The 144,179-nt window shown below is 36.0% G+C and overlaps 1 protein-coding gene across 9 annotated transcripts; it reads left to right on the top strand.

Moving 5' to 3' along the window:
* The first annotated feature begins 59,180 nt into the window (after positions 1–59,180).
* Positions 59,181–128,717, top strand: LOC138715446 (uncharacterized). 9 transcript variants are annotated; one of them, XR_011336347.1, is made up of 6 exons: positions 59,181–60,183; positions 65,181–65,303; positions 81,485–81,724; positions 85,272–85,328; positions 95,026–95,172; positions 97,751–98,360. XR_011336347.1 is itself a non-coding variant. In XM_069848357.1 (6 exons), the coding sequence occupies exons 3-6, from the start codon at positions 81,699–81,701 to the stop codon at positions 128,555–128,557; spliced, it is 381 nt and encodes a 126-aa protein (XP_069704458.1). In that variant the 5' UTR covers positions 59,181–60,183; positions 65,181–65,303; positions 81,485–81,698; the 3' UTR covers positions 128,558–128,717. The 9 variants fall into 9 exon arrangements, 3 of the variants coding, with proteins under 3 accessions (XP_069704458.1, XP_069704460.1, XP_069704459.1); XM_069848357.1 differs by lacking the exon at positions 97,751–98,360 and adding an exon at positions 128,407–128,717; XM_069848359.1 differs by lacking the exons at positions 59,181–60,183; positions 65,181–65,303; positions 97,751–98,360 and adding exons at positions 78,771–79,656; positions 128,407–128,717.
* The last annotated feature ends 15,462 nt before the right edge of the window (positions 128,718–144,179 follow it).

The raw sequence follows: 144,179 nt of genomic DNA, 5'->3' as shown, positions 1-144,179 counted from the left end.
TGGAAATATAAAAATTGGAAATTTATCCTTCGAAGAGGTAGAAAATTTCATATATCTTGGAGCATCAGTAACAAATATAAATTACACTCGGGAGGAAATGAAATTGGAAATTTATCCTTCGAAGAAGTAGAAAAATTCATATATCTTGGAGCAATAGCAACAAATATAAATGCCACTCGGGAGGAAATAAAACGCAGAATAAATATGGGAAATGTTTGTTATTCGGTTGAGTAGATTTTGTCATCTAGTTTGCTACCAAAAAATCTGAAAGTTAGAATTTATAAAACAGTTATATTATCTGTTGTGTATGGTTGTGAAACTTGGACTCCCACCTTGAGAGTGGAACAGGATTAACTCTCCGCTAGGCATGTGAGGTCTTTTGAGACCCCATGACCCATTTGACAAAACACGTAACATTTTGAACGTGTCCAGCGAGGGTTAACAGTGTATGAGAATAAGGTAATTAGGAAAATATTTGGGACTAAGAGGGATGAAGTTACAGGAGAATGGAGAAAGTTACATGACACAGAACTGCACGCATTGTATTCTTCACCTGACACAATTACGAACATTAAATCCAGACGTTTGAGATGGGCAGGACTTGTAGTACGTATGGGCGAATGCAGAAATGCATGTAGAGTGTTAGTTGGGAGGCCGGAGAAAAAAAACCTTTGGGAAGGCCGTAGATGGGAGGATAATATTAAAATGAATTTGAGGGAGGTGGGATATGATGATAGAAACTGGATAGGGACCGATGGCGGGCTTATGTGAGGGCGGCAATGAACCTTCGGGTTCCTTAAAAGCCAAAAGTAAGTAATGACAAAATATTTGTAATTGAAAACATCAAGATGGGCAAAAGGGGACGTTGGAAGCCAACCCAAACTGATGTAATATTGGTAATAAAAACAGTTCTTGATTTTCAAGAAAATTCTCTTAATAAAGCGAACTTCAAATATCTTATGCCAGATAGATGTATGCAGGATGCGTTAGAAAAATTATTTTCTACTGTCCGTTCCATAAATCCAATCCCGGATGCAAAATAATTCAAAACTGCTTTACGATTTCTCAGTTTTCTCAAAAACGAAGCATGGAAATTCCGCAGTTTCCAATTCTGAACTATTAGTTGAGTTTCTAGGTACAGATGTAAGTAAATCCGAAACAGAAGGGTCTAGTGAAGATGAATGTTAGTAAAAGGGAAATTGATATAGGCTAAATTGTAATTTAACTGAAAATATAAATAGTGACTTGAGTGAACAACAAGCTCTTTACTATTTGTTCAAAATAAAACAAAATAAGTTATATAGTATTTGTGAAAACTCTTTTTCATGTCTAATAACTGATAACAGGGATGAATCTATAAATTTTATTAGCACATTAGTGACTCTCAAGTCGTATCAGGTAATGTCACTTGTAAATTCGTATTTGATAGAATTCTATAAGCAGAAAAATGTGAAACGTTGGTAGAAAATGAGTTGAAATTAAAGGATTTCAAGTCTTTATTCATTAACACTTCAACTCTTACGTTCCCAACATGTTATAATATTTTTCAAAACGTCTTATCACTGTATTTTAGGACTAGAATATATTTATTGTTAAAAAAATTGTCTGTTATAGCACATGCACTACAACAATCTGTTAAATGTGGCAGTCGAAGTGTTGGCGTGAGAACTGCTGATGTTATCCCTATTGAAATGGGCAGAACATAAATAACAAAGTGTTACCTCTGAGTCATTTTACTATGACAATAATGTTTATTAATCCTTGTCTCCTGTATTCAATAAACCACAACAACATGTATGATATCGCCTTTAATGACTATGCTTCTGTGCCGAGCAAGGAGTAAATATGGCCGCCGCCGCCGAGAATGCGGTACTTTCTACAAAAACCACTGCTCTGGGCCTACATAGCATACAAACCTCAAAAATTATTCATCTTTTGAGCTATACATGTATATATTAATGGGTAAACTTCAATAGATACGGTAGGCTAGTTAATGTACTAGAAGCAGAATTAATTATTATACTGCAAAATGTGCTAATCTGCAAATATCAATTCAATCTCTCCTGTCAACTTGAAATATTTCCCTCCATTCTTACAAAGATACTGAAAGTTATTTATATCCAAAGAAATTATTATATTTACCTATATGGAAAATTTCTGCAGACAACGAAAGGCCGTCTCTAATATAAAAAGCTTATTCGCAACACACGTGGGCCAGTTGAGTAAATTAATCACAAAATAGATGTAATATTAGTATTCCTACTCATCTGTATAGTCTGTATGTGTTCCCATATCATCATCATCATCATCATCATCATCATCGTCATCACAAACTGATGGTGTGGTCAAGTCATTGTCATTTAATATTAAATGTAGGCGTCATTTAGACTGATGGCTGAGCGGCTGTATCTTCGTAGTCAGTGCACTGTTTACTTGTATGTGTTTATTAGAACACGCGATGGCACTGAAGACATAATTACACAGAATAATTACATTTAATAATAATAATAATAATAATAATAATAATAATAATAATAATAATAATAATAATAATAATAATAATAATTTAAAGTAACTAATTACTTAAAGTAAAAGTAATTTGCCATTACAACTTACATAGACATACATACATACATACATACATACATACATACATACATACATACATACATACATACATACATACATACATACATACATACATACATACATACATACATACATACATTATAATTTACATTCATTCAATTATTTATTAATTCATAATTTTTTGCAAATCCTGCTGTCTCTAATCTTTCCTACACCCTGCCTTCCTCTGAGTCCCCGCACATGATGCATATTATCTTGATGTCGTCTATCACCTGATAGGTTCTTCTTCTCCGAACTCTTCTCCCGTTCACATTTCCTTCCATTGCATCCTTCACAAGGCAGTTTCTTCTCAGCCAGTGACCCAAACCGTTCCTTTTATGTCTCTTCCTGACAAGTTTCAGCATTATTCTCTCTTCACTTACTCTTTCCAACACAGCTTCACTTCTTCTGTCTGTCCATTTCGCACGCTCCATTCTTCTCTTTGGCACTGATACTCTTTCACCTCACTCACTGCACTGGCACTATGGCACACTTCACTGACGCTATACGAGTAGAACACATTTCACTGACACTATAAACTTTTCACTGATCAAAAAATTTCACTATCACTATATATTGTGATCATTGCAATCACTCTAATGATTACAGACCAACTAACCAGATAAAAAGGTTATCCAGACGATTTTACGGCTGTATTTTAATATCTCTCAGATGGAAGTTTCAGTCACAACTGAATGCGGAAATTTCATACGAATTTCAATACCAGAATATGAACACTGTTGACTACAAAATTGCAGAAAAGGATTTTTTTTTAAGTAGGCTACTGCAACAGACAGATTGCGGCTCGATTTACGAGATACGTCGTTCTATATAATAATAGTAGGCCTATGGTAAGTTCTAAGACGCTGTTTTTCTGAATGTTACGTGTTACGGTAATCAAGTGATACGTCAACACTTTTCTCATACGGTTCGTACTTTCTTCCATCGAAAAGGAAGAATTATACATCCCGTGATGATAGAGTATCTCGAAATACTTTTTTTAATTACTATGTCTATTGTACTCGTTGAAAGACATTCATCTCAAAACAGATTTCCCACAGGAATGTACCCAGTCAATAAGTAAAAAACTTACCTTACAGTCGACGTCGAAAGAGCTGGCTCATGAAGGGGACGTTTACCTGCAAAAAACATAACAAAACATCTCACATTAATCTTATACGACAATATACTACTACTGCCATCACCATTATTATTACGTTTCTAATGCTTTGTTATTCGAGCTATAACGCATTTTTTGGTGTAATGACGCAATTACTATTATCAACTACCCATGTCGCCGAAATTACGCCAACTTGCACACACGTAGACAGCGTTCTCAAAATCTCGAATCGCTCATTGTATATATTTTAATACTAGCCTTACCCGTGCGCTCCGCTGCACCCGTTAGAAATAAATATAAAGTAATTACATAATTAAAATAGGACATTTGATCCAGGGAACATTCGTGTTTGATAGAAGGATAAATCGTTTAATATGTTACTTAATTTAAATTGCATCCAAATAATTAAAATGCGATCATTTTGGTCCAGAGACCACTCATTGGTGCAATGACAATTCCTTTAACATGTTTCTAATTTTTATTACATGCAACCATAGTTTAATGAACATTGACATCATTTAGATTTAATGTGTATACTTTATTTTACTTGTTATAGGTTTCCATTGTATTATGATAATAACTTAATTTTAACCCTTGTTTTCTACTTATTCAGTAAATGGCACTTGGCCCACTATGGTTCTGAACCCTTCAAATAACTTAAATTATATTATATAATATAATATAATATAATATTATATTATATTATATTATATTATATTATATTATATTATATTATATTATATTATATTATATTATATTATATTATATTATATCAGAAGTTACTGTAATAACATTATAGCATTATGTCCATCTAGAGAAACTACACTTTCCAATGGTGAAATAATAATTAATTACACAAATCGGTTAATTTAGCTTCCGATATTACTTCATACAAACACAGAAACATTCTCTGTAGACTATCTTTTGAGCCGTGCCCGTGAGTGACTAGTTGGCCGGGATCCGACGGAATAAGCGGTCTTAAATCACGAACTGATTTACGCATATCATAGTGGATAAGAACTGAGCTATCCATTCGGACGTATTAATTATGCAGTGTATATTGTACTGTTACAGCACATTAGCATACAATATAGAGATTTCTTTTACATGTCAGAATTCTTCTGCACAGACGTCCCAGCCTTACTTCCCTCTCAGAGGAAACCATGCTACAGGCTTCATCTACATCGGTGGGATCTGCATATTTTTCATTTCATTTCATTTCATTTATTGTATTCCATAGATCTTACATTGGCATTGAAGCTTTCAGATGTGGAACAAGTCAAGATTTTACAACATTACAATTTCTTTTTTTGGCGAGATGAAGTGAGCTGAAGATTCGCCGAAGATTACCTGGTATTTGCATTATGATTGGGTAAAACCTCGGAAAAAACCCAATCAGGTAATCAGCTCAAACGAGAATCTAACCCAGGCCCTAGCGTAGATCCCAATCAGCAGGCTAGCGAGTCTGCCGACTGAGCTACATTGATGGCTCTACAGAAAAATATGCATTACATAGCAAGCAGATGACTCAGTTTACAAACCTCAACAATTATTCATCAGTTGAGCTGTAAAGTATATACCAAAGTGTAAACTTGAAGATATTCAGTAGGCTATTTAATGTACTAGAGGCAGAATTAATTAAACTGTAAAATATGTTAATCTGCAAATATCAATTCATTCTTTACTGTCAATTTGAAATATTTCTCTCCATTCCTAAAGATAACAAAAGTTATTTATATTCAAAGAAATTATTATATTTGTCCTATATGGAAGATTTCTGCAGGCAACGAAATACGTCTCTCATATAAGAAAAATCTTATTCGCATCCCACGTGCTTCAGTTGAGTAAATTACTCACAAAATAGACGCAATGTTAGAATTCCTACAATTCTGTATTGTCTGTACCTATTCCCAAATCATCATCATCATCATCAACACAAAGTCACGGTGTGTCCAAGTCACTGTCCTTTAATATTAAATGTAGACGGCATTTGGAATGAGGGGTGAACGGCTGTATCTTCTTAGTCAGTAGACTGTTTATTGTACATGTTTATTCAAAGTGCAAACGGGCGAATACCTGGTGGCACTAATAACATAATTACACACAATAATTGCAATTAATATTATTATTATTATTATTATTATTATTATTATTATTATTATTATTATTATTATACTAAAGGAGGGGATACGGAATAGTAGGCGGTTTTGGAATCATCACTATTTGGTTCTTCCATCTCCTGGATACTATCGTAACTTCTTGCTTATGTTTGAGTTAGCGTTATAACGTGGCAGGTTTGCTTTGGAGAAATTGGTCTTACAACAATAAAAGAAAATTTATTTTATGACTGGAAATTTTTTTTACAAAATCATACTGTATAAATTATATACCAAATACTGTTGTGAATTGTTTGACTGTTCATAGGTTGTCTTGAAGGGCTTGAAATGCGCTTCCAAATAATGCAGTTAAACATTTTTTTTGTGAATGAGGTAGCCTATAAACTGATTTTTGTGAGCGAGGTTAAGGGGGAGGGGGGTTTATCCTAAGTAGTTACTGGTCCAGGCTGGTGTTATGAATGCATCATGAAGCAGAAAGCTACGGAGCCCTCGACAACAAATTCAAACCACAGTGAAGTAAAATTGAAAGAATAGTGTGATGAAGATTTGGGAAGTCTGCGTTCCAAGCCACAAGACAGCAATGCAGACTGCATATTTTGTGGGATTCAATGTTTTGAAGATACCATGAAGAGTGCGCAGAATGTGTGTCATTCTTTTAATATTATTTTTTTCTTTGTTCTTGGATAAAATCTTATAACACTTGCATAATCTCTGATTAAATTTATAACTTCTTTACTATGTTAATATTATAAAAAATACCTGTCTGATTAGTTTCAACACGGTTTCCATCACTGTCCGAAGCCTAGTGACGGACACCCACGTCGAAACCAGTCAGTCAAGTAATTTTCACAATATTAACATTAAAGAAGTTATAACTTTAATCAATGATACTATTTTCAATGGTTTTCTCATGGCTATTCCAAATATTCCTCCATATTCAATAAAAACACCATTTTTTCTATATTAGTCTTTTTAAAATTTTGTTTATTAGATACGTGTTTGCTATGTTTATTATGTATTCAAGCCTAATTTATGTACTATGTATTACCACAAAGGAACTGTATTTTCATACGAATATTTTAGAGAACAGGATTAGAAATAAAATGGTATTACATATAGCTTCATTTCCTTCAATATCATTATTATTATTATTAATATTATTATTATTATTATTATTATTATTATTATTAATCACCATCATAATCATCATCATCATTATTAATTGAATAAAACATTGACTGCTAACCTAATAATGTAGTTCCGAGTCGGTCTGTTTCGAAAAACTGTTTCCAGTCACTACACCCTGCAAGCGAAAGATGAACATCGATTCTGCTTACTGTGCTTAAGAGTATCTTGAAACAGGGACAATATGAGATTTACAAGGAGGATGAAACGTGAGAATTCATTAATTTCAGTATATTATTCTTCGAGATTTTTCAAGGAAAAAAGTTTAATACAATTTTGTTCTTTTCGCTTCCTTTCAGAGACAAAAATTGTTTTACATGATACATTTCAATGGGAAAGCCATTGATTTATATACAGTAATTCCCAATATACTCAGTTAATTTAAGAGAACAATGTATTATAATAATAAATGAATGAAATAACTTTTGCTTCGTCCTTTAAATCTACAGAAATTTGATCCGAACAAATGTAGCATTGAAAAATTCCTTCGCTTTTAATAATACAAGGAAACGAGGACGCCATCGATGTATTTTAAATTCTGTAAGTTATGGATATGTTTTAATATTCATTCGGCAATAGTTATTTACGTAACTAGGACAGAAAGTGACACTTTTGTGTACGAGTGAGACGTTTACTTCACTTGCGTTGGCGGCATTTTTGCTTACAGATAGAAGTAATAGCCCCTTTGATAGCTACTATTGTTGGCAGGATTGCTCTATCTTAATCCCTTTCCGCATACTCGGACAGGTATGGCACATACCGGTTTTATATTCATGTAGGGTAAGGTTGCAATCAATGGGCCAGTTCCTTCGATGGGCCGTCTCGATATCTCCATATGTATTGACAATAGGCACACTCTGGTTGCTGTTTAGTGTACAACGGGTTGCCAAAGTGTCGCCATATTAGTTGCGAGTTGCTCGACGCAGACGCAAAGCAGCAGTGAAAGAAGGTAAGATTTTCAGGTTATTCCTCTAATTTACTAATTTAATGAAGGAAGCATTTCTGTCAAATATTAATACTTTATAAATTTCTACAGACAGTGTCTGAAAGTACGGTGAATTCTCGTTATTTAGTCATATTTACATTATAAATTTAGTTACTATGAACGGAGGCAGGATCATGTTAAACGATGCAGTGCTAGTTGCCTTCAATGAGCCACTCCGAGTTGCTATGAATGGGCTAGTGGCCAAATGGTGGAAACCGTACCCGCACGCACTTTCGTAATTACTGTTTCAAATTAGTTAACAAAGAGCCATGCTAGCTGATTTAATACGTGTATAATGTAAACGAATTATTAGTTATACATTCATATATTATAAATATATATATATATATTTTTTTTTCTTTCCTAGATGCTGTCAAAAATGAAATATGGTCAGTGGCAGGAAGATGATATGAGTCGTGCTTTAGCTGCAGTACGAAATGGTGACATGGGTGTTAATGAGGCTGCCAGAACATATATTGTGCGCAGGGTAACATTACAAAGACATTTAGCGGGCAAGAATTATTTTGCTGTTGAACATAAAAAATTATAGATAGCATAGCTGACCTTTCCGCAGAAGTGGAAAATGAACTTGTTGCTCATGTTCTCTGAGGAATTTATGTTGGAATTACACCCAGAGAACTGCGCTTGCTAGCATTTGATATAGCAGAAAGGAGCGAAATCCTTCATACATTCAGTAAACAAAAGAGAATGGCCGGAAAGAAATGGTATTATGCATTTAAGAGGAGACATCCTCAACTTAACTTGCGTCAACCAGAGTCGACCTCTTTTGCTCGAGCTAAGCGGTTTGATAAAGAAAACATAAGACGCTTTTTTGACACCTTGCGAGCATTCAACGTCGTTGAGATTGGTTTATCAACTGTGAAAAAGAAACCCAGAAAGGTGCTCGCCTTCAAAGGTAAAAGAGCAATGGAGAAAAAGTTCCACCACTACTCCAATTTGCTGCACAATTGCTGCGTGTCAGTATGTTCCACCACAGATCACCTACAAACGTTCGCGTTCTGGGGAAAGGTTAGAAAATGGAGCTCCACCTGGAAAAATTTTTGCTTATAATCCTGAAAGTGGATACATTAACAAAGAAGTATTTGTGAGGTGTCTAAGGCATTTCATCGACACTGTTCGTCCTTCAAAGGAAAGAGAAGTCTTGTTTCTTCCCGATGGACATCCAGCTCACACCAGAAATCTCGATGCTCTAGTTATTGCTCGAGAGAATGGAGTCATCATGCTGGCACTTCCAGGACACACTACTCATAGGTTGCAGTCACCGGACGTGTCGTGTTTTAAGCATTTGAATAAGGAAACCTGAAGTTGTTACCCATTTTGATATTCCACGACTGTCTGGTAAAGCGTATGGACTGGCGTCAACAATAGGGACTGCAGTGAATGGATTTGCAAAAATAGGGGTTTGACGAGTCACTAGGGATGTGTTCCAAAATTGGCATTTTGTGGCAGCGATGCAGGTTGAAACAAATGATGTTCCCGTTATGGAAGCTTGTACAATTGAGCTTGTCAATGAAGAAATTCCAGAACCAAATAAGCCTAATACCAAGATTCCAGAAAAAGGGAGCAATAGCATCTGGAAATTAAGATAGTTTACAATCTCTTCCAGCTGATGCAGCAACATTGGTAACAAAATTGCAGGTTTCCTTGGGTGAAATCTCTCCTATATCAAACAAAATTTCTCTCGAAAGGACTGCAAATAAAGCTCACAAAAAAGATAATGATCACGGGTAGTCCGTACAAGCAGAAACTGGAAGAGGTAAAAAGCAAACAACTAAAAGGAGACGTCTTGAAAATTCTGCACTGGAGAAGTCAGCTCAAACCAAACTCTCGTTTTCTTCAAATGGTTCAACGAGATGTAATTCTAACAAGGAGTCATGGTATTGTGGCATCTGTTGCAATGACATAAAAGAAGATATGATTCACTGTCTGTCATGTAACGAGTGGGTTCATGAGAATTGTGCTGGTGTTACAAAAGGAGCCAAAGTGTTCTATTGCGAAAGCTGTGACTAAAGTGTGAAAATATTTTATAAAAGTTTTGTTTTGTCTCATCTTAGCTGCTATAAACAAAACTGAATTAATGGTTTTCGTTGCACGTTCTTTTTCAACTTTTTCAGTTTATTTGGTCAGCCAACGAGAGAAGAAGGACAGAGTTTAGAGTTAATAATGTTATTCAATTGTTTTTATATGTTTTGTTTTCAGTGTATATAAATTGTTGTTTTGTTTGATTAGCCTTTAAACTATGGTTATTTTGAAATGTTTTAGTTTTGTTTAATCACACTATAGAACAAATAGGACCTAAAGTGTTTTCCTTTTATTTCTGTAAGATCGTAAATCATTTGAGATAGAAATGCTGGTCTTAGCCTGATTACAAACTAACAATGAGTATTTCGTTTTCTTGTGTTAATGAAATATCTGAACATTTTTAAAGTGCCCTAGTGGTCTTGCTTGGGATCGAATACATGTTCTGTGGTTCCATATGCCAATACACTACTCCTATTAACCCGAATCTGCCTGGTTTTCTGACATGTGAGGATTTTTGTAATTTCTTCAACATTTGTTCAAACTTACGTCCTTATTATGGAAGTAAACTCGGTTTTGTTTAAAATCATCTACTTTCAAAGATAAGGGGTGGTACCATACGGTACCGCTAGGCAGATACGGGTGCAAGATTTCTTTTCTTCGGATTTCATCATTTTAACTCGTTATTTATTGGAATGACAGGAAAACTTCACTATATCATTCACTATCTTTTATTATTTTATTTCTTGTATGATAATAACAGGGCAATGGAGCTAGCTTTTACAAATAGCAAGGGTTCGCACCTCAATGGTCCTTGGTTTAGTTGCACTTCCTAAGATTTTACATATAATTTTTCAAAACATTTTACACAGAGTCCCACTTCACTCGTAATGCATTGTGTGAGTATACGAGGACAGCCAGCCAGCCATTCGTCCAGCCAGTCCTCACAGGTTATCAAAGTACGTACAGTCGGAAGGGTAGGCTCTTCATATCATGTGTTAAGTTGTCGAGCATTTCAACGAGAGGTGCTGCACATTTACCATAATCAAATTCAAAGTGATCATTTGCACTTACCCTTTCCCTTGGCATATTTCAAAAGATATCAGATATGCCCATAAGCAATGTTTAGGCACCATAATTGAAGCCGAACCTTTCCCCTGATGAAATGTTTGCATGATGACGTCTATAGGGAATCACACATTCATGAAAATTCATACATTATGCCAGAATGTAATTTTTCATAAAGTTCTCCTTCGTCAGATTTATCAGAGGTCGGAGCTTTCACATTTTGTCTTGCCGATCTAAAATTTCGTATTATCGGCACAATGGGCAAATCGCACGATTTTTTCAAATCGATCACACCACATGCAATTGTAAACTAATTCATTGCGTGTCCAGTGCATTTTCCTAGTAGCATCTTCTGCTAGGTACAAAACTGTAGCCATTGAAGAGAAGAATTCCGATTAAGGACTTCATTTCTTCAGCTATTATTTGTAAACCTTGTACATCTAGAAATAAAGCATAACGCTGGGTTTCTGTTACAAAATAAAATCAATAACATTACAGTCAAAGAATACTTCAAATAATTCTGTAGGCTATTTTCCTCTATAAAATGTGAGTCGACTACAGGAAAAATGCTACTGTTAGAAGGGGAATGTTCATCATGTACCTGTGAAGTTGGTTTTCGTGTGAGTTTGATTGTTTCCTTCTTGGTTACGCTTTCCTTCTGTATTTTGTGAGCACGAAATTGAACTACTTGTCCTCATCTCATCTTCATTCTTAGACTCAAACCTCTTTCGATTCTTCAAGTAAAAGTTTTCTTTGTGTTTTCTTATTTCTTCTAACTTTCTTTATTTGTCACATCACTATCTTCATCACAGTTAGATAATTCATATGCCTTTCAGCGTAATAAAATTGATTTCCTAAGAGATTATCAAGTAAACCGCCTGTATCTTCCTCTCTATAATCTTCATCAGAATTCACTGTGACGTCTGGTGGTTCAATATAGATAGTACTTAGATTATTATACTGTCAACCTCTATGATTCTTACGGCTTCAGTAAGTGTTATGTCCCAGGAACCATAATAAATGATCAATATGAATGCTATAAAGAGGAAAAACCGATTCCTTACAAAATTCTACGGCATCTGCCTAGTGATACCGTACGGTACCAGACTAACTCTACGTCATATATATTTGGCAGTTCATATATTTATAGTGAAACCATGAATTGAATGCTTTACTATAAGCCTTTTCCAATATGTGAAATGAGAATTTATACAAAATTATAATCCTAATTGAATGTATTCAAATATTTACTTCAAACAGATACCAAAATTGTGTGATTCAAGAAAATGTGTATAATTACCGAACGCCACTACGCATACCAAGTCAAATAACTTCAAAATATTCTTTTCCTAACAAGGACTGGAATGTCAGTGAGTAAATTAAACAATGAGAAATTGTGAAAATAACCATTGTTGCCAATACAGCGACTGGAAACTACTATATGTACCTGTGGTACCATACGGTACCGCTAAGTAGATTCGGGTTAATGCCGAAGATATTGTGTATTTGCATTTATTTAGATGTGGGTTGTTATTTAACAATATTATTCTGCAGCCCATTCATGGAAACTACCTGGCCCAAAGAAGGAAACGAGTCTCCTCCATTGGGCCGATGATACTTATCATTATTTTCCAAATATTTCATTAACATCGAATACTTGTAACTTCTATTTGTAGCGTAGTGAAATACAGAAGGCGATATTTAAGTTTACTTGAAAAAGGAAATAAATATTACTTTATCCGATGATATTATATAAGATTTATTTTAAGTGGCCCATTGATAGCAACCTTCCCCTAACTTATGAGAAGTATAAAATATTTCAAACGGCATACTGGGACATATATGGCACACTGTCAAGAATAACTGGATTTGACCATATGTGACATCAGTTGAGAAAGAGAAAACTATTTAAGTTATTTGAATATTAAACCAGTGTGTGCAAAACTGTCCTATGCAGTGAGGGGTTAACAGTTCATTGACACAGGTTATGTTGACTTGTTTCAATCACTGCCTGCTGGATCGCATCCTATAGCTGCGTAAACTTCCTGTTCAATAAAAGTTGTTTTGCCGCTAGGTGGCAGGCAGTACCCACCGCTATTAGCATTAATTAATTAATTCATTCATTCTTTCATTCTTTCATTCATTCATTCATTCATTCATTCATTCATTCATTCATTCATTCATTTATTTATTTATTTATTTATTTATTTATTTATTTATTTATTTATTTATTTATTTGGTGGTGTCAATAAAGACACATGTCATCAAAAGTTCCAGGTCACATGGACCCTTGCCTTAACAAGAATATTGCTTAGTACTGTATAACATGAGTACGTAAATGAAGTGTGACCATCTTCTCCATCAGAAACGGAGACTGGTAAGCTGGACATGTAGGTAAATGATTTTTGCAGGAAATTTAACATTTCTTGATTGTTCACTGAATGCTACGTGTAATTATGGTTTAATAAGTGGATTAGAATGTGTTTGTAGTTTCTGAAGATAATTTTTACGTAACTGCTGCACGTAGTCACCGAATAAAATGATTTCCAGGTCACTGTAGAGTTGTGCGTTAGTAATGTAAAAATCAGCACCTGTGATGGTTCTGCACACAGCTCTTTGGATGGCATCGAGTTTCTTGATTGGGCGGGGATGGGTTTGAGCCCAAATTTCTGACTCACATGACATGTATGATCGTATAAGTGATGTGTACGGCAACAGTTTGGTTTTGAGCGGAATGAAGCTTTTAAGTAGTGGATATAATGCTAAGAATCTTTGAAAAGCTCTGTCTCGTACTAACTGTATATGTTGTCAAACGACTGTCCAGTACTAGACCAAGATATCTGACCGTTGTTTTGAAGGGGATGTGTTGATTCTGAACAGAGAGCGGTTGTAATAATCGTGGAAATCTCCTTGTAAAAACTACTGCTGTACTTTTTTCGCCGTTAATTTTCAGTCGCCATCTTGTAGACCATTATCAGTATATGAAAAGCCGCTACCTGCCACCTATACTTGTTTTTTTGAAGGATGGGACATGACAGTTAAGCGGCCGAACTTGGAACTACAGTGCTATGTTGCTAATATGGACTACCACGCTGCCAGCTGATAGAAGGTACCAATTGACGTTAAGATGGCTTACGTTAAAACATTAATTGACAATTGGCGCAAAGGTAAGAAAACAATACAAAAATTGACAAAGAATCGAAGACCAATGCTAACACTGTGTGCACAATAAATGTCGCCAAGAGAGCTATTAAGCACTCGCCATGTGGGAACGGTAAGTTTGGCAACTCAACCGTTGTTACCATAGCAACAGGCCTACCACGCTATATAACATTCAGTTGTTTTTGCGATCGCAACGCTCCTGTCGTGTCCCATCTTTCAAAAAAACAAGTATAGTGGCTACTCGCGCATAACACTTGATTGTGCAGGCAGTGTAAACAGCCATAGGCTGCAATCCAGCAGGCAGTGGTTTCAATAGAAATATTGTGCATTACAGTATTACATATCCAGTGAAAGTGAGGAATTTTAAGTGGAAGTTTTGGCATGGTCGATTTCTGACACAGAAGTAACACAGTTTATAAAATTTCACAAAAATTTTTACTTTTCTTGTTCTCTAAATACTTATTTTGTGAGCTGTATAGATGGTGACTTCACGTCTAGCGTCAGATTGTTATTCTGTTGTCATTGCTCCAGATAAATTTCCTCACTTCCACTGGTTACATACTAGAATGTAATTTTTTTTTAAGTCTGTAATATATGCCGAGGTATATGCAAAAAGAGCTTCAGTCCTCGACTGAGGCCATTTCTGCACATCTCACTTAAAACTAGCAACTCGTATTTTTGTATAGGCATAAACAACTGACGACCTTCCATCGTAGGTCGATGTAACCATGGGAAACATATCAATTTTCAACAATAGCTCATATTCGATAAAAATATGGACTGAAGACCTTTTTGCATAGAACGATTCATTTACTGTAAAAGTTTGCACCGTAAATTCTACATAGAAATCAATGTCATACAGAGAAAATAAACGTACTTTGAAATACCACCTCCATATATCAAACATCTGTTGTACTGTGTAATATTTGTGTGGTATCTGCCAACTGAAGATTTGACAATATTTTGAGATAGGAGCCATATATGTTTTATAATAATAAACATGAAACTAACCTCTCAATTCGCGAAGAGATTCTTTGGCAGGCTTGTATTTTCCAATTTTTCACCACACACACACAAACAAATATAATTATGTAAAATATATTTCTTGATATAAGTTAACACTTCACCATTCACTGAAATATCACTCATCCACTGAGAGTCCGCGCTTTTAATCACACGAGGAAAATAGGGCGCGCTCAACATATTTCTGTGCAGTAATACCAAAATATCATAATGTCAAGTAAAATAATTCCATTTACTTAAGACATGTATACTGTATGTGAATGAAGTAAAAATATTTTATATACACAGCACAGTAGCCTACTTTTCATTTACTTATAGGCTAATTCTACTTTTATTTTATCCAAAATGTCAACAGAAGACAGAATCACCCGAGTTTACTTTTTCGACCTTGTTAAGTTGGCTATCCGTTGCCACCTCCCTCAACGCATCATGCAGTCAAGAATATTGATATTCATTATTGCGATATCTTTTTAATTCAAAACATACTGATCGCAGCCAATATTTTATGTGAAAATTTAGTATGCTACGAACTATAAATATCAAACTTTCATATAAATATCTACGATTATTAATTGGACATTAGTTATTTATTAAATAATCCTAAGGCTGAATGCTACATAATTGTACAGAGATAGTACTATGTCCGCCATGAATGCTGCAGCCGAACTGTTACGAACGGCTATTACGGCATGTCAGAGATGTGACGTAGAATCGGCCATAACGGTTTATAATGCCTATTTAACTTGTTGGGAATAATATGAAATGCAACGTCTAATGCAGACAGACCAATGAAAGTGAAATGTATAGCACATAGCAGTAAATAAGTTACATTTTGTAAGTTATTCTATTTTATTTTACAGCAACAAATATAAAACATTTGGAAATTTGTTAATAACACTGAACAACAAATTTTCTACTTTTTCTATTGCTCCGAAGTAAAAGTAGGTGAATATTACTAATATGTGCGCCCTAAATCTGAATTTAAAATCCAAATTGCTCCTTCAGTACTATTTTCGAAGGGAAAATGAATCGAATTTTTTTATGAAACAATAACAATATTTCATGCATATATTCAGAACAATCTCGGAATTTGAACTTACAATTAAATGAAGTTTCTGGATAACTTCTGTATACAACTAGACTCTGGACTGTCTTTTACAAGAAACCAACAATAATCTGCAAGCATGATGGATGATGATCTTCCTTTATATCGCCTTTCCATTTTAGATATTTCTTGTCGAAATCTTTCCTCATGCTCGTTGCTTACCGCTCCAAGATTAGGAGGAAAGAAATCCAAATAAGAATGTAAAAAGTGTATTTTGAGAGAAATATTATACCCAATTTTCTGATATGCACTTGACATTGTTTCCACAACAAGTTCTATGTAGTTGTCTATCCTAGAATTTCCAAGGAAATTTTTGCAGACATCTTTGAAATCGCGCCATGCCATTTTTTTTGTAACGTGAAGTTTCTCCTCAAACAAAGAGTCAGCCATGACTTTGTAAACTTTTAGACCAATGAAAATGCCCTCTTTTATTTTGCCTTCACTCAAAATGGTAAACTTTTATTTTAAATACTGAAAACCACACCCTTGTTTGCTCATTGCGTAGGTCTCACTTTGAACTGTTATGAAATTTACTGAATAGAAGGGACCAATATCTGTTTACTTATTAGAAGTACAAAAGAACAAGTCAACAACCATAATAAATGGTATTAAGTCATAAACTCATAAAATGCATTAGTTTTTGTTGTGATTTACAACCCCCAACCCGCGCCAGATGCTTTCTGGGAGAGCACTTATCGAAAAGTGAAATCACAGTTTATCTTAAAAACCTTACGTGATACGAAGAAAATAGATGTATTTTCGAATTCAGCACACACAAACCATAAGGGACAAATTGTTTTAAGTTTGAGCAAAATTCTTGTTGTTCAGTGCAATTAGTCTATATAGGTAATATAACTTACTGCCTCTTTTTGTAAAGGGCAATCAATTATCAGGGATACCCATGCACATGAGCGCCAGCAGAATTATTTCCAAGAGGGTGCAGACAGCACACAAGAAGTACACTATATCCATCATCAGTCATTTATTTAAGGTTAGAGCATTTGAATTTGCACATTAAATATTAGTCCATTACAGCAAGGCCACCTTGATCCTTAACACCCTTTTTCTTTATATTTTTTTCAACGCATTCATACGGAAATCTGAATTTTTTGGTTGACACCAGTGTTGCGTGTCGCCACCGTCACTTATAGAGGATTTCACTTTAAGAAAAAAGCACTGAACATACGGAGGGCTATTCCATCAGCTATTTATAAGTCTTTTCTTGATAATTGGGAAATAATTAGTTTCCTTGCATTCACTGAATACAATTTAATAGAGATCTAGATCGATTTCATGTGCTAAAATATAGTTACACGTCTACAATTGCCATAATGGCGATACACAAAGGCGGGAGTGCCGCAGGGCTCCGTATTAGGACCACTACTTTTCTCTATCTACATTAATGACGTATCAAAGAACTTACAGTATTGCCGATATCACCTCTATGCCGACGACCTACAACTTTACATACATTCCAGACCCAATACGATCAATGAATCGATTGACAAGTTAAATTGTGACCTAGCCACTGTCTCCACTTGGGCGGCCAATTTCGGACTCGCACTTAACCCAAGTAAGACTCAAGCCATAATTATTGGACATAAGCGTGTAGTTAACTCCCTTAATAACAGTAATCTTTCAGTTGTTACCCTTAACAACACGCTAATCCCTTATTCATCTGTCGTAAAAAATCTTGGCTTCTTTTTTGATAATAATCTAAGTTGGAATTTTCAAGTTAAAGAAACGATAAAGAAAATCTGTTCCTCCTTTCACTCTTTGAGTCGCTTTTGAAACTTCTTGCCCCAGCAACTAAAACTTACCCTAGTACAAACCCTAGTAATGCCGCACTTCGATTATTGTGACGTTTTGTTAAGTGATCTAAGTTCTGAACTGTCAGTCAAGTTACAGCGAGCTCAGAATATGTGCATCAGATACGTGTGCAACATCCGACGATATGATCACATATCATCGTCCTTCGCAAGTCTCTCGTGGCTCCGACTTAAAGAACGCAGAACTTTACACTCTTTGTCTTTACTCTTTCGAATTCTGCACACCTCAACACCAAATTACCTTTCGTCTCGTTTCTCTTATCTATACTCTAACCACGACGTAAATACCAGATCACTTATCTGTGGCACGCTAAATATACCTCTTCATAGAACATCTTGTTATTCCTCATCTTTTACAATATCCACCTCGCGTCAATGGAATTCCTTGTCACAAAGTATTAGGGGCTGCAAGACAACAAACACCTTTAAGAACAGCTTAAAAGATAACCTTATTAGCATTTCACTCCAATCATACTGATTTAAAATATTACTGACTACACTGTTGCTTTTTTTCTTTAGACATCATCCTGATTGTGCTGCATTTTCAAAATTGTCTCATAATAATCTCTTTCTATTATCTAATATAATTTGAAATATATTAACATTCTATGTATTTTAGTTTAAATCTGCTACCCAGTTTATTTCAGTGTTTAATTAATAGTTCATAGTATTTTGCTGTTTAATTCGTAAATAACTCTTGTATACATGTAACTCTCATCTAAATCAATTTGTTGAATTCTTTGTAAGTTCATGCATATGTATATACACTTTTTGCTGGTTGTGTGGAAGAGAAGGCCTTACGGCCTTAACTCTGCCAGCTAAAATAAATCATTATTATTATTATTATTATTATTATTATTATTATTATTATTATTATTATTATTATTATATGAGGCTATCAAATGCAAAACTCGCCTTATCCAGGTAAAGTGGTTTGTCGGAAAACAGGAAAAACTGTTATGGATATGGACAATTTTGCATTTGATAGTAGTTTTTGGAGCTCTATGGAAAAGGAATTAGACAGGTTTTGCACAAACCGACTATATCAGCAGATAGAGAGAGCTTCAAAGAAGCACAACATCCCATATGTAACTATTTTTTTTATTTTTTATTTTTGATAAGGCGAGTTTTGCACTTGATAGCCTCTTATATTTCATTTACGAATAACGCGATAACAGATAAACTGATGGAATAGCCAATCGCTTTCTTGCCAAACAGCCCTGCTGTGGAACTTCACAGACAAGTAGGGGTGGTACAGTTCAGGCCAAGATTTCACACTGTTAAAACATGTAGAACATTTTCTGCGTTTATTATATAAAGTGCACAAAATTTAGCTATCAACAAAACAATGAAAGCATTAGGTATGTAACTTAAGTTCTTGTTTGATTATAGTGTGAAGCTAATAACGGAAAACGTGTGCTGCATATAATACTAAATCTATATTATAAGCTCTTCTTTTTCTTAGTAGGTTATTTTACGACGCTGTATCAACATCTCAGATTATTTAGCGTCTGAATGAGATGAAGGTGATGATGCAGGTGAATTGAGTCCGGGGTCCAGCACCGATAGTTACCCAGCATTTGCTCATATTAGGTTAAGGGAAAACCCCGGTAAAAATCTCAACCAGGTAACTTGCTCCTAACAGGATTCGAACCCGGGCCAACTGGTTTCGCGGCCAGGCGCACTAACAGTTACTCCACAGGTGTGGACTAAGCGCTTCTTAACAGTTAAGAACGGAAAAGGGTCCACACCTGTGGAGTAACTGTTAGCGCGTCTGGCCGCGAAACTAGGTGGCCCGTGTTCGATTCCCGGTCGGGGCAAGTTACCGGGTTGAGTTTTTCCCTGAACCCAATATGAGCAAATGCTGGGCAACTTTCGGTGCTGGACCCCGGATTCATTTCACCTGCATTATCACCTTCATGTCATTCAGGCGCTAAACCTAAGATGTTGATAAAGTGTCGAAAATAACCTAATAAAAAAACGGAAAACGTGTGCTGCACGTAACAGTGGCAGGCAGAGAGACTAACCACTCCGTCACGGGCGAGGCAGGCCTATTCTTAGTGCAGAAATTGAAGATAAAGTTTAGACTCAAAGATATTGTAATAGTTTGGTTGAAGGAATGAAGAAATTGCTGGAAAGCAACTGGTTTTATTGAGCACATGAGCTACCAGTAGGAATACAAAAGAGCAGTGTCGCGCGGAAATATTATTTTGCGCTGAAAGTGGTTCTAACAAAAGGCAAAGTCACAAAATATAAAATTTAGACCTAGATAACTTTTATTGTCGGCACAGCATATCTTGAGGTACTAAGATGCAACTTCAACATTTTCCCCCCATTACGTGATCACCAGCTGAAATCTAGTGTTTTTGCAGCGCCCAGGTTCACTTCACTACTGGCAACACTTACTTCAACACTCACATGTTCTAGATATCATGATAGTTAGTCATTTTGTAGTTCTTATGTTGGTACACTTGGCATTATTATTCAGGCCTACCCGCTACTCCATTTAAAATTCACTAGATTTATTCAAACGTAATATTGTGCGTGTATTTTATATCGCGATTATAATATATATATATATATATATATATATATATATATATATATATATATAATATATTCCGGGAATTGCGAGTTGTACGTGAAGTTACTATTTCCATCACATCACATATATAACTATGTGGTGGAATTATTGCTATTATCAGAACTACCGGTATTGTATGTTTCTAGGTAAGTAGAAATTTTGGAGCATTATATTGCAATATTACAATAAATTAACATATTAGAATGTTGTGTTATATTAAGATTCACTGTTATTTAGTATGTATTAAGATATTATATTACATAGGCATACTTATATTCTAGAATAGTGAAATTTACAATTAGGCCTACAGATGATTCTGCTGAGGTAAGAGCATTATTTTAACTTTAAAACATTATCCATATAAAAATAAATTATATGATATAACAATTACATTTTTATCATAATATAAGGTATTATCCAGAGAAGCTACATCAAAGAAGACATGTTTCACTGGCTTATGAGAGATGTATATAGCGATAAACACGTGGTTTATTAGTTTGCTGTTATAAAAACTTCCAACTATCCATTAGAATGTACATGTACGCCATGCAAAGTGAATTATAAATGTGTTAATATGAAAATAATTAGTTTTTAGTTTTTAATTGTAATATTGGAATCTATGTATCAGCAGCCATAGAGAGCAATGAAGCCAATGAGTTCATTAATAATAAGTTAATTATTCATAATTTAAGACATGATAAGAATTAATTTCCTAACTACAATCATTTTTCTACTGTCTCTGTCACTGTATATCGTAATACTTAAGTCAATATTTACTAATTATATGCATCGTTATAGTTACTGTAGTTTCAGTGAAAACATTTAGGTGCCTATAATCGTAAATCTAGCTGTTTGAAATTGTATTTTTATCTCCCTAAAACTGTATTTTAATGCCTTTTTTATTAATTTAGAGCCTCGTTGAGGTGCCTAAAAGTTGGTTATGGCCTAAATGTCCTAAGTCTAGTTACAATATATATAAGATACAATGATTATGTTTTTGCAGGAATAATTATGGCATTAATGGGATCTTTTATCATTTGAGCGGATTCGACGTACCTACTGAACTTGTGCGATAAACTTGCGAGAACACTGTACGTTTAGGAAGAGAATGAGATATACTATACCTCACTCTTTATTCAAACGGAGGCATCTTGCGGCAACAGTGTGCTAGCCAAAACCCGTAAGACCAATGCTTTTTTCTAAAGTTGGAATCCTCTCTAGTACTCAGACATGTTGCTACGTGCAGTGTGCATGGTTATCTACTAATAGAAGACTGATCTCTCTGTTTAATGTAAACAATAGTTCAGTTCGCTTTTGTATTGGAGATACATGAGCAATATGTGAATATTTATGCGCGTACAGTATGGCGTTTTAGTGTTAAGGAGGAGTACACTTAATGAAATTGAATGGACTAAGATGAGCGACGTATTTTTTTGTGTAAAAAACAAAAGAGTGATAACAAGTCTACAATACGCATTGCAATTCCCACTCCAAGTATCAACCAGTAGGGTTGGGGATAATCAACAAGAAACCTCAACTAACTGTTTCAACTCGACTACAATTAAATAACCTGCTTTCCATCCGGATTCGAGTGTTAATCGGTCCTATCGACAATCGGACGAATTGGACATTGGGTTATATTTGAATTCGAATTCTCCTGCTAATGATGAAATTCGTCTAAGATTATAAAAGAAGCCTTCGGCTCCAAGTCAAACATGTAGTTTTTAAAACGACGTCAACGGGACGAAACGGGTATTTCGATCTGAATGACTGAGAGCATATCAGCTATTGCTAAAGGGCATCTTTGTCGAGCATGTGTATTGTTTCGACATCCGTCTCAACGAGAGCTTCGAGGACAATTACACTGAATAACAAAATAACACTTTCGGTGGATATCTTGGTATCCAACAAGCGTTCTGAGACAACTGGAACATGCTGATTCCGAATATGCAAACCATTTGTCTCTATTACCCACCGTTCTTGAGATATATGACATCAACCATTATGTTTAAGAACTCACAGACAGGAATTTCAGTAGAGCATTTATTGCTACATGGAGTAATAATGAACATGGCTTTAGCTAAGGAAATGATGCAAATGTGCCACATGGCACATAATTATAATAATAACATAGTTGAAGGTATAATACACATGTAAAATACATATGTGCATATATAGAATATACTTTATTTTTGCTGAGCATTTGTCATGTTGCACTCAAGCGTCCAGCAGTAGTCAGCCAACATCGCTGCACTTCCATCGACCCTGATAGAGTGACTCCATCACCGAGATGTCTTAATGAAAACGTTCATAATGTTCGTCGCTGACTAAACCTAGGTTCTCGGGGAAGAAATCAAGATGTGAGTCGAGGAGATGCATTTTGAGGGACGTGTTGCAATCTAGCTGTCTGTACGCACTGATGCACTTTTGCAGAAAATTCACATAGTCAGTTGATTTATTATTTGCAAGGAAATTGTCTACGACTGACTTCAATGCCACCCTTGCATCTCTTTGAGTATCACACAATAAGTCTTGGAAGTGGCTGTCAGCAATGATCTTCCTTATTTGTGGACCTATGAACACACCTTCTTTCATTTTCTCGTAACTCAACTTCGAAAATTTGTTACACAGGTACCCAAAAGCATCTGAGTCATTGTCTAGTGCCTTCATGAAATTCTTCGTGAGCTCCAGCTTTATATGAAGCTGTGGCATAATAACTTTGTCATGCTCAACCAACAGCACACGAAGGACGATTTTATTTCCTGTCTGCATTCTATCTCTGACTGGCCAATTTTTCTTTATATAGCGGTTCTTTCTGTCTCTGCTGTCCCACTCGCAGATGAATTAGCAGTACTTGGTGTACCCTGTCTGCATTCCCATGAGAATTGTGATAACTTTTAAATCACCACAGATACGCCAATTGTACTTGCGATAGCGTATATTTTTTTTAAGAAGTAGAGATATGGTATCGTACGTCCCTTTCAGGTGCGTAGAATATGCAACCGGTACTGAAGCATTTCTGTTTCCGTTGTGTAATAATACTGCCTTTAAACTTGTCCTATATGAGTCTATGAATAGTCGCCATGCTTCAATGCTGTGTTCCACTCCGAGACTTGACATAAAACCTTGAACGTCCATGGAGTAGCAAATAGTGTCACTCATTGCAAAGAACTTCACAAGTTCTTTGTGTCGGTGCCGAAACTGTGAATTCGTTGTGCAAGGAAATTAAATTCTTTAAGACCTACTGAGCAGTTCAGCTTGAACTTTCGTTAGTGCCAGGTCCCGTATGAGATCGCATGATTCCATACGAGTGTAACATTATTCATCAAATAAATATCTTCTCCAGGTTGGTAGTAATCAGAGTCTGAGTCGTTGGCAGGAGATGAAAGAGGACACTCTTCTTGCGTTTCTTCAGTAACTGTGTATTCTGCAGATGCTGTTGGTATTGGACAAGTGACGGGATCATATGGAATTGGTTTAGAAACTGAAGAAACGTCAGGTTACTTTACAGATGCACGAGTTTTGGAGGAGAAGTGACGTTTGCCGAACAGAAATAACAGTCTGTGATGTGGCTGCTTCATTCACGCCATATCATAGGAACTCCAAATACCAGATGGTTGATCTTCTTTTCCTTACTTAACCAACCGCGCAAGTTACATGCACAGGTCGAACAGATGAACTGTGGTGCCTATGACTTACTACTATCCACCTTCGAATCAGAGTATAGTTCATATGCTTTCTTCGCAAATGGCGTAAAAGTCTTCCGATGGGATTTGTCTATTACATAGCCGCACACGTAGCAAAACACTTCTGGTGAATTTCTACAAAAACTCTGGATGCCGTAATATCCACCGTCCACTGTCATTGTCAATGAAAATAAGTAAAAAAGATACAAATGAAAGTATATTAATGCAACAGAACACAAACGACGAAATTTTCAGCATTGCATTAAGAATAACGAAAAAGACAAAGAAATTCGACTGCGTTCCATGTAAAAATCAAATTTCGTCGGTAATTTCAAAATCTGACGTGATAGAGCAAAACGGTTTTCAGATTTGAAATCAGCATGAAAAACTACATTTGAAACAGTAAACATCACTTCAGATCTCTACCACTTGTTTATCAGTGTTATTTGTTATCTTCCCTTGCACACGCTCATGCGGCAAGCCAGTGGCTTCGTGATGCGACTGCGAATTCAAGAAGTTTTCAGAATGTTATATATGGACAGGAAACAAGTCAGTGTTCAGGAAGATTTGCAGTCTGCATATCACAAGGAAGTTGAAGAGAACAGGGTGAAACTTCGTTCTATCATATCAACAATTTTGTTTTGCTGGAAACATGATCTTCCACTTCGTGGGAAAAGGGATGAGGGCTTTGTTTTTACTGATCTGTTGCATTTTAGAATGGAATTCGGAGACAAAATTTTAAAGGAAGATTTGGAATCGGGAGCAAAAACTGTTTGCACATATCACATCAGATCCAAAATGAATTAATTGAAACTTGTGCTGATGCACTAAAAATAATTGAAGAGGTAAAACATTAATCTTTTTTCTCCGTATTCGTTTATGAGACCGCTGATATCAGCTGTACAGAGCAATTGTGTATCGGTATTCGCTACTTGCGCTGTGAATGTGATCAAGAAAAGAAGAAACTGATAATTTGTGAGGAATTCTTAGCCTGTGTGCCGTTCAAAAATCGAGATTCAAAATCGATCTCAGAAATCATTATCCGGATTTTGGAAAATTTTAATTTGGATTTAAACAAGCTAGTCGGACAAGGTACCATTCTCATCCTTGACAACGTTTACTCTTGCCTGATATCCGTTCTTAAATTCCTTTATACCCTTATATAAATCTCGAATGTTTTTATTCTTGCTGTTTGTTTCTACCCAGAGGACTATGTGGGATGAAGTTACAGGAGAATGGAGAAAGTTACACAACGCAGGACTCCACGCATTGTATTCTTCACCCGTCATAATTAGGAACATTAATTCCCAAGAATCTAGTTCGATGAATTAAAATGTGTCTCAGTGAAACTTACAGCAGAGTTCGTATAGGACAGCTTCTGTCGGATACTTTTCCAATTCACTGTGGGCTAAAGCAGGGAGATGCACTATCACTTTTACTTTTTAACTTCGCTTTAGAATATGCCATTAGGAAAGTTCAGGATAACAGACAGGGTTTGGAATTGAACGGATTACATCAGCTGCTTGTCTATGCGGATGACGTGAATATGTTAGGAGGAAATCCACAAACGATGAGGGAAAATACGGAAATGTTACTTGAAGCAAGTAAAGCAATAGGTTTGGATGTAAATCCCGAAAAGACAAAGTATATGATTATGTCTCGTGACCAGAATATTGTATGAAATGGAAACATATTAATTGGAGATTTATTCTTTGAAGAGATGGAAAAATTCGAATATCTTGGAGCAACATTAAAAATTATAAATGACACTAAGGAGGAAATTAAACGCAGAATAAATATGGGAAATGCCTGTTATTATTCGGTTGAGAAGATTTTGTCATCTAGTCTGCTGTCGAAAAATCTGAAAGTTAAAATTTACGAAACAGTTGTATTACCGGTTGTTCTGTATGGTTATGAAACTAGGACTCTCTTTGAGAGACGAACATAGATTAAGGGTGTTTGAGAATATGGTTCTTAGGAATATATTTGGGGCTAAGAGGGATGAAGTTATATGGGAATGGAGAAAGTTACACAACACAGAACTGCACGCATTGTATTTTTCTCCTGACATAATTAGGAACATTAAATTCAGATATCTAAGATGGGCTGGGCATGTAGCACATATAGACGAATCCAGAAATGCATATAGAGTGTTACTGGAGAGGCCTGAGGGAAAAATACCTTTTGGGAGGCCGAGACGTAGAAATGTTATGTTTTATTTAACGACGCTCGCAACTGCAGAGGTTGTATCAGCGTCGCCGGATGTGCCGGAATTTTGTCCCGCAGGAGTTCTTTTACATGCCAGTAAATCTACTGACATGAGCCTGTCGCATTTAAGCACACTTAAATGCAATCGACCTGGCCCGGGATCGAACCCGCAACCTTGGGCATAGAAGGCCAGCGCTATACCAACTTGCCAACCAGGTCGACTTCGAGACGTAGATGGGAGGATAATATTAAAATGGAGTTGAGGGAGGAGGATATGATGATAGAGATTGAATTAATCTTGCACAGGATAGGGACCGATAACGGACTTATGTGAGGGCAACAATGAACCTGCGGGTTCCTTAAAGCCATTTGTAAGTAAGTTACAATAATGTCGAAGATAGAAACACTGACAAATTCATTCCTAAGAAAATTTATTTGTAACTTATTATTATACATCTGATAACAGTGGGTAAAAACTTTCTGTAAGAGTGGCTGTCGTGCCTTTCCTGTTTCACAGAGATGCTATTCTACAATATCAGTGTAATGACCAGACAAAGATATCTACCTATCTGTATCAAAGATTTTAAGGATCACCTGTGTTCAATAACAAGACGCAGTGGCTGTAGGGCTACGTAATTTATCCTAATAAATATAAAGCATTATTCCATGTTTACTTTGTCTCTTAAATTTTAGAAAATATTTCTCTCAAACAAAAATTTTATTTGAAAACATGATATTAAATCACTTATAACTCACTTGAGACGTGTAGGTAGGCATATATTTTCTTTAATGTGTACATAATATTTGACGTGTATTATACAAGGAGAGAGACGGCTGTGTCTATAACAGTATACCTTTAAATAATAGGCCTACACTTCATGTTTCAATCCTAATTTGGATCAACAGTATGTATACGTAACAAAAAAGCTTTTTTTTTTAATTTCCTGGCGGGGGACATAACGTAACGGCTAATGACAATTTTCAGATAGATTATTGCCAATAAGAATTAAGGAGAAATCAGCACAGGTACTTCTGGTGATTTTTGAAGTGAAAGACGAGGATTTTGTAAAGGATTTTTTTGTGGAAATATAGTTGGATATATATGCCTTTTATAGCGATACTTGTTAGGAGAAAAACAGAATTGTTCGAGAGTGTAGTAAATTACGTTTCAAATGAGAAGTGCGTCATAATGAAGGTGAGTATGTGTATTTAGTATTTATTTATTTAACCTGGTAGAGGTACGGCAATCAGGCTCCAAATGAAACAGCAATATAAAATCAGATACCTCATCATTAAGAAGACTGATTTTATTGCAACATTCCAGTGTTTCGTTAAGAATACCTAAACACCTGGGCATATAGATAGTTTTTTGCTTCTCTTTTAAAATTTTGATTTTCGGAGTTACGAGTCATTCAACATGTAAGTCATAGCAAAAGTCTAAACCAGTGGTCGTCAGCACTCGCTGAAATGTGTAAAGGGTAAGCGGAGTCGTCCCGTGTGCACCGTCGTGCAGCAGGAAGAGGTAGAGAGCATATCCGCTAGCAGCTACGAGTGCACCATGGTGCAGTGTGTTCTCCGCGGGTAAGAGACGCTAGCTCCAGGGTGCTCTGTGCTGACGACCGCTGGTCTAAACTAACCTGGCCTGTCACAGATTCGTAAATTCAAAGCATATGAAAAGCTGACCTAACCTAACCTGTATCAAATTCCCGCACCTCTCCGCCAGCCACCACTTTCACAGCAAATTTAGACCCTCATTTTCGGTGTGAAATTGGAGTCGGAAGATTTTCTCTCTTTTTTTTATAATATGTATGACTCGACTAGAAACCAAGAATGTAAATTACCTTGTACCTTAACGTGGTAACGCAATAATACAGAAATATCTAAACTAACCAAACCTAATGTAATCTATTCAAAGCTAGTAATCTAACAAAACATAACTTTAAAAAATCCAGTGTACACTAGCGTGGAACTTTCGTAATGTCACGCTTAGTTATGTTGGTAAGCCTGAAGAAGCAGCTGTAAAACAATAGAGTTGTATTAGCGGAGTACGAATGGAACTACCTCTGCGCTATTTTGGCCAAAATTAATTGACCCTGAAATCTTACTTGTCCTCAAATTAGTATCAATGGCATTAAAATGGCAATGTGAATAACTGTAAACAAAAAAATTACATTGTTAACCCTCCTATAGTTTATACACCTCTGATTGAGTTCTATCTTATATGTACAGTAGGCCTACAGCCTATCTATTATCAGGCAGTACATTTCACTTGATATGTGTCAGAGTAAGAACAATATATAAACCCTTGCCCTTTAAAAGAATTCCTGCGTACGCTATTATCTTTTCTATATACAGTATTTTTACATAAAGAATCTCGTATAAACTCTATGCCAGGTCTTTCCCCGAGGACAACATAGTACGGTACTAAAAAGAATACGAAAATGACATCCAGTTCATTTAAAGTTTGCTGGGAGTCAAATTCGACGTCGCTAGGTTTCGTAGACACTATTTCATTAGAAACCATGTTATTTTTCTTCGTAGGTCTACCGGTAGACCTATTTAATATTTTTGTGATTTCATTTACTCCAAGGCTGACAACTTGGTAACTTCCATTGACATTATATAGAAAACATTAACAGTTTGGAGTTCCGCAAATAATTTTGAAGATTACAATAAACTGATATTGTATAACGTAACATTTATAGCAAAAGAGACAAGGAAAAAACTCTGTTAGAAGAATTCGCGTCACGCTTTTAAAGCATTGAGTAGTGCCTCCTGTTTAGTATACACATAGAGTTCACTGGGCGGAACTGATCAACTGACAATCTCGTAATAATTTGTATCATACGGAATCTGAGTATAATAATAATAATAATAATAATAATAATAATAATAATAATAATAATAATAATAATATAGTATGAGTAAATGCTAATATGATACATAGTGTGTAGCCAATATAGCCTTTGCCTATGATATAAACCGTAATCAAGAATTCCTGCTAATAAATTTGCAGTTACCAAGGAGAGATGCACGGACAATCTCTGATCAGCTAATAATGTCTCGTAATTTACAGAAGTGTTAGGCCTACATAAATCAGAATGTTACAGTGTAGTAAACAGTACAGAAAAATAGTGGGGTGTGTGGTTTACCCGAACTAAGAGTTTCAGATAATTTTTTCACTTCGTTATTTAACGACGCTGTATCAACAACGAGATTATTTAGCGTCGATGGGATTGGCGATAGCGAAATAATATTTGGCGAGATGAGGCCGAGGGTTCGCCATAGGTTATACAACATTTGCCTAAGGGTTGGGGAAAACCTCGGAAAAAACGCAACCAGGTAATCAGACCAAGCGGGAATCGAACCCGCGCCCGAGCGCAACTCCGCATCGGCAGGCAATCGCCTTAAGCGACCGACTTACGCCGATGGCTTTCAGATATTAGCCTAGTATCAGTAGGCCTAATAATGACGCGGAATCAGGCCTACTTCAGTTTATCCTGATGACGTAAATATAGCGAAAGTTGATAGTGATGCTACAAGGTAGATAATAAAATTAATCCCTTCACGATCACATCGCCAAATAAAATTAAGCAATTCAAAATAAGGAGACTGATTTTAAAATTTCACGCAGGTAATATTTATTTTCCCAAATAGAATTAAGTAATTACGAATGCCAGCTATAACGGCCGGGGGATCATCGTATTAACTACACGATAACTCTATTCTGGTTGGATGATCGTCCACCTCTGCTTCGGCATGTGGACGTGAGGCCAGCAGCCGGCTGGTCGGTCGTGGTTCTCAATGGGCTGTGGTGCCTCGGATCATTATTATAATGAAGTAAAAGTTTGTTCTGTGAAACTTCCGTTAACTGAGGGAGTAAGAACTTGCCGTCTTGCGAAATTTTATAAATACACGAACGCTATAAATCGCGTTAGAAATACTCACACAGCTAAATTAAATTTAAAACTACGCTCAAAATAATTCTACCTCCATCAACACAAAATAACTACGAAAAGAATAGCCATTACAGAACATCAATACTTGCTGTAAAACAGTAACGGTGATTCGATTCTTCCGAACAAAACAGCTGGCTACCACGTGCTAACGTGAAAAAGTAGCGACATGCAAGCATGGACTCTGGGTGGCTGGTTTCAGCGGTTGCCAGGGAGACACCTTGAAGCCGTTTAACTGTCAATACTTTCTAGTTCTGTATAGAATAGACTGTATGTACGAAAACCTGGTTTCTATTCTGAAAAACTTCAGGTTTACAGCGTCGAAAAACATGACTGTACCGTCAAAGGTTTTATGAACGCCGGACACTGAGGCTCGAAAGCAACCCTACTTTTCTACGGACATATGGTGGCCTTAATAAAGCTTTATTAACGGTAACTATCTCGTAACAAACACTTGAGCACTAAATCTAAGTAAATATTTTTCATAAGGAGTATAAGTTCAGACTCTAAATAACTTTGATGTTGATACAGCGTCGTAAAATAACCCAATAAAATAAAAGATAAACAGTCCAATAGCTAAATGACAGCTGTGAGTAGTGTGGGATGAAGATAAATGCAAATACGACGAAGACCATGGTAGTAGGAAGAAAAATAAAGAACTTGCAAATTCTAAATGAGACAGTCAGTAGAGCAAATGGACAGCTTCAAATACTTGGGGTGTACTAGGACTTTAATCTGTGTTGGAAAGAGTGGGTGAAGAAAGAATGATGCTGAAACCCATCAGAAAGAGGAAAAGGAATTGGTTGGTCACTGGCTGAGAAGAAACTGCCTACTGAAGGATGCACTGGAAGAAATGGTGAACAGCGGAAGAGTTCGAGGCAGAAGGAGATATCAAATAATATACGACATTAAGATATATGGATCATATGAGGACAGAAAGAGGAAGACAGAAAATAGGAAAGATTGGAGAAAGCTGGGTTTGCAGTAAAAGACCTGCCCTTGGGCAGAACACTAAATGAATGAAACAATTCGAAATGAAATAAACCTTGCATTTCGAGAAATGACGCTTAGTACGGTTGAACGAAATACAGCGGTATCAAAAACATTTTCCTTACATTTTTATTGTAGGCCTACCTTGTTCGTTGGAATAGTCACGAAGCTCAATACGTAGTAAATATGCATCCATAGATAGTTGCTAACCACTAGGGTCGCTAATATCGTCTCATTACAGACAATGCGAAATAGTACCGGCACAGTCTATTGTTCCTAGCACCCTAACAACTCAAGTTTCGTGACTGTATACACTAGACTATGATTATACCATGCAGGCTTTGCTTAAACATGTTTTAGTTGCCATGGTAATATTTTACAGTGCATATAGGTACAATTAGGACATATTATGTAGTTACAAATGAAAGGAAAATATTTTTGACGTCACTTTACTTCATTAAGACTTTTTTTATTTTAGTTGGTTATTTAACGACGCTGTATCAACTACTAGGTTATTTAGCGTCGTTGAGATTCGTGATAGCGAGATGATAATTTGGCGAGACGAGGCCGAAGATTCGCCATAGATTACCTTGCATTCACATTACGGTTGGAGAAAACCTCGGAAAAAACCAAACCAGGTAATCAGCCCAAGCGGGGATCGAACCCGCGCCCGAACGCAACTTCAGACCGGCAGGCAAGCGCCTTAACCGACTGAGCTACATCGGTGGCTCACTAAGATGTTAAGGTGAAACGAGCGCATCTCGTATAACAATTGCATTATATTTTACAAATAGAATGTTAACTACATAATATATACACGAGTAGTAGGCCAAAACCACAAAAATTATAATAAACTCGTTTGAATTAATGTGTATCTTTTAAAAATATATCAAGATGAAAACTGGTACAAAATACAGGCCTAATTTTATTATGGCCCCCCTATTTTCGTGATCAAAGGATATTCCATCACAAGCTACCTGAGGAAGCCACATTGGAACAATAAACTGACCAATTAACTCGTATTTCATAATACTATTATCATTTCTTACACAAACGCAAAACTGGCTAACGAAATTTTTTAAACGCTACATTGTGCAGCAAAGTAATGCAATACATGATACTGAACTAACTTCACCATTCTACCGTATCACAGTTTTCGTGAGATTTTAAGAAACACTCATCTTCAGAAAATATCAAATATAGAGTACAATAAAATGTGTAACTAACCTTTCAACTCACGAAGACATTCTCAGGCCGTACATTTATTCATATCCTCCATTATCCAACACAAAAATTAAACCACACGCACAACATTTCACTGTCACAATCACGAACTGCACATCCACGATTCTCCCTCCTTCGGTATGACATCATTCAGAAGTACCAATAACGTCATGCTTCTAATAAAATAATAAAATGGCACTGCGCTGCACTAAGAAAATTCATATGAAGCAAATTAGTATAATTAGCACAGTTAATTCCATTTATGTATGTTCCTATTCCTTTAAGAAACATCCAAGAAAACTTGATAATTTACTAATGGTCTGAGTTGTTTTCAAATATATTAAGTTGGCCATATCGTTGTACTACTTCTTCTGCATTCCATCATCCAATGAGGTGCAACTTTATACTCGTTCTGCGTTCTGCTTTTTTGTAAGTAAAAACATACGCAATAGCCTACAGTTAATATTTTAGGAATTGAAACGTAAGCAAATCATTAATAGATTAACCCAGTAAATACAAACTTTAAATTAAAATGTAATAGCTGGGTATTCATTTGTTACGTTAGTTTTATAAGTTTAAAAAGAAAATTGTTTCGTAGATACAATGCGGAAGCAATTAATGAAACATATGTGGCTACCACAGCCACGATTGTTACGAGCGTCAAATCATAGCATGGGAGAGAGGAGAATCAGCTGTAGCGTGCACCATTTAACCTGTTCGCAACTTCTAAATATCAAATTATAGACCAATCATATAATAAATAGTATCTTTATTAGCTATTTAATTTACCTTTCAAGGCTATAACTATGAACGTTTCATTCTATTTATTCGTTCAAATCGATGCTTAAATAATGCAAACCTTTCATTTCGCATATTATCACTAAGTGTCTGCCGTTGTGACTATAGGTATAGCTCATGTGCTTCCCAACACAGGACTGGGTGTTTATCCGTTGTCTTGTGATTGTTCTGCGATATCTCTGCAGTGGTGGCCCTGCGTCACGCCGATACCGTTTTCAGGAAGGTCCGAATTTGTGAACCTACCGGCAGTGGTCTGTAAGTCGGATAAAAGGGTAGGTTTAGCAGAATAAAAAATAAGTTTATCTAAGGGAAGGTATTCCGCGAATTGCGATAGGCGATTTCTTTACATCAAATCACGACAGCAGGCACTGCAGGTAGATTGAAAGGTGAAAAACCGCCTGTCCGCCAGTCTTGTTTCAGTGCAAAATGCAATTATGGGACAATATAATGCATGGTACGTGAAGAAAATTCTTGTAGTTTAAATATTATGATATATCAGTATTGTTCACGTACAGTGTATAAAGTAACTAATATAAAGTAAGTAACTAGAAGATAAAATGACCTGGGCCGACTTTAAGCAATTTGGACCAATTTATCTGAATTGGGCTCCACGCCTATGGAGCCCTCGTACCTAAGCACAATGATTTTTATTTTCAGGACCAACCTATGAAAAATTAAATTATGGTTTATTTAACGACGCTCACAACTGCAGAGGTTATATCAGTGTCGCCGATGTGCCGGGATTTTGTCCTGCAGGAGTTTTTACATGCCAGTAAATCTACTAACATGAGCCTGTCGCACTTAAACACATTTAAATGCCATCGACCTGGGCCGGGATCGAACTCGCAACTTCGAGCACAGAAGGCCAGCGCTATACCAGCTATGCTACCCAGGCCAACCCAATCTATGGATACTATAGGAAAATGCGTAGCAGATCTGGAAATGGCAATGACAGATGTGAGGATAGAACAGAAACAAGAATAAGTGAAGTCGCCCTCGGTAGTATAGTTGATATAGCGCTGGCCTTCTATGCTCGAGGTTGCGGGTTCTATCCCGACCGAGGTCGATGGCATTTAAGTGTTTAAATGCGACAGGCTCACGTCATTAGATTTACTGGCATGTAAAAGAACTCCTGCGATTCAAAATCCAGCACACCAGCGACGCTGATATAACCTCTGCAGTTGCGAGCGTCGTTAAATAAACCATAATTTATTTAAAAGAATAAGTGAATATCATAAAGTTGTTAATTTAAATTATTACAGCTTGTGGAATGAGGTACTGAAGACAATTCTTCCAGCAGAAATTAAAGTCCATATGAAAATACTTGAGTATCTCGCTTGCAATAGGTTTGTTACTACATTTCAAATTTTCTTTTTTCATTGTCCTTAGGATCCTCCTGACAATTCTAGTGACTCTTGAGTGAGAAGAAAAGTTTTTCCATGTTTATATGGATCAAAATTTATTTCACATCAAAGAAAAGAACCACAATCCAACACAGATATCATTTTGATATATCGTATTATTGAGCAAAATTATAAAGAAAATTACAAACAGACAATATTAAATAATAATAATAATAATAATAATAATAATAATAATAATAATAATAATAATAATGATACTTATTTACTGGCTTTTAAGCAACCCGGAGGATCATTGCCGCCCTCACATAAGCCCGCCACTGGTCCCTATCCTGAGCAAGATTAATCCAGTCTCTACCATCATATCCCACCCCCTCAAATCCATTTTAATATTATCCTCCCATCTACGTCTCGGCCTCCCCGAAGGTCTTTTTCACTCCGACCTCCCAACTAACACTCTATATGCACTTCTGTATTCACCCATACGTGCTACATGCCCTGCCCATCTCAAACGTCTGGATTTAATGTTCCTTATTATGTCAGGTGAAGAATACAATGCATCCAGTTCTGTGTTGTGTAACTTTCTCCATTCTATATATTATTTTAATGTACCGAAGTACATATGATATTTCCATGCAGATATTCTGCGTCATCATACGATGAAAGAGTAATGGAACGGAGAAAAATTCTCTCCGGCGCCGGGATTTGAACCCGAGTTTTCAGCTCTACGTGCTGATGCTTTATCCACTAAGCCACACCGGATACCACCCCGGCGTCGGACAGAATCGTCTCAGATTAAGTTCCAACTCTTGGGTTCCCTCTAGTGGCCGCCCTCTGCACTACGTCATAGATGTCTATGAACGTAGGACTGAAGTCCACACATGTGCTGAGGTGCACTCGTTATGAGTGACTAGTTGGCCGGAATCCGACGGAATAAGCGCCGTCTTAAATTACGAAGTGATTTACGCATGTCATATATATATATATATATATATATATATATATATTATTTTAATGTACCGAAGTACATATGATATTTCCATGCAGATATTCTGCGTCATCATACGATGAAAGAGTAATGGAACGGAGAAAAATTCTCCTCTTTCCATACTTAGCGCTTGCTGCCCGCGCAAGACGTCAAGGTCAGAAAAATGCGCTTGCTTCGACATCACTGGCCTATGTATTTCCACATAACAACGAGATAGGCTTGATCGTCGAGTAATTGAGGACTGAATATGGTAAACGATGAAAGTGTCACAATGTCAATTTCTGTTTCTTTGCATCAAACGATAGTAGGCTTACCTATGTGCCGTGCTTTGTAACCTGATAAACGTGGAATGTGCCAGATCCATCCGGTTTAGTCATAATTTTTGTCGTAAGATTTCCCTAATGATGAAAAGGCCTATCTCAGTCGAGTGACACTGGGGAACGCTGGAAGTGCCTCTGCTAGGCGTGATGCCGTTTGAAGTGGAAAGGGCGGCCGGCTTGTTCTTATTTTATTGTGTGATTGATGTTTAAGAAATCCAGCTTTTCTTACATCCTTATCCAAATTGTAGTGTTTGGTTTTGAGGGATATCTGTTATTTTTTTAATGTAGCCTAATAGCCTACAGAATTTTTAAGTCTAATACAAAATACAAATTTGTAGGCCTAATAAGGTAAAATAAAGATTTCGAAAAGTAAAATAACAAAATTTTGTAGAATAAATCTTAGTATGTAGGCCCTAATTCATTTATCCCTAATGCTCATTATTTTTTCATAACAATTAGCCTATTCATTAGCCTAATTCTACCAATATACAGTAGGCCTATAAGTTATAGGCTATTATTTCAGTGCAATAAAATATGTTTCTTAATAAAATATGTAGAAATGGTGAACGGTGAAAGTGCCTTAATAAAATATGTGGAAATGGTGAACGATGAAAGTGCCAGAATTATGGAAAAATACTGTTTGGCAAGATTCCCACACATTTTGTTTGAGACACTTTAATCGTTTACCGTATTGAGTCCCCAATTATTGTGTACAGCCTATGTAATTAGATCTAATATCAAGCATAAATGATTGTGATTTGAACTTACACTTCTACCTGCTAGGAGAGACATGAAAATTTCTATTCCGCCGAATGTGCCGACGTCAGTATTCTGTACGGACATGACTTTCTCAGTAGCGTTTAACTTATTTAGGTTATTTATTTATTTAGGCCTATTTATATATTAAGCGGAGCCGTCCCGTGTGCCCCGTCGTGCAGCAGAAAGAGATAGAGAGCATACCCGCTAGCGACTACGAACGCACCATAGTCCAGTGTATTCTCCGCGGGTAACAGACGCTAGTCCCAGGGTGCTCTGTGCTGATGACCGCTGCCCTAGAGCGAAGTTAAAAAGTAAAGGTGATAGTGCGTCTCCTTGCTTTAGTCCACAGTGAATTAGAAACACATCTGACAGAAATTGACCTATAAGGACTCTGCTGTACGTTTCACTGAGACACATTTTAATTAATCGAACTAGTTTCATGGGAATACCAAATTCAATAAGAATATTATATAAAACTTCTCTCTTAATCGATTCTTATGGAATTTTCAAATTATAAATAGGCCTAACTGATGTACTGTAATTTTATAGGCTAACTTACTCCCATTTTTTCTACAATATCTGTCGAATACAAATATTTGGTCAATAGTTGATCTATTACGCCTAAAACCAAACTGATGATCCCCGATAAATTTCATCTACATATGGAATTAACCTCCACAAAAGGATATTCGACAAAATTGTGTAGGCCTATGACGACAACAAAAGTGATATTGTCCCCCTTCTTAAAGATAGGTACCTACAATTATGGACCCCTTCCATTGTTCTGGTACAATTTCCTTTTCCCAAATAGCAAGTAAAGTATCACTATTGATGTTAATAAATTTTCAAGGAAACCGAAGTAAAATAACAGTAACTACCAGGGATGAACAGCCGATATGTCTTTTACTTCAATACAATTTCCGTAAGCTATGCAAATAAATACATTAGGCTACGTTATTGTGATATACCTCTTTATAATCATATTTGTTAATTTGACTAAATCTGCATTAACGAACAAATTACTTCTGTGTACGATGACAGAGAGAACTTTATTTATGAAAATAGAAATATAATGCAACTTAACAAGTTATCGTCTTGAGATGAAGACTAAATGTCTGGCAGTTATCGCTATCCCAGTAGTTTAGAAGTTGCACCAGCGAATAGGGATTATAAAGAATGGACACTGAGCGAATTTTCCTGTGTTTTGTTTCTCTGTGCTCCAGCGGCTAGTTCCACTTTCAAGCGCTAGAGGTAGTGTAATCGAGCATACGCTAAGATAACAATTGAGAATAGAATTAATGCACAGGATCCAAACATCGCCTACCTTATTGCATAATCCAGTAACGCTTTGATTCAAATAAATTCAAGTTAACAGCTTTTCCTTATTTCTCAGTGACAAACTAGTTGTAATAATAATATTTTATATTTCAGATATCACAAATTATATTATAAAATAATACAATGCATTATAAAATTAAGTATCGAATTCGTTTAATATTTGTATATAATATAATATAGGTATATGGTTTTACTTCCCGTAAGACTTTGTTTTTCCATTTTCAGCGCTATCAAATCATTACATATTTTAATTGTTCTTGGGGGTCAACGTCTGAACTGTCATTATAAAGGAACTCTAGAGTCTAGACATTACAGTTAATGAAGGATTTATTATTTTATGGCTCCAATTTATTTTGAGTACATAATGTACCTAGATGTATTAATTATATGTATCATATTTCCGCTGTGTCGACTGCTAGCTGGTGTGATGTCAGCGCCAACTCTAGGGAGAAAGCAGAATCTGACGCTCTAGCTGGCTTGAAGGTCATTGAAATCGGTCCGGCTACATCAAAGGTACCGACTCGAAGAGTCCATTCTTTATAATCCCTATTCGCTGGTTGCACCACAGACAGCGAAATAAGACGAATCCAAGTTGTGACGCTGCAAGGTCAACTTTTCCCATAAAAACTAAAAGGCAGGAAGGGAGTTTCGTATGTCAGCAATTATATCGGCATTCTCCTCACATCTGCAGCGTGTTCGGTGTGGTGCGCGGAGTGTTTCATTATTCTTAGAATAAATGTGTTTGTAAACATTTGAATTCTGTTAATTTTGTAAGTAAAATTATCCAGTAGCAATCTGTGATGCGTGTGTCGCCATAAGGGATATCGATTTATTATGTGCTAGATAACACAGACTGTTCTATGTGTATTAATATTTGAAAATGGAAGGAACGAAGATTCCGGATCTTAAAAAGTAATAATGCAATGTCTTGATCATTATGCTTATAGATAAAAATTATATTGAGTGTTAAAATACAGCATAAAAATGTTGTGTCATTAGGATATAGTGATGTGTAGTTTTATTCATGAATATCATAAATAATTACGTTGCAATTTCAGTATTGCGTTTATAGACAGATACTGCGTCCGAATTTTAGAACCAAGCATTCTAATTCTTCCACATGTAATACATTGCTAGTGGTTTCAGAAAAGCGACGAGTATTTTTTTAATAATATAATTCTTTGTATCATTTATTAACTTTCGTTTAAATTTTTATTTCTGTATTTATACGAAAATAAGATGAGTATTCCAATGTATTGCAATTTTCCATTATTAACGATAGATATGTAGAAGTTTAATGTGTCTTATTAGGTGATATATTCTACAAATGTTTTCGTAGTTTGTTAGCAATTCGTAACATCTTACGTTGTAGGTTGCACTATTCTCTTCACTGTTTAAGTGGAAATATGAGATAATATTGGGTAGCGCGGTGTGATGAAATCTAACCATAATAATGTTAGCTTTCATACGGTAAACACAGAGTGTGTCATTATTTTAACTGATGATTATTCATGTTATAAGGAAGAAAAGATGTCCTTACAATTTTTTTTTTCTAATTTCAATATTTAACTAATAATTATTAAAGTTTGCAATAATAGACGTTTTACAACGTTGTTGAATGGGGAGGAGGGAGTTTAGAAGTACACAGTACAGCTCTAGCGGGTGGAAGGTGGTTTAGAAGTACACAGTACAGCTGAAGCGGGGTGGAGGGGGTCCAACTGATGCTCTGTTCTAATGCAGGAGCGACCGTGACAATACTGTTGTTTACATAAAACGAGCAGCAAATACAAACTTTCAATGTCATTAATAGAACATTATGGTAAATTTACATTTTGTGTAACAATATTGCTCCTTTTTTTTATTGTACGTCTAAAAATAAACAATAATGATTTTCTGGACAAAATCACAAAACATTTTTTCTAATGCAACATTTTAATCTCTCCCGCTTCCGTAAATCAGTATCATTTTTAAACAAATTCCTGGTTGTGTGACTTTGGAAATGGGGTAAGCAACTCCTAGTTTCGAAAAATCGTTGAGAAACTGCGACAAAAGTTCGCCGATTAGGTAACCTTCTTTGAGGAAAACGTTGACGGTACATCTTCTTGCCTTACTTGAATTACGATGACTTTCTCCATAAATTAATAACATATGATATTCCTGAACTGTGAATGACATTGTAAATTGTTTATGGAATATCCTGTACCGAACTGCCATCCGCTCGGCAGTAGAGCTTGAACTCAGCTGACTCGTACTTACGTCTGTGCAGAGTACTGCCTGCTGAACTCGTTGCCACGCCTCTCACGCCAGAATATTAACAAATTTAAGCATGCATTTTTATTTAATTTCACGAAAACTTAATGGAACAGACAAATATTTATTTAAACTAATATTAACTCTTTGCTAGATATAGGCCTACCTACTGATGTAGCCTATTTGTCTTCGTAATTTTACTAAAGATGTAAGCAGTATAATGCAAATAAAATAAAAAAGAAATATTTTTTTCTGGGAAAAATATCAAGTTTTGACCCTATGTTGTATGGACATTTTTTGATCCTGTAAACCAGCGGTCCTCAGCGCAGAGCACCCTGGAACTAGAATGTCTTACCCGCGGAAAACACAGTGCACCATGGTGCACTCGTAGCTGCTAGCGGGTATGCTCTCTACCGCTTCCTGCTGCACGACGGTGCACACGGGACGGCACCGCTTACCCTTTGCACATTTCAGCGAGTGCTGACGACCACTGCTGTAAACTGTCCACAACGACTGTGAAAAGGACAGAACTTATACCCCTTACACTCTGTATAGATATTGCGTCCGAGGTTTAGAACCAAACATTCTAATTCTTCTCTTCACTGTTTACGTGGAAATAGCCTATGAGATAATACTGGGTAGCGCGATATTATGAAACAACCATATTAATGTTCGCGTGCAGTGTATATATACATGACACATTACACACAGGCTCGATTGACATAGACTAACAAAATCGCAAAGCAAGGAGTAGAACTCTGGCTAAAGTGAAGACTTGACGAATGTAATGCAGATACGCGGAAAGTTTTAAAATCATAATTGTTGTTTTTGTATAACATTGCTCGACGTAGCCTACATTTTGACAGCGAAAGGTTAATATCGAACAGCAGCAAAACTTGCTTTCATGATTATCTTTTTAAAATACTTCCTCATAATATTGTCGTGAGATTTCTTATGACTAGGAGTTTATATCCCGTACTAAATTTTAAGTTTTACTACTAAAAAGGACTATAATGCAGTTTATTGTAATGATGTCATTTTGCTTGAAGTGTGATACTTTCCCAGTAATTTTGTACGAAGTCCGAAAATAAAATACTGGTACCTTTAGATCAAAGTAGGCTTAAGTGCACAATACCGGAGCGGTAATTGCGTAGAAGACGCCAGTGTTCACATGTGCCACTTTTCAACTACTCTCAAATGTCGTAGGCATTAGTTTTTTTTTATTACTGGGTTATTTTACGACGCTGTATCAACATCTCAGGTTATTTAGCGTCTGAATGAAATGAAGGTGATAATGCCGGTGAAATGAGTCCGGGGTCCAGCATCGAAAGTTACCCAGCATTTCCTCGTATTGGGTTGAGGGAAAACCTCGGAAAAATCTCAACCAGGTAACTTGCCCCGACCGGGATTCGAACCCGGGCCACCTGGTTTCGCGGCCAGACGCGCTGACCGTTACTCCACAGGTGTGGACGGCATTATTGTTAACTCTGACAATTTTATCTATGTCTGTTATGCATTATGTTGGTTTTTGACGGTCTGTATAGAAGGGTTATGGCGAAGGTATCTTGGGGGCAGCGGAGGCTACAAGCCCCCGGCTGTATCGTAAATGCAATGAATATCGTCTTTGCAGGTATGTGGAAGCATTGACACACAAATATATAGGCCTATAGATAATATGTAATTTTAGTGCCAGATAATATGTAGTTTTAGTGCTAGGTAATATGTAATTTTAGTGCTCACCTTGAATCTAATTCACGTCTTCATTCGTACTTTTGAATTGTCGATGTGATGTTTTGTAGTAATAAACCACTATTAACATTAACCTATACGGATATCGTTCGTAACATTGAAGTAGGTACACTGCACTGACGGTTCACTGCTCTCTGTTTACTGTTGATTTCACTCAACGCTGGTTAACTGTGTCGTGTTGAGGGAACGTCTGCTTAAACTCTGTTTCAATGCTCGGAATTAACATCGTTGTTGATGCCATCTAGTGTGGAGTTACTATTACTGAAGGTGTATTTATGTAGGAGATACAGAGCAGGGTTGGGCAGAATTATGCACTCTGTGCTTGCACCACAGTCTACTATATACAGTCACGAAGCTTGAGTTTTGAGGTGCTAGAAACAATAGACTGTGACGGCACTATTTTGCATTGCCTGTAATGAGGCGATATTAGCGATCCTAGTGGTGAGCAACTATGTAATGTTTGCATATTTACTACGTATTGAGCTTCGCGACTGTATATACTAGACTGTGCTTGCACGGTGCAGGCCCTACTACGAGAGAAGTGTGCTTATAGAGTGCACGAAAACCGGTTTATTCAAGTTGCGTACGTACTGTATGTTTCAAAAGAAAATGTTATTCTACCAAACTGAATAAGAACACAAAGTAATGAAACACTTCCTTAAACACAAAACAAAACATGTCTGTTGCACATTAATTCATATTACTCAATTTCTCAAGATTTGGAGAAACTGTATTAGCACAAGCTATGCGAAGAACTGCCGTTAAAAGCCGTCATTTCTTGTTTGAGATTTGTTTATTTTCGTAATAGAAAATCACTGTTCACATCTATAAGTGGAACCAAATAAACATAAAACATTATCACACAGCTTATGCAGATACTATCAGTCCGCAAGCAATGATACGTATTTATTAAAATAACAATACAGTGTGTAAAGAAATCCACTCATAAAAAGTATGTTTTTTTTATTCTGCATAATGTGATTATGTTTAGTTTTTAGGTCTTCATGTTACCTATTATTTCCAATGTATTATGTACTGGTAGACCAGTTTTTATAATTGATAGCATTCCCTTTATTAATTGAAGAATGACTTATAAATGCAATGTAATTTGGCTATCTTTGCGCATTATATTTTGCGTGGTTACTTATGTCCTGTGGTCTAAAAGTACCGGTAAAATAATTTTCGATTCTCTAAAACTTAACGACAGGTCTATACTGATTATCACATATTTATTTCACTTAAGACTTTGATTATAATAAGAACTTGTGTAATCAAGGTCCATGTATTTACGTCTTGTGATCTAAGAGTAATGTATGTTAATATAATTTTTGATTCTCTGAAACCTAACAATATGCTGATTAACGTAAAATTATACATTCTACTGGGTGTTCAGTTCAAAGCGTGTCATGGCTCGCTGTATGCCGTCATGTGGCTAGTTGATGAGCCTAGAGAATTCAATCTTCCTACACTTCCGCAGAGGTGTATTACATATGTGCCAGAGAAGTTGCCTAGCAAGTACGGCGTTCATTCAGAAGAATACTTACCGATACGTACGGTAACGCCGGTAGTGGCAGGAATGTGAACTGTTTCGAAACATGTACTGAGGTGAGTTTTTTCTTACTGTCGGGATATGGGGAGAGGGTTAAGACGACTATTTACGTATTTGTTGACATTAATTTCGACGGTCAACATGGACACGGAGCATTTGATTTGTGTTGTGGAATGTTGCCGTACGCAACCGATGATAACAAATGCCCTGCGTACGACTTGGCCGCGAAAAGCACAGTTCGAAAGAGGTTATGGTAGCACACCTTACAGACCGTCATCTGTTGCTACGACGTTCAAGTTATACCGTACACGTTATCAAGTACAGATTGAACGCCTTGATTAATAGGCAACTTCTGTGACACAAAAGCTGAAACTCGCTTCAAATCGCTGACTCATCAACAGTGACGTCATGACACACTTTGAAATGAACACCCAGTATAATGTGTATTGTGTAGGGCTATTTATGGATGTATGAACATGTTTTCTATCAATTGCTGCGTACGTATTTTCTTTCCTTTAATGCTCTGACCCACATCAATGAAACTTTGAATATATTTATTTTGTCCTAATTTTACATTAAACGTCGAAAATGGCCATAATCTGTCAATTTTAGATCATCACAGCGTTAAATTGTGTGATTTATGTACTGCTATTATGCGTCTGCTCTTCATCATCATGGCGGCAAGCGCAGCGTTCAATTTGTCTCGGTTTCCTCGTTCCGCGCAGCCGAGACTGTAGGGACTTAAACTAATCTGTTGTCAAGCATTTTATATTACTTCCGTCGTGTGAACTGAAGCCTTCGGTGGAATGAGGGATGGACTTCAGAGTCTATTCCAAACTACAAAACTCAAACTTCACTGTCATTCACTTATTCAGTAGGTAATTACAACTGATCTATTTGCTTAGAAAATGAATTAACAGACCTATTGGTAAAGAGGAAATTAAAATGCAATCCAAATGATCTAAAAGTTCTTCAAAGTATTAAAAATGACCAATAAATTGCGAAAAAAATAAAATAAAATTGACTTATCAGTTCAAAAACATAAAAAAATGCAATATAAGGAATTATTTTTTACGTTGATATTAACATAGGAAGGATTTCTATATTAATAGACATCGTCCTAGTGTGAAAAATAAGAGGATGACTTTTCATCAACATTCGCCCCTACTTAGCCTATTTTCCATGATCACAGACTACTACTTACTTACTTACTGGCTTTTAAGGAACCCGGAGGTTCATTGCCGCCCTCACATAAGCCCGCCATCGGTCCCTATCCTGAGCAAGATTAATCCAGTCTCTACCATCATATCCCACCTCCCTCAAATCAATTTTAATATTATCTTCCCACCTGCGTCTCGACTTCCCCAAAGGTCTTTTTCCCTTGGGCATCCCAACTAACACTCTATATGCATTTCTGGATTCGCCCATATGTGCTACATGTCCTGCCCATCTCAAACGTCTGGATTTATGTTCCTAATTATGTCAGGTGAAGAATACAATGCGTGCAGTTCTGCGTTGTGTAACTTTCTCCATTCTCCTGTAACTTCATCCCTCTTAGCCCCAAATATTTTCCTAAGAACCTTAATCTCAAACACCCTTAATCTCTGTTCCTCTCTCAAAGTGAGAGTCCAAGTTTCACAACCATACAGAACAACCGGTAATATAACTGTTTTATAAATTCTAACTTTCAGATTTTTTGACAGAAGACTAGATGACAAAAGCTTCTCAACCGAATAATAACACGCATTTTCCATATTTATTCTGCGTTTAATTTCCTCACGAGTGTCATTTATATTTGTTACTGTTGCTCCAAGATATTTGAATTTTTCCACCTCTTCGAAAGATAAATCTCCAATTTTTATAGTTCCATTTCGTAAAATATTCGATCACAGATTACTGCAGCACTAAATTCCTCAGCATACGACAGGCAAACACCACCCTCTCGCTGATCCTCTACAGTCTACAGGCAGAAGTTATCAACACAGACATTATGTAAACATCACCCTCTCGCTGACTCTATACAAGCAAAGGGAATCAACTCGGACGTTAGGTAAACATAGGTAGAAATCAAATCTGGAATCCACTCAGACGTCATTCATCAGGATTTGGGGATCTATCCGGACGCGGTCCTCAGAGAGAGGGGAGGCACCACAGCCCCGGACCCGTGCACGTCCTGTCCCTACGAGCCTGCTCTGTCGGCGGGCAAGATGAGTCCACAGTTCCGCTCTCGGATCCAAGTTTGCGCGCATTCTAGAATCTGATACGGAAAGTTTTTTAATTGCTTATTTAACGACGCTGTATCAACTACAAGGTTATTTACCGTCGATGGAATTGGTGATGGCGAGATAATATTCGGCGAAATGAGGTAGAGGATTCGCCATAGATTAACTGACATTCACTTTACGGTTGGGAAAAATCTCTGTAAAAACCCAATCAGGTAATCAGCCCAAGCGGGAATCGAACCCACTCTCGAGCGCACTCCGAATCGGCTGGAAAGCGTCTCAGCTGTCTGAGCTACGCCGGTGGCGGTATGAAGTTCAAGGAATAATATAATACACTTGTTTTATTTGGTTATTTAACGACGCCGTATCAACTACTAGGTTATTTAGTGCTGATGGAATTGGTGATAGCGAGGTGGTATTTGGCGAAATGAGCTCGAGGATTCCCCACAGATTACCTGACATTCGTCTTACGTTTGGGGAAAATCTCGGACAAAACCAACTAATCAGCCCAAGCTGGAATGGAACAGAGAATAGAAGAGAACAATGGAAAACTAAAAAAATACCGAAAGTCTTCGTAAATATTTAAAAGTAAATACGAAACAGGTTATACAGGTATATGCAGTACTACAACTTATTTTATCACTAATGAATGAATGTAAGTTCTTGTTTGCTATAATTTTATGATAATCTGTAGCCTAAGCTTCTTCCGACCATGAAACTGAACAGAGGATGATCAGTGAGGGGTGGGGAGGGGATGGATAAGGCGTGGTTTCCCTGCTTGCATTCCTGTCCCTCACTTAATCCCAAATTTCGATAATCCGAACAGATCCCTGTCCCAATTGGTTCGAACTAGCGAGGTTCTACTGTATAGCAGTAGCGGCCATTCGAATGAAGAAGGTGAAGAACATTTCACTTGTTATTTTGCGAGCCACTTGATTTATATTTCATGTATTAAATTATCCAATTTAAAAACTACAGCGCTATAAATCAATAAATGTCAAGTAAGCATCGCCAGGCTGTTTCAGTATTCCCGCTGTTCACGTCTCAGTTCCTCGAGCGGCAGCGACGAGGCGATGATTCTCAGATTTAAAATATTATTTTGTTCTTCTATGTTAGGGTGGTTGCTATGACAACGACTGCGACATTTCCCCCCGCACTTCTACATTCTTCAAGAAACGGGTGTTGCTGTGACGAACACGTGTTTGGCCTTCAGCCCAGCCGGTGCGCTTTGTATAATGGGTGACACGGAGATTTACGACTACTTGTCTGGCCAGCAACATGGCCCGTCCTGAAGAAAATTCTTTCCTAAAAATTCTGCTTCGTCAATTCTTCTTCCCATATAGGTCCTATTATGTTTTATGTTTTTAATTTTTGTGCTGATATCTTCATTCCTTTAATTTTTTATTCTTCTGGCCACTATTTTACTGTTCCTCATAGGAAAATTCTATTAAAAATTAATACTATGAAAGCAATGGAAAGAAAGTTTGATATTCCGAACACAGCCTTTTTAGTGGAAGTTGAATGAATTTTTGCCTTTCCTCAGTCTGTTTTCGTCGTGTTTTGTGTCGGTATGCCCATGTCGAGCTATTCAGTTGTGATAGGCCTAATTTTTAAAATATAATTTATTTTACTTATCACTTTATTAGGTGAAGATATTAAGTGCATTTCAGTTTTTAATTAATTTCTAATAAGTGTGTTAGGACCTACCATATAGTTTTTGTATATGTGTAAATGAATCCGTTCAATGACACAGTGTGTACATTAATTCAAACCTCGTTTAATCGCTGGTGTGAGCAGTATAAGAGATATCTATTGTTTCTAGACAGAACTCAACCAATTTTAGACATAAACTGTAAAAAGTTAAACTCACAAGCTGGTAAATCATACGAACTTAATTTTACAACTTCATGGTACCGCAAGCATCACTACATTGAAATACTATTTTGTTAGTCATGCCTACTACTTGGAGTTAAAAAACATGTGTGGAATGAAACTGGATTCAGTGATTTTCTAAAATAATGTTAGTCGTGCTCTACAAAAACATGAAAATTCGGAGGAACATTTTTTTAAAGCGCGTGCTGCAGTTCAAAAATTTACAGAAAAATATGAACACTATTGGGAATAACCTGAAAAAAAAGCTAGGCTATTGTTAGTGCAATATATTGAAAATGTTTGTTTAAACAGACATGTTATGCGGTCAGTCATCGACGCTGCTTTGTATTTAAGCAAACAGGAATTATCATTTCGGGACCATGACGAAAGCACTTCTTCGCTTAATGTGGAAATTTCAGATGGCCTACTGCACTATGCTAGAATTTTGAACGTAGCAAAAAGTAGAAGTGATTTCTCAGGGAGAAAGTACAGACTGCGGCTACAGTGGAAAAAGTGATGTAGAACATGATCGTAATTACAGGATATTGTTCTTCGTCAGCCTTGCTGATACTTCCAAATTTGACAATTACCTTACTTACTTACTTATTTACTTACTTACTGGCTTTTAAGGAACCCGGAGGTTCATTACCGCCCTCACATAAGCCCGCCACTGGTCCCTATCCTGAGCAAGATTAATCCAGTCTCTATCATCATATTTCACCTCCCTCAAATCCATTTTAATATTATCTTCCCATCTACGTCTCGGTCTCCCTAAAGGTCTTTTTCCCTCCGGCCTCCCAACTAACACTCTATATGCATTTCTGGATTCGCCCATATGTGCTACATGTCCTGCCCATCTCAAACGTCTGGATTTAATGTTCCTAATTATGTCAGGTGAAGAATACAATGCGTGCAGTTCTGCGTTGTGTAACTTTCTCCATTCTGTAACTTCTTCCCTCTTAGCCCCAAATATTTTCCTAAGAACCTTATTCTGAAACACCCTTAACCTATGTTCCTCTCTCAAAGTGAGAGTCCAAGTTTCACAACCATAAAGAACAACCGGTAATATAACTGATTTATAAATTCTAACTTTCAGATTTTTTGACAGCAGACTGGATGATAAAAGTTTCTCAACCGAATAATAACAGGCATTTCCCATATTTATTCTGTGTTTAATTTCTTCCCGAGTATCATTTATATTTGTTACTGTTGCTCCCAGATATTTGAACTTCTCCACTTCTTCAAACGATAAATTTCCAATTTTTATATTTCCATTTCGTACAATATTCTCGTCACGAGACATAATCATATACTTTGTCTTTTCGGGATTTACTTCCAAACCTATCGCTTTACTTGCTTCAGGTAAAATTTCCGTGTTTTCCCTAATCGTTTGTGTATTTTCTCCTAACATATTCACGTCATCCGCATAGACAAGCAGCTGATGTAACCCATTCAATTCCAAACCCCCTCTGTTATCTTGGACTTTCCTAATGGCATACTCTAGAGCAAAGTTAAAAAGTAAAGGAGATAGTGCATCTTCTTGCTTCAGCCCACAGTGAATTGGAAACGCATCTGACAGAAACTGACCTATACCAACTCTGCTGTACGTTTCACTGAGACACATTTTAATTAATCGAACTAGTTTCTTGGGAATACCAAATTCCATAAGAATATCATATAAAACTTCTCTCTTAACCGAGTCATATGCCTTTTTGAAATCTATGAATAACTGATGCACTATCCTTATACTCCCATTTTTTCTCCATTATCTGTCGAATACAACATATCTGGTCAATAGTCGATCTGTTAGGCCTAAAACCACACTGATGATCCCCGATAATTTCATCTACATATGGAGTTAACCTTCTCAAAAGAATATTGGACAAAATAGACTTCTTCGTGACACAAAGATGTATTTGGAGAAGTGTATAAGTTATATTCCCTCATTTTAATACTACCGTCTTACTAGCGTACCGGTCGAGAGGAGCTTCTCGTGTTTAAAACGAATAAAAACAAAACAAAGAAACTCAATGTCACAGTAGAGACTGTCAGCGTTAGGGAATATTTCGCTCCAAAAAGATATGTTGGACAAGATGATGGAATCACAGCCCCTCCATGAGAACGTTATTGGCAGGTTCGCAGCCCTGAAGCTATGGAGGATCAACTTAGTGTAAAGATAGGTAAGCAATAAGCATATGAAGAGTCCACTGCAAGAATGATGGATGTCACTTTCTTGTCGGAAATGAACCAAGACTGTTAATGTATAGCTTAAGACATATAGACTGTACATAGAGAGTTATATGGCATTAACACTGATAGTCATTGTCCAGTAATGATCGGAAAATCACAGTTAAGCTTTGATCGCTAAGCATTTCAAACTTTCAATTGCTTCTCCTGAAAAATATATTCCAAATGACATCCATCATTCTTGCAGTGGACTCTTCATATCTTAATTGACATGTACCGGTAAGTGCATTGATAACTGGCAGAAATAAATACAATTAAATCACTTTCACGATTGAAGGACATGGGAATTTATGGGAGAGAATTACTTTAGTTACATAGACTTCCGATTATCAATGCAACTAGCCTACATGAGCTTTGAAAACCTTGCAACAATTTTGTGCTTCACCTACTTTTTCAGGCACGAGCCGCTACTGCTGTATACACCCCATAATAATAATTAGGCTTTGTAATTCAACTACCTATAAACTGGAATGAGGTTGTCTGATACAAAGTATATGTGACGTCACAGCGCAGGTACAGGTACGTTAGTATACAAAATAGTTACGCATCCTCTCCTCTCTTCCTCTAGAACAGCGGTGACCAAAGTGGGTGTCGTGATTACATCGTGTAATCATAGACATTCAAACGGGTACGAGGAGCTTACTGTACATTGCTGTGTGTTTCATTCACGTACTGAAGGCAAGCAGTGGCGGTATCATGTCGCTCTACAAACTGTGTCTCTACAAGCAATAAGAGGTGGTATCGTAAAGAATGAAGAACGTTTTTCTTGTTCTTTCAGACAAAATGTAATAGGCTATTATGTTTACTTTGCTCAATGGTTCAATTAGGAGAATGTATATAGAAACATTAATTGCCACGCTGAATAATGTATTATTATTTTTAATATTATTATTATTATTATTATTATTATTATTATTATTATTATTATTATTATTATTATTATTACTGACCACTAAGTATGTGTTTCTATAATTCTTCTGTACGTGCATGAATATTGATATTTTTAGATCTTCTCCCTAGAAGGGTAAAATTATTAGGTTTTATTTCAATTTTAATCTTCTTAATCTTTAGATGAGGGTAACTGTTACAACTCTAAAAATTTCCTACTAGGACATAAATGCACATATAACAGTTTTAAAGTTATGCTATTTAGTTTTTTTTTTTCAATTGGAAAGTGTTATATTTTACGTTGTAACAGTTTTCCATTCTCAACTGTTGCTAAAAGCAATGCTCCATTTTGACTTGTAACACTTTCGCACTGAAAATATCCATGCTTCGAGTTTAGATTTTGCACACCTTGCAGTACTTACAATAATGGTAGCATAATGCTGCCTGCATTGTGTTAAACATAATGTTGTTATTAATTTTGTCTTCACCATCGATGTAGTATTGAAATATTAATCATCGTGCATATTCTTACACATTAGTATTTAATTCACTTTAATCCTTCATATTTTATATCCCTAAGAAAGTTCAATGTTGTATATATACTGCATATAAGAATAGTACAGAAACAGAGAAATTAAACCTGCAAGAAAGTTATAATAGAGATATAAAGAAGAGAAACATCAAGGGCTACAAAGACTAAAGATATTGAATCAGCAAAACAGGCTCCAAGCAAAGTTTTGTGCTACTCTGATCTTCAGGTCGTAGGCTACTTCTTTCATCTTGTGGTGAGTGTTCATCTTTATATTATAAAAGAAAACTGTCTGTTACAAACTCACAATATATGAATATGACCACCTCTGTGGTGAGGGTTTTCCTCAACCGTAAGCCAAATGCCAGGAGATTCGGGCCACAATGTCTCTGAATATCACCGGTCTCATTCATCATCGAAATCTTATCCATAACCACTGCCTGCTGGATCACATCCTTTGGCTGCGTAACTGCCTGCTCATTCCTCTTCCTTAGCATTGAGTTTCGTGTGGACATTATTGTCCAGTTTCGACACTAGAGCGCAGCAAGTAACTGCCGTTGAATTGGCTGTATTAAATGTGTAGAATTAATTATACTGTCTTATTTGACATCTTAGAAGTAATTACAGTGTTTGTCAGTTATTGTTTATTAATGATATGATTTTCTTCTTTAAAATAGGCTACATTGGAAGAAAGGAACATTCGGTTTGAAATACATTTAATTTTGTGAGATATAAAACTTGGTTTCCTGAAATAACAATATTAATTATAATATATTTGCAATGGTGTCTTGTTGTGCCCCTTTCTGCAAAGCGCACAGAGGAAAATTGAAATTCAGAAGATTATCATTTCATGAATTTCCATCTAATAGTGAGCTGCGGGAAAAGTGGTTAAAGGTTAAATATTATATCAAGAGAAGGTGACAAAAGAGGAAGTAAGTGGATTCCTTCTGATCGTTCATGTGTGTGTAGTTTACACTTCAAACAAGAAGATTTTAAAGAAGATACAAAATATAGGAAACTGAAAAATTTGTCGATACCAAGTATATTTCCTGGATATCCTTCATACAAGAAACCTTCTAACAAGAGGAAGAGAAAAGTCAGAAACTCAAGTTCATCATTCTCCGAGAAGAACAACGTCTCAAGATTGGCTGCACAATGTCAGGAGGACATTGAAGCCGAATATCGTGAGAAAGACATAGAAGCCGAAATTATAAAAGACAAAGGCAGATGTAAACGTATATTCCAGACATATTGCTGTTCATGTAAATACTGTAAGATTAAGTGAACTGGAATACCATAAAAAATTAAATAAAAATCTTCGAGCGAAAGTGTACAGACTCGAAAACAAAATTGTGGAAATAGAGAAGGAACTTCAAGAGGCGAAGGAAGAAATTAATAGCTATACTGAGACAAAGTCAGTAAAAGGTAAAAGGTAAAGGTATCCCTGTAATATGCCATGAAGGCACTTAGGGGACATGGAGGTATAGTCCCATGGTTTCCATGACCTCGTCACTAGAATGAGGTGGTGTGGTCAGCACCACAGGAAAGACCTGTTAATCAATTTTATAGGAGGATGAGTGAACCTCAGGTCCGTTCTGAAAGTTTGGCAACAAGAAAAAATCCTGTCACCACCTGGGATCGAACCCCGGACCTTCTAGTCCGTAGCCAGTTGCTCTACCAACTGAGCTACCTGAGAGAAAGTCAGTAGATAACAGGAAGGAATCAGCACATGATGGCTACAAAATGGCTGCATATATATACTGGATCAAATTAGAAATTAAAAAAAAAATCGTCCAAAATGGTCCGAGCCAATTATTCGGTACTGCTTATGTTGGCGAATATCGCCTCCTAAAGGCTACGACTTTGGAAGAAATTTGAAATTAATACAAGCACCGTCGCGCAGCATATTAGATAGGCATATGGGCTCAACGGAATATGGCATTGGTGTTTCCCCTTTAATTAAACAGACACTTAAGTTAGAAGCCACAAAATTGAATGAAATTGAGAAAGTAGTTTCTCTTATATGCGATGAAATGGCAATAAAAGAAAGCTTGCTTTATAATAAAGAAAAGGATAAAATTTTTGGTTTAGTCGAAGCTGAAGGAGTTTCTAATAAAGAAATAGGAATAAATCCCGTCTTAGCCAACAAACTTCTGTGTTTAGTTATTCATGGATTATTTACCAAGTACACAATACCGGCAGCATATTTCATGGTACGAAATTTGCAAGGAAATGATCTGCTCTTATTAGTTCAGCAAGTGTTGAAAGCTGTAAAGACTTGGATTTCATGTGCTTTGGCTTGTAACTGATAACCATAGAACTAATACTGCTATGTTTAAGGGTTTAGGCAGCGGAGATCTACAGCCTTGCGTAGCACACCCATGTAACTTGCAACATAATTTATATTTAAGTTTTGATTACTGTCACATCATCAAAAACATCCGTTCACAGTTTCTAGACCAGGATATAGCAGACAGAGAAGGAATGATCAGTTCAAAATTCATCAAGGAAATATACAGGATACAAAAGGACTTAGCTGTGAAACCCATTCGATTTCTAATGAGGAAGCATGTCGAACCCAGTTCCTTTGAGGAAATGAACGTTCTTTATGCTGTACAGACATTTTCACTGGAAGTTACAAGCACTTTGGACTATATGAAGGACAATCATATAGTCCTACGTCTGACATCTCGGGTAAATTTTTCAGAAGCAGGACCAACAATACGTTTCATGAAAAATGTGTACAAATTTTTTACTGTACACAACATAAGCGATAAATTATCTGTTTACAGTATTTTACTCGGCATTTCTTTTCGGGGACGGGGGAGAATTTTTTAATGAGCGCAAAATTTATCACACTTCAAATGGGCCTTTTATATATGGGGAAGTTACTTTGTGGCAATACTGAACTTAATAAAACAGTAGACCAAGTGTCCGTATAACAATTTCATGGATTGGAAGATACTGCAGGAAGATACCACGTACTGTCGTTAATTCAAACCGTGATTTCCAATAATCTTGTAGCTCGGTTAAAGGAAGCATATATTTTTTCGTAAATATGTTTAAACTTGTTGAAATATTTTATATAAGTTTCAAATATTATTTTTATTACGTTAATTGATTTTAATAATAATTTTAGTAAATGCCTAAAGCAAGTATAGGCCTACTTGTTTGGATGTAGTATCGCTTAGAAAAAAAATTAAGTTTTAATTTCAGTATTAATAGTATTACATATTAAGCATTGCGGAAGGATTCGGACACCCTGGGCCATCGTTTCCATAAGCCCTTGTCTCTTCTAGTACCTAAGACTTCGTAATAATAGTTATTTTAGGGTATTCTGCATATATTGATAATGTTAATAGTGGTGGGCACTACCTGCCACCTAGCGGCAAAATAACTTTTTTCAAGACTCGCACATAAGCGTTGATTGAGCAGGCAGTGTAAACAGCCATAGGATGTGATCCAGCAGGCAGTGTCCATAACAAATCAGTAATACATATACAGTCGCCATCTAGTTCACAACAATAGAACTAGTCTCAACAATAGTACACAGGCCTTCGGATTTCACCCAGAAGATTAACTCACGATGTGACCAAAGATGATGAAGCGAGTATAAATAATTGCAGGGGAAAATATATATATGAATGACATCACAAGCAGCCAGGGCCATTGTTATTTTTGACATGAGGGCTTGGCCAAAAGAAGTTCAAATCAGATTGACACATGTCTCTATAAATTTCTTACTTGTTTGCCAAACACAGTAACAAACCAGGTAATTTTGTTTTTAGACAATTGTGCTGGACAAAACAAGAACAAATTCATTTCCTCATTACTTTTGTACTGCGTAACTAACCTGAGTCATATAATGTCATAACTAGGGAAAGGAAGTTCATGCATTTGCATATTTGTTCTCTATCGTTGTGTGAATATGCTGAAAGATTATCTACATGAATCACAAATTTCTGAATACAATGATATTACTTTTATTGTGCATAAAAGTGCATATTTTGCCTTTTATTTTAACATTTATGCAGGGAAACTCCATATTATGAATGTTTATTTGTCTTTCCCTCATTTTTAAAAGTGTGTAACCTCGTAAACAAGACTAATTTATGTTTATGAATTTTGAACGTAACGATGACGCCTTCATGGGAAGCCTCTCAAGTTAGCAATTTGTATTCCTTTATTGCAGTCTTTAGCAGATTTCGATAGAACAATGTCCAGTTTAACATCAGTTCCAGGAAATGTAGGAGATAAGTGAACGAGAAAACAGCAAATATTCTTTCCAAAAACCCTGGCTATTATCAGCTTAAAGAAATTCAAGATATAGCCTACTCGAAGGAAAAACACCCCAAAAACCAACAAAATTTCTATAGAACAGCTCCCAGATTTTGTGCAAACCCCTCTTACTTTTTGTGACGTAGAACGAAGTTTTTCGCGCTACAAAGCTATGCTGAGAGACGACAGGCGAAGAATGACAACAGAAAACATACGTCACTGCTTAGTTGTGAACTGTAAGAGCATAAATGGAGCATACAGCAATGAGGCAACCACTTCAAAATCCATAGACTAAACGTAAGTTACCTATACCTTATTATTCTGTTAAAATAATCTCTCAGACTGATAATGCATATTTTGTAGCATATTTATCTATTTTTACGGCATAAATGCATACATATTCTTCACGTTTTCAGGGCATGAACTTCCTTTCCCTGGTCATAGCACAGAAATTTTTAATCACAGGTCATACCCAGAATGAGAATGACTGTGCATTTTACTATTGAACGGTGGGGGTGGGAAGAGTTCTTAAAGGAGGACCTATTATACTGCCAATGACGCAATAGGTACCAGTACTGAAATTGGTCAAGAGAAAAGGCAATACCCTATGTACAAAGTCAATGAACTAGATACACCAGACATCTTAGATTTGAAATACTTAACACAACAAATGGAAAATAATTTTTCCAGAAATGAAAATGGTGATAATGTAAACTGGTCTAAGATGAAGACCGTGGAGGTTAGAAAACAGGATCCTTTCGCCATCTCTTTTAAGCACTCCTATGAACAAGGTGATTTAAAAAAAAAACAAGTATTCGACAAAAAAGGAAAGGCAAGTCTTCTTTAGCAATACTAAAGCCAGCATTTTCTTCGCCTCCAGAGATAATTGCGGAGGGGGGGGGGTGGGGGAATTTGCTTGATGTTTGTAAAAGTGGTATCATTCCAAGCATCCATGCTCAATTTTTATAAAACTTTGAAAGTTTCCAATGGTGTTGAAGAAAATAGAGTTACATTTGACTAACAAATAAACACATGCTTTTTCTCACTACAAGATGCAATTTATTTATTATTATTATTATTATTATTATTATTGTAGTCATCCTGGTTGGTGTAATTTATTTCTTTTTATTGTTGTAATAATCCTGATACCAACCAATCTCATTTTGTTTCCAAATCTATATTTGACATATTTTTCCATTGCATTATCTGAACTTATTACATAGTCATATTAGGAAAAACCTGTTGCAAATAATAAAATATTATGTAATACAGTTATAGTATATCTGAGAAGTTTTGTCTGGATATTTTAATGCGAAAGTATTGCAACTAAAAAAAAAGTCACATAAAAATTACATAAAATAAATACCGACAAAATTAATTTTTTAATAAACTTCATCATCATCATCATCATCATCATCCTTCACGAATTAGGCCTCTGTAGACCTGTTTCGGCCCCATCTAGCAGTCTTCTTAAAGGTCTTCATGGTCGACGATGTCCTCTATGCTTATACTGCATCATAATTTTTGGGATTCTTGAATTTTCCATTCTTCTTACATGATCTAGCCAACTGAATTTGTATCTGCTAATTTTTTCTTCTACTGACTCTACTTCTAATTGTTCTAAAATTTCTTCGTTCCTTTTTCGGTCTAAAAGAGTATATCCTGCTGTCCTGAAAAATTTAATTTCCTTTGCTTTGATTCTGTTCATGTCTCTTTTCTTTAATGTCCAAATCTCACTTCCGTATAAAAGGGAGGGTAATACTAGTGTATTATATATTTTTATTCTTGTAGATTTTTGTACTAATTTAGCTTTTACTGTATTGTTTATTATTCCTAGAATTTGTGTAAATTTGGTAATTTTCTTGTTCACATCTTTTTCATTTTGATAAAATATTTCACAACCCATCCTCACCTTCTCGTGGTCCACCCTGTTTCTACCAACGATGAAATGGCGACCGAGTCACAGCGGTATAACTGTTTCATCAAATGCAGAGGAAATGCTGCATTACAAGCCTGTCCAGAGGCTAAAAGTAGCAGCCCCACTACTGGACTACCTAACGATAAGGCTAGTAACCTATCTTGGGGAAAATTACATTACTTTCAAGCCTCAAAAAAGCAGTATAAGGATTTAATAAACTTCTATAACAATAATTAATGTATATACCAATTTTCATTGATGTGAGATGATTATCTGATTTACCATCTACAATGGAAACTTTAGGAAAATGTATTATACATCTTTCGCGTGTTAAATATTTTAGTACCTGGTTAACTAGTTTCAGAGTTCTGAAGATGGCCCATAACAGGCTGATACTAGTTAACCAGGTACTGTAATATTTAACACACAAAACATCATAATACATATTAGGAAGTGATATAGTATTAAAAGTTGTGTAATCAAAATGGAAAACTTTAAATGGCTCTACTGAAAAATCTCTATTTTTGAGTTGTAAGAGTCTCGTTCTGAGTCATCAAGTTATTTTTCAATATGATATCATTAAAAGCGACATACGCAGCAGATTAAATCGGTTAAGGCACTTGCCTGCCGATCCTGAGTTGTGCTCGGGCGCGGGTTCGATTCCCGCTTGGGCTGATTTCTGGTTGGGTTTTTTCCGAGGTTTTCCCCAATCGTAAGGAAAATGTCAGGTAATCTATGTCGAATCCTCAGTCTCATCTCGCCAAATACTGTATCTTCTCACTATCACCAATTCCATCGACATTAAATAACCTCGTAGTTGATACAGCGTCGTTAAATAACCAAGTAAATAAATATGCAGTAGATTAGCTGATTTTCATTTAGTATGCCAATTGAAACTATGTTCAGCTATTCACCCCGATATTGACAAACTGGGGAAAGCTAAAAGGTACTAGCATTCCTCTTCAGAACATGTGCACCACGAATAATAATATTATGCGACTGTCTCTATTATATTATTATACGGAAGGCATTCTGGACTCTCAAGTTTATCATACTGGAGAGAACACTCAGCAAAAAATTCAGAATAGAAATATTGGAGACCCGCGTAACTCCTGTACTGTTATATGGGTGTCAGACATGGTCTCTCACTGCCAAACTTCGTCTCCAAATATGCCAAAGGAAGATGCTGAGAAGGATACTGAGGGACAGAGTTCCAAACGAAGTGCTACAAAATATGTCAGCAATTAAAGATCCAGCACTGCAAGCCACCAATACCAAATGGAAGTGGGGAGACCATGTTGCAAGACTTAGAGATGGAAGATGGACGCAGAAAGTCACACTATGGGACCCCCGCATTGGCAAGAGATCAGCAGAAGACCAAGAAGAAGATGGACCGACCTCTTCAGTGAACGAGTAGGAAGCCATTGGTCAAGCAGAGCAAGAAATAGGGAAGACTGGAAAAACCTAAGAAAACAAGTGAACAGTGACTAAAACCAGTGCGACAGAAACAAGTGAACAATATCAAAACACTGCAGAATGTGAACCAAGTGAACAATTTCAAGCATGTAAACACCTCTTATGGGGAGTAGCTCACAGCGTGAGACAAATAGAGCTCTCCCTCTATAGGAGGAGGCCTTTGCCCTTAACAGGACATTTTTAGATTAATCATTTCATTTCATTTCAGTGTTCTGTATTGCATTGTGTTACTTACAAACCACCTTCAAATACGCCACTGGCGACGACATAGCCAGCGGTGAGTCAAAGTATATCTCACCCCTACTTATGAGTTTCGCATCCCTGTACTAGACCCTTCAGATTCATCCACTTCATCTGATGAAGAACACATAATTTTAGAAATTTATCGAATAACTGTTTTCAAACATTCTTTTTCTGGCACAGATGGACCTATAAAATTGGCTCACCTCCTTCTTGTTATTTACTTACTGTTATCTTATTTATTTCCTCATAGATATAGTGCTACAGTGCTGGACGATCAATAATATCTATTAAAATATTGTAGACCTAGATGTGAAATACTTTTTGTGGAGTGGCCAATGAGTATTATAATTACTCTTATTAAATTTGTAATATCAAATTCTGTATATTTTCAGAAACCTAATCTTGAACATCATACTTCACGTACCGGGACTTCTCATGAAATACCAGATAATAGTGACCGGATATTGACTTATGATGAATATAGTCAGGTATGACCAACATTTTACAATGTGACTCAATGAAAGTTCTTAAAATATTGGCTAATGTTGTATTAAGTTGTGAAATAAGAATATTAAAATTACCAATGTAATTCCAAATATGAAATAAAAATGTCATGAAAATGATGTTCTTTGCCATTATACAGCAAGGTATGTTAAATATTTGTCCATTGTAAAATTCTTGCAAATCCAGTTTTCTTCCATTGCAGTATTTTTTCTCTTTGCTGTAATCCTTCCCCGAGATGAATGATAAGAAAGATGATGGTTTTTTTTAGCCTCCCCAAAAATATATATATAGACTGTTAAAATTTCTCTCATTTCAATTCCTCAGGATTTGTAAGAGGCTTCTCAAGACACATGCACGCACGCGCACACGCACACACGCGCGCACGCACGCACGCACACACACACGTGTTCTGCCCAAAGGCAGGCCTTTCACTGCAAACCCAGCATTCTCAAATCTTTCCTATTCTCTGCATTCCACTTAGTCTCTGCACATGATTCTTATGCAGTGACACCTCATATATTATTAAACTGACCTTTGAAATGACCTTAAAATTCAAAATATATCAATCAAAGTAAATTCATGATTAATATTTGAGGAGAAAAATTTGCTCTGGTGCCGGGGATCGAACCCGGGTCCTTGGTTCTACGTACCAAGCACTCTGACCACTGAACTACGCCGAATTCAATCCACAGCACCGGATCGAATTCTCCTCCTTCAATGTTTCCCTTTGTGGCCTGACTGCAAGTTAGGCATATATGTTGACTAATATGTCCAATGTCAGCTGCCATTATACTAGGAGCGTACTCAGCTGAGTGACTTATTTGGCCGAGATTCAGCAGTTAAGTGCGCAGTAATCTGTGCAGACATATGCACTGCTAGCTATGAGAATATTATAGATTTATTAATTTGTCATACAGAATATTCTCTGTAATATTGACAATTAATATTTGAGGAGAAAAATTCGCTTCGGCACCGGGGATCAAACCCGGGTCCTTGGTTCTACATACAAAGTGCTCTGACCACTGAGGTACACCGAATTCAATCCACAGCACCGGATCGAATTCTCCTCCTTCAATGTTTCCCTTTATGACCTGACTCCAAGTTAGGCATATACGTTGACGTATATGTCCAATGTCAACTGCCATTATACTAGGAGCACACTTAGCTGAGTGACTCATATCGTCGTTGTTTCTGCAATAACTCCTATGTGCAAAATACACAAATTTTCAGTAGGAGGAAAAAACACATTTATTCATCTTCATACGTATTGTGAATTCTTACATTTTCGAAAGGAAGAAATATAATTACATATAGGAGATTTTATTATTTGTTGTATCACTATTTAAGTTAATTTAATAGAAAAATAAATCTGAAAATCGATAAATATGTCACATAGGAGTTATTGCAGAAACAACGACGACATGTAGCTACACACAGGGTTGCCAGGTGATGAGTGATATTATGGTAACATGATACCGGTACTGAAGTTATCCTTTTCTACCAAAGATTATAATAAATTCTTACACTACGAAATATGCAGTTTGTATCAGAACTTTATTTTTCACTAAATAAACTCAACCTTAAACCAACAATTCTCTTTATGCCTCAAAACCTTTGATTAAACCAGTTTCATAATGTTGAAAAATTAGACAAGCTAAATGTACAAAATTGTGTTTGTTTTTGAGCAACATTAAACTGACACTGAGAATTTATTTTAACAATACGATAAAATTAAAATTCAGTCATTCAACATTATTCATCTCATATCTATATATAATCAGCTCATGATCTTTGTTATTCTATCAGAATAAATCACAATCTTAACTAATCATTACAGCACGCAGACTTACGATCTGGATTCGTTTCAGCCTAGCAAAATCTTTAAGTGCCACGGCCGATCTTCACAGGAAAAGGAAAACCTCTTTTAGAATTTCAATAATTTCACCAAAATCCCACAATATGCACAAAAGAAAAACTCGGTGGGCTATAATTCAATTAGTTTTAGAGAAAAACCCAAGTACAGTGGCCAGTTTACCTTCACATCATGGGTTGAGATATAGGCCTATGGTTCCCAAACATGGACACCAAGCCTTTCCGGTCTGAGCTGATGGCTCAGCTCTAGTCAGCTACTGTACAGACTGACTCAGTCTGCACCATCGAACTGGCGGCCAAAGGGCCATCGACGCATGCGCGTAGAAACGAGAAAACATATCAGAATTTACCACATCGAAAATCTTTCTCTGAACGCACATGCTCTAAAATTATAAATAAACAGCAATCACACATGTCATTACATCCTGCCGGATTACAAAGACAAATCATTCATACACATACCGTTACAATATCAATATTTACAAAGCAGGGGATGCTTGGATTGTTTTTTTTTTAACGGCAGGTCTGCAGCTCTTAACTAATCATGTACAACAGATGGCGAGGGATAAAGATTTTTGTTTGTCATGTAATTCAACGTTTTCGAAGTTACATGAAATTCTGTCCTAACCTTGTATGCATTAAAAGTAAATATGTCGGTTGCTACATTAACCATTTTTTTAGTAGGTTATTTTACGACACTTCATCAACATCTTAGGTTATTTAGCGTCTGAATGAGATGAAGATGATAATGCCGGTGAAATGAGTGTGGGGTCCAGCAACGAAAGTTACCCAGCATTTGCTCATATTGGGTTGACGGAAAACCCCGGAAAGAACCTCAACCAGGTAACTTGCCCCGACTGGGAATCGAACCTGGGCCACCTGGTTTCGTGGCCAGATGCGCTGACCGTTACTCCACAGATGTGGACTTAACCATTGTACAGTATCGTTTACTCTCCGTTGCTTACACTCCCACTCCCCTTTGCGCTGCATATGTCTCGACATTGTGAATTTTCTCTCTTCATTCAATTGCACTTTGGAATTTTTTTCAATTTCACTTGTCGACTATTGATTGCTTCTCAGTTGGGATTATAGCCTGGTTCGTTACGAATCATTTACACAATTGTGAGCGTTCTATCACTTCGCATTCTCGAGTTACACTGCCAAGGCTACTATGGGACCTGCCAATTCGTGCCTAAACTTCCCCTCTACCGCAGTGAAGATAGATGATGTGACTCACTCAACTCAATGATACGTTGGATACATTTACCCTACTGTCGGTCTCCATTTACTTTATTGGAATGTGTCGCATAGTTTAGGAATTATATGCATGACAAAACTGGCCTGAAAATGTATCAACCGAATTTCTGGGATATTACTTAGTGTTGAACAGAACTTATACACGCTAAAAAAAATAAGAATGGCTTTAGTATAAATTTTCTGGCTTAAACACATTGGAGATTTGAAAGTAGGCTCTATTAATATCCTTCCAGCCTGTTACTGACCAGAAGAAACTAATACACAGGGAATAGGGGTTGCCAATTTCAGCTCTAGAACAAATATTCAACTCAATATCATTAAATGATACAGTGAGTCTACTAGAGCTTAATATTCATAGAGTGAACAGTAAGTAATATCCATAATTTCAGGGAGTTGTTTGAGATATTTCAAACAAAACAGTTTAATACAATTTTGCTCGTTTTTGCTTCCTTTTGGAGATAAAAATTTTTTTATATGAAACATTTCATAGCATGTTTTGGGAAAGCTCCTGATTTAATCCCAATATACTCAGTCAATTTAAGAGAGCAATGAATAAAATTATGATAATGAATGATTGAAAGAATTTTAGTTTTGTTCTTCAAATGTGCACAAATTTAATCCGGATAAATGTAAGATTGTTGTTGTTTTCTAATGCCAGGCATATGACAATAAAGTCATTTGACCTCTTGCACTCCAATATTTTTCAAAGATATTATCATGGTCAGCCACTGAAGCACAGATTTTGAGGTGTTCCGAATCCATTTCTTGGTTTCAGTTGCACAATGGGCAGTTAGGGGACTGATATATTCCAATTCTATGCAGGTGTTTGGCCACATAATCATGGCCTGTTGCCAATCTAAATGCAGCTACAGACGATTTTCGTGGTAAATCGGGAATTAACTGTGGATTATGATGCAGAGAGTTCCATTTTTTCCCCTTGAGATTGTGTTATCAAATTTTGTTTGTTGAAGTCTAAGTATGTAGATTTAATAAATCTTTTCACAGAGTAATACGTAGATTTAGTAGCAGGCTTGTTCTCTGGAGATCAAGGATCCATCGGTGTATAAATGAAGCCAGTTTTGTGGAGGGTACCTAATATTAATTGTCTCTAAAGACAATTGTTTCATTATTTCAGTGTTTACTTCTGATTTCAGTATTTCTTCTGTTAAATTTAGATTATATTCTATATGTAATAGAGTTAAAGGGTTTGGTTTAATTTGTAAGTTTTCTTTTAAATTCGGGATATTGATTTTCTGTTTTAATTCTTGAACCATGGATATGAAACTTTTTTGAGTTTTCAGTCTACAGAGAGGACTGTATGAATGCCAATTGTTTCCTGGGAATCTGATAAGTTTTTCATATTGAATCAGTGCTTTTTCTTATATTGTCATTTTGATGCTGTTAATATTAGTGAGGAATCTCATAGAATCTATGGAGTTGTTTTGATTCCACCAGTAATGGCCTGTGAGCTTGGTTTTAAACATATTCTACTTCGTTTATGACAGGTGAAGTAATTAAAATTTCTCCGCAGTATGTCAGCACTGACTGTATAAACATTTTGAATGTAGTTTATAAAGTATTCCTGGAGCATCCCCAATTCTTTCCTGCTAGATTGTAAAATTCTTTTGCTGAACGAGAACGAGAAATTAATGATATTACTTATGGTTCAATCTGTATAAGGAGAAATACAGAAAATTGATTTAAAAAGCAATGGAATATATGAGGCACTGCGTATAGCAGGGGTGAACTCAACAAAGAATCACGATTTCAAGTTTGCTCCTAATACAACGTATCCACAATGCCTCATACTCTTTCCAGCATAATTATTACTATTTTCTTTTCTTCTTCATAGCTGCCGAGTAGTGCATTGCAGTTATCTGATTCAAAGGAGGATCTCCTATAAGATATTCTGCACAACAGTCTTGCTAAGGAAAACAAGGAGATTCTAAGACTGAGAAAAGTACTGGTATTGAAAGTAAGTAATACTTTAGTAAATATAAGTTACATAAATCAAAATGTATGTTGCTGACAGACCTTTTATAAATGTTATAACACTGGCTCTTCATCTGACAAACATTTATTGAAATCAATTTTTAAACACATACTTCTTTACTTTGTAGACAAGATATATTCATATCAGCTTTGGGACTGTAAGCTTTCCATTAAGAACTTTATTTTATTTCACTTCCACAAGGAAATACGTATGTGTTATTATTATCTGCTTTATACCCACCTTCCTTTTAGTACATAATAATGAATTGACACACATATCAGTAGAGCCCGGATTTTATGTAATATGGAAATGAGAAATATGTACTGTACATAAAGTGGCAAAATATGTAGATAAATATGTAATAAATAGGGCAAGGTAATTAATGATTTTGCATCTTTTTCTTATGAAGGTTTAAACATTGCTAGCATATATGGAAATGTATGACATTAAAAACCGGGTTAAATAAAAGCAATTCGTTAGGGCATTTTTTTGCATTTTCTTAATTTTTTTACAGATGTCATTTTTTAGCAATTTTTAGGTCATTTTGAGTATTTTTTACACTTTTTAGGAAGGCTGTGACATTATTTGTATTTGATTTGAGATTTTTATTATAATTCAGTATTTTCCTTGTCAATACAATTTCTTGGAATTAAGTAGATGTTTGCTAGCTTCTACCCCTATTTTTCAAGGTATGTGCATAATGAACTTGCCCACTTCTAGGAATTTTATTCAAATTCCTAGAGCGTATGCTAGCTTGTACCCCTATTTTTCAAGGCATAATGAACTTGCCCACTTCTAGGAATTTACCCACACTCCCACAGAGATTCCTTTCTCCAGGTAAACTGGCATTGTTATGCTGTTAATTGAGGTGGTCAGTTGTTTCTAGTCGTCTGTGTGAACAGGTCAAGAGCAAAATGCCTAAAGTAAAGGAAACTGCTAGTGTTAAATTAAAGGCATTTGTTTCAAAATATGGAGAAAATATTTTTTCAATGGACGGTCGTATTTTATTCTGCAAGATCTGTGATGTGAGAGTGGCTGCTGAAAAAAAGTTTATGATAGAACAACACATGTCACGGGAGAAACATAAACGTGGCCTGCAGAGACTTGAAAATAAATCCAGTGTAAACTTACAGCAAATGCTTCTGGGGGATACGTGTTCAACGTTTTCGCCATTTTGTGAGAAACTATGCGAAGCTTTTCTATCGGCTGATATTCCACTTCACAAACTGAATCATCCTAAGCTCCGAACTTTCTTAGAAGAGAATTCCAGATCCTAGAACATTGAGAAGAACATACATAGCTCGGTGCTATGACAAAACTTTGAAAAAAATAAGAGAAATGATTGGAGAAAGAAATGTATTCGTATCCATTGACGAGACAACAGACTCTATGGGCTGTTATGTAGCTAATGTTATTGTTGGAGTTTTAGAAGCACGCAGCCCTGGAGAACAATTTCTACTACATTGTGAGCATCTGGACAAAGTCAACTGCTCGACGATCAGCTTAGTATTTGACCATGCATTGAGAATATTTTGGCCTGATGGGATTCGAAATTCCAATGTATTGCTTTTTATAACAGATGCAGCACCCTACATGATGAAAGCAGCTGCTTCTTTAAGTGCACTGTACCCAAAAATGGTACATGTGACGTGTTTAGCGCATGCATTACACCGGGTTGCAGAAGAAGTACGTGCAAATTTTCCTGAAGTGGATAAATTAATTGGATGCGTGAAGAAAGTATTCTTGAAAGTCCCCTCTCGAATTTCAGCATTCAAAACAGAAGCTCCAGAAATCCAATTGCCATTTTCACCTGTTTTGACTAGATGGGGAACATGGCTCCAAGCTTGCAGTTATTATTGCAAGAATTTCGATGTTGTGAAGAAAGTGGTTGATTCTTTTGATAATGGTGAGTCAGTGTCAATAAAAAAGGCGCAAGAACTGTTAGCTGATAAAGAAATTGCTGGTAAACTTTCTTACATAAATACTAATTTTGGATTCCTTCCTGATGTCATAACTGCACTGGCAAAATCCCAAGTGACATTAGTGGAACAGCTACAAATAGTGGATAAAGTGGTGAATGATTTGAGCCGTGCATGTGGTAAAGTGGGTGATGCAGTGTCAATGAAAATGAAAAACTGTCTAAGCAAGAACAGGGGGTACACAACATTGTGTTCAATTGGCAGAGCTTTGTCTGGTGACAATTTTTCTCTTCCTGACTGTGAATTAAATCCAGGAGATATTGCTTGCTTTTAGTTTGCTCCAATTGTTTCCGTTGAAGTAGAGAGAAGCTTTTCCGTTTATAAGTCGGTACTAGCAAACAATAGACAATCATTTTTGTTTGAAAATCTCCGCCAAGTTTTGATTGTTAACTGCAATTCAAAATTGTTGTAAAAGTGCACTTGAAATGAATTTTCTGCAATACAAGGTACTGTAACATGGATTTTTTTAAATTTTATGTAGTTCAGTAATCAAGTGAGTACTTAACGTAATTAAAAGTATTTTCATTGGCAATGCTTTACTTTTTATTGGTCATTTTTTTGTTTTTTTTTTAGGTCATTTTTTTGTATTTTTTAGGTCATAAATGCATTTTTTATTTTGCATTTTTTACCAATTTATAGGTCATTAAATGCCTTGCCCTAGTAATAAATAAAAAATATGTAACTTAAAAATTAAACTTTATTGGATGTATTTTTGCACACTAATGAAAAATTACAGGTGCACATGTGATTCAACCTCAATTAATTATTGTTTGGTGGCGCAATTAATAATTGAATATTTTTTTCCATATTTTTTGCTGTCATTGATCGTCTCATCAGTGGCAACCCATAAGTAGAAATCATCAAGTTCAGCTCTAATCGTTTCCATTGTGTCAATGTAGCAGGAGTTCAAATAATTTTTATGGAGTATTGATTCATGCGAAATATTGAAGTTGCGGTATTTGCGTAGGAAAGCTTGAAACTTTGGAACTCCAAGTTTATACCATGGTATGTTTGCAGCAACCATTGCCACGCACAAATTTTTATTAAATTCACTGGTACAAGACGAAGAATGTTGCACCACCACTTGTGTAACAAGAACTTGTTTCTTTTCAACGGAGCACGTTTTTTATTTCTCACATGAAGTTCAATTTTTAAATGCTGTTCTAACTGTGACTTCATGGAGCAACCAATGTGTTCGCCACACACTTTGCATAGCACGATTTTACCGTCGTAGTAAAGGAATCGTCAATTGAAATCCAGCAGTAGACTAGCTATTTGTATCACCTGATGTCAAAATAAGCTTCATAAGAAAACAGAAAAAAAAACTATTGTTTTCTTTTAGAGCAATTGATTGGAGATGTTTGTGGGAAATGGTTATACCCATAGGGTAACTTTCACTTTTTCCTTCACCGCGTTAGCAGTACAATGACCCACCCTTCGCAGTGGTATTTGTTCCTACTTTACCGTTACTTCTTAAGGGATATACACACTATTAGCATTGCAAACAAATGTCCATTTTTTCACAGAATACGTTACTATTTTCAATTATTAAATTATATTTACGCACTGGAGACGAAGAAATAAGCTTTATAAACAATTTTAAAACATATAACTTAAGAATTAAGTAGAGGGAAAATTGGTGAAAAAAATGTGTATTCTTTCAAAATATGTGAAATATGCCAAAATATTTATTATGCACCAAAATATGTAAAAATATGTAACTTTAAAACATTGGAATAATGATCTCTTTGATATGATTCGCCAACATTTTAGCTTTCCTTATAGCTACATACAGTGATGGACAGAAATATTCGTATGAACCCTTTATCTTCATTAAATTAAACATTCTGACGAATTAACGTTATAATTGTACTAATTTTTCTTTTTATCATAACATAATTCCTTATTGTTTCTATCTATACAGAGAAATCGGTGTCAAACTGAACATAAAGCGACTAGCAATCGTTTGAACCATAATATGCTAGGACAGGATTATTCGAATATTGCAATCGTGGAGACAAACTATACAGTAAAAATGCTGTATACATTCGCTAGTGCTTCAACCATCGTTTTGATGCAGTCGATAGACAAACGAGTCACAATATTCTCCTGACACGCAAAGCTGTAACACGTGCTAGTGTAATGGGACGTAAAGGTAAAGAGACAACTATTCAAGAAAGAAGAATTACTGTATTATAAATTTACACAAACAACAGAAGACGTATGCCGAAATTGCAAATGCAGTCAACAGAAGCTGTTCTACAGTGTGTAGTATTATAAAAAATGTTAGAGAACGGAAGACATTAATAAATAGAGAGCGCACAGGTCGTCCACGAAAGCTAACCAACAGGGAAGAAAGGGAGATTATTAAGACAGTGAAGAAAAATCCAAAGGTGAGTGCATCAGAAATAGCAGCTAATTTACAGGACGATTTTGGTACAGATGTTCATCCTAAAATGGTAACCAGAGCTCTTCACCGGGCCGGGTACAATGCCAGGGTGCCATGGAGGAAACCCTCTATAAGTAAGGTAAATAAATAGAAGAGACTACTGTTCGCAAATGAATTTGTCGACAAAGCTGCAGGGTTCTGGAACAAAGTTATATTTTCAGATGAAAGTAAATTTAATATATTTCATTCTGATGGGCGACTTTTGGTCTGGAGAAAACCGAACACAGAATTAGACTAGAAGAATATTATATCAACAGTTAAGCATGGAGGTGGAGATGTCATGGTGTGGGGGTGCATGTCGGCCACTGGTGTAGGAGAACTGGTATTTACTGACAATTTACCCTTGGACAAGTTCAAGTACATGCAGATATTCCAGGACAATCTTAAGAAGAGTGCAGATAAACTTGGTCTTTTAGGGGATTATTATTTTCAACAAGATAATGACCCAAAACATACCGCAGAAATTTTTCGTTTGTGGATTGTCTACAATACACCTCACACTTTGCACACTCCACCCCAATCCCCTGACTTGAATCCAATCGAACATTTGTGGTCTGAACTGCAGAAACGAGTCCGGAAACATCGAATATCCAACAGGAATGATCTCAGACAGAAACTTCTAGAGGAATGGCATCAAATAGGGCGGAATGTCACTGAAAAATTAGTTTCTTCCATGCCTGTACGATTGAAAGAAGTCATTCGCAGGAGATGGTGGGCAACTAAGTACTAATGTTTGTTTTGTTTATATTTTGTGTCTATTTTTGAATACTTTTGTCCAAGCTTCTTGTAGCCAAATCATACAATGTTTTTCTATGTACATTTATAACATATGACAATACAATTATTTATTTTCTGTATACATTTATAACATATGACAATACAATTATTTATTTTCAGAAGCATTCTCATTTCTCTTCATTACATTCCCACCTACAAGTAATTTAAAAGCTAATTATTACTTTCCCGAATACTTTTGTCCATCACTGTATATAGGAACAAAATATGTAATTACATAAAATCCGGGCTCTACATATCAGTGATGAAGCTAAGGTATAAATACTGGGTAGCCTAAGCTGAAAAAATTTGCTTACTTTATATATTTTTATATAGCAGAAGATTCTCGGCTTTTCTATCATTTCTTTTTGTGACAGACCCCTCAAGAAGGTGAGGTCCACTCATTTTCACCCCAGAAGAGAATACAGATACTCGTATATCGTTGTTGTTCCTGCAATAACTCCTATGTGCAAAATATAAAAGTTTTCAGTAGGAAGAAAAAACACATTTATTCAGCCTATGGCAGCCGTACATAGAAGACTGTGAATTCTTACATTTTCGAAAGAAAGAAATATAATTGCAAATAGGAGATTTTATTATTTGCTGTATCACTATTTAAGTTATTTAATAGAGCAAAAACCTAAAAATGATAAATATGTCACATAGGAGTTATTGCAGGAACAACGACGATATGTCTCATAACACTCTGTTAGCGAAGCATATTTCTTATATCATGAAAATTGAAAATTTATACTTTGTTTTCCTCCATGTGCTTTTTTAATATGTAAATTCGGTGTCGATCTTCTGTCTTTGTAAGCACATTTTGTTTCATACATCCAACTTGAATAGGGCCTACAGTTTCTCTTTTAATTCTACAAATAATGACTTCACTGTGCCATTTTACACAAAATTAATATGCACAACACATATTCACTTTTGATCAAACTAATACTCAAAACGCAGCTCATTCAGAGAAAACCAATATGGTTGGTTGGTTGGTTTGTAGCCAAAGTTCTGGTATCATGGCAATGAAGCCATTAGCTCTCTTGCAGTCTAGTATTTTTCCGTGATGTTGAGGTGAACAGGCAAGGCTTCTCAATTTTCCAGGTGGTACTTATCCATGATTACGTCCTTTCCACATAACACACAATTGGGTAAGAGGGAGATGCTGATTCTATGTAAATGAGCTGCAAAAGAATCATGCCCGGTCAGAAGGTAGAAGGCTGTCACTGCTGAATTTCTTGGTTCTTCAGGGATGATGTTTATATTTTGGAGGAGGGGTTCCCATGATTTATCTTTAGCTGATTCCTTTATTCTGTTCAGAAATTTTTGTTTGTATTGAATTTTTTTATTTAATGTGACAGAAATAAATGATTTTTGAGTAACATGTTTTGTGTTACGGTGCAGCCTTTCGCAGCCAGTTGCCCACCAATTCATTCCCTGTAATGCGCAGTGCGCTGGAACCTATTGCACAACTATTTTCTTGCCAGTTTTTGGAGCTGCTTGATCAGGGTGCAGCACTGAGAAGTTGTGTGGAGTCCTTCCTGACTTCTTTATAGAGAAAAATTTATAAGTTCCTCCAGCTCCTGCAGCATCAAAATCGGTTAGTAAAGATCAATCGCTGTAAATGTGTAGCCAGGTTTCACAACGATATTTGCTATTAATTATTTTGCTACGTTTGGATTTGTATCGTTTTTAACAATTGTTTATTGTTAGTAAAATAACATGTGCAAAAATACACTCTTAATTCTTACCTGAAGGAGTAAAAAACTCGTGCTCAGGGAGTTATCTAAACACATACTTAACACAAACAAAGATAATTATTTGACACAAAGTGGGTCAAGAAAAAAACAATTATAGGAATAAAATACAATTTCAATTTTAACAATTTAAATCATACAAATACATACACATATTAAATTAACATACTAGGGTTGGATAAAAAGTAATGGCAACAGTTCGATATTTCCGACATGGCTTTATTCACAGGGGTACAACATTTACGTACCTTCTATATAGTCGCCCCCCTTATTTATTACCTTTTGCCAAATGTTTGGAAGGCGTCGTACACCATCAGCGTGTCCATCTTTGTTGATGTTCTGTATTGACCACCCTAAAGTATGGATAAGTTCATCTCTGATATTGTATCGGGTCCCTCGCAGTGGTTCTTTCACTTTGGTGAAAAGATCGTAATTGCATGGATCATATCGGGTGAGTACGGTGGATGTTCCAGTAGTCCGCGCTTTCCGTCTGCCTTGGAGGTACAGCGTGGTGCAGTATTACCCCATCAATGTCATACGCCACAATGAACATCTTCACAGCACTTTGTGTAGGGCGCACTTTCTTTGGACAAGGAGAACCAGGATGCTTCCATTCATTTGATTGACATTTCAAGTTTGGTTCATACGAGCGAGTCCAGGTTTCGTCCATAGCGACGATTCGTCCAAGAAAGTCGTCACCTTCCCTTTGGTACCGGTGCAACAAGGCCTTCGCGGAACGCTTTAACCCATCGTGCAACTGTGCGATATGGCAACGCTGCATCGCCACATGCTTCACGCAGTCCCTGAAAACATTCTTGTGCACTATGACCTCGTGCCATTTCAATTTTGATCCAGGAATGTTGCTCTAGTATTGTAAGGATGGTCGTAGGGTGCTTGCACTATCCCTATGAAAGTGAACGTTCTACACACTGCAGTAAATTGATGGAGTATTGTCGCCGCTGGCTGCACTAACTCATCTAACAGTCCTTGTTCATGTCCACACAGCTGGCAGCTCTCGAATGCACCATCGTCACGTGACAGCAGTGCTGCCATTACTTTTTATCCAACCTATGTATATTCTTTAAAAATTAAATTCCTAACGCTACTTTTGAAATTTTTTATACTAAAATTTTCCAAATTTGGGTATTTTTCAATTATTTTATTGTATAACCTTGGACCATAGTAGGTATCATAGCTAAGAGCTGGGCTTGTTAAACACTTCGTTTCCTCTAGTCGTATAAAATCGGATCTTTTAGTTACATATTTATGATGATACAATTTGAATTTATTACGATTTTTATCTATGAAGTTTAATAAGGCAATATAGTAAATCTGTTTAATTTTCAAAACATTAAAATCAGTGAACAAAAGCTCGGATGAGTAATCAATTGGTTTATTTTAATTATTCTTTTCTGAATAAGTATTAGTGGAGTGAAATTAGAATTACAAGCATTTCCCCATCCTAAAATTCCACATTGGAGAATGGATTGAAATAAAGCTAAGTAAATGAGACGAAAAAAATATTGACTGGTAAATATGACTGAAGTATAACAAAGATATAAAGTTTTACGTAATCTATTGCATGAATATGTAATACGTTTATTCCATCGTAAATGTTGGTCAATTGTAATGCCTAAATACCTAACTTCTGAGGATTCGGTTAATATAGGACATTCACAATTTTAAGAAGAACAATAAGAATGATGAATTTTGAGCCTACAAGAAGATTGAGGAGATTTAAGACCATTGGACCTTAGTGAAAACGGAACAACAGTTGTTTTGGATATGTTTAAGGGAAGAGCATTTGGTTTGGTTTGGTTCCAATAAGTTGTTTCCAGTTTGAATAGTTATGTATTCCAAGGGATTTTGTCGGATTTGTGACATTTCAATGTTAGTTTGGGGAATGAGATGCGTTTGTATAATCTTTTAACTTTCTGCATAAATCCTTCTTGTGTGTTTAATTTAGTAACTTAGGGAAGATTTTGTATTTTCTCCAATAGTCTGCATTAGACAGTCTAATAAATTTCTCATACCGGATTTCTGCTTGTTCTTGAAAGTCGTGTATCAGTGGCTTTTGTTGAGTAAGTTGTCTCATTGAATCTGTTGGTGTGGATTTCCCTGCACCTATAATTAAATGTACTGCTTGGTTTTGAAATTTTTCTATTTTATTTCATTGTTGTGGGGTGCATGTGATGAGTATTTCACTACAATATTTGAGGACAGGTTTCATGTACATATAAGTGGAATTTAGTGTACCGGTACATCTCTGGCTTCCCCATTTGCAGCCAGCTAATCTTTTTAACAGATTTAATCTCTTTTTGGCTTTTTCTATTACAGTATTAATATCATCTTTTCAAGATAATTTGTTACCAGTATCAAATATGACTCCTAGATATTGTGAATTGATTGCTCTTTGTAAGGGAAGTCCATTAAGCTTGATGTTTATGTTAACTGGTTTAGTGACATTTGTGAATATTTGATATTTAGTTTTGTCTGCATTTACTTGCATTAGGTTAGTAGAGCACCAATATTCCAATTTAGTGATAGCTGTGTTAATTTGGGTTTCCAATGACTTGAGCTTATTCTTTGGTTTTGAAATCCAGATGACGAGGTCATCAGCAAAAAATGCAAACTTTACTTTTTTGCCAAATATTTAGGAAGATCGTTGATAAATATATTAAATAATGTTGTAGTCAACACTGCTCCTTGAAGTACACCCATAGCTGTGTGTTTGTATTTTGAAAACTATGACTGATATTTAACTGTATTGAATCGCTGTGTGATAAAGTCTTGTAACTAACAGAGCATATTACCTCAGATTCCTATTTTGTGCAATTTGTCTACAAGCTTAGGCTACTCCTCCATATGCTGTCATAAGCAGATTTGAAATCAACGAAAACAACTGCAGTATGTTCTTTTTTGTTCATGGCTTCTTTAATACCCTGACTGAAATAAACAACTTGTTCGTTAGGTGAGTGCAGTGGTGATATTCGGCCGGCTCGCACCAGTATTGACGAACCGGTTGTTAAATTTTTCTAGGTAATATTTGCAATTACCATGGACATATACAGTATATGTTTAACATACATTACTGATTGTTAAACTTTTTGAATATCATCACTGGGTGAGTGGTATTGTATAAAGCAAGGGCGTGCAGTGTAATTTTTGTGTGGGTAAGCTCTGAAGTTTTCTTATTGACATTTCTTTTATACATATTAGTCATGACTTATGAAACTTACAGCTTTTCTAAATATATATATACATACAGTGTGATTAACGAGGATTTACCGTCCCTTACGGAGCTTATTTTTAGCTTCAGAAAACTAGCCAATTAAAGAAATGGCACTTCTGAATAGTTCATTCTCTATTTGTAATATTTTTTTCCCGTAAAACTAAAGAAAAAAGGTATTTTACTAACAACTTCAAATTGATGTAACTCTGAAAATATTGTGATTAGAACAAACGTTTATATGACTTTTTCTCAGAATGTCTTCGCAAATAAGCTCCATAAGTGACTGTAAATCCTCGTGAATCACCCTGTATATATATATATATATATATATATATATATATAGAGACTGTTTTAGCTACAGTACTACAAAATGTTAATAAATAATATTATAGCATTCTTTCATTAGGCTTACTTACATGTAATATGGCGATGAACAGCAACGACAGTAGCTGTAGAAATGTATTACAGTACTTATAAGTAAAGTCCATTCTTCTTTCTTGTTTTGTGAACTTTTTGATTACATCTTCATAAAATGTGGCAGATTGTATCACTTATGAAGAAGTCCCTTTTCAATGGATAGAAGTGCTAACCCGTTAAGACGTTCTTGGCTTTGTGTTGATCGCTGGTATGATTTTATTCTTCTAAGTGCAGAGAATGTTCGCTCTACGGAAGCTGTGGTGCTAGGGATAATGACAATAAGTAATCCAAGTTTATAGACTTCTGGTAATGCTGTGTCAAGTTGTTTTTTCTTGAGTGTATTAACACCTGGTACGGATGTTGTCCAGAAAATTCATCATAAGAGTAGAGCACAATGAGTTCATTTTTCAGACTGATAAAATCAAACGTGTCCGACTGATTTTCTTTCAAAATGTTAAATATAATAGCAGGAAAGTTCACCCTAAATTCTTCGTACTTCTGAGGTTGTAACAAAGCCACAAAGTTTAAGTTATGCATAGAACTAAATCTTTCGTCAATTTGAAAAACTATTGTATCGATTATCTCAATGTAAAGGGCCTTTCTTGCAACTTCAGGGTCTTGTTCTGTGCGACGACATTTACTTGGAGTTCCATCATCTTCATGGTGGTAAACTACAGTTTCTATCCTTATAGAATCCCAAAATTTTCTGAGATTTTGGATATGTCTTTTTTGTTTCTGTAATTTTTTCACAGCAATGCTGAATATCTAAAGATTTGAACTGTAGTATATTGAAAAGTATGTCAGTGTAGCTGAATATCTTACTGAAAATAACTAATAACAGTGATGTCTCAAAACTGGTCAGAAATGTAAGGAAGCCTTGTGCAGTAACAACTGTTACACTGTCCCAGGTAGAACTGTCTTCTAATATGTCTTGAAAAAATCCAATGAATTAATCCCTATGTTCCTTTACAGTCTGAATAAGACGCGGTGTGAAATTCCATCTAGTTGGAGCATGTCTAGGCATTTTCTTTGAGGTATATTCCTTAAGCCGTTGTTCTTTTGGATGATTTACTGAAGAAAGAACCCAAACCAGTTAAAGTCTGTAAAAATATTCTGCTCTCTTTCAAACACGTAAGTGATTGGGGCAAGATTAAATTTAATTTATGACAAACAGTGCACAAATATTGCCTTAGAATATTTTTCAAGAAATTTAGTTCTCAGACCATTTGTGTGACCAGCCATGACAGCAGCTCCATCAAACGTTTGAGCAACGAGCTTGTTGCTTATGTCATACTCAGTGGCTATACTTTGGACATGTTCGAATAAACCACTAGCAGATCTATCATTGCTTACATCAGTAAAACATATAAATCTTTCATTATTCTCACCATTCTCTGAATCAACATACCTAAGAGTGGTTGAAAGCTGGGATGCATTCATAATGTCTGAAATTTCGTCTAGCATGATTGCAACAAATGACGTTTTTGAAAGTTCTTGTTTTATGTTATCCATAACAACATCACTTACAGCGAGAATCAAATCATTCTGTATTCGATTTGAAGTTCCGCGGAACGTGGCAGAAGTTTCCAGATGATGGCTGAGGGTTAAGTCATATTTTGCAAGGTAATTGAGCGCACCTAAATATACTCCTTTGTTAACTGCCTCTTCTGACTCACAATGACCACGAAATGGCAATTCATGTATGGCTAGAAAATAGATTGTATCAATTAACCTCTTCAATATTTCCCTGTTCTTTCGCATCATTTCATTGTGTTGCTCGACAGTGACACGAAGTTGTGAATCTGACTGTACATCTATTCGAGATGATCCAAATGACTTAAATTGTAAAACACTAAAAATATGTGCCTGTGACTTTTCATGTTTATTAATGGCATTGTGCAGATTTTTCAGATTATCATAACCATTATTTTTAGACCAAACTGTTTCTTCTTTAGAAAACATAAGACAGGGCCAGTGAAAGAGTTTATTTAATTTCGCACTTCCTGCAATCCACTGAGTTGGGACGCTTGAAAATATCGAGTATATTCTTTTCCTTTGTCTTTATGAGCTGCAAAAAGCGTTGGCATTTCAGGACATGATCAATCACTTAGTATTATGTTTAATTTTTCTTCTAAAGAATGTAATCGAAATGTGTGTTTCAATAATTGTTCAATAGGACATAATGAATCACCCATTCTTAATCAATACCATATTTAGCTTATACACAGAAAACTACGACATAAATTGTCACTCACAAAGAAACAAAATCTTCAAATAACTGAAAGATCCTGAACACTATCTCAATTGACAAACAAATCTCATGTTTCACACACACTGCCAAATTCTACACTGGTATTCTTCTGCAGGAAGTCAAGTCTGGACAAGCGATAATCCCAGCGCTTATTCTTGCTGTGTACTGGCGTATAGGCAATACAGTGGTATACGAGGAAATTTTCCATCCTTGTCTACTGTCTGCGCATGCACCAGCACTGTAAAATGAGGCTTCAGGCAAGCTGTGAACGAAGAGCTGCCTTACTGCAGAAATGTAGTTAATCCAGAACACTTATATATAAAGTGCAGAATACACTTTATTAAAAAATGTTCATCTATAAGCTGAATGAGATAAAATTGATACATTAATTTGAAGTGTGTCTACTAGGGTATGCGGCGCTTACCCCACTTGCCCTAAATGCACGCCCCTGGTATAAACCCAGATTGCTGTTTTGAAAACAAGTTGTTGGATTCAAGGAACCAATTGTGACGTGCAGCAATCATTCTTTCCATATTTTCCATATCTGGCTTGTAAGAGAAATAGGTGTGTACCGGTAGTTATTAATATTAGATGAAGTTTTACCTTTCTTCAAAATGGGTATAATACTGGTAATGATTTTCTTTTTCAGTTAGCAGATGCTGGTACTGTAAAACTTGTCTCCAAGGTTCTTGATAAATTCTGAATGAATTAAATCTGGACCAGAGACTTCATTGCATTTAAGAGTCCCAATAGCTGCATCTAGTTCATGGATTGTGAAACTAACAACAAACACTTCTCTTGTGTTTCATGTAAACACACCTCTTTTGCTCATCTTGATATTTTTTCATGTTTTTTTCTAACTTTTTGTGAGTTGTTGTGATTCTATATATTATTGTATATGTACTTAAAAAGGCGTTTGCAATAACCTGGGGGTCTGTTAGTTGTGTATTTTTGTAAATTATAAGTGAATTACTTGGTGGATTACTCTTTGTGATATTAGATATAAATTCGGGTAAGCTTTTATACCATCTTTTCTATACCGGTAGTCCATTTTAGAGATAAAATTGTTAAAACATTGCCTACAAGGGCGCACCCACGGGGGGGGGGGTCCATCGGGCCCGGACCTCCCCCCCCCCCAAAGTTGTAACATTACTACTGAATTTTTAAGCGTTGATAGCATATAATTCCGTTTACTCTAATTTCACCGAAATGATTCACGTCCATGTACAGTACGTAACACTTCTGATTTTTCCTGCTAGCCAAGTCCATCTAATGGCATCCTACTATAATCGTTGGTAGCTAGAGCTCTCTGCTGCTGAAAACATAGCCGAGTGCCATCAGCCAACAAAGAATGCACAATTCTGTACTCGCTGTGTTCCAACCATCACGTTGTCATCACTGCTTAGCAGATTGAGTTCAATGTTGCCAAAGTATCTATCATTGATTATAATAAGTATTGGCGGTATTTGACTGGTCTGTGTTTGATTTTCCAAGTATTTGTGTCTTGAAGAATTATTAATGTGAAGTTGTGAAAACTGTTATGTGATATATTAACTTAATAGTAGTATTAGCACAAGTGCTCACAATGCAAAAACATAAAATTACCAGTTTTTTCAGCTCGGTTCCATCAAAGGTGGCTAAGTGCAATATTGAGACTGTACCTAACCTACAACCAACGAGTTAGAAAGAGAAAGATATAGAGTGGTCATTCCCCCGCCATGTTTGAAGAAAATTGAACGACCGTTGGTAATGAACTTATGCGCCCAAAACAAAGTGGGCGTTGTGATAACTGACATTAGAATTGTCAGCTGTCTTAATTTCGTTTGCATAAATCAGTTAAACTGAAGTGGAAAAACCTAGTATTTCGTCAAATACGTGATAGGAACTTAATCTAAACTTATGTACGCTAAATTTAAAACACTTGAGCTATTCCTAGAAGGAATGCTTAAAAGAATAACCTAAGCAAATTTGTCATGTAGTATGACAAGAAGTCCTAGCAAATATACTGAAGAAAATGTTAATATTCCTAGGTTCTTTTAAATGCGACCTGCAACATTGCCTATAAAATGAACGAGTATGATTCGGATGATTTTATTAAGTTGTTTTCCCAGTCTTTACACGTTGCAAAACTATTTACTATACCATAAGATATAGAATGAAAGTAGGCCCTATCTGTAGTAAACAACCTTTACCTCCAAGCTTGTAACGTGGGTGAAACATGACAAAACACACTTTCAGTTTTTTTGTTACAGTAAAGTATAATTATTATCGAAATGTGAACGTGAGGCCAACAGCCGGCTGGTCTGTCTGAGCCTTTCAAGGGCTGTGGCACCACAGATAATTATTAGTGTATAATTGAGCACCCACGTACAATAATGGGGTAAGTAGTTACGAAATATATTCATACTTACCCCATTATTGCACGTGGGTGCTCAATTATGTTCTTTCATGTCCTTCCAGTCAAAATACTAACAACAATACGACCTACCCCAGAGTTTTGCGTTATTTTGGATGCGAGTGTCGAAATACAATTTTAATATTTGATTGCTATTACTAGGTTTGAAACGGAATTGCAGTGGTTTTATCCGTATTTAGTTTAACTTTATTACTAGTGAATCATTTATTTGATTAATCGTTTGTCTTCGAAATAGGCCTAACTTCTTATAAGCTACAGCTCATCGTCTTCTTGTATAAGCAGTAAGGACAGAAGGAGCAGAAATAAAGGATGCCGGTGTCGAAATACAGTTTTAATATTATATTGCTATTTGTTTTTCACTGGGTCTGAAACGGAATTGTATTGGTTTTATCCGTATTTAGTTTAAGTACATTACCAGTGAACCATTTATTTTGTTTATGCCGAGCGTTGTTACACATTTAAGCATGAAAAAAAAATGCTGCTAATTAACAAAACTATGGACTTAACTTCATAAATTTATATGAAATATGATATATCAGTTGTGTTTTTCCTTTTGACATTGCAGTTATATGCAGCACACACAACAGGCATGTTTTTTCTTCGTTTTTTTTGTACTTCTTACCTCCGTTATACAACATTGTAAGCAGACGAATTTTTACAAAGGTGGGCGCTTAGCTCAGATCTGCCGTGTTTCGCGGTGGCACCGCAAAGAGCGCTGTACAGGACAACATGGCCACTCTATAGTCTTCTCTTTCTAACTCGTTGCCTACAACATGATGCCAATATAGGTATTCTTGAACCGTCTGCATCGTCATCATCAACCCCAACATCGGTATTACTGAATGTGGACTCTAGTGGTAAAGATATAAGTTCTTTTGTTAACAGAGTACTTTCATCAAGGGAGAAATTTGAGACACTAAATTCCATTTGGGTGCCGAATGAGAATTTCAAGTTCCCAGTAAAACCAGTTGGAAAGAAAAAAAAAAACCTCAGTTTCCAAAAGAGATGGCTCCAACGATGGAAGTGGTTAGCTTATTCAGACAAACAAAACGGTGCATTTTTTTAATACTGTGTTTTGTTTGCACCTCAAGAGGTTGGAATGCACGAAGCTACACCAACAGGAAGGTTAGTGAATCAGCCATTTGACAATTGGAAACATGCATGTGAAACATTTAACAGGCATGAAAAGTTACAGTATCACCTGAATTCTGTGGATACTTACACTAAATTAAAATCTATCGAACAAGGTAACGAATTGCCAGTTTCTTTGCAGATTGATAAAGCATGAAGAGAGCAAGGGAATGTAAATGTTCAAAGGATACTCCCGATAATTAAAACCGTTATATTTTGTGGCCGCCAAGGCATACCATTACGTGGGCATAAGGACTTCGGTCCCTTTGATTTGGAAAATCCACCAAATCATAACGAGGGAAATTTTAGAGCTTTGTTAAGGGAGCGTGTTGATGCAGGAGATGATAACTTAAAGAGCCATCTATTAGTCTGTGGAAAAAATGCAAGTTACATAAGCTGGAAGACACAAAATGAAATTATATCAGCCTGTAACTATATTATTCGTAGCCAAATAGTAGTGAGAGTGACTGAGGCAAGATGTTTTGCTATCTTAGCTGATGAAAGTGCAGATGTCAGTGGGACTGAACAGTTTTCTCTGTCAGTACGTTTCCTTGAAAATGATAGCATCAGAGAAGAATTCCTACAGTTTATTCCAGTTTCTGAGACAACTGGAATAAATTTGGCTAGAACAATTCTTGAGAGCCTCACTCGATTTAATGTTGATTTGAAATATATGAGAGGGCAAGGATATGATGGTGCAAGTGCAATGAGTGGACAGTTTCAAGGTGCCCAGGCCTTTATTCTTAAAGAATGCCCTGCTGCTTTATATGTCCATTGTGCTTCTCACAGTTTGAACCTCGCCATATCAGATGCATGTTGTGTTCCAGAAATCAGGAATTGCATTGGCATTGTAGGTAAAGTGTGTGAATTTTTCAACACTCCCAAAAGGCAAGATGTATTAATAAATAGTATAAAAGAGCTTTGTCCTGAAAATAAAAGAAGCAAACTCGGCCAAATGTGTGCTACTAGATGGATAGAAAGACATGACTCTGTGATGGTATTAATGGAACTGATGGATGCTGTCCTCCCTGCATTGAAAACCATTTCTTTGTGGACTGACAAGGATGTATCTTCCAAAGCCGATATGCTGAATTCTTCAGTGACCAAGCCTGCATTCCTAATTTCCCTTCACGTAATCAACAAGCTCTTCTGTGTAACAAGAACCTTAAGTGAATACCTTCAGAAGACAGATATGAATTTGGAAAAAGCACTTAACCATGTAGAAAATGTTTTAGAAGTGTTACAAGAGGTTAGTGATGCAGCAAAAGACCAGTTTAAATCTATATTCTCGACGGTTTCTACTCAGCTGTCGTCACTTGGAGAGGAAATTAGAATCCGTCGATGTGCATCTGGACAACGTTCACAATTCCGCAGCAATGTTCCTGCTGATAATGCTGAGGAATATTACAGGAGGACTGTATTTTTGCCATTCCTATCTAATATGCAGTCTCAGATAAAAACAAGATTTGCTAAACATAACATTTTGACAAAATTTTTGCGTCTGATCAAGGAAGATGGGGTTGCTAGTGATTTTATAGTTCTGGCCAAGTTTTATTCTCAAGTAGATACTAATTTTTGTGTCCAAGATGAGGAATTGGTATGTGAATTTGAACTCTGGAACACATTTTGTAAAGGAAAACAGTACAAGTCAGTGTGGGAAATGTAGCCTATATTGCATGTGAATATGATTTCTATCCTCATGTGAAAGAGCTGTTGAAGATTTTATTAACATTGCCAGTGTCCACAAGTACAAGTGAAAGGTCGTTTTCGACTCTTAAGAGATTAAAGTCATACCTGAGAAACACCATGGGAAATGATCGTCTAAATGGTCTTGCTTTGCTAAACATCCATCATGATATCACAGTTTCTCCACAAGATGTGGTTACTGCACTAAAGATAAAGCCAAGAAGACTGGATTTTGTTTTGTAAAAAGAAATTGAAAGAGGTATGTTTGTGTGTATATGTGTGCGTGCGTGCATTTATGTAACTTGACGTTCTTTCATTGGACCCCCCCCCCCCCAAGAGAAATTCCTGGGTGTGCCCCTGGCTGAGAGTACTTCTTTCTTAAATGTGGCCACTTTACAAGTTTCCAGTCTATAAAATTGTCTCTATTACTGTTCTCTTCTGCTTGTTTTCTGGCTGAATCACGAGCTACTTTTGATGTCATTGATTCTGGTTCACGTTAACATTTTGTTTAAAAAACTTAAAATTGTTTAAACACACGTTAAAAGTGTTAAAATTTTTTAAGAAGGTTGTGTACCTTAGACAGACGGCCCGTTTTGATGCCGGTTCTGTATCATCTTCAGTATCCTACGAACTACTGATGTTCCTGTTGATTTTGCATACTGCCATTTGCATTCGTCAGTTGTAGGGATGGGGGTGAGTTGCTCCTATGGTGGGGGTGTTTGTTTGTGTGCTATGTATCATGATGTCGAATAATGTGTGGGTATTGAACTGTAATTGTGTATTAAGTATATGTTGTGGGTGTGTTATTGTATGTTTGTATATTTCGTATTGTTCTAAGATGTTTAACTGTGGACTTTTTGGTGTGATGTGTAGAATTTCCATATCTGTTTCTATATTATTGTAGTCATGATTATTGTTGATAATATGTTCTGCGTAATTTGATGTGATGTATGGTTTGGTTATATCTTTGATGTGTTCTTTATATCTTGTTTGAAAGTTTCTTCCTGTCTGTCCTATGTAAAAATGTGGGCAACTATTGCATTTTAGTTTCTAAACCCCAGTTGAATTATATTTATTTGAATGTTTGATGTGATTATTTAGATATTTCTGTGTTGTGTTATTTGTTTTGTATGCTATCTAGTATTTTAGTTTTCTGAATGAAATTGCAATTTTGTAAGTATTGGTTGTGATATGTTAATGTTATTTATTTATTCTCACGTGGTGTTTGTGTTGGTTTGTTCTGTTTTTGTTTTGACTTTTTTATTAGTGTGTCTATCATGTTAGAGTTATACCCATTGTCTTGTGCTATATATTTTATTGTGTTTATTTCTTCAGTATTGTTGTCATTGTTCATTGGTATGTTAATTAATCTGTGTGTCTTTGTACGGAAAATTGCATGTTTATATTGTATGGGATGGTTAGACGAATTGTGTATGTGTGTTGCAGTTGTGGTGGGCTTCCTGTATATTTTGAATTCATGTCTATTATTTGTTTTGGTTATGGTGATGTCTAAGAAATTTATAGCTTGGTTACGTTCTGTTTCTATTGTATACATTAATTTGGGATGTATTTTGTTGAGTTGTTGATGTAGGTTTTCTATTTGTCTTTTGTTTCCATTATATAGGGCTATTATGTTACCTACATATCGATGCCAGTACATTATTCTCTCTGCGTGTTTGTTGTTGTCAGTGTTTAGTATGTGTGTTTGTTCTATATTATGAATAAAGATTTCAGATAATATACTTGATATAGGTGAACCCATTGGTAATCCTTCAGTTTGTGTATAATATTTATTGTTATGTGTGAAATAATTTTGTTTTGTATTAATCTTTTTTTTAATGTTTCTTCCCTTTAGATCCCAAAGCAAGCAAAGAGCTAGTGGCATACTAGTTGGCATCAAAAGAGGAATACGGTAACTTTAACCTTCAACATTATTAAACAAATGACTGAGGAAGACAAATCTGAAGTAACGAATATATTATGCAAATCTGGCTTTCAGGTAGAAGCTCCCTGTTGTAGAAGTGTCATTTGCAGAATTTGATAACAAATGAGTTCCATCAATTCATACCCTTCCAATTATTGCATTTATACTGGTAACGATAGAGTTATAAATTCTTAACAGTGAGTAGTTTCAATACTAATGTAGTAAAGTCACAAGAAGTATTTCCTTGATGTGCAATATTTCACGAGAATAAAATAAAATTCTCATAGTAACAGCTAAAATGCCTTGTCCATACTAGTTAAGTATTTAAAATGGAGCACGATTATGTACAGAAAAAGCACTGTTTAATAATGTAATTGAAAAAAAAATTAAAGAAACATTTGATATTAACAAAACTTCTGCATTTGTGTCTGACTTTATATTTCCTTATAATATGATTGCATAATTACTCTAGTCCAGTAAATCAGTCAGCTCTGTTACACCATTCTGTTCCTATGGGTACACAGTTGAAAAAGAAATCCACCAATGTCAGCACAAGCCAAGATGATGCACAAAAAACCATCTTGATTGTACTGCTATGTTCACCCATTTTGATTTGTTTGTGTGTCATACTCTTGCTTTATGTTTTAGTCTAAGCATTAATTGTTACTCTGTCAGATCTGTTAGTGTTGTGTTTTCCACAAATAACAAGATATGAAGTCAAGATCAAGAGGACATAATAGTACACGTGTGCAGTAGTTAAGTTGCTATTTTGGAGATTTTTAAGCCAAAAAAAAAACTTTAGGTTCGCACATGCTTATTTGCTTTGTCATGTCTGTTACTTGTCAGATCTGTTACTCCATGTCATGTCTGTTACATCATTCAAAACAGAGCCTCAATTTTTTTCTAATTATCTATCATTAAAGAAATTAAAGCTCAAATATCTTCGCCTTAAGGGCAATCTACTAAGATAATTGTTACTGAAAGAATGGTTCGGAGATTTGAAAGCATATAAATGTCCTACTAATCGGTTGCTAGCCGAGGAGTAGTAAGTTCAGTGGTGGGGTTGCCACCTTATAGCCTTTGGACCGGCTTTGGGACTCCGTTCCAGACTCCCAAGACAAATTCTCCACTATATACCACATGGAAGACGATCTTTGGGACGCCCCCTGAAAAGATGGACAGAGACCATAACAGGCCACTAGGCCTAATACCTGCAATGACGATGATGATGACGATGATGATGATGTTGATGATGATGATGATGATGATGATGATGATGATGGTTTCTGTTAATTACTGAACAAGTTATTATTTTATATTAGGTAAAAGATTTGATATTAAGATATTTAATATACTAATTGTTCATTTTTGATCTGAAGTTAGTTCTGTTACTATTCTAAGAACTATGCACTGTTTGAAGAATATCTGATATAAAAACAAAGGAATTCTATTTCTATAAAGATCCACTGTCTTGTCCCATAACACTCCTGACATTTCGTCGTGCCATCAAAGATTCATCGATGCTTGTAGAGAATGCTGTAAAGCAAGGTCAGTGTACAGTGGCTGATTACTATGGCAGAGACATTGCACTATATTCATACATGCAGAATATGCACTAAATAATACTTTAATTTTGACGTTCTCAATCGTCCATTTGTCATACAAATTTCGCAAATGACCCAGAAATGTATTGTAGTTCTTGAAAACAAAGAACTGTAATTGTTCAGCTGCAACATTGGCTTCCATTATTGCAAACATATCAATGTCTTTATCTATTAGAATTTTATGTATTTTAGTTTTCTTGGCTTGATTAAGGCCCCCAGCATTCCACTGTAAGACCTTCAGCTGAGGTAGAATTATATTGTGTTTTGTCTTCTTATGTGATGCTAAAATATTCCCCGTCCGGAGATCCGAATGAGGGGACTTTTTTTACCTCCGAAATATTTTACTTCGGATTGTATTTGTCATTGGAGCATGTTGGATGGTCGTTTTTTTTCTATGTTCATTAAACATAGTTCAGGGGGTACCACGAGAAGGTGACCATCATCACCCCCAGAACACCAATATAGCGCGACATATTATTTTGGCAGAAGGCTAGCCTTGTTTCATACTGAGATGTAGTGAATTGATATCTCCTCTCTTGTCCCCTTCAAGCTTCCGAGTCAAGGTCGTAGCCATGCCTTTTTAGAGGTTTAGAGACTTCTGCCACAAATCTCGCACCAAACTCTGCATCCTGGAATGACTGTCAACAGTGAAGGATGTAGTGAAAACCAAGTCTTACGATACATCATTATTGCAAACGTATAGACCTATTGTTACTAGGTATAATAACTCAATTTTTTTGGGTCTGCTAAGAATCAAAATCTATTAATTTGAGAAAAAAAAATTCCGGCACCTGGAATCGAACCCGGAACCTCTCAGCTGTGCGCGCTGAATGCTCTTTCCATCTGACCCACACCGGGACATGATCCATGGTGACGGCCGAACTTCTCTCATTGTATTATCAATAGCCTACTACCTGCAATTAAGACATTCAAGCCATGTATGCAGGAGCGCATATTTAAATGGCTTCATGGTCATTTTCAACAACAGTTCATGAGTTACTGTTAACATTGATATATACATATATATTTTTATATGAGGTCTCGCCATCCTCATTGAATAATCAATGGCTATAAGTAGCCATCAGAGGTCTGCATCGACGTTTTCGCTCGAGTGCTAAGTAGTTCATAGCATAATCGATAGGTAGCGCACATGCATGATGGGTAAAATTGTCATGAGCGATAAATCCTCGAACGGTATAAGCCGAGCGTTAGACATTCGTTCTTGTTACAGTGATGAACTGTGTAGTAACATCAAAGATGTTTATCATTTCAAAACTTTGCAGTGTTTAACTAACCTCTCCATAGTACAATTACAAAACTTGCATTAAAATGTAATATAAATATTGTAGGTAAATGTTTTTTTTTTTTTTTTTTTTCCACGCAGGAATGATTCTGTTTTTGCCATATCTGATAGATGTTATTGGATGTAAATGTAATTATTATAAACGGAGAACACAATCACGATAATGCAAGAACTGTATCAAGTTTTCTAGTAATAATAATAATAATAATAATAATCTCTAATAATTAGTGTATCAATCTTTGCGTCTGTAACAGTTGTGCAGCGTGATTATTCGTTTTATTATATTTTCTGTGACGTTATCTCTGTACTAATATTGTTATTAATCTACTGCTATATCAATAATATTTTGTAAAACGTTTCTACATTGTCGCAGTATATAGGCGGAACACTATGTATGGACCTATCAAATTATATATGTGGTAAATCAAATATTGAATAATTATGAATTAGCAATAATAACTGTATATCGAAGTTTTTCATACTATTTTATTGATAACTTCATGTTCCTGTTTTGGTACGTTCCACTGACTGTTCCATTAAACGTTTGTCATAAACGCAGAAAATAAAGCCTTATTTTTACCGTGTGAGCAAAACATATGTGTATCTTATTTGTCGCCTTCCATACAAGATAAGACATGTTGGTGAGGTGACCTTGTACTGTGCTTCTATTTATTACGAGCGTATCACGACCGATCTTACCTCACTCAAGGGTGCGACACTCGACCGAGTTCAAGCGAGCGATTTAACTCCAATGCAGCATTCTGATAGCTATACTGTAAATATCTATTAATTTGAGAAAAATTCGTTCCAGCACCTGGAATCGATTCATTGATTATTCAATGAGGATGGCGAGACCTCATATAAGAATATATATGTACCGGTAGGCTATATGAGCCTCAAAAGCCTCTTAAGAGCTTAGTCACTGACAGATATTCCCCTCAGAATTTGTCATTTGAGCTCAGCAGGCGCTACATGCCCAGCAGAGTAGGCGAACTGTCTGGTCTTGCCTAGGCTCTCTGCCCTGATCATGGAACCTGTATGTAGTTTCGAAACGTTAGAAATGTTAGCTCCAGGACATAGTGCAATATCCAAATCACATTCACCGTGAAAACCTAAAAAACACATATAATTTAAGGTTATATAGAAGATCTAACTCCAAACTTGTTAGCAGAATTTTTGTAATGTGACATTGTTTATGCATTGCCAATTAGAGACAAATGATACTTTGGAGAAATTGCATTAATGCAATCTAAAGCATAAATGAATTCAGAACTGTGTTTTGTACATGTCGAAATGGAAATTAAATAAAACTTGGTTTAATGTAACATAGCAGCAGCAGCAGTATCTATTGCCCAGACACTTGGAAGTTCTCCATTCACCTTGCAACTTTGCAGTATAATTTAGAGTCCGAATCCAAAAAATCTGATGCCAAAGCTGGACATTTTCGTAAATGTTCTTGATTCATCAAAGAGTCTTCTAGATTACACAGGATGCATTTTGGTGAACAAAAAATTTCAATTTTAAACAGGGTGCTGCAAACAGTCATGACCAGTTAGCATCCGAAATTTTGCTACTGAATCATGTCGAAAAGAATCAGATACCTTATATATTCTTTTTCAGTAAGTAATACTGACCAAGATTTATTATTGCTGTTTTCTTAAAATTTCTTCAGAATTTTCATTTGAAATTTAATTTTAATGTAACATAACATGACTTAAAATACAGATTAGCCTAAAAAAGTATACACTGTTCGTTTATAAATAACTTTAGAACAAATTCAGATAAAATTCTCATTTTCGGGGAAATTGTAGCTTAATGGATAGGTCGAAGAGGTGCTGTCGAGTACCCAGCACAGTCCCCAAACCTAACACCAATTTCTACATATGGGGGACCCTAAAGGATGTTGTTTATTGGGAAACGCCAGCTACACTGGATGTGCTACGAGAACAAATCAAAATTTAACGTCATGTGCAGCTATGACACTGGACACATTACGGAACTTAGTTCGTGGAGCAGTTCAGCGGCATCAGTAGTGTTTGGATGCTGTTGGTGGTCACTTCGAACACCTACATTAAGCTACAATTTCATGAAAAACGAGAATTTTTTCTCAATTTGTTTCACTGTTTTAGGACCCCATCTTCTTTCATTCAGAGCAGAACTAAGTACAGATCTAATACTTTTCTTCTTAGGCATAATTGACAACTTATCCAACTAAATATAACAACTATAAATAAACAGAACACTACAACTATACTTATTTCACTATTTTTAGGTCTATGTAAATGTTTCTGTGTAAATGGAACACTCAGCAAACGAATATAAACCCACAACACAAAACTAAACACTCAACTAACGATTATAAATGCACAAAACAAACCAAACAAAGCTGCAGGCCGAGTTTGATAACCAGTCTACTATTGTAATATGAAGTTACGACATGTGTACTGTACAAAGTTTCATCTGCTTTGATAAAAAAAATAATGTAAAATTGAATATTGTCTAAATGTAAAATTTTTGTTGCCAGCTATATACATTTGCTTTGTAGGTGATCGATTCATATAGAGGGCCTTGTACGAGAAACATTTGAAGCTATATACATTTGCTTTGTAGGTGATCGATTCATATAGAGGGCCATGTACAAGAAACATTTGAAGAATGTTATTATTGTCGGTACTGTCACCATGACTATTTATAAATATAAGTGTCAATGGTATTGCATTAACAGCTGTACTGATTTATTAATTCCAACAAAATCGCGACAGAGGTATGAAGAGGAATATAAGAAGTTTTAAGAGTGTGTAAAAAAAAAGTAGAGAATATTTCTGAAAAGTTTATGCTTGAATATTGTTAAATGAAAAGTGAAAAGAAGAAATCAAGTTCTCTGTGGATTCATTATTCTATGCTGCGGTGTACGGTATCACTGAAGAAAAACGTGGACATCAATCAGTAAGTAGACACAATAATTGTTAGCTTTTTAAAGCAAAAAAGTGAATTGTGAAAATGTTACCATTAATGTGTATAACAAATAAAAAGCTTACAAGGACAAGGATCCTGCTGATCCAAAGTTGCACTCGGGCATGGGTTCAATTCCAGCTTGTGCTCATTACTGGTAGTTTTTCCGAGGTTTTCTCCAACCATAAGACGAATGCGAATGTCAGGTAATCTATGACGAACCCTCAGCCTCATCTTCCCAAATACCATCACGCTATTACCAATACAATCAATGCCAAATATCCTAGTAGTTAATACAGGGTCGTTAAATAACCAACTAAAAAAATTGCAGAGAGCAATCAGAGTAGTATAATGAAGCATTAATGGTTGAAGTGTTGATGAAAATTTTTAATGATGGTGGTGGTAGCAGTATGTGTAAGAAAAGTAAATAGTTGGTGTACTATGGTTGATGTTTAAGAAAGTACGAAGTTAATACAGTGCTAATAGTACCTCCATCCATGCCAACAACTCTGCTACAGAAAAGAATAATAAAGTTATGCCTTAATAAACTCTTGATAACCCTTCAGAACTGTTGTATTCAGGATTTAAAGTATTTGACTTCCATCAAATTTATAACAATGTATTATTGAATTTCGTACATAAAAACCGAAATATATTTAATTTATATTCACATAAATCAGTGATGTCAATTGATGCCCATAGGAGCAAGCGCGTGCTTTAGAGCTCAGGAGAGCCTGTTCAGGGATGGTCAGCACTGATTCTATAGATAAAGGGAAGAGAACTTATTAAAACTGTATCCATGTTAAATTTTAGATTTGTCTGGAAGTATTGCATTATAAGAATGTAAGTTTTAATTTTAATGTTCATTTTTCACAAGTTTGATTTTTTTGTTCAAAAGAAATATTTTCTCAACTTTCTTTATAGACAAGTGAAATTTTCAGATACAGGCCTATTTATTTAGTAGCCTTACAGAATGTTTTCGTTAATTTAATATACCGTAAATGCATATTACTGAAGATAGTGTATTGAAAGTTTTGAAAATATTCGCATGGAAATGAATGACTAACAAAGCAACTACTGTTACATCATAAGCAAAAGATACATCCCCATGTGTTGTAAAAATGTCAGCTCTATAGCTTCAGCACATTTCGAGAAAATAATTTAATATTCTGATGATAGGAAGTTGCTCACCAATATCACCTTAAAAGCATAATGTGATAAGAGTTTTGTTATGGAATATTAGTTACACTTAAAACATATACAGCACCTAGGTAACTTTGCTTTGTACTGTAATATTTTCTTGATTAGTTGATTGATTATTTTTATAGGGCTAAAGGTATCATCAATATCAATTACAACTTGTCATGTCATACTCAATCTCTTTTTTTGGGATATTTAGTACAGTATAGTTGTACTACTATGGAATTTATGTGAATATTCCTTCTTAACTCTTAATTATGTTATTAACATTTAAAAACAACTGCAGTATTAAGAAATTGGTATTAGTACTTTTGTTTTACAGACAATATAGATAATATCAAACAGAAAGAAGCCATATAAAAATAACGACATAAAATGTCACGTTCCGTTTGAAGTTTGTGCACCACTGTTTTCTTAATCCTACAGGCTGCTTACTCATATACACAACCCTTCCTCTTTCCATACTTAGCGCTTGATGCCCGCGCACGACGGCAAGGTCAGAAAAATGCGCTTGCTTTGACATCACTGACATAAATATAAAACCAAAAGATCAGAAAACATATATTATGCTTAACAGAACCTAAATGTATCATAACTGTAGCATATAATCACAGTAGCAATTTCGGTGCAAGGCTTTATAACATGGTAACTTAATAGCTAAATTCCCAAATATACACTATCTACAAAAAAGTAATTGGGCACTATTTTTGCCCCTTTAGAACCTCGTGGTACCACCTCTTGTTGCTATAACAGCAGCCACCCTTTCAGGCATGTTTTCCACTAGTTTGTGTGGGATATCCACTGGAATGCGTCGTCATTCCTCTTGCAATATGGCACTCAGTTGGACAATGGAAGTTGGCCGAATTTCCCGAAACCTCAATCGCCGGTCCAATTCGTCTTAAAGGTGCTCAGTGTGATTGAGATCAGGACTCTGTGCAGGCCAGTTCAACTGGTCACCTTATTGTCTGCATACCACTGCACAGTAGAAACATGACTTCTAGCAATTACTTTTTGGTAGATAGTGTACAATTTACTAATGCTCCTTATTTTAAAAAATCAATTAAAAATTCCTGTCTAGAGAGAAAATTTAAAGTTCAATTATTCTGATATGTTTTTCTTCTTCTTTTTTCTTTTTCTTTTTTCTTTTTCTTTTTTTTACTTTTTACTCTGTTATTTAATAAAATATCTTAACATTATGTGGAATGCCCTCTGAGCACGAGTACGTAACTTACTCTTTCTGGGGATGCTAGAATGTTTTTATATAAAAAAGCAATATGTATCTTTGTTCTACGAGGGCTATTCATAAAGTAGCCATTTATTTTTTACAAACCTGTGAATGACGTTACAGAATTGGGTTACAATACGTTTGAAATTGTACACTCTAATTTATTTTTCCACACATTTTCCAGTCACATTGAGACACTTGTCGTAGCATTTGACAAGCTTTGAAATTCCACATTCGTAGAATTCGGCCAACCTACGACGCTGATTCTCAACTCTTCGTCATTGTCAAAGCACTTCGAGCCAAGCCACGTCTTCATGTGCATGAAGAGATGGTAATCGCTAGGTACCAAATGTGGGCTATAGGGAGGGCGATCCAATACTTCCCAGTTGAACTCTTGCAGTTTGGTCGCAATATGACGTGCTGTATACGGCCGGGTGTTGTCATACAGGAAAATCACCCCAGAGCTCAACATTTGTTGTGACGTTTGTTTTAAATTGCGCTTTTCAAGTTTGTTAGTGTGTTACAGTAACGCTCAGCATTAATTGTGGCATTCCTCTCCAAGAACTCCACTAGCAAAATTCCTTTTCTGTCCCAGAAGACAGTTGCCACAAGTTTCCTCGTGGAAAGTGTTTGACGACACTTTGTGGAATTTTTCAGGGAGTGAGTATGGCCCCACTGCATTGATTGAAGCTTTGTTTCTGCATTCACATACCGCACCCAAGTCTCATCTCCTTTCATAATCTGATCGAGAAAAGCATCACCTTCTCTTTTGTAATGCTCAAGAAAGGACAGTGCTGCTCCCATCGGCTGAGCCTTTTGTTCCTCAGAAAGGAGTTTAGGAACCCATCTGGCAGAAAGTTTCCAGTAGCCCAAATCTTCGGTAATCACTTTGTACACAAGAGTACGACTAATCTGTGGAAAATCCTCACTAAGCTCTGACATGGTAAACCTGCGGTTTACTCTAACCTTTTTGTCAACCAAACAAATCAGATCTGCATTCACGATACTCGGTCGAGGTTCTCTCTTCATCATGGACATTGGTTCGCCCATTTTTGAACATACGGCACCATCCAATTTTTAACAGTCTCCCGACTTCCGCATTTCTCTTCTCTTCAAACTTTTTCCTACCTTATTTTTGCATAATGTAAAAATTAATTGAAACATTTAATTTTTACGTGGTTGAAGGTGATTTATATGATGGATTCTCTTGTTCCAGAGATGCCCTGGAATGTGCAGCTAAGCTTATACAAAGAGTGTTTTCTGTTATGAACATTAAGTAATCAGATATATACATACATTCGTATATATGGTCTCGCATCCACATTGAATAATCAAGGCTACTATTTTTTGTTAGTAGTCAACATGTAGATACCTATTAATTTTGTGAAAAATTCGTTCCAGCACCGGGAATCGAACCCAGGACGTCTCAACTCTGCGTGCTGAGCGCTCTTTCCAACTGAGCTATGCTGGGACACGATGCACGGTGCCAGCCGAACTCTCCTCATTATATCATCAATGGCCTACTACCTGCAATTTAGACATATACCGGTAAGTCATATATGCAGGAGCACATATTTAAATGACTTTATGGCCAACTCAAGCTTGTTAACATTGATATATACCTATACTCACATATGAAGTCTTGCAATCCTCAGATGTTCGAAAAAGGAGCGCGACACTTTAATCAAATCAGAACTGCAAATCACAGTCAACTTCAGTTACTCATGTAGGAAATTTTTACAATTTGTTTGAAACTATTACACTAGATAAAATATCTCAAAATACTTTAATTTAAGCCAACTGCCAAAATGTACAATAAAATTGTTTTTAGTGCCGCTAACTGAATTTAATAATTTTTCAATTTTTTTATGTGAAATATTGTAGACCACTTAGTCTCCCATATTTTCTTCAAAAATAGTTGGCAACCCTAGCACCAACACTATTTCTACCCAAGTCTGAAATCAGAGTGAAAAGTCCATGTGCTTGTGTAATACTCATACATGTTTTCCATCTATTAGGAATATTCACAGTTTGCTGTATCTTCAAATGATTCTTTGGACATTCTGTAATATTCTGTGAATTTGTCTGGATGCTGTTCTAACTCCACCAATAAAACACTACAAGCACCATGATTTTCAACGTTTTGAACCAATGAATCCGAAACCTATGCCTTTATCTTCGCATTCTTATTATTGACAATAGCAGAAGATCTCCATCTGATGACTCCACACTGAATGACTCATTAGATCAAATAACATGGCGTTATGTGTCACGCTCCATGTGCCATGCATCATGTTTCTTGCATCATCCGGTGTGTTAACATGCAGGGTCGAATCTAGCTACTTGACGCCTCTAGGCAGAGAAAAATATTTCTGCCCCTTATTTCGCCCTATATGCGTCATTTGGATCAAATGAAATAATTGATTCTGCGTCATTATTACTGTTTCTAATATCAGAAACGCCTGACTAAAATGAACCACACGCTGCACTATTTTCGGTAACTGCTGTTCACCACATTATTACACTCTGATGTACCTGGACTCGAACTGGAACAAGCTGGCTATGTTTGTTTTTTAAATAACACATATTTTTGCACTTTTTCTCACCATTTCCTCTCTTTTTATTGCCTTGTCTTTCTCGAGTTTCCGGTATTGTTGTTTAGTCAACTGTCCGAAGACAGGTCTGGAACCCACAAGTGACACCATCAAGGCATCACTCATAAGGCAACTAGGCCAGGAGATAATGGGGTAGGGTGACCAGTTCCTTTCCCCCCTCCATTGCATACAACGCTAACTAGCTACATATTACACTAATGAGATTTTAGATGCAGTTCATCCTCTGACACATATCGTCAAATGAGATGTACTGTCTGGTAATAGATTTACATATCAGCCAGAACCTCAATAAGAGGTGTTTCTAGTATTGAGAACCACTGAGATTTTTCCGACTTTCACTCATTATAATGAATATTAAAATATAAATCACCTAGGTACAAAACAACTGCACCCTTTACCGTTTCAAATTAAACTGAACTCCCAAGCGTCCGGCTGATACAATGACTGGCGGTATTTTCTTTGAATTTAAGTCTGAATGGGGATTATTGAGTGTTGATACTGGCTACTCTTATGACAGAGTTAGCGGCGTTCTCATCAGTTCATCACAAAGCTTGTGATTGCGAGCAACGAGATTTGCCTTCCTAACATATCATAATATAATACCATAAGTTCTTTAATGTTATTATGTGACACTCTCACAGTGAGAGGGCATAACACTTTTTCTGTGCGTTTTCTGACCATTAGTTAATGGAGAAAATGGTGTTAAAAGATAGAGAGAAAGACTCTGCGCTACACTACTACATTTCCAGAAAACTTTAATTTTTCTCTCTGAGTAAAGAACACGTCTGCTTGTCATGTGGTTCTGAAAATGGGTAAATTTCCTGCTTTTGTTGTGTTTATTTAATTTGTGGGATAACGTAATAGTGTATTTGTGTATTACGCTGTGCTAAGTAGGCCTCCTTGAACTTATATTTTTGTAGTGAGTTATAGCGAGGCAATTACCACTTTGGCATCTGCCGAGTGCACAGGTAATGTGTCAGAAGTCTACAGGTAGGTGTTCTTATTTTCTACCAATATATAAAAGGTTAAGTAACACCATAAAACACTATTTTTAAAAATGAAGAGAGCCTGAAAATTCATATCCACATCTTGCCAATTGGACGTACTTGATGCTAGAAAAATTTGAGCTTTAATTGAGTGTAATCAGTGCAGTGCTTGACAAGGTCAGGAGAATTGAAGGAACTCTCTTAATATGGTAACAGGCATTGTGATGGATGAACATTACAGTACAATGTTGAGAACAATGTATACGGTAAACTGTAGAAAGAACTGTTTATAATAGCATTTGGACTTTGCTCTGTGTTATGGATGAACATTGCTACGTCTTTTAGCCAAAAATTTCCCGAAGATCTGGCATTCATCCTCTTCATGTTGCCTTGCTGCAGATGCCATCAGAATTTCAAATATGCCATATTGAGCCTCTATTCCTCGATTCTTCGCTTTTTAGACATGAAGGGTGGATATAAGGCGTATTGTCTTTATTATTGTTGTTCTTTCTGTTTCTTTTTTAGAAGTAATGGAAACCAGGAAAGTTCGAGGGGTCCACTCTGTATTATTCTATCTATGGCATTTGAAGAGTCAACTTAAAAAAAAAAAAACTTTTATTCATTTGGAACAACTGGATAATGCATACCATACAGCAGTGCCAAATATGCTCGCCATTGGGGCTCATGACAGGAAGAACTTGGCTCTGAGATCACACTGCGCATGCACAGACTTCTCTTGTAGTGTCAGTGTGATCCTTATCTGGATTTATTTTCGCGTGTACATTCCTAATCAAATGAAGTTCCCTTTGTACTCCAGTTACACATCTTGTATATACGAAGATTAGGTTTGGTTAGTTTAGGTTTTTATTAACCCATTAACGCCCAAATTATTTTTATTAAAAAAAAACGAAAATAATATATCTATTTCATAAATTTAATCCATAAGATGCCAAGAATATGTTTTGTTTATTCTGCCGTGCACCAAGTAGCTGAAAATCACCCGGTCTATAAATAGACCGCTGGGCACTTATGATATCTGCGTATTCATTTGCAATAAAGTAAATATATTTTTTTGTGTATTTAATGTAGTATAACCAGAAACATTTACACCAATATAAATAAATTTATTTATGACATTTTAGTATTTAATGCAACAATACAATGCTGCAGCAATAATGAAACACATTTATTTTAGTAATGTCTGTCTTTACCGAGTGTGGTAAGGCTCAAAGCATTTTTGACAGAGGGTTTAATCACACTTCTTGCGGAATGTTACTGGTCTGCATTTACACCATTCCATCTGGCAGTGTTTCTGAGAGGGTCGTTTTGCCATGAAATGACCTCTACTATCTATCCTCATACCAAATTTCACTCATCGAGGTGATGGAATAGGGCACTCCATTCTCTTGCAGTTCGAAAATATCTAGAGATATTGAATTCAAGTAGGTCCAGGGAGTCTCGTCCATGTATTTCTCTGTAGACAATCCAACCATTTACTATAGCCATATCCAGCATTCTGACAAAGAGATCTTAGTACCACTTTTTTCCATGAATTGAAGTGGCATATTTCCCTGCTAACCAATCATGATGGTCCACTCCACGCATGTACTTACCGTATTTCTTGAGATTTTTCCGGAGTTTTCTCTCAACCCAATATAAGCAAATGCTGGGTAACTTTCGGTGCTGGACCCTGGACTCATTTCACTGGCATTATTATCTTCATCTCAAACAGACGCTAAATAACCTAAGATGTTGATAAAGTGTCATAAAATAACCTACTAAAAAAATATGACCTGTTGTTGCTGCACACTTATATTCTGTCTTATATTTCTGTCCCACCTGCTTGCAGAAGCCCCTACATCAAAGTTTGATCCTACAGGTACACATCTGTTGTCATCCCACTTCACGAACAGAATTTCACTATTAGTGTCAAATGTATAATCGCAGGACTCTCGTACTGCATTCTGTAGTAATTTCGTATCCTGAAGAGTAAAGGCATCCATTCTGTTTTCTCTCACAGTTTCTGTAACCCGGAAACCAAGATCCTGAAGGTGGAGCAAAAGGTCTCTACTTATAAAAAAAATTATCAAATTATGTGTCGTGAGCATGAGGATGTACAATGCAATCGAGCACATTCAGCACAACTCTGCTGCCTAAGACAAAGTCGTGCCTATTATTGACGTCATTTCAGCTGTGTCCTTACCAGAGATTTTTTACACAGGGAATAGAAAACCTCAATGTGATGTTGGCCACAGAAGAAATTAGTCAAAAGTGATACCATCTGACATAATATTACGAAAGAAAACGAAGCAATATGTCGTAAAAAAGTAAATCCTTGGTGCTACAGCCCATGAAGGGCTAAGACCGACCAGCCGGCTACTGACCTTACGTCCACGTGCCGAAGCAGAGGTGGACGATCATCCAATCAGAATAGAAGTACCGTGTGGTTAGCACGATGATCCTCCCAGCCGTTGTAGCTAGTTTGTGAAACCGGATTTTTGCTACCTATCGTAGCTCCCTAAGTGCATCACGATGCTGGGTGGGCACTGGTCCCATACACTGGCCGAAATTTTATGACAAAATTTCTTCCCCCATGAGGACTCGAACCATGTTCATTCCGTAATGCGAGTCCTAGACAGGATGCCTTAGACCATGATGCCACAGCACAGGACAGCAATATATCGTACCATCACAATATTGAATTTTTTTCTGTTTACTGTTATAATATGTTGGTGAAAATAGGATGCATGGTTTTCTTTATTGGTCGAGAAATATTATTGCATATTTTATAGACCTCTGTACTTAGAAGAAAGAAGGAATATATCCATTGTTCAAAAATGTATACACTGCAGACGTACACCGTATCACATTTATTTCCAATTTAGGGCATACAATAACATGTTCTGGGAATCGAATAGGTGCTAATCATCTTTCAGATGCTAATCTACTTGCAATAGCACAGTCCTACTGCCGACAGTCACTTGCTGATATCAACCGTTGTGGTACAGAATGCAATGACACACCTTTCTCCACTGTTATTTTCACGTGATATCATAAGTGCCCAGCAGTCTATTTATAGACCGCAGCCGTTTCAGTTCATATTGCTCCAATCATTTTACATAAATTTGTGTTTTTCTTTTGTGATGCAATAGTAATAACCTTGACACTACTAAATCACAAATCAATAACAATATCGACACATTATAATACGGAAAATTAATTATATTCCTTACACAGTGCGACATTATTTTATACCTAAATAATTCGAACTAAGATACCTTAATGAATTCTTATTTTTGAAGGAGGATAAAATGATGGCAAGTTTAGTTAACATCTTACATGATATATTTATGATGATCATTAATATTGAATCAGTGGGGCGCCAATAAAAAAATCTAATGTAGTCGAGTGTGCAAGGGTCAATAAATAGACCATTGGGCGTTAATGGATTAATCAAGTCCGCGCATGCATAGTTTGATCTCAAAGTAAGTTCTTTCTGTCGTGAGCTGCATGTGTCATTAGTGACCAGGCCATACTAAGCCATGTGAAACAAAAGAGAATCGAAATGTTGCTAGTAAAATTGGTGATGATATTCTTTAACACTAAATCCCTGCACTTTTAAGTGCAAGATCTATGGAGTATAATGACGACTTTTTTAATACACTAAAAGAAGATATCATAACACTTTAACACGGCGAAAGTAATGAGAAATATGATGTGGTCCAGGGAATATCGTTCAAATCAACAGTGTGTGTAACTGACATTAATACATTATCTCCTCGTCAAACCCCAGCCAACCTTATCACTGGCAAAGTGTGTAATTAACACTAATGTACTTATCTCCTTATCTAAACTTGTTGCTACAGTCAATTTTATATCATGGAGTGCAGTTTGGTGGTTCCTTTGAACACCCCCTTACAGATTTATGACTTTCTACACAAACACCTCTGACCAGTCCATCGCCCCAACATGGCAAAGTTGCCACAATCTTGGCGACCTTCGAAATGAGAGGATTAGTGGCCGTCATCCTCATCTGGACACCACGTGTTTTGAAAAAAAAAGCAACGTAATATCACGAGCTCACCGCTCAATGAATACTACAGAATACACTCTCAATTATACTTTCATGTTAACTGATGGGATTCTTGGAATTCAGAAAATCTTTGGCAACTCTGCCTCCACGTGGATTTGACAGGATCCTGTCAGTTCTTCTGAACGAGGGTTGTGATTGGTTACTAACAGGCAAAGACAAGATTTTCGTCACAGTAAGAACACATTTATGACAGCCAATTAGTAGGGGGCAGTAGAAGGTCTGTCGGCAAAGTCCTTTCTATGAAACTGCACTCCATGGACTATAATAGTGAAGCTATCTCTCAGTAATGTTGAGAATGAGGGAGTGAACGAGAAAAAAATAAATTTCTCCTGGTAATGACGTCAATGTTGGCAACATTGTGTACTTGATTATCATTGCAATGCCATGTTGAAAGCTGCGGTACCTAATTCTCCAGTTTAGTGATTTATTTTTTTCTGTGGTGCTTTAAAATTATTCAATCAGTTATTTGAGAAACTACACATGTTCCTTTCTGCTAGTTTTGAGAAAAGTGTATAAAACTGTCAGCTATATATGATTTCCAATATTCTTGACATTCTTAAGAAACTTACTTTGTAATATGAAGGCGCAATGGGGCCCAAAATGTCCAGTGCATGTCTGATTTCTCAAATAAAATATTAGTAGCAAAAAAAATCGGTATATATTGCTTTAAGTACAATACAGTGTTGTTAAATTTCATACATATGTCATGATTGAATTATATATTTTAAATTTTCCTCTATACTGCAAAAATGAAAGACAAAATTCTATACTTTTTGTAGCTACAAACATTCATATATTAAAGCTCTTCAGGTGCTGTAAAATATTTTGATTTCATCCTCATTGGGAAAATACTTTGTAACTTTTTTACATAATTTCCAACACAACATATTTTACATTAGCATATGAATAATTTTGCAACCAGCATACATGTGCTTACGTTTGTCATTATCCCAGTGAATGTACGCATGTTACTTTAATTTACGGTATATTATGTTATCTCAAAACCCGAAATCCATCAAAACCAGTTTCAAATAGGCCTGTAAAGACTAGTTTAAGCAAACAAAGGCATAAACAAAAAGTGTATATGCAAAGCGAGTTTTCGTAAGGTCTACCCCAGCTCTGGGCACAACAGGGAATTGAAATGGAACTCTGAAACCCCCACCCATGTCTTTTTCGCTTACACTGCCTTATAAACAAACACACAAAAGGCTCTATGCATCGTGATGGATTGCAGGTAACCAGCGAGAGCTGAAAGTTTGTAAAAACTGTGATGCCTGCCTTATACAATCTGTCACTCAGTAATGCTTACCTTCCTGTCTAATTGTCTCAGCCAGGGAAGGTGGAGTGGGGAGTTAAGGGGAAATCGGCAGTGACTCGAATGAGTTACTAGTGCCCAGGCCTGGTCTAGCCTAAACAAACCAAACCGAACCTCTCACTGATTCTAGATCTTACGAAAACTCGCTTTTTATCTATGTACATTTGTTTAAGCAGGTCTGCCAAGTTAGCTCTGTGGCAGCACGTCTGCCTCCAGACTAGCCGGTGGGTTCAATTCCCAGTGGGATCAGAGATTTTCATGTAAAATTTGTGGCAGTGCAGAACTTCTAATCACTAAATTGTGCACCAATATGCCTGGGTTAAATCCCAAATCTCTCTGCAGTGCATATGAAGAGACGGCATATGTCACTGTTGATAGTGATTAGACCATTGGATGAGGACGTTAAGCCTGGTGGCCCCCTTGTTGCTATTCGACAGGAGTAGGCTATGTGCTGGCACCATATTTCCCCTTCTCCCTTCCTCTTCATTATCATCCTCACCCATTCCCTACACTACACTTACACGAACACTTACACATACACTCACCCTAGTACACGACATAACTCTTCACATGATACACATCATGTACAGCGTGGTCTGCCGAAGTGGTGTACAATTCAAAATGGATCATAGTCCTGCCATCTATCCGATATATGCGGAATCTGAATCACGCAAGTGCACAGTGGGCCAGACTGAATAAAAAATGGGACAAAATTGAAAAAATGAACTTTTTTTTACAATACTTTTGACAGTGTATATTCATAGTAGGGATCCTGGTGAGCACTAAACTCATTCGTCTGGCTGTATGATCTAACAGACTCTGTAACTTCACTTCTGCACTTATTTCTGTCAGAGTAATATCACATGGATAGCAATGCAGCTTTGCTTCTCGAACTTCATTGTACGCTGGATATAAATCTACATTTCTACATTTTCTTGTAGTCTCAATAAAGTGTACTGGTACTTAGATAATTTCGTACCCATTATCAGGGCTAAAACGTCATCACCACTATATTTTGCAACATTTTTTGCAGGAACCACTATGCTCGTTATATGCAGTTGGAATTTTTGCCACACGGGTTGGTGTACTTACAGCATTTTCCATTAGTTTAGCTGCTTCTCTTTACCAGAAGCCTTCATACTTATCTGAGTAGCAAGAACAAGCGCAGCAGGATCAGCAGCTTCTCTGAGATGTTCAGTTTTCCTCCTCTTGGTCTTCTTAGATGATTCAGAGAACAATTTTCTTGGATGAGCAGAATGACTATACAACTATGAACATCCAGCCACATGTTCAACATGAAATTTATTACAGGGGGCAGGTTAAATTCTTGATCCAGTGAACTGCCAATTTTTCTTCCTATTTATTTTTCATTCTGTAGCAATACTGCTATCTTTTATTCTAATTACTGCAGAATGAACTATTTTTTTTCTTTAGTTCTGAAGAAAAATCTTGTTGACAATTTTCACGTTATCCTAATTATGAAATAACAAACTCATGAACAGCTGTCTTATCATTATTATTTGCAGCAAGGCTTCCATGATTTTACAGTGTAAAAAACAGCAGTGGAATAGTAATTAATACGAGAGGGATCCAGGAAATAACGACCGTTTTGTTGTAATAATTAAAAAAATATATATTTATTTGAAAAAACAAAGTCTGTTACATAACTGAAGCTTCCTTTACTTCTCTACATAATCACCACCTACATTTAAACATTTGTCGTATCTGTTCACTAGCTTTAGAATTCCTGTGTTATACTCCTCTGCCACCAGTTCATTAAGCCAGGTGTTCACTGTCTTCTTCAACTCTTCATCACTTCCAAAACGCGTACCACCCAGAAAGTCTTTCAGCTTAGTGAAAAGGTGAAAATCGCTAGGAGCAAGGTCTGGACTATAGGGCAGATGATCAAAGATTTCCCAACCGAATTGATCCAGCAATTCTCGAGTTGAAGCAGCAGTGTGCGGGCGGGCGTTGTCGTGAAGAAGCACAACTCCTCTCGAAAGCATTCCTCGCCTCTTGTTTTGGATGGCTCGCAGTAGTTTTCGTAAAGTCTCACAATAACGATTTGCATTCATCGTAGTGCCTTTTGGCATGAAATCCAGCAAAAGAACACCTTTGCGATCCCAAAAGACAGTAGCCATGACTTTTTGTGTTGAGAGAGTCTGTTTGAATTTTTTCGGTTTCTTGGGTGATGAGGGATGATGCCATTGACGTGATTGGCGCTTGGTCTCTGGAGTGTTGTCAGACACCCAGGTCTCATCACCAGTCACAATTTGATCAAGAAAGGCGTCTCCATCTGTGTGATATCGCATCAAGAATGTCAATGCTGAGGCCATTCTCTGAGTTTTGTGTTGGTCACTCAGTTGCTGTGGAACCCATCGTGCACAGATTTTGTGGTAGCCAAGATGTTGTGACACAATTTCACCAAGCAAAGAACGAGAAATGTCAGGAAAGGCAATATGCAATTCATCGAGTGATGTGCGCCTGTCTTGCAAGATTCTGTCGTTCACTTTAGTCTTCAGATCTTCTGTGATGAGTGATGGGCGTCCGGGTCGAGTTTCATCGTGGACATTTGTTCGCCCATTGTTGAACATTTCGCACCATTTTCTCACATTTCTTTCACTCATTACAGTATCACCATACACTTCTTTCAATTGCCGGTAAATTTCTGCAGGTTTCAAATGTCGGGCATTCAAAAATCGAATCACACTCCTCACCTCACAGTCGGCGGGATTATCAATCGCGTCGTTCATTTTGAAGTAACACAAAATGCACAATGGCGACTTGTTGCAACCAGTACTCACAACATTATGAGAACACATGTTAAGGAAGCCAGTTGACCTTCAAACAAGGAAGGGGAGTCAGCTGCACGGCGGGTATGCGCGAACGGTCGTTATTTCCTGGATCCCCCTCGTAATACTGTACGTAGGTATCTGAATTTTCGCATATTAATCAGAAAAGTGCAAGTAGCTGCAGCTGAATACGACTTCTCTGCAATCTATAGGATCTGTTTAAACCATCGGCACAAAAGTTTTCGTAACATCGAGTGACACGCACTTTATAACCCTCTTTAAATATTGAAAAGTAAAATATATTAGCTTAAATTGCATTCCTCCAAGTTATCACAAATATTTACACTCTATATAAACCAATTCAAAATTACATGTATTCCTAATAAAACCTACCCTTTGTTCTAACATTCTCAGCCATTGTTATTTCCTTATTCACGAATATGACCACGTAACACACACCACTGTCTGAAGCGCACGGCCTAGGACTGACTGGTGCGCTATCGCCTTGGTTACAATGGGAGATATTAATAATTTTGAGTTGTTATTTATCACTCGACAATTCCGAGTTCTAACTCGCATGTGAATTAATAAACATACTTATCTCTCAATCAGTCTGGCACTGACCTTTGATCCTTGAGTTACAACTCTCGATGACGCAACAGACGAGAGACAAGTCACTATTCCATATTAATGAACGTTACTACTCACTCATATAATTGACTTTATACTATCAACTTTCTGAGTTAACTGAATAGGTGACTCAAAGCGGTTGAGTGAAGTTAAAAAATCGTAATGACGAGGTATATTATTGTTGTATAACGCAGAAGAAAAGGTATAAACATCGTAGACAAGCTTGTAAACATAGTTACAAACATTTGTACAAATTTAAGAAGGAGAACGTACAGTGACTAGCGCGGAATTTCTTGCAAGATTCAAATGGCAGAAGAGGAAGAGCTCTCGATAATGAAATGAAAATGAGCATTTTCTTACTATTTGTGGGCGATCCAGGTTTTCAAATGGGCGTTCAAGAGGATATGGATATTTCCCATGGTACCATGTCACTTTTCATTTCATTGTATTCCATAGATCTTGTGTTAGCATTAAAGCTTCAAGATACGAAACAAGAGTTAAACAATTTTTTTGTGAGATGAAGTGAGGCCGAGGATTCGCTATAGTTTATTTGGCATTTGCCTTACGTTTGGGGAAACCTCGGAAAAAAAAAAACTCAACCAGGTAATCAGTCCAAGGAAAAATCTAACCCAAGCCCGAGTGCAGTTCCTGATCAGCAGCTAGCGAGTTTGCCGACTAACGTAAGTTACCCTGGAGTAGGTTATTTTACGACGCTGTATCAACATCTCAGGTTATTTAGCGTCTGAATGAGATGAGATGTGATAATGCCAGTGAAATGAGTCCGGGGTCCAGCATCGAATGTTACCCAGCTTTTGCTCAAATTTGGGTTGAGGGAAAACCTCGGAAAAAACCTCAACTAGGTAACTTACCCTGACCAAGATTCGAACCCGGGCCACCTGGTTTCGCGGCCAGACGCGCTAGCCATTACTCCACAGGTGTGAACTCAGTGAAAGAGTGTAGACCTACTCACAATGTACAAATTTTGGAATATCTTTTTACATGATGTCCTTCTATGTACCCTAGTCATTATCCTTATAGCTTTCTTTTATAAAACAAATTCTAACTGCTGGGAAGTTGCAGATTCTTTGAAATTAAAAGCATTTATTTGCTTTCAATTTCCAACAACTGTCCAAGCGTTACAGAATGCAAAAAGGAAGTATTCATTTCCTGACGTCATTGAAGCTGTGAATTATACCAATATTTTTATTTTAAAAAATCAACATGCCGATGAGTATTTTAGCAAAACAAAAAGGTATTGCGAGCTTTAATGTACGAGCTACCTGCAATGTCAAGGAAGAATTCACAAGCGTGGATAATTATTTCTATATTTAAATTTTTGTTGAAAATGAGATTTTGTGATAATGTGTGCATCCTGCTGGTATCTTTATTGTGGCAAAAGATAACATGTATATCTCTATTATTTTTTTGTCTAATCCATTGTTATGAAACACAATTCCTACGATTTTATAAGGTTATTCAAATTATATCTGTACATGCTCGCTCTTGAAAAGTGAAAGAAATGACATAGAGGCCTAACACATTTTGCCTTGGAGCCACAGAATTGCTCCTTGGCTTATTACTTTACCATCACTCCACAGCAAAGAGCCTACAATAAATATATACCGGTAACGAAAGAACGTGCGATTATAGAGGTGTTTCGGCCAAGTGAAGCAACAATTTCCAATTTTCCGTAGCAAAATAAGAGTTACAATGGAAATTGTCTTTGATCATATTGTGCTGCCTTATATCGCACGATGTAACTAAACACCTATTTGAAGATTATGAAGTTTCATTACTGTAGGACGAAGTGAAGGAAGATAGAGTAGAATTACCGAACAGGTTGTATCACTCAGACGAGTCATTAGACATGAAATACTAAAAATATACAGCGTATACATATAGGCAAGTTTATCATCACATTATATTGTTACACATTCATAAGATTTTTTTTTTTTTTTTTTTTTTTTTTTTTTTTTTTTTTTGTGAAGAGGAAAAGACTTCCTATTTCTCATTTCCGGTAACTGATTTAGTGAATAATATGTGGTGTTGTTTCAAAATATTAACAAATGAAGTTTGAAACTGCACACTTTCCTCCTCTATGATAGAAACAAAAGTATATTTACAAATCGAATGTGAGGAAGACTTCCCTCTGCAAGGAGCTCTAGTCTAAACATTGATAACTTGCACAGCTATGTCTAGGCGATAAAATGCGAGTAACAACTCAGAGTCACGAGTGAGATATGTCCAGGAGGGGAAAATATTTATTAATATGAAATTCAGACTAATCACTCACTCGACCCTTTACCACTCACTGAGTTGTCCGATACATCTCACTCACTCTCAAGCAGTTTTATTAATATCTGCCATTAGCTCTCTTTCAAGGCTGTAGCCACAGCTGTTAAAACATGTTGAATAGGAGATAGGAAGAAATTCAGAGTCGGTTTCCAAATGAGATGGGACTTCTTGTGGACAAACCTAAACCAGGAGAGAGTGGAACCTCAAACAACGGAATACTCCTAGAAGATTCTTCTCAAATCCCGAATTAACATATTCATCACTGGGATAGATAAAGACTTAATTATACGTTTTGCAGTTGTTCTTCGAGTAATTTCTAACGGAAGATATATTAAAATTGATTCTTTGGATCAATATACGCTAGAAAATGCAAAATTGTTCATTCAGAAGTATCCCTAGTTTAACCGCCCAGCTAGCATACACAAAATTCTCATCCATGAGTCTCAGATTATTAACTCAGCTCTGCTTCCAATTTCACAGTTATCTGAGGAGGTTCAGGAGGCTCATAATAAAGATATCAAAATATATCGAGAGCCCCACACAAGGAAAAGTACTCGTAAAAATACAATGACAGATTTAGTCAACAACCTTCTCATATCTTCCGATCTTCTCATTTCAAATATCAAGAAAGTCACATAAAAAATACAAAACTTCCTTGTGGAAGGAAGGATTACAACTATTGAAAGACTCTAGTGAGGAAGAAGAAGAAAGTGCCATTCATGAAGAAAATGTCAGTAATGAAAATGTAATGATGAGGAATCAGATATTGAATAAAAAACTATTATGTTGTGAAAGTGCTTTTAACTTAAAGAAAAAGTGAAAACTATTGAATAACTATTGATTTTATGCATCCAAGAAAACAATAGAGACATAAAATAATTTTGTCCCATTTTGGGTCGATTCTGGCCCACTGTGAAGTGAAGTGAGTAGGCATTAGATACACGCACACATTTAAGCTAGTTTTTACTAGATGAAACTGGTTTTGACGGATTTCGGGTTTTAATGGTATTACCGGTAACATATAAATTTTCAAATTAACATACACATACAGCCTACACAGCATAGATTTACCTTTAATAAATATGGTTTCTTTGCAGGTAGATGAATGAAAGTTATTTAGAATCATATATTGATTTCCTGCTGCCTCTAACTTTTTGCTTTCATTGCCAGACTCTTTCAACCTTCCCTTCTTAATGACTGGTTCAGGAATTTGAAACAATATATTATACGCAAGTACCTAGTTATACTCGCTAAGCTATAACACCAAATACAGCAGACCAGCTGTTACAATATGTTGAAGGAGGGCAATGCACATGAAAATCATTGCTACTTGACACATTTGTAAGGAAACTGGCGTGGTTAACTGGGTTGTGACGTCATTGAAGCCATTTGATGCTCATACATCACTTCTACTTGAGATACGCTACTAGTTAGACGTGTGCAAGTGGTTCTATATTTTTGTGTAATAGTTTGTAGTCGAGAAGTGTCTAGATTCAGTGACAGTGTTTCAGTGTTTTTATTAAGCCTTTTTTTTCACGCTTTCATATTATTTATTCTTTGTTCGATAATCTAGAGCCCCTTCGGGGGTCTCTTACTACTCATACATGGAAAACATTCCGGAAATCATGGAGGAAGCTCTGCCCATTACATCATTTCCGATTGAGCAACAATCACTAACCAGTACCAAGCCCCTTTCATCACTTAGATCTAACGAAAACCAGGATAGGTCTGATATAATGAAACCTCAGTTATCTTATCAATATATATTTTCAGATTCTGGACCCTTCTTTGTCACTATTAGAAGCAAGACTGTGAACATCAATAAGATGCATCCGATGAAGTTTGGTAAATGGCTATACACTAATAATTATGACGTTTTGCAAATTTTCAAGTCAGGATTTAATCAACTTGAAATACACTTTACTTCAGCCGACCAGGCTAACAAATTCCTTGATTCTGATTTCGATGAGCTGTTTCAGACGAAGTCATTCATACCCAATTACAATATCATGGTGCATGGGATCATTGGTGGAGTTGACCCAGACATTTCAATCACGGATATTATAACCAATATTTCGGTATCTGAAGGATTTATGGTCACAAACGCTTACCGCCTGAATTATAAATCCACGGACGAGAATGGAAAAACGATTTACAAACCTTCCTCTAAAGTTAAACTTATATTTCGATCACAGAAACTCCCTCAATACGTGGTCTTATATTATCAGAGACGTGTAGTGCATGTATATAAGGAGCAAATTATACAATGCAATAATTGTGGATTATTAAATCACAAGTCCAAGTTTTGTCACAACACTATTCATTGCATGAAATGCGGAGGCCCTCATACCACAGCTGAATGTCAATCAGAGAAACCTTGTTGTGTAAATTGCAAACAGGCCCATTATAGTACGGAGTTGGATAAATGCCCGAATTATAACCTAGAAAAAAATATTGCCGATACCATACAAAGTCTCCCAGTATCCAAATATCAGGCGAAACAAATATTTAAAGGGCACACTACTTATGCCACTATCCTTAGAACGAACAATAACACTCAGGGTAGCCCAGCAGCTAACTTTCCGCCCCTTCAGACATCAGCACCAATCTCGCCAAATAGTAAACCATCATCTCACAACCCGTGCAATGCTAACAGTACCCCGAACCCCCATACATCTGACAAGAGAGGGTAACGAAAACTGCCTTACAATACTACAGGCTACAATGTTGCTGAATATAAATGGGCACTCAAAGACAACTTTGATCATCCAAGATCTAAAAATCTAACATAGGCGTCAGGAGGGGTAAATATGAGACAAAATCAAAACTTTAATGTTTTTAAACAGAAAGCAAATAGTTAAAATTTTGGTAAATTATTAAAATGATGGTAAACTGCATGTTGAATTCAATTTTATAAGTAATATTGCTTCAATTTATATATTTTTTCATCAATAAAATAAAAAGTGTCTTTTTTTTTTACCCACCAAGTGGGGTAAAAAGAAGACAGTTGGGGGTAAATAAAAGACAGCATTCAATCTCCATACCTAAGAGAGCTACAGGAATGGGAGTGCAAAAATAAGACACAGCAGTTTTTTTTTAAGTATAGTATGCTGAACAAACTTTTAATTTTCATTAAAAAAATACATTTTTATAAGAAATAAACAAACCCATGAGGCATTTTAGACGCTGATTTATGTTCATCTTAGTTTAGTTCAGATAGTATTAGTATTAAACAAAAATGATTGAAAAACATTCCAGACAACCTGCACATATTAGGCCTACTTTTCACACACATCAACTGGCTGTGCGAAGCAATATTGCATATGTTGTCCAGTGCAAGACATAAATGGTACTGGAAGTATGCCTATAATATCATTTTTGTGAATTAGTGACACATCTGCTTCATTCAACTTGAAAAGAGTCTTATTTCCAGATATCATATTCATACACATTACATCATACTCATCAGTTACAGGATATGTTTTCTGCACAACACAAACATATTTATAAATAACTGTTTTTCTTTTACCGCCTTTAAACTGAACTAACACATAATCTCCAATCTTCACTTCATTTAGCTCAATCACCTCACATATTTCTGCAGGTTCATCTTCTAAGAGATCAATGTCCTGTAAACTATCACCGCTTTCCAGCCATTCTTCATCCTCAGAAGTTTCAGGATCTTTTGGTATGTTTCTCTTCTGCTTTCCTAACTTAGTTTTTCTGTTTCCTACAGGTTTAGGTCTACCATTTTTCAGTTTGCCACACTTGTTCTTTATCAAAGTCATATCCTCTTCTGACGTAACAACTTCACTATGTTGTTTTGTTTCAGGAATGGGAGTAGTCTTTTTAACTTATAACAGCAAATCTGCAAAAGTGACACTGCTCTTTCCACAGTTTTGCTCAAGAGAACTGATAGGTTCAGGCCCATCTGATGTATTTGAAGGTCCTGGAAGAGGCTGTGACTTGCTAATGAGTGATGCAATCGTGATAGGAGGCCTATTTGATATATTCGAAGGCCCTGCAAGAGACTCTTTTCCAACAGGAGATACCGTTATGGTAAGAGTTCCAGGCTCTGATGCATTTGAAGGTCCTGCCATAGGCTCTGACTCTCTAACAGGTAATGGAGTTGTGGTAGGACTAACTACCTCATTTGTATGGCCTGTTTGTATAGTCATTGCATAATATTTTTCTAATTTACCAGGATCTAAACGATGTTTCGGATATTTCTCTCTGTTACAAGCAAATATCCCTGTTGAATTAAACCCTGCTGGGATAGTTTTTTGTGAAATGCTTTCCTCCCATATTCCACACAACAAATCCACCATTTCAGATCGAGATGTTTTCCTCATATTAAGGCGCTGCCACTCTTGTAGTCTTTCATTCCACATATCCTTCAGAGGTTTGAAGCATGCTTTGTCCAGTGGCTGAAGGGTTTCTGTTGTGTGTGGAGGAAGCTTTAATATGGTAATATGTTGCTCTCTAGCTTTTTCTAGAGTTGTCAGGTCCAAATGTGATAGATATCCATCAAATATTAATAGCAAAGGCCTTTCTTTAACCAGACTACATAATTTTATAAACCAATCTTGAAAAATGACTGAAGTCATATACCCTTTGTCAAAACTTGCATAAAAAGTTCCTTTTATGTCATGTTTTCCTTTCCTAGTTGTCCACAAGTGCTGACCAGTAAAAATTATTAATGGAGGAAGCACTTTTCCATCTGCTGAACAACAAGCAAGAATGCTAGTGTTGTCTTTGCCGGATCCTTGTACATTCTGATGTGCCTTCTGACCTTTACCAGCAACACATTTCAATCTTACAGGATTACTGCAAATGTAAGTCTCATCCAAATTATAAATATGAGATGGCTTACCCCCAATGCCTAATGAAGCAGTGACTTCTTCTAATCTATCATAAAATTAATATATGATAAATGGATCGGCAGTGGTTGTTCTTCTGTTCATCTATAATTTCTCCAAATTTCTAATGCTTAGGTTATGTCTTCGTAAGAAATTAGTCATCCAATCCTTTCCTGGCCTTCCTGTGTTGCTATTAAAGGGTGTACTGATGTTATTTTGGGAAACATAGTCAGCTACTACATTTTTTATTTCCTTAGTGGTTAAAGCAAATCCCCACTGAGCCATATCCCTTAAATGCGAAGCCAGCTTTCCTTCAGCCTCTAAACTTATTGCTGTCTTTCTTCCACGTTTCTGCAACATCTGTCCAGAAATACGCCTACTTAATAATGATATATCTAAATTGTACTTTTTTGCAATGTTTCTCAGTGAATCTTTCTTTTCTTTCCACTCTCCCACAGCACTCTGTGCATCATCTTCATTGATTTTATTCTTTTTCGCATAAGACCTAGGCATTTTTATAGGTTAGACCTAGGCAGTGCACAATGCTAGTCAACCTGCAACAAATGATGCAGCCAAAATAGCAATGGTTCCAAAAGCACCAATAACAATATCACTGCGAATAATTGCACATGCTCTTACCTGACTGTCTTCTTTTTCCCCCTCTTCAATATTTTCTTTTGAAACTGAATTTCAAATCTTCAAACAACACCATTTCTCTATCAACTCTGCAGCAAACTAACCAGAAAGCACTATGACTGCTGTAAAGCCTGGTAACAGTTCACCCAACCGTGTAGATACAAAATAACTAGGAAAGTTTGGAGGGAAAATTTGAATTTGTTCTACGAAAATTAGTATGCATGCATTTCCCCCTAGCCCCCCAAATTCATTAAATATTTTTTTACATTCTTTATCTTGTAAAGGATGTTTCTATACTTACTGAAGAGTGTTGTAAATTAAATATATATTTTTGTCTACTAAAATATACGCATAATAAACTTGTTTTACCCCACTTTCTCTGTGTCTCATATTTACCTCTCCTGACCCCTATGTGATTAATCCCACATCACCTAAGCCTTCTCAATCTAATTCTAGGACAACTGCATACCACAGCGAAGAGATAGAACACAATTCACAGGAATTGTCAACTACTCAAAAAGAGGTTCAATCTCAAAAACGAGTCTCTACTAAGCTAAATAAAACTCCATTCATTGCCTTTATTAATAACATTATACAGGAAGCACCTGACTATATCAGACCCCAGTTGGAAGATTTGAAAACTACTTTTGCATGGATAGACTCCAAATCCTATATTGGAATGCCAGAAGTCTAAACAACAAGATTCATGACATATCATACTTGGTATACAAAAAATTTTATCATATAATCATTATTACAGAGACTTGGTTTCAAAATTATCGACAACAGAACATTAAATCCTACCATTTAATCTCCGCCAACCAGGAACATATTGGAGGTGGTGTCGCAATGTATATCCACAAGTCTGTTCACCTTACTAAGAAATATGAAATGTTTAATATTAATAATAAAATACAAATCATCTCTATCACAGTCAACAATATAAGTATCATGGGTGTATACTGAAAACCCAGGGAGAATATATCATTACACCAATGGAATCATATTTTAACAAACGTTTCTACTCTTTCAATACTAATATGTAGCGATTTTAATATAGCCAACTTTCATATGCATAGACGATGGCAGCAAATCCATCATCCTCTCATAGAATTTGCTATATTACATGATTGGCAACTTGCATCTGAACATATTTTAACTAGAAAAGGAAGATGGGGTCAGGATGATTCTCAACCAGACTTAATTTGGTCATCCGAAGACTTACTACAGCATATTAATATTAATAAAATTTTGGATACTATGAATAGTGGTCACTATCCGCTTGATATAGATTTATACTTAAACCAAGCCATTTTCCTCAATCAACCTAATCCAGCACAACCCAGACATATTAATAGTAACAGGGTGGATGAGATAATATTAAATTACAGAGTTTTCAGGATACAATAAAGGATTTTGACGACATACATAACTTGTTAATAGAAGAATGCCGGAAATGTCCTCTCTCTAAACAATCTGCTAGAAATAAAACTCCTCCCAAACAACCTTGGTGGAATGAAGCCTGCAACAGAGCAGTCGCCAAACAAGAGGGCTTGATATATGAGAGGAGTTCATAAGCCGGATTAAGTGTAATCTGTCAAGAAGCTTCTCTCAACTACCAGAGGAGCGCCACAAGCAAGCAAAAAATTGCGGGAATTTCAAAAGACTTCTCTTCACCTGCCCTGTATAGCCTATTATTATTTACAATTTATTACTTATAAATACTCTGCACCTCTCTGTTATATTAATATTTATATCAATGTTTGAAATATAACCATCCCTATTAATATTTTGATTTTTTGTCGTTGGAATGAAGATCTCGAGCCAACACCATCAGCATTTTCAGATCGTGATATGCCAGGAAGTGAAGGAAGGAAAAGGATTGTGAAATATGAAATGAATTAGACATGACCTACCAAATCTGTCGTGGTTAGAATGCATTAAATTTATTTAGGTAACAATATTTTTTTCATAAACATACAATATTATATTTTGTTACAATTAACTTTTACAGTCTTATTGCAATACAGAAAGATTTCATGATCCTATTAGTGCAATAATAATTACAATTAACAACATCACAGGGAAGTGTTGTATAAAAAAATCATATGTATACTTGTCTATTGGAAATCGGAGATTATTTCATAAAAAATGTAAAGGCAGTTTATTTAATTTTCTTCAATTTCTAGATATATTATTAGAGTTATTGTGTTATCATCCTCAGTAGAAATCGAAGTCTGCAATGCTGTATTCTTAAAGTCTTATACAAATATATATTGATGTTGCAAATAAGCAGTTACAATGTGTGTGTGTTTTGCCTTGTGATAACATAGAAGGCTAGTGTAACTGTCATTGTGTTTAAATTATATGAAATGTTAAATATGATATATGCAGTACCTTTCACAAGCTTTGTTTAGTGTGTCGAGAAGATAGCTCCTGTGTTTTATATACAACCCTGGCCACAATGTGTATTACACAATAGCGTATTACCAGGATCACTTTCTGCATCCAGTTTCACAAGCACATGTAAAGTCCAAAAGGCACACAGCTCTTCAAATCTTCGTAATGAAATTTTTATTCTGATACACCATCAGTGCTAAGAGGAACACCTAGATGAAGAAGCTTGACATTGCCCCAGAAGTTTCTCCACTTAGAATGCAGACAGAAATAGTTGAACAACATTCACTCCCGTTCTCTTCTGGAAAGACAGTAACACCAAAAAGGAGGAAAATTCGAAGTCTTCGCATCCAACTGTACCGCTAGAGTATGGAAAGGGAAAACAAGGTACGAGAAGAACTGAAGACAGAACAAGCCCTGTGCACAATGAGGCAAGTTGTGCCTAAGCAATTACATGAACCAATAAAGAAATTGTACAGCTCTTGTTCACAATTTGCTCAGGGATGTCACTGCTCATCAGAATTGAAATGTAAAACCCTTAATATTTACTTACAAAGTCCAAGTGCAACAGAATTTTCAGAAAGTCATTGAAATTTCCTTCTGAAGCCATACTTCTACATAAGTTTGCTAAATATACAAATGATGCTGATTTTGTGAGAAAATATTATATGAGCTAAAATATGCTTGTGACAAAATGACTGCCAGGTGAGCCGCGCTGTCACATATGCAATGAAATGCCACTAAATATCAGTTTAACTTGTAGCAATAATAATGAGGATACTGTTGATGGGTTTGGAAACACTCATTATCAGGTAAAACTGCAAATCAGGTGCTTGTGTGTGTTTACGGCAACTGGTCTTTGTCATAATTACAAGCAGGTACAGAATTAGTTTTTAACAAATTCCGGTACTCCTGATACATATCTAGTAGACTTCATTTTCAATGCAATTCAGACATTACAGAATGTTGGCATTAAGGTAATAGCAACTGTATATGAGCATAGGCTTAATAATCAAAAAGCTTACATCTTGCTTGGGGTAAAGCCAGATCAACCATTCTATTCAGCAAATGGTCAGATAAGAATTGTTTAATTTTTTTACACAAACCATCTCTTAAAATGTACACGAAATATGTCGAAAAAGTATAATGCAATAGTTCAAGACCAATATAGGAAAATGGAAACACGGACATTAAGCCATGCAGTAGCTGCAGACATTTCCTGCTAGCCAAGACTGGCAGTACATGCAGGAGATGCAACACATAGAGCAGAATTTGTAGGCAACATGGACAAGACATTTGATTCACTGAATGGAAGTACAGTTTTCGAGAATAGGAAGACAGTATGTGCGGCTGTGGAAGAAAAGTCTATGCATGTATTCACCTGGAATGAAATGTTGAATTTTTAGTAGTGTCAATTTTATAAATAGTGACAAACTGTGCATGTGCCATCCACATCTCGTTGAATTTATGACTTAAATGGAGCAAAATTACTATGGGAAGTTGTTAAAAATTTACACTGATATGCACTCGCTCTAAATTTGGAGTATTAATCAAGATTATTTAGAGATTTACTTTTGCATAATTAGAAATAAGGATGGTAGAACAAGCCAGATAACTCTTCCTGCAATGATATTCAGTACAGTAATCGGGCATTGCTGCTTAAAATAATGTTATGTTCTAGTAACAAATGAAATTGTGAAAGAGGTTAATAGCTGGTGAGGGAATCTTTTAATTTCTCCGATGTTGATAATGAGATCGTGAATGCAAATGCATTATAATATATTCCTGGTTATATTGGTAAGAAGGCATGTGATGCTAAACAGTGTGTTTATTGTCGTGCAGCTCTTTCAGACAATGAAAAATACTTACAAGAGGGCATAACATTCATGTTCAAAGAATATGAAAAAGTAAATGAAGATCCTCAGTTGCCCTCAACGCATTTATTAGAATGTGTAACACTGATGACCAAAATGTTTCATAACAGCTTAGAAAATCTGCTGTCAGACAATGATATAATAAAGCAATTTAATGAGCTTTATTCATGATAGTGTTAATTTTGATTTTCTTTCACACTGTAACTTCGAATGCAAAAATTATTTTTTTTTCTCACTATAATGTTAAATCAATGCAAGACTCAGAAAACTGAATGAAAATATGTCTTCTGATAATATCAAAAAAAAAAAAAACAAAAAAACAAAATTCATCTTGCACCAATAAATTGCTAACATTAAATAGCATAAATGTAATATAATCTGAAATTATATTACATAAAACTCCATTTTATTGATGCAGGACTTTTTTCATTTTCTTTCCTTCCTTTCTGTAATCATCACTTGACAGATTTTCATTCATTCGCCGTAATCTTGCATGAATCAGCACTCTTGTGAACAACGAAACCAAATATCTTTTACAATCAGAATTACAATTAGGTGCAAGGAAATCAAAACAAACTTCATCCTGAATGAGGCTAGTAAATCTCTGTACTACAGCAGACATAGAAATCAGGTTTTTGAAGTTATTATCAAACTTATGTGTCATATCTTCAACACATTTAAGTAAATTCGCTGAAGGATATTGGAGAACATTCGTAACTTTTTCATATTCCTTAAAAATAGGAAATGTTATACCAGCTGGGAGGACTTTTTCAGAGTCAAGAACAGCTGTGCAACAGTAATTACAGCACTGTTTTGCAGAACAGAGCTTTTTGGCAAGATAACCAGCAACATAAAACATAGCATTGCTGTTAACAAGATCATTACTCAGATCAGAGAAATTACAACTGCGTGCAATGAACTGATTCACCTCAGAGTTTGGTGGGTTAACCACCATCTCACAACTAGTACCTGTTGACCCTATAGATGCTAGGACAACATCATAGTCAATTTCACAATTTCCCTTGTCACTACATATTAGCATATTCTGGGCAGCAACTGCTCGGAAAGCATAACAAAAGTCGTTACACGAAGGGTTGTCTCTATTACCACCTTTCCTTCTGATTATACAAAATGTATTTTCCAAACAATTTTGGTTTATCCTCCCCATCAAAAGTGAGTGCATGCCCTCTTTCTTAGCAACCTCCCACAACAATTTTGCAGCATAAAAATGTTGTACCCAACCATATGTGGATGGTGCATGTATTGTCTTTCCTTCAGTATTTATAAATTGGACAGACTGAAAAAAACTCGCCATTTCCTCCCAGACTCCATGGCGGCTGGTACCTTCCTTCACTGCACCACATAATGGCTTCATAATGTCCGTCATCACTCTGCCATTTAATGAATCAAAAGCTTTATCCACATAACCTACGAATTTTCCAGTGTGTACTCCTCCTTCAAGCATCCCAAAAGATGACATCGTGAGAATGGCTGCAGCAAACAAATGACTTAAAACTCTTGCTGCTGTGTGCACCCTCGTAACTCTGAAACCAGACACATAAACATCTTTATCAGTTAGTTTAGTCGCACGAAACTCATTATCTTTATCTGAGTTATATAACTGCACAATGTGCTCCCATTTTGCAGTGTAATTATCGTAAAACTTAGCAGAATACTTTTTGAACATGTTTCGTGTACTTTTAATCAAGTATGGACTGTCAAAAAATGGTACAATTTTCCTGTCATTTATTGTAAAGGAGGGCTGATCTGTAGTAACTTCCAATAAATGATACGCCTTTTGATTGTTAGAGCCCTGATCACAAACAGTAGCTACTACTTTTAAACCAATGCTTCTCAGCTTCTCTATTGCTTTGACAATGAGTTCAACTCATGTATTGCTAGGGGTGCTTGAATGTGCTAAGAAATAGCCCAGAACTTGTTTGTAATTACTTCAAATATCTCTAACCATAAACACAAGACCTTGGTTGGCAATTCTATCTGATGAATAATTGCCAGAATACCTCTCAAAGCCATCTACGATGTCTTCATTACTATTGTAGCACAAGTTTGCTTTTAAAGACATTTCATCCCACATAAGGCAACACAGTTTGTCAGTCTCAGTTATCTTACTACAGGCATTCCTTAGTATGTCAAATAGTTTATCACTAAAACCATCATCAGTGGTAACTAAAATTAATGACGATCTGGACTCAATCTGGACATGGACACGGAAATTACGACTTAAACTAAATCCAGAAAAATCATAGTCAATCAATGTGGGCCATTCACGTTTGTTAAGCACTATTACCATACCAAATTTGTCCCCGATTAAAATATACGGCACCGAAATTCCGTTCAGTGAATCAGTAAAGAATCCAGGTGTTTATGTGGATAAAAGTTTAAATTGGAACATTCAAGTTTCAGAAACCTGCAAAAAAGTATTCTCATTAATACACTCGTTTAGGCGATTGAAGAATTTTCTATCCTTTTCCATGAAAAAAATATTAATGCAAACACTCGTGATGCCCCACTTCGATTACTGTGATATTCTGTTTACTGACCTAAGCGTTACATCGGCGCAGAGACTACAACATGTTCATAATATGTGCGTCCGTTTCGTCTGCAATATTCGCCAGGCTGATCACATAACACCATCCCTCGAAATGTTGTCCTGGCTCCGTCTAGAAGATCGTAGGAAAATCCACTGTCTTTCCCTTGTCTTTCACATATTGCATTTCTCCACTCCTGTCTATCTTGCGCCTCGTTTTCAGAATTTATCCACCCATCATAACTTAGACACATGATCACAACACTCCTCAATGTTATCCATTTCCTCCCACGGAACATCCTCATATTCGTCTTCTTTCACTGTGGCTGTTCCTCAGCTTTGGAATTCCCTACCGAGTAATGTCAGGGACTGTCAGACATTAAACCAATTTAAGAATACGCTAACAAAATATTTTTTGTAACAAATCTTTTAACAATAATAGCTGTTTCAGGTTTCTCAATGTTTAATGGTTATATATATATATATATATATCACAAATATCTAAATTATCTCATTATTATTATTATTATTATTATTATTATTATTATTATTATTATTATTATTATTATTATTATTATTATTATTATTATTATTGCTATTACTATTATTATTATTATTATTATTATTATTATTATTATTATTATTATTATTATTATTATTATAACTATTTCTTACCAATGTTTATTATTGTCACACTAACATTACTTATCCAACTTTAATTATTTACTTTCATGTTGTTTTATGGTCTAGATATTAATGTAATAACTATGTAAGCAATTGTATTCAATTAGAATTAGAGTCTGGCTGGGCGGAAGAGAAGGCCTACTGGCCTTAGCTCTGCCAGATTAAATAAATACATAAATTATTATTATTATTATTATTATTATTATTATTATTATTATTATTATTATTATTATTATTACTTTTGCAATACTCTAAGCAATGGAGGCTTTGAAGGGAAATTTAATAACTTCTTAATCATCCTATAGGAACTTGGGCTCTGTAAATAAATGTTAAGAGCCTTTGTTTTCATTTCTAGTGACCACCAATTCCTCTGTACACACCGTGCATCTGAAGAGATACAATTTCTTACTGGTTGATATAATGGCCCAGGAACCTTACTCTTTATACATGCAAGGGCAGTGTGTATCTTCGGTTCTTTCTGCGTAGTCTTGAGAACTCTTCCTCTCGAACGATGCAATTGTACTCAAAGATGCGAATCTTTCTCCTCTTTGGTGTTAGGTCCCGCAGAATCTGTATAAAACGAAACAACAGAAAATATATAATTATAAACTAACAGTAAGAGTAAGCAGGCCTATAACACCACGAATAGAGGGTGCAGTTATGGGGTCTACTAAGCCCAATACATGCTACTTATCTTTTCCTATAAATAACAATTACATAATCTTCAATTTTGACAGAATATACTGTATGTGTGTAGTTCTGAAGCATTGAAATTGCATATCATCGGCTTATTTTAAAAAATCTTGTAACTGCATTTCAGAAAATTGCACATAAGAACTTTTTATTTTTATACCCAGCTAACAATTGTTATGCATTTGTTGTATACAAAAAGTAGAAGCATTTTCATACTAACGAGGTGTTATCAGGAGACGCATTTTAAAAAATAATAAATTTTGACTTGGTTTTAGAAGTAAGCTGATGATACCTAAGAAGTATATGGTTACCTTGACCGATGGAGATAGCCTGAACTTTGCAAGGTATGGCTTCTCTATTCAAATGTGTGCAGAGGGTACTTGTGAAGTACTTATCTTCAAAATGGTCCGCACACACCGAAAGCTGTTATGCAATTTCTTGGGCAGATTCACCTTTAGGTCTTCTCTGCCCATTGCTTCTAGCCATCCCTTGTATCTGAAATAAAAAAGGGAAATAAAAATAATAGGATAAATATAAATAATATAATGTATCTATAATACAATATAATATAATATAAATATAAATGATGAGCACAGGAACACTATTTCGTGGTACCTTGTAAAATCACTGGGATATGCTAGAAAATGAAAAGAAATTGCTCCAGTGACCTTAAAGATAAAATATAAATAATTCCTCCATTTGTAATACTTTTTTGGTTAGCCTTTTTATATGTTGAAAATTTGTAGTAAAACGGTTTAAGTATAAACTACCATGTCTCAGTGCATCTGATCCCTTCGATTTTCTGCTTTATCTGAGTGATTTTATAAAGAGATACAAACAAGCGTTCCTGTGATTATCATTCGGTACTTTGCCTCATCACACATGACAGAATAAAGTTACTTAAATCACTGAAAATAACTTCTAAAATTGTAGCAAACCAGATAAATCAAACATCGGTGTCGTGTGCAGTAGGGTACCGGAGTTTCAGTACAAAGAATAACTGCAATAGATCCTTCTCTTGAAAAATATCCACCACGTGGTATTGTTAATTTAGATGAATACATAATACAGAAATTAAATATAATACATATATGTATTATGGAATGGCCATGGAATGAGATCGGAGAAACAGAACAGTTTGACGTTATTTATGTGAACTTATTAGTGTCATTTAAGGTGTTTCGACTTATTTTATGTAAGATATACATAGTAATTATTCTTTTTTAAACAAAGTGGTATTCGCATAATGATTTATTGAATGACTTTTGGAAAATAGCGACTTTTTCGCCTTGTTTCCTGCAATGTTGTGTGTTGCTATAGACATTTTATCAACAACGTCCAGGTTTTATTGGTTTTGCATATCGTGATATGAAAGTTTTATAGTTCTGTGCTGTGTCTGATATAAGTTTTGGAATATACTGTAGGTGAGACTATTGCGATATATGAGACTTTACAAATACCATATATTATTATTAATTTATAGACCCTTACTTGGTCAAGTATAAGCAAATCTTTTATATTTCTTACTACATGGAGGCTGCAACAGGAGAAGAGTCAACCGACATAAATAATATTTCTTTAGATACTTGTAACACAACGCAGAGTTCTAATCAAATTCAGTGTGATTATTGTGAAAAATGTTTCTTAAATTCAACATACATATTAGTAAATCCCACCCAGATATTCATCGAGAACGTCTCATTCGTAAACAACCCCGATGTTCAACCACCGTGTGGAAGAACAATTCCAATAATTTAACTAATAATTCTGAAAACCACTCTACTGCTAATACAAGTCCTTTATCCTTCTACAAACAAAATCTTTCTACCTGGAAGGATAAATTTAGCGCACAGTTATCCGACAATGTGTTTGATGATGTGACACAGCAATTCCTGATTTTCTTATCCGAAGCAATTGATTATCTACTCAGACCCAAACATCCAACCAGGAAATATTACGAAGCAAAAAAAACTAAAGAAAAATTTAAATAACCAGAGGACTTACAGCAGATCCACTAACCCAGAAAGAGCCACAAAACGAGACCGACAGAAAAGAAAAAACAGATTTCTTTATGAGAAAACACAATTTGATTACTTCAATCAACGGCGGAAAGCAATAAGAACAGTACTGAGTCAAAATAAACCAACGTGCAAATTAGATGTCAGTGAGATGCAACAACTTTACAGTTCAAATTTTTCTTAACCAAATAACAATATTCGATCAGAATATCCATCCCATTACACCGAAGCAGAAATACTCGAATTAGATGATACATTCCAGAAATCTATCACCAAGTCAGAAGTTGCGCTTTCAATATCTCGAATCGTGGTGGACACCGCTTCTGGCCCAGACCACGTCCTGATGAGAGTTCTGAAGGATGATACTGCTGCAGAAATCATCTCCTCCATAGCTACAAGAATGCTCCATATTGGGCACGTACCTCCATGCTTCCAGACCGCAAGAAGTGTTCTCCTTTATAACTCTGGTGACGAAAATGACTTTAAAAACTGGAGACCAATTACTATTTGTTCCGTGTTACGTAGGGTAATTGAATGTGTCCTCGATAAATGCCTTCGGGAATACATAAAATTCAATCCTCATCAGAGGGGATTTACACATTTTCCAGGAACAATAGTTAATACATCCCTTCTCAGGTCCACTTCAATGTCCGCAAAATCTAAAAAATGTGATGCAACTCTCGTTTTCCTTGACGTTAGTAAGGCATTCGATAATATCGGGCACTTGTACCTATCAAACACATTAGATAGCTTGGTTATTCCAAGCTTGTTGAAAACGTTAATTTTGAAACTTCAACTAAATAATTCCACTAGAGTAGAAAACAATCATAAAAAAACTAATCCCATTGGTTTGCGAAAAGGAGTTATGCAAGGATTGCCCCTTTCACCCGCATTATACAATCTATGTACTGATCACATCCTTAATGAAATGTCAGAAGACTCGATCGCTGCCAAATAAGGTTTCAATCTTGTTTCAGGTTTAAAACCTATTACTGTACTTGGTTTTGCAGATGATACTGTTATCATAGCTAAAAACAAAAACTCTGCTTTAGAACTCACAAGGATGCTCTTGATCGTTTCAAAGCTATTGGTTTAGATATAACTTACTTACAAATGGCTTTTAAGGAACCCGAAGGTTCATTGCCGCCCTCACATAAGCCCGCCAGCGGTCCCTATCCTGTGCAAGATTAATCCAGTCTCTATCATCATACCCCACCTCCCTCAAATCCATTTTAATATTATCCTCCCATCTACGTCTCGGCCTCCCTAAAGGTCTTTTTCCCTCTGATCTCCCAACTAACACTCTATATGCATTTCTGGATTCGCCCATACGTGCTACATGCCCTGCCCATCTTAAACGTCTGGATTTAATGTTCCTAATTATGTCAGGTGAAGAATACAATGCGTGCAGTTCTGTGTTGTGTAACTTTCTCCATTCTCCTGTAACTTCCTCCCGCTTAGCCCCAAATATTTTCCTAAGCACCTTATTCTCAAACGGTTTAGATATAAATGTAAATAAATCTGTAGCTATTAATATTTCTCGCGGTAAATTGCATCCAAATCAACTAAACATTTCTGATGACACTACCATCACATGCTTAACTGCAAATGAGCATGTACGCTACTTAGGTGTTAATTTTTCTGATGTTTGTATATTCGATTCCCAAACCGTTTTAAATGACCTGAAAACTAGATTAGATTTGCTAATTTCGTCTCCTTTATTACATCCGGATCAAAAGTTTTGTATATTAAATTCCTCAATTTGCCCATCATTAATCTACACATTTCAGACAATACCCTTGAAAACAATACCCAATACTTTTTTAGATAACGCTGATAAAATTATTAAAAGCACTCTGAAAGAAATTTTGCAACTACCAGCTGACACACCCGATTCTATGATATATACACATCGTAAATATAAAGGTCTTGGTCTTTTTAAGGTATGCTGGGAATCCATGCTACAACACATTAACGGCTTAAGGGTATTACACAAAACTAATGATCCTTACATTACTTCCACTAGGGACCTTATTGAGGAGAGTAAAACATGTTTAAAGAGCCTTAAATTAACTCCTGCTAATTCTTTTTTAAATAATCGTGAAAATTTTGTGCACTCTCGAAAAGTTAGAGACGCTTTAAGAGACAAAGAATTTGAAAATTGGTGTACATTGTAACAAAAGGGTAAAGGAGTGATTCTTAACAAAGAGTTCCCCCCAGCAAACAGCTGGATAAGAAATCACAAAGGTCTAACGTTCTCGGAATGGATAGACGCCCTTAAAATGATAGGCTATGTCACTCCAGTCCGAGCTGTACCGGGTAGAAGTCGGAATGGTACCGCTGTAGGCGCTGTCTCAGCGAGATTGAAAATCTTCCCCATATCCTTGGCTTCTGCCCCTATAGTGAGGCCCTTCGCAACATCCGTCACCATGCTGTCTGTTCTATGCTGGCCGAGGCACTGAAGGAAGTAGGGTTTACAGTCCATCAAGAGGTGCAGGGACTAGCCACACAAGGAAGTGTTCGGCGAATTGATATCATTGCCATTAAGAACAACTCGGCATATATTCTCGATCCCACCATCAGATTTGAGACACATGCAGATCAACTGCATGAGGTGGACAGTGAAAAGAAACGGATCTATGAACCAACAATCCCGTTCTATAAAGATAAATATAGCCTGTCCCACATTGATGTGATAGGTCTGATGGTGGGAGCACGAGGTACCATACCCTCCTTCTTTGCCAACAAATGTAAAAACTTGGGCCTAACACACAGCATTGTGAAGGAAATAGCCATTACTGCCCTCAAAGGATCGGTTCAGATATTGAGAAATCATTTGTATGGGAGTGATAATGGAAATTTCAAGTTATCTTAACCGATGGCTGTTGATTGGTTTAGATATCAATGCCAATCAATCCGTACTATTATTTTTCTCGTGGTATATGGCATTCAAATCATTCTAACCTATCTGATGATATTTCCCCCCCCCCCCCTTTCTTAACTGTAAATGATCACAAACGCAACTTAGGTGTAAATTTTTCTGACATTTTGCATATTCGATTTCCTAACTGTTTCAAATGTATATCATTTTACCTTTTAGGTGTGTTTCTAAATTGTATGTAATACGCTTTATCAAATCTGACAACCTTTCCATAAGGGAAGCTAAATTTATTATTATATATAGATGTGTGTATATATATATATATATATATATATATATATATATATATATATATATATATACACATATACACACACACACACACACGAATAGTATCCGGTATCTTATATAATTTATAATGATGCACGTGACTAGAAAAATCTACAGTACATCAAATTTGTTTAAGTGATAAAATTACTATTATTGTAAATGAAAACTCACCGTTCACTATCTCGCGATATTTTGAAGAAACACTTATTTGGGTGGCTGTCCTTCTTATTTCTATAATTCACACTTCACATAAGATGGCATCTTTCACAGTACACAACAGATACAAGACAAATCAAGATGTCTTCCTTCTCCTTCGGTTCTTTCTTTCACCTTCCTACCTTAACAGGACTGACAACTTAAACCAAAAGCACGCATGCTCATTGTCCATTTCTTGGCATCTGAATTCAGTGCCGGAATGTTGGTAAGAAACGATGGTAGCGTTCGTAGTGTCGGTTAAAAGAGTTAGCGGCGATTGAACCCCTCTATTATATTTAAGTCCTCTTGGTCTGGAATCAATACTCCATTTCATATAGAAATATGAGAACAAATGGATGAGCCATCTGCAATGTATGAGATCCCCTAGAATCCCAAAAGCTATGCTTCACTATCAGTCCCATTGGAAGAGATCTCTGGTACGTCCCAAAAAGAGCTGGGGAGAAAATTCCTCTTTATTATGAGATTGTAATGGCCTACAACTTGTATGGATGATGATGAAGTAGAGGTGTTTGGGAATGCTTCTTGTAACACAAGCATAGTGTGGTGGTTTTGGTTTTTCCACACCCACACTGCATATGCAAGGAATTTACCGCCATTGGGTACAATTTAAGAGAAAAATATTATATGCTGACAAACATTTCAGAATATTATTGTTTTACAAAATATCTTAATTTGGGGCTTTATACCACTAAGTCCTGAAAATGTGCTACATTACATGCTCAGCAGTCTCTTATGTACAGGAACACCTGAAATATACAAAAATATGTAGAATTGATTTTGAATATTCTGCATTACAGCTGTTTAAAATGATTTTACATCACTTACAAATGGATAGTAAAATATGCAGTTGCATATGACTCCTCACCCTATTAATATGCCATTCAATGAAAGCCTGTGAATGCAGTTTATTTTGCTTGCAGGCTACCCAGGACCATTCGAGCCCTTGTGTGTTATCCCGCAGCTCCCACATCAGCAGAAGATGAGGAGGAGGAGGAAACAACGAAGAGTTGCTGCTGTTCATGTTTGAGATATATATTTTGTGGGCTTTGTAGTCGTTTTATGCGTAAGTAGTTATAAATTGTATGTCTAAAGCCATTTTTCAGATAGATCGCCCTCAGCCTGTTCTTATATTTCCCTCCCCACTTGTTCAAAGTTGAGCTGTTACAGTAGTAGTGAATTATGTGCACTCCTTAATGTTACCAACCATTAAATCTTTCATTTTGTTTGGCGATCTCTTTCTTTATGTGCTAAAAATGTCTGAATCTCATGCTCCGTCCCTTGGTTCCACTCAATGCGGCGATAATTAAGCACATGTGGTCGCATTTTCCATTTAATTCCTTCGTTTTCCGATAGGCACAACATGCTTAGAAATGTTTGGAGCTGTAGGCGTATTATAAATTAATCATATTTTTATGGCCATGCAACAGGAAAGGGGTGTACGTTTTTCTTGGTTCTTCTTGTTTTAACACTTCGTCCCAAGAAATTTCTTTTCTTTTGCTGCCACTAAAGTGCACTGAAATTAATCTGTGAATGGCAACAGACTTACTGCAAGCTAAACTCATGCATTTCCTTTGTTTTCTTGAATATAGTTAGTAATTACGAATGTTCTAGAATTTTTAAAGATTATGTGGTATTTTGTTGGAAAGTATATTTAAAGACCATGTTGGGTCCGATAAGCTGTGAGAAATTCCAAAAGTTTTATTAATATTACAATAACATAAATGTTTTATTTTAACATTTTGATGAATGTTTTCGGTTCAAGGAACCATCATTAGATCCCCAATTAACCTACAAAATCTTATGAACGAAGTATTATAAACAATCGGTGAAACCATGGGTTTTATAAAATAGATTCGGATGCATAATGAATTATGATATCACATATTGAGTCACAAGTAAGTGAGTAAAATTCATAATAGTACCATAAAACAGTAAAAACTGTATGTACAAGAATAGAATTGTTAAAAAGTAAATGATCAGTCCACTTTTATGAGTATAAGATTAAGCTATATAAATAGCATAAGCACCATTCAATGTGACTGCATAACAAGATTAACATGAAGGCTGCATTTACAAATGTCAGATTGATATGCTGATGCGAATTGGCAGAGTAGTGAAGAGAGGTGAATATGCAGCTTCATGTGTGGTAAGACTGGAGTAACACTTGAGACATGCGTGGTCTTGTAATCTGAAAGTATGTACAAATTCTTATTTACGATATTGAAAGGATTAAAAATGAAAATTATTTATGATTTGTAACCAAATGATGTTAATTCACGAAACACGAAAAGAAGGGGGGCAACCAATTAAATAAAGAAATTACTTACCTAGACGGAGCAAAAGAAAATATATCCGTTCTTGTATAAAGTTCAGCCACAAATGTTGACGAACGTTGCGCTTACAAAAGGACTAAGTAACATCAAATTGAAGGGTGGGGGGGGGGGGGGGGAAGAAGCATATTGGAGTATCGGAAGTCATGTGTGTAAGGAGAAATTAAATTATAAAGCAGACTATGTATGTTTGGGAATTGCTCATTCAGAAGGGATAAACCATTATTTAATGCTTGTGAAATATAACATTCTTCAGCAATATGTATATGTGGATTGTCACCCATAGGATGAATGACCTGTAGTGTATTATTTATATTGGTTAATTCATGACCTTGTTCTGTCAGATGGGTTGCAAACTTTGATATTCGTTTACTGTATTTGAAATCGGAAAAATTTTCATTAAACTGGGTTGGTAATTTCTGTGAGTTTGACCAATGTATTTGCTAGGCCAATTTTTCCATTGTAGCATATATATGCCACTATTTTGAAGTCGATCTCTATTATGAAATTTTTTATTAGGTATGACGTTATTTAATTTATTATTAGTGCAGAAGGCTATATTCATATTGTGTTTTTTGAAGAAGTTGTTCAATTGGTTAGAAATCGGTCCAAAGTAGGTCATGCTTGTCCATGTTTTTAGGGGTTATTGGTTCAAGAAAAGTGTGTTGAGTTTTTTGTAAGTTGTTGTTACGTTTTTGGAGGAGGCTGTCTACTGTATGTTTTTGGAAACCATTATCTTGGGCTAAACAGGTAATATAATTATATTCTTTATTATAATTAGATTTACTTAGTGAAATAGTTAATAATCTATCAATGAGGAAACGAAATTTACTAATTTTATGAGTTTCTGGGTGGTTAGAAAGGCTGTGTATAGAATGATTAGTGAAGGTTGGTTTCCAGTATGTGTCAAAATTAAAACGGAAATGTTTTATAAAAGTTTTGACGTCTAAAAAGTTTATTGATTGGTTAACAGCTGACTCGGAGGTGAACTTTATGATAGGGTGTAAATCATGAAAGGAATTGGTAATATTTATTTATTTCTCTAATGGCATGGAACATTAACAAATAGTCATCAATTGTCCATCTGATTCATTATCTTAATCCTGGCTTCCCAATAGTTTCTGTTCTGCGAAGGGCCAGGCATCACATTAAGTGGGCCCTGTCCATATCTTCATCCAGATTACAGAGCATGCAGGTGGGCGTTAGAAGTAACCCAAACTGATAGAGCTTCTTGTCTTGGCCATGTAAAAAAGTCTTCCAGTTTGATTCTAAACTCATGAGGTATTGTTCCTTCATTTGTAGAGTTTAGAGCAGTGGTATGATACTGATTTGAAGCAACTAGTGAGCATGGCAGCTTTTTTCCTAATGTATCTGCCTGTTCATTGCCAGAAATGTGACAGTGTCCAGGGATCCACAGGAGCTAATTTGAGTTTCCTCATTGTCTCGCAGCAGTCATGAATCTCCACTGATGCAGCAGCTCAATGGATTCTATGGCAGATCTTGAATCACTCAGGATGACAGTCTTGGAGAATTTTCCAAGATGCAGTAGAAGTTGGTTTAATGCTGTTTGAATGGCTTGATTTCTCCATCGAACGCTGTTTTGAATGATCCGATGGATTTGTAAATAGTTGTTGTTGTTTTCTAATGCGAGGCATTTGACAGTAAAGTCATTTGACTTCTTGCACTCCAATATTTTTCAAAGGTATTATCATGGCCAGCCACTGAAGCACAGATTTTGAGGTGTTACGAATCCATTTCTTGGTTTGAGTTGCACAAAGGGCAGTTAGGGGACTGATATATTCCAATTCTATGCAGGTGTTTGGCCAAACAGTCATGGCCTGTTGCCAATCTAAATGCAGCTACAGACGATTTTCGTGGTAAATCGGGAATTAACTGTGGATTATGATGCAGAGAGTTCCATTTTTTCCCTTGAGATTGTGTTATCAAATTTTGTTTGTTGAAGTCTAAGTATGTAGATTTAATAAATCTTTTCACAGAGTAATACGTAGATTTAGTAACAGGTCTGTAAGTAGCAGTGCTTTGCTAAAGCATCCGCATTCTAGTTTCCCAGGATTCCACAATGGGATGGTATCCATTGGAATACAATTCTTTTATTGAGTGATATTAATTGAGAGAGCATTTTAGTTATTTCTGCTGTTTGAGATGAAGGTGTGTGTTTAGATACGATTGATAGAATAGCTGCTTTGGAGTCTGACAATATAACTGCATTTTTAAATTTATTGATGTGGCATAGAAGATTCCTGAGACTTTCACTTATTGCAATGATTTCTCCATCAAAACTTGTTGTTCCATACCCAAGAGATCTATAAAGTGAGAAGAGACAGCATGTAACACCTGCACCGGCACCTTGTTCTCTGGAGATCAAGGATCCATCGGTGTATAAATGAAGCCAGTTTTGTGGAGGGTACCTAATATTAATTGTCTCTAAAGACAATTGTTTCAGTATTTCAGTGTTTACTTCTGATTTCAGTATTTCTTCTGTTAAATTTAGATTTATAAAAAATGAAGATGTAGCTGTATATCCCTGCTCCTGCATTTGGGTAACCATGTATTTGTGAGCCATCTGTGTATATTCTGAGCCATTCGGGTTCTGGGTATTTACTGTTGATAGTCTCCAAGGCCAAAAGCTTTAGACTCATTGTGTCTGTTCCTTTTTTAAAAACACTTTGGTTTAGGTCTGTGAAGCAGTCATGGGATTCTATTTCAGTTGGATTCTGTATCATGGGTTGGGGTTCATTTGATATAATTGAATATTGTTCTTTTAGCTTACGTACTTTCTTCACAAATCCATGTTGTGTTTTGGGGTTTCTTTCTTATTTTCGTATTTGTACCAGTATTGACCATCCGATAGTCTGATTAGCTCTTCATACAACAGCATGGATCTCTCTGAGGGTCAACATGGCATCCACAGCAGTTATTTTTACAGTCTTAGGCTGGTATTCATAGTCGACACTTTATATCACCACTTTGCAAAGTGACACTTTTGACGAAAGTGGCTCTTTCATATTAGTGGTATTCATAGACGATTGAAGAAGTGCACTTCACAAAGTGTCACTTTACGCCAGCAAAGTGTAGAGTTAAAATTTGGTTGGTAATAGAAGTCCCACAATGCCTTTCAAAACAAGTGAACAAACAATAACAAATTAATGACGTATAACCTACAAATTACAATGCTTGTGATTTGAATTGGGAACCTATTGATTGCGCGAGGAAGAAAATATATATTTAAAGTTGTTTTATTTCAGTTTCTAGTTTTTGTTGCCGATAGTTTAGATTATTTCAGTCAGTTCAGATATATAACATTTTATTAAATAGTTAGTGATACTGCTGGTGAAATTAGGTTAGGTTTTGTACAGTACATAACTGATCCATTAATTTATATAGTTAGATTAGGTTCTGTACATATCTTTTTCATTGATTTATGTCGCTAAGTTAGATTATGTATGTATCCGTTCCACTGATTTATACAGTTCGGTTAGATTTTGTAGCCTACATATCTTCTATTAGTTTATATAGTTAGGTTAAGTTGGACTGAGTAGGTTAAGTTTATATATATATATATATATATATATATAAAAAATCATTAAATTTATATCGTTAGGTTAGGTTTTATACGTATCTGCTTCATAGATATATCGTGTTATTTCCGTTATTTTCATTTTTGTCTTTTTCGTGAATAGTGAATAGAAGTAAAAAAAGAATGAGATAAACACATTACTACTGCTATTATTATTATTATTATTATTATTATTATTATTATTATTATTACTACTACTATTTTCTCTCTCTCGTTTCCATTATTGCCTGCCCTTCAGGAATATTTTGAATGCCAAATGTTTCTATAATGCAAAACAAAATAGGCCTAATAGTATGAGATCTCTTTTCATGGTGAGGTTATGACTGCACATGAACTAGAGACAGTAGATGTATTGCTTACCGGCGTGAAAATATATATTACAGTTATCAAAACAGTAATGATTATATCAACATCAAGATAAATCTTATCTCAAAATACAGGTAGTCAACAAAAATCAAAATCATTTTAAACCCAATATAATTATGGAATCTGCTTAGAAGGCAGGCACGTGAGGTCTCTCAATGCTAATTTAAAATAATTATGCCTACATTAGATTGTAGTTTAATATTATTTAAGTTAAAAAAATCGTTTCAGTAATAAAAAGTAGGTTATATAGGCATATCTACCTACATATCACTTCATCGAATTGAGGTTATAAATATACGAATGTTACTACAGAAATACCTGAACTATAATATTATATATATATATATATATATATATATAAATGTATGGTACATATCTGTAGCATAGAATTTTAATGCAGTCAATAACTGTATTATTGGAGGCACTGGCAAACGTCTATTATTCGTTTTTGTCAACCAGTCATCGAAAATATAAGCAATCTCAATAAGTTTCTTTATCAAATCGGAACCGTTTTTTTAATTCTATATCATTATAAAATTCCACGGGATTGTCTTTAGGCCTATCTCTAATTTGTACATTGTCCACTAATTGTGCCATCTCTTCCGCACGTTCTAATAATTCGACAACTTCCAAGACGTCCGCCATTTTTATACAAAGTGCCACTTTCGGCTCAAAGTGTGGTCGGAACTACACTTTCATCCAAAGTGTTCCTTTGCACCAAAGTGTCGACTGTGCAACGGAAAAGTGATACTTTGCGTCTTCCAAAGGACACTTTAATCGAAAGTGTCGACTATGAATACCAGCCTTAGAGTCGACCAATTGTGTGTTTTACATTCCAGGAAGAACATACTTTTGATATGTAGTGCTTAAAGTTGAGCGAGCACATTCCCATTTGCATCCTGGAAGGCGTTTTAGGACCCTCCGTTGGTTTGAAGTTTGGGAGCTAATTTTCTCCACTTGTTGTTTCCAGGATAACTTATTATCAAAGGTTACGCCCCAGTCACCTCCCAGTCAGCTGTTAACTGATCAATAAACTTTCTAGACCTCAAAACTTTTATAAAACATTTCCGTTTTAATTTTGACATATAATGGAAACCAACCTCCAATAATCATTCTCAACATAATCTTAAGGCTGAGTGTTGAAGAACAGAAATTTTTTGTAGATGAGTTGCTGATGCTCCTCCCCATATTTCACATCCACAGGTCAATTTTGATCGTATATAAGCATTATAAAACAGACGCATTCCAAAATATCAAGAAAGTTATTTCATACCATGTTCATCCTCCTCCAGTCTTGACACTGAATTGCTAGCTATTGATGCTGCTCTTCAGTGTGTTACTCAAATTCCTGAAAAATCTATTTCCATACTTACCGACTCCAATTATATAATTAAATATGTACCAAACCTATGTGCACATAGAATTATTCCACTTCGGAAACAACTAAGTAAACTAAAAGAACTCCAAAAGGAAATAACATTTCAATGGATACCTAGTCATTGTGGTATACCTGGAAATGAGAAAGTTGGTAATATTGCAAAACAGGCAACATACCGTATTTACAACCAAGACCTCTTCAAGTGGTATCTCTATCCGTGCTTTTGCTTCAGTGAAGTCTCATTTTACAAACCTATGGATCAACAATTGGCTCTCTTCTGACAAAGGAAAAATTTTACAGTCTGTACAAAAGAAACCAAATGACCTGGAAATGTACAAAAACTTGCCCTAACAAGAGCCAGAACAGATCACATTGTCACTCAATTATACCTACACCGATTTCACATTTCTGATAATCCTACTTGTCTGTGGTGTAATAATCATGATGAACACATTCTTCTATACTTCCATCCATAAACCACAAAAGAAGTAAATTAAAATCATCAGTACCAGTTGCAGAAGACACAGCCCGTCAGTATATATTGACTACACCCCAACTCTGGCTACTAGCAACAGGCATCTATAATGAACACCGATCAAACTACCCCTCATTTCTCGTGTGTGTGTGTGTACGTGTGTGTTGTTTTTTTGCTCTGGATTTCACAATGAAGTCGTCATCCTTCTTGCTTCCCCACATTTACAATAAAAAAGTGGTCTTCCAATGGATCCCGGCCCACTGTGGACTGAATGGTCACGAGAAAGCAGATATGTTAGCAAAGAAAGGAACTAAAATCAACTTAAAAACAGATTACAATAAGAAGTTTGATGACACAAAATGTGATGCACATTTATGAACCTTTTAGCTGTCACTTTTAAAGCTCTGGTGCACATAGTTTTTAAATTACACTAAACTTTGTTTGAAATTTCTGGTAACTTTAATTGTTTGCTTTATTCTCACACAAAATAGTTAATAACTTTATATCTCCGGAACTATTAATGTTATATGCATGATATTTGAAACACACATTCTTAGGCTATTAGGAAACTTTTCTGTGTAACAGAGATTTGTTATTTTGTTACTTACTTACTTTTGGCTTTTAAGGATTCCAGAGGTTCATTGCCACATTTACATAAGCCTGTCATCAGTCCCTATCCTGAGAAAGATTAATCCAGTCTCTACCATCATATCCCACCTCCCTCAAATCCATCTTTATATTATCCTCCCACCTATGTCTCGGTATCTCCAAAAGTCTTTCTCCCTTCGGCCTTCCAACTAACACTCTATATGAATTTCTGGATTCGCCCATATGTGCTACATGCCCTGTCCATCTCAAACGTCTGGATTTAATGTTCCTAATTATGTCAGGTGAAGAATACAATGTGTGCAGTTCTGCATTGTGTAATTTTCTGCATTCTCCTATAACTTCATCCAGGGGCGTATTTTGCAGGCTACCGGAGCTACCGGCGGTAGCCCAAGGAAATTACAAAAGAAAAAGTTTATAATATAACATAATGTAATAATTTTGTATTATTAGTTTTACCATAGTAATTAAAATTAAAGTAATTGTTAGATATATTTTGTGTAATAATAGGGTCAGCGGTAGCCCAAACCCTTTAACCAGTATACGCCACTGACTTCATCCTTCTTAGCCCCAAATATTTTCCTAAGCACATTATTCTCAAACAACCTTAACCTCTTTTCCCCTCCCACAGTGAGAGTCCAAGTTTCACAACCATGTAGCATACGTTTTTAGAAAAGTTTTTATGACCCTTAATTTTGCAGGTGTCTATGATCACAATAATTACAAGCTACAAATCTCTTTCAGTATATTTAGTCATGGATCTAAACCAGGGACAATCGTGTTCACATTGATTTCATGCAGGCATTGCCCCTGTAGTTTAAAAAACCCTTCATGCTCTTCTGTTTGATGGGTTTTCTATCAGGACTTTTAAAACAGTGCATAATGAATTATTATTATTGACGTAACAGGATATGGACATAGATTTTATAATAAATGTTTAATGATGAATTTCTGTGAAGTTACATAGTAAAAAGGCAATATGAATACTGTATAATTTATGAATCTGATATACAGTAGGTTACCTTTTTTATAATCATTAACACTTTTGTTAAATGTAAATAACATGCAAAACAGACATTTCAAATAATATTACTGATGTAACATTCACTTGTTACTGACATAATCACTGCAAATTACATTTATCTCTGTTTAACTTATGGAAGAAATTTATCGTATTTAAATTACGATCAGAACAGTAAAAATAAGTATTAGAATATAAATGGACGATTCTCCTGGACTTAGTAGATATTGTAGAGTTTTCCAAGACGATATTGTACACTTTTTTGACAAACAGAATGTGGAAATATTCTGTTCTTCGCTGTGCATGGCATCTTCCAATATGATTCTGTTGAATGTTAATGCTGCACCTTTTACATGTTACACATCATCAGTGACCAATGCATATGATTTTGTACTGTTTAAAGTATTCAAAACAGCTGAAAATGTGATAATACCCTTGTTGACTCAATGTGTGGACATTTCATCCTTGTGTTTTATTCCAACATTTTCTGCAAAATCTTTTTGTAATAGCCTACAGCATGTTAGGTTGTAAGATTTCCTTTCAGATATTTTATTTCTTGCAGTTGTGTTTTTGCATAGAAACATAGTTTGCATAAACCCTTAAGATGTCTGATCAATATATTTCTTGCAGTTTCAGGAGGACAGGTGACTGCCTCCATTTTATGTGTCTGTCCACCTGTACTATCTGGGAATAGATTTGTTATAAACTGTTCAGTATTACTACATTTGGCATTCCAAGTAGCATGCGATATTCTAGTCACATGTGGACATTTCTAATAATTTATTAGTAGAAAGGATATTCCAGTGCACTTGCATAATCCGTCAGTAAGAAGGTCCACATTTGACAACAGCAAATATTTTTATCTTTTTCAGAAACTGGAAGTATATACTGTATTTTGGTCGTAAACTAGCAAACTTAGATTTTTTAATTGAACATTGGATATTCACTTTTAAAAACTATATGCTTCCATTGCTGTCATCATAAACACTCTCTTCTGTTTTCTTTCTTTTTCTGGATCTTTATTGATGAAAGTGACAAAATCTTTGTGCTCTGGAAGTACAGTAGACTCTAGACCACTTTCGTAAAATTGTGAAACAGCTGAATAATCATGAGAGTTTTCACCTTCCTTCTGCTTAATTTCGCAAGTTTCTATGACTCCAAACTTTTCAGCAAGTTTCTTCACAACAGCACGTTTCTTTCTTGGAGATGTTGGTAATGACCTCTTTGTGCTCGATGTATTGTCTTCCCCAATGACTGAGACTTAGATGGTGAATCATATCCAACATCTCTTAACATTGCTTCAGCCTTTAATTTCTCTCTGTACTTTCTCATTCGTAAGTTACTATTATTTTCAGTTTATTTTTTCTTCTGCACTCTAGACCATTTCTTTCTTAAAGTGGTTTCTGCTGTGCATTCTTTTCTTGATTTCTTAATTTTTTCGTCACTTAGCTTCTCCCTGTATTTTCTACCTTTTCAGCAGAAGATTTTGGCAGTATGTTGTCCTAAACCTTGATATTTGAAGTTGATAATTAAAGAGTGTTACGTCAGTAACATCAATAGCTTCAAAATTAGTTTCGAAAAAAAATCACAGATTGCATGAGCTGAATGGTAATTAAGTTTGTTAGAACCTGTATAGTCTTCCCTGATAACAGTCACGCTGTCCCCGCAGTGTTCAGGCTTAGGGTGAAGCATGCGTCTTGCAAAATATACATTACTTAAACTGATTTATTATTAATTAAAGTATTAAAGTACTCTTGAATCATAAATGTAATAAAAACATTATGCAAAATTATTTGTTGCAACTGAAAATAATAATGTGGACATGTTTACAAAATGGGTGTTTGTAAATGTGTTTAAAAGATAAAGGGATAAAAATAATCATAATTATAATTGCTATTTATGCAACAAGTTGCGAAATAATAGCATTTTAAGCATGACAAGTGAAGATTGTCCAACACGGCAAGTGCTTAAAACACTGGTTTCGCATGTATTTCGTGCAAAATATTTTGAACAGTCACTCGAGAATCCTAAATGTATTTATATTTTAAAGAGAATGAAATTGTTGATTCGTTATCACGCAATGGCGAACTTATGATGTTGAAGACGAAAGTGTATTATATTCATATAAAAAGAGATAGATTTCATGGCCTTTGGATATGTAGTGATTGTTTTGCTGGTTGTTATGAAGTTGTTTTCTGCTTGTTATGTAATTTGGAATATACAATTATTACAATGAAAGTGATAAATGTAATTAGAAAAGTGAGTGATTCGGAAGTGAATAATTTATATATCAAATCTCCAAATGTAATTTCAATTTTAAATAATTGTGTTGAGAATATTTATAATAAATAAATAATTGGAATTTATGTTTTCAGTATTTCTAATTAGTGTGCTTAAAAGTACTTCAGGCATGGAAATTTACTTTTTAAGCACGCTAATATATGGATGCAGAATTCAATGAATTTTTTATGCTAAAATGAGAATCGAAAAGTCGTCACCATGAAACGAATGTCTAAAAAATAATTATTTCTGAGAAATGTTAATCTTTCGAAATGATAATTGTTTCTCTTGAAGTCGTCAGCATCAGCCTCCCTGTATTTACTCAGCTGCATACCGACACCTCTTGTAAGGCACTACTCTGTATTATATCCCAAAATTGTTAGTCTTAATTATGAAACAATCTGTTTATCTGTATCCAATTAGAACTTCACAGAACATTTACCTTCAATAAATAGCAATACTCTCTAGTTACTGCTAGCCTCTTCATATAAACAGCATAAAACACATTCTTATTATTTTTCCAGCTATCTGTGTTTGAAGCTTGTAGCTATGTTTAAACACAGGTGTAACGTGGCTTTCCCGCAGTGAACAGTTTCTCAAACTCCAACCCATGGAAGTTATCCTTCTGTTCTGCAGGACTGCTTCTATTCCAACAAATGTAAATCAAATATTCAAAGTTCGTGATTTCGCACCCAGCTAAACTTCACATTAATTTGGAAAGTAATCAGTAATGACGAGGATTCCTCTGCTAAATTTCATATCCATGTGTCCTAAGTGAAAAGCTCTGAGAGGATTGCCTACAGGTTGTCGTTTGAGAATCACTTGTGCAAAGGTTCACACCCGTGGCACTGGACAGAACCAGAAATCTGGTGATGTCTGGTGGAAACCATGCACTTTGATGAGGTCTGGAAGCTTCTGGTTTGGTGCCGGCTTGAAGGTGAAGTTCTGCAGCAGGACACTAAGGATCAACCACATGTTCTGCAGCCAAATGTCTGACCCACACACACACACACACACACACACGCTTCCCTGCAACACATTTCGAAATTATCAGATGGTACAGGAAAAACATTGACGAGAAAGTGTACTAGTGAGCACTTGAGTAAGTGAATAAGATACTGGGTAGTGAACCAACAAATAAATTAGTATGACTTGAGGCTTTCCCGGCGTTTGATATAGAATAACTCTTCTTGGGTTCTCAGCCAGGTGAGTTGGAGATTAGATTCCAATCTTTCGACGGCTAGCTCTGCCATCTTCTTCAGGGAAGAAGTGCATGTATGAGGGATTATGTGGTTGGAGTTGTAGGAAAATGGACGACGTAGGTATATAGGCCTAATGACGCAATAGAGGAATGGGGCACAGTGTTGCATTCACCCGTGACTCACATCGGACACAGGAGCAGCAAAATCGGAATCCCAAATAGAAGTTTATTTTCGAAACAAGTCCAAGGTTATAATCTATCCATCTGTGAAGATTCTCACCACCATAACTCTGCCGAATGTGCAGCGGGAAGAAAGCTGATGTAAGTAGAGCAGAGAGGTCACCAAATTCTAACTGCAGTCCAAAGGACACCCTTTACCCTCGAGCATATGGATGCTAGAGCCCGATAAAATGTTAAAGAAAAGAACATCCAAATTGGCTACTCGGAGGAGACTTTTTTAGAAAACGAGAACGAAAGGGCTGAGATTCCCGCATGCTTTACTATAAATCATTCCACATTAAGAAAAAGTCATTGGTTTCATGGACCTTGCAGAGCACATTGTGGAAGCTGTGGCAGGCAGGCGTTTCTGTGCCAACTGATCATTTGATCGAACAGCCCTATATGCTCAATGCGTTTTTCTTAACGTGGAATAAGTCTATAGCAATCAGTAAAAAAAATGAGCTTCTCCACCATTCCTGACAGACTTTACGTGAGATAAAAGTTTTTGAGCCTATCAAAAGTTGTTGCTTTGTCAGCTGTCCGAAGACAGGTCTGAATCTCATAAGTGACACCAATAAGTCATCACTCATGAAGCAACTAAGCCGGAAGATAATTGGGTAGGTGACCAATTTCTTTTCCCCTCCATTGCATACATTGCCGACTAGCTACATATTACATTAATCAGACTTCAGAATTATATGATACAAACAATTGTTCTTCCTCTGGCACGTATTGTCAAGTGAGATGTACTGTCTGATAATAGATGTACATATCAGCCAGAACCTCAATCAGAGGTACTATCAAAAGTGGCTGGGAATATTTCAGCCTTAATTCTGCAGTAGCCAACGACTGGACAAGAAGTGTATGGTTACAGAAATAAGAGAATTGATAACTTGAGTTGTCAAACGAAAAGACGAATAAAGGATTATGAGAATAAATAAATAGGTCTATACAAATCAGTTTGCTATTATATCACTGTCTCTATAGCACTGATGAATTCTTAGAGTTGCTCTATCTTAGATCTTGTCTTCAAGATAATTCAGAGTAGTTAGATGAGGAGTCTATTCTACAATTTTACAAGTATTTGGTTTACACACTGCAAATGGTCCTTTTAGCTGAAGTTGGCTCAGCCTATAGTTTTCTAAAATTAAGTTCCAGATTTTGTGTATTTGTATTTAATATTATAGTCATTTATTATATTTAATACAGCACTGACGAAAACGAAAATAATGGCTTTTAAAGGAAAGGACCCAGTGAACTCAAAAATTGTAGTTGATGTTAAAATTTTCAAGCAGACGTCACATTTTAACAGTCCAGGTTACAATGTTTATTATAAGAAGGGTATACATGCAGATGGGGCTCATTGCAATTTTACGAAAAATTGGTTTATTGGCTCCGTCTATAGCATTTTCAGAGGACTTTCATTTAACATAAAGTGAACTGGAAAAAAAAAAAAAAAAAAAAAAGACTAACAGCGATTAGTTCATTTTAAAAAACACTGAAATTTAAGGGGACCTGGTAAGCCAAAAAATCTTGAATTTTTCATTTTTCATTTATCTTTCAGATGAGCCATGATTTAAGTTTGTATCTGATTCATAAGGATGTTTTTTTTTTTCGGTTTAAATGAACAGTGACATTTAAGTGGGCGTGTCCATAGGCGGAGAGAGAACCATTTCCTTGGGGAGGCAAAGGAAGACATAATTAATTACCTCCTCCTCCGTTATAGCTTGACCGTGGTACAGTATATTGGAATATGATCAGTTAATAAAGGTATTTTCGGGGGGAGGGGCATGTTTTTTACAGTGTTACATCCATATCGGCGATGTTTCAAACCGAGTTGTATAGGGCTTGAACTGTAGGTCTGCTACAAATTATAATAGGGCATAACTTAAAACAATCTCCCTCTTTTTCTCTCTCGTGCAGAAACACATGCATACATCAATAAAACTACGTAACAGTGCTAACAGAAATATTTTTATATGAAGCTTACCTTCCGAAGATATATGAAATGTAATTTCTAATAATTATTTTATTTAATCTCATTTTTTAAGTTTACACATTATACTGGGATCACTTTTCTTTTTCCTGCATTGTCGTGCAGTATGTTATTCATACATTTCGAAGTGGTGGCCTCAACAACTGCAGACTTCAAAGACAATAGTATAGGCTGTTACGAAAGAAACATTACAGTGCTTCCATTCCTCAAATGAGGTAGTATAGGAATTCTTATACATTCAGAAATTTAAAATAAATACAGTATTATAGTCCAGGCACATGATCAGAAGACATTAATTCATCAATTTAAGCACAAAAACTTAATCATAAACAAAACAAAAAAAGATATTTTGAATTCAATAGAATAATAGAAAAAAAAAAAGAGGTCAGACAAGTTGGGGGGGCAGTGGCCCCCATTACTCCGCCTATGGGCTTGTCTCCTGTTCATCTAGCATACTACCACAGTCTACTATATACAGTCACGAAGCTTGAGTTTTGAGGGTGCTAGAAACAATAGACTGTGACGGTACTATTTTGTATTGCCTGTAATGAGGCGATATTAGCGATCCTCGTGGTGAGCAACTATCTAATGTTTGCATATTTACTACGTATTGAGCTTCGCGACTGTATATACTAGACTGTGATACTACTATGTTAGTTTCAAATTTTGCGCCTTATGTGCGAAATTTTTTCATTGTAGGGAATTTATGTGTATTGGCACACCTGGTTTACCGTCTGTGCTTTGTTTCGTAGCAACGGATTTGTTTACAGTGTTGTGATGTTATACACGTGCTGTACGGAGTTCTATTATTAATTGTGTTACGATACAGTTCAGTTGCATTATAGAGGTGCATTTTGTGATATTTTCTTACAATATGGGTTACAAAAGTAGCTTGAAAGTATTTAAGAAGAGAAGAAATGTTGGTAAACGTAAGAACTCTGTTAGTAAGGTGAATTCTAACGTACAACCCTCTAGCACACGTGGTCAGTGTGAATCTGTAAATAGTGGCTGTGCATCAGGAAAGAAACTTGAAGATTCTAAAATCAGATATGAAACCCTGAAACAAGAACACAGTGTTAGTGATACCAATGGGGTTATAGATGTTGGCATATTATCTAGTGTACTGCAAAATAATGTATTCTGTAAAGGCTGTGGCAAAGGTGGGATATCTCTTGAGGTAAAAAAGCACATTGGTCTTGCTGCAGAATTAGTTTTAAAATGTA

This window comes from Periplaneta americana, chromosome 15 (assembly GCF_040183065.1).
Source record: "Periplaneta americana isolate PAMFEO1 chromosome 15, P.americana_PAMFEO1_priV1, whole genome shotgun sequence".
Lineage (NCBI taxonomy): Eukaryota > Metazoa > Arthropoda > Insecta > Blattodea > Blattidae > Periplaneta > Periplaneta americana.
Note: the sequence above shows the minus strand (reverse complement) of the source record. Positions and strands in the feature narration are given on the sequence as shown.

Bases quoted from the DNA above. Each gene is read 5' to 3' on its own strand.
- LOC138715446 (XM_069848357.1), top strand. From the start codon at position 81,699: ATGCACGAAGCTACACCAACAGGAAG. The intron at 81,725-85,271 runs GTTAGTGAATCA...TCTTCCCTTTAG, and splicing joins GAAGCTACACCAACAGGAAG to ATCCCAAAGCAAGCAAAGAG. The intron at 95,173-128,406 runs GTAAGTCATATA...TTTTGCTTGCAG, and splicing joins TGCAATTTAGACATATACCG to GCTACCCAGGACCATTCGAG.